The sequence below is a fragment of the Panthera leo genome, chromosome A1 (assembly GCF_018350215.1).
Source record: "Panthera leo isolate Ple1 chromosome A1, P.leo_Ple1_pat1.1, whole genome shotgun sequence".
Lineage (NCBI taxonomy): Eukaryota > Metazoa > Chordata > Mammalia > Carnivora > Felidae > Panthera > Panthera leo.
The window spans coordinates 196,285,272-196,415,369 of record NC_056679.1 but is presented as its reverse complement, the minus strand read 5'-3'; the positions used below and the strand labels follow the sequence as shown (position 1 = coordinate 196,415,369).

Here is a 130,098-nt window from a genome sequence, read left to right as displayed (position 1 = left end):
ACACCCCCACTAATCTACTTTCTCATCCCCTGGTGACCACTAATCTATTTGCTCTCTCTAATGATTGACCTCTTCTGGACATTTTATATAGATGGAACTATACAATATGTGGCCCAGACTATTTTCACTTAGCATGATGTTTTCAAGGTTCACCCACGTTGTAGCGTGTATCAAAACTCAATTCCTCTTTATGGGCATATGTTTTCAACTGTAGTGGGTATATACCCAGCAGTGTAATTGCTGGGGCCATAGGTGATTTTAAGGCTCCGAGTTTGGAGGTAAAAAGAGGGAATAAAGGAAAGAAATAGGACAAAGCAAGGCACCAACTGGGTCAAGGAGAAGCATTTGTGGAAAGGTGTTTGGTGAGGTGGTTTTTTGGAAGGAATAGGAATGGTCAGCATATTAGTGCCATAAATTCCAACATTGGGTGAAGGTTCTCCATAGGCTCCCCATCGTGCATCCTTCCTGTTAATAGCAATAGTAAAGGAACCAGGGACATTCGATTGGGAGGAAGCTCTGAAAGACTGTTGGGGGTGGAGATCATGCCAGTTTGTTCAAGGGGGACCCAGAGAGTAGCACAGAGGTAGAGGTTATTATAAGAAGGCAGTACCCAGAGCACTTAAGAGGTAGAGTTCAGGACTCAGACCTGGGCCTGTCATTTACTATCTGTGTAAATTATTTAATTTCCCCTGGCCCTCATTTTGCTTTTTTTTTAAATGAAATTTATGGTGAAATTAATTTCCATACAACACCCAGTGCTCATCCCAACAGGTGCCCTCCTCAATACCCATCACCCACCCTACCCTCCCTCCCACTCCCCATCAACCCTCAGTTTGTTCTCAGTATTTATGAGTCTCTTATGGTTTGCCAGGACTGTTGGGGAGATTAAGTGAGATAGTATATAGTAGAGTGCAAAGCTATGTACCCAGGGTATATTAAGTTGAACCCTACGAAATTACCCCTATTTGACTATTTTTGTCCTACACAAATGGCAATCTCATACAGCTCAATTTAATAGTAGTTATCCAATCATCATTAGCTAACTAAGTGGGCATAACTTTCAAAGATTAACTGGATTACCTTAAAGATAGTGTGCTCCCTGTCATTGAAGGTATGCAAGCTGAGGACATGGCAAAGAGGTTTCAAACACCAGCATTAGGAAGATGAATCTGGGGCTAGTAAGTCAGTAAGGAGGTGGTTGCAATCTTCCCAGAGCAAAGGAACGGGTCTAGGATGGGGGTGGGGAGAGTGGAGAGAAGGGAGTGGGCATAGAAGCAAGAAGAGTGTGGAAGACTTTCCTTTCTGGCTGACTGGGAAAGAGAGACATGGGAAAGAGTGGTGTAGGCCTGAGTAATTCACGTGTTATCGGGCCCCCCTAGGAAACTTGGCACTGAGTATTCCCCTTCCTCACATTTCACTGGTGTCAAATGTTGACTGAGCCTCCATTTCCTGGTTGAAGGCCTTTTCTCTCCTGGCTTGTCAAACTCCATGTCCTAGGTGAAGCCACAGAAGGGAAGGCAGTTCCCGGGCTCCATCCTTATAACTGCTGGAACAGCCTGGTTGGTCTCCACCCTCATTTATACTTACCTTGGCTCATTCCCATGTTTCACTTGTTCTTACCCTTGACCTACAGTTGTTATCAGTTCCAAATTGTTCGGCCATGTGTTGGCTTAGTAACTTGATTCAACTACTTGGCTTACCTGTTGGTCTGTCCCTGAAGCTTGGCTAGTCTGTGATGTTCTCCTTGTTTGAACTCTGAGGGTCTAAGATGGGTTAATGGATGAGCCTGGTAAAAGTTTGTCCTATGTGCATTTTAACTGTCTGTGCATTTTCCTAAAGCTCAGATTCTGAAAGGTATCTGTAACTCAAAAATGGTTAGGAACTCTGGGGACTCCTGAAAAGACCGATAACGTTAGGTCGTGAATACCTGCCTTGTGACCACAGCAGTAGACAGGGCAACAGGCAGGAGAGTGCACCTGGGCTTTGGATCCAACGTGGGTTGAGTTTGAATCCTCTTTCTATCATTCACAAACTTTGACATTTGGCAAAATACTTAACATTTGGTCCCAGTTTTCTCGTTTGAAAATTGTGGATAACAATAATACTTATTTTATAGAGCTGTTGTGAGGATTGGAGGTAGTGTATCTATTGAACTTCATTGACGGCCAGTTCTCAGTAAACGTAACCTTTAATAATGATAATATAAGCTAAGCATGAGGCAGTGGTATTTGTAGAAAGCAGAAGTAATGCAAATATGTCTATTTTCCTATTTTTTTAAACAAAAACTTTTATTATTTTTCTCTTTATAATGTTATACATCTTGGTGTTGTAGAAAATTGAGAAAATACAGGCAAATAAAAAGAACATAAGAGTTACCACCCAGAGAAAACATTTCGATGTACATCTTTCTTTTATACTTATATAAATATAATTTTTATGACAAAGCTGACTATGTAATATGTATTTTTTTTGTGTAATAAAATTTGTAAATAGCTTTCTGTGCCATTGAATACTCTTCTTTAATGGCTCATAGACTTCCATTGTGCGGCTGTACCATAATTTGTTTAACATATTTCCAACCGTTGGTTATTTAGGCTATTTCTAATTTTTTGGTACTCCCAGTGAATATTTGCATAGTGAAATCTTTGCATACTTTCTTGGTTATTTTCTTACCTTGTTAAGAAAAAACTTTCCCAGAAAGACAAAACAACCTCACTGTTAATCCTTGAAGATATTGTCTTGGCTATCCAAAAATTCAAGAATTTAAGTAAAGATATAATGGAAAAGTCAATATTTTAATGCAAAGATCATGTTCTATTTTGAATGATCCTCTCCCATAGCACCTAGCACATATCCCCAGAAGAACAAATCTGGGATTCTGGGGCTTGTGATCACTGTAAAAAGTCAAATAACAGATCATTTTCTGTACCTAAATATTTGTACTAAGAGTGACTTGTGCTCCTTCATCTTGGTTAAGAATCACATTTCTTTTCTTTCTCCAAATCAAATGTTATATGTTCCAAGTCCCCATCCCACAGTGCTGGCAAGATATTAAATCCTGGTAACTATTGTGACTGCTGTCCCACCCCAGGTTCATGTGAAGGTATGTTGTTTTAACTCGATACAGACAGAAAACAACCCTCTGGCCTTTTGTTCACACTACTACCATAAATGTACCCTTTGTTCAAGTTGGTATGGCCCCTGAAAGGCCAACCATTCTGCTCTTCACAAGGGTTCAGGAGTCCTTGCTATGACTTTAGCCTCCCAGGGCAACCCATATGGGAGGCTTTCCTACCTGCCCAGGGCAGAGAGAGGCCCAGATTCTTGCCACTCAAGCATCCTGCAAAGCCTAGCCCATGTCTCAGCTGTGGGGAGGCTTTCAAATCTCCCTTCCCCCGACCACTTGGTTCTCCATTCTTTCCTCATCTGGGACAGTTTAGCATAATTTTCCTCAGAGGCCCAAAGTGGGAAGGGATCTCTTCCTGAGCCTGAGAATGGTTACTTCGTGTTGTACCACACAGTGGCCCTGAGGGGCAAGTGATCAAAAGACCAAGCCCCTTCTAGGGAGTGGGGATAGAGGGCACAGGGAAAACATTATAATAGGTCAAAGCACCATTTGTACAATTAGAAGAATGGAAACAACAACAATGTCCCTCAATGCTTAAATTAACGACAGTGAATGAAACATTGAAATACTGTTCAACTGCTGTGACCAAACACAGCCACGATGATATTTCCCATCCCGCATGTCCTTCTTACAATGTGACTTTGACACTTCTCCCATGGAGACTTGGGGTCTATTGCCCACCCCCACCTTGAAATTGGCCAGGCTTTTATGACTTTCAACCAACCAAGTGCAATAGAAGTGAAGCTATGTGGCTTTCGAGGCTAGATTGTAAAAGGCTGTACAGCATTCTCTTTATTCGCTGTAACACTGGCTCTTGAAGCCTTTAGCTGTCATTTAAGCACAGACTGCCCTGAGACCGCTGTGGTGTGAAGAAACCCAGGCTAGCCCACACAGAGAGCCCACAAGGAGAGGTCCTGAGACTCCATGAAGACGTCCAGACGTCCTTCATTTGCTTCATCCCCGTGCACTTTCTCCAATCTGGCCGCCATCTGACTATAGGTCCATAAGAGACCATCCAGTTCAGCTCTTACCAAATTCCTGATCCACAGCAACTGTATGATTTAACAAAATGATTATTATTTTAAGCCACAATAAGTGACTTATTATTTTTTCAACATTTTTTATTTATTTTTGGGACAGAGAGAGACAGAGCATGAACGGGGGAGGGGCAGAGAGAGAGGGAGACACAGAATCGGAAACAGGCTCCAGGCTCCGAGCCATCAGCCCAGAGCCTGACGCGGGGCTCGAACTCACGGACCGCGAGATCGTGACCTGGCTGAAGTCGGACGCTTAACCGACTGCGCCACCCAGGCGCCCCGAGTGGCTTATTATTTTAAGCCACTAAGTTTTGACCGATTTGTTACTCAGCAATAGACAGCCAGAAAGCATCTCTTGACATAAGGGAAAGGAAGCAAAAATAATATAAAAACAGGGAGGGGAACAAAACATAAGAGACTCTTAAATATGGAGAACAAACAGAGGGTTACTATTGGAGGGACTTTGGGGGGGGTGGGCTAAATGGGTAAGGGGAATTAAGGAATCTACTCCTGAAATCATTGTTGCACTATATGCTAACTAACTTGGATGTAAATTAAAAAAATAGAAAAGAAAAAAAAAAAAGAAAGGATCTCTTGATGCACTGATACAGAATAGTCTTCAATGTATCGTATTAATTTCTAAAAGGTGCAAAATGTGTATATTGTAGGCCCCTTTTGTTTAAAGAGATTTGGTCTTGAAAACGCATAGATCACTGGTTTGCCAACCCTCTGTGTGCATTAGAATCTCCTGGGATCCAAACATTGTTATCTTTTATTATTTTTTTATTTTTATTTTTTTAATATAATTTATTGTCCAATTGGCTAACATACAGTGTATAAAGTGTGCTCTTGGTTTTTGGGATAGATTCCCATGGTTCATCCTTTACATAGAACACCCAGTGCTTATCCCAACAAGTGCCCTCCTCAATGCCCATCACCCATTTTCCCTTCTCCCCACCTCCATCCACCCTCAGTTTGTTCTCTGTATTTAAGAGTCTCTTATGGTTTGCCTCCCTCCCTCTCTGTAATTATTTTTCCCCTTCGCTTCCCCCATGGTCGTCTGTTAAGTTTCTTAAGATCCACAAATGAGTGAAAATATATGATATCTGTCTTTCTCTGATTGACTTATTTCACTTAGCATAATACCTTCCAGTTCCATCCACATTGCTGCAAATGGCATGATTTCATTCTTTCTCACTGCCAAGTAGTATGGAATACTACTTGTTATCTTTTAAAGGTTCTCCAGGAGATTCTGATGTGCAGGCAGATTTAGAAACTGCTGCTATAGAATAACCAGAAGGTAACACAGGAAACTGGTGCCGTGTCTGCCCCCAGAAGGAACAGCGGGGTAAAGAATGGCTAGTGTGGGAGAATTACTTTTCATTGAAAACTCTTTGATTTTTTGAATTTATTTATGTGTACATGTTACCTGTTTCCAAGGACAATCAAATTAAAAAAAAAAAAAAAGGTACAACACCCATCGCAGTGAAAATAAATAGCAAATCGGGAATAGCCTCTCCAATGATGGGAGTCAGTTTGGGGCCCACTAGAGCAAGGCCTCAGAGCAAGTGACCTGTCCCACCTGGGAAGTGTGGCTGGTCAGAAAGCACTGAGGAGGCAAATCCTGAAGTGGCTGCTCACCAGAAATGACTTATTTGCTGGCCCACAACAACCCCCACTTTAGTTACTCTTTGGAAAGCAGTTTGGGATAGAATAATGGCTATTATACGTGACCTTCCAGCTGCTAGCACCTCTGTGAACCCTGAGACCAACAGGAGGGGAAATGCCCAGACTCGCATGGGAGGGGTAAAGAGACCTGGGTTCTGGCTGCCTGGGCGGCTGAACTGCTGTTACTGAGGAAAAGCAGATTAGTAGGGATTTGGTGATCTGTTTCACTTCTTAGACTCCTGCTGCAGAGTAGTAGAGCACTGATGAACTATGGTAGGAGTAGCAGACCAAAGTCCAGTTCCATGGAGCCCCTGGGGATGTGTATGTGGGGAGGCAGAGAGGGCCACAACATTAAATAGCAGTCTGAGATGCTGAACTGGAAGGGAGAGAGGCACCAATGACTGTCCTAAAGCTTCCTCACTAGCATCTTCTCCTTGCACTGGGTCATAGCCATATGTTCTTGGGTTTTGGCATCAGGCAGCTCTCAGTTCGGAAATCCCCCACCGTTCCACCTCAAAATCCACTACTTGTCAGTTGCGTGACCTTGCTGAGTAACCTAATACCGTGATCCTCAGTTTCCTCACCTGTAATGTAAATTAAAATGGATGGAATGTGGGGTGCCTGGGTGGTTTAGTTGGTTGAGTGTCGACTCTTGATTTCAGCTCAGGTCACGATCTCACGTAACATGAGATTAAGCCCTGCACTGGGCTCTGTGCCAGCTCGGATCTTGCTTGGATTCTCTCTCTCTCTCCTTCTGTGCCCCTCCTCCCCCCCAAAACAAATAAATAAACTTAAAAAAGAAACGTATACTGTTTTAGGGGCACCTGGGTGGCTCAGTCGGTTGAGCATCTGACTTCAGCTCAGATCAGGATCTCACGGTTCATGAGTTTGAGCCCTGCATCCGGCTCTCAGCTGTCAGCCCAGAGTCCGATTCAGATCCTCTGTCCCCTCTCTCTCTGCCCCTCCCCGGCTTGCATGCTCTGTCTCTCTCAAAAATAAATAAACATTTAAAAAAAAGAAAAAGAAAAAAATGCATACTATTTAAAAACTAAAATGTATGGAATAAGAGAAAGAAAATGATAGTTGTTGTTATATTAAACCAGGTTTTACTGGTGTCTGTTACATGCAAGGATGCAAGGTGTACTCTTACGTTTGACAATACGGTGGATGTAGGGGTTAAGAGTGGGCTTTGCAGTCAGGTGTAACTGGGACAAAATCATATTACTGTCACTTATTAACTGGGACCTTGGGCTAGTCACCTAACATCTCTGAGTCTGGTTTCCTTACCTATAAAGGGAGAATCATAATATAGCATCTCCTTGAAAGCTGCTCTAAGGATTAAATAATGAATGTGAAGAGTTTTGTGCATCCAGAAATATACATCCAGAAATCAGCATCTGTTGCCATCGTATGTTCTGCAGCCTATAGGGAGTGACAAAGTACCTTACACCCACTGTCTTACTTGACCCTGGCCACGACTGGGAAGGAAGGACACATCAGGTGCGTCTGGCAGGAAGGGGGCAGGCATTAACTACCTTTGATGTCCATTGACTTATCTCCAGTCACAAGGGACAGCATCAGGAGTAAACCCAGGTGTTCTGATTCCCCATATGACTTGTGACTTCTGGAAGCTCTGAATCTGATGGTTGACAGAAACTTGAGGATCATCTCTAGGCAAGAAAGGGAGTTCCTTAAAATTAGTGTGAAGAGGTTCATTGGAAAGGGAAGGAAAGGAAGTTAACCGTTTTTGCTTCTTTCACAGGTGCTCTTGACCTTCCACTCCTGTCCAGCGAACCCCCGCAGGCTATAAACAAGAGAGAATGAATAAACATATATTTGACGTCAGATAGCGCCCAGTTACGGGGCAGGTAATTAAATCAGGATGACACGTTCAGATGTGACTGGAAGGGTAGGGGAGAGAGAGTGGGAATTTAAACTGAGACCTGAGACAAGAAAGAAACCAGGCAGCAGGAACCAGTGGTCGGTCCCGAAAGAGAACAAGCTTGGCTGGCAAAGGAGGCCAGGATGGGTGGAGAGCAGAGAGAGAGGGACGGATGCCAGGTAAGAAAGGCGCCGGTCCAGAACATTCAGGTCCTCGAAAGCGTAGGGAGGAATTTAATTTTATCTATAACGTCAAGAAAAGCCACTGAGGATTTTAAGCGAAGTTGGAATTACGTCTCATATTTATTTTTACATTTTTATTCACATCTTAAAAGGCGTCTCTGGCTAATTGGGACCTTCAGTGGAGAGTAGGTTACACTAATGGTAAAGCCCCTAACTTTCCAGCTGACCTTTCCCCATTTAGGATCTTCATTCCACGTCTACAAAGGGAGAGTGGGAGGGGACAGGGTCCCAAGGGATCAGTGATAAAGACCTTCCAGCTCGAAAAGGCAGAACACTTAACCACTCTAGACCGAAAGCTTCCGGGTCTCTCCGGACACCTTTTCCTTGCTACGCTTTCAGGGTTCAGGTGCAAAACCGCTGATAATTCCTCACAGCCCCCAGCGGAGAAGGAACCTCCCGAAGAACCAGGGACTCGCGGCCCTGCCGGGCAGCCAATCGTGAGGAGGAAAACAGCCAGGGGGCGGCACCCCCGCGGTCCGGGCCGCGTCATTGGCTGGCGGCCGCGTCGCTCGCCCGCGGGGCCACGTGACTGCCACCGTCCGGGCAGTCATACTGGCTGGGTCTTCCGCACCTCTCCACCGGTGCTTCCAGGCCGCTCTCCGCGGTCCCGCCCGGTGGGGCCCCGCCTTCCTCGGGGGCCGGGCGATGGGCGGGGAAGGGGACGGGCCGGTTAAAGGGAGGCCGGCCCGGGACCGGGCTACCTCTGCAGGCGCTGCTGTGTCCCCTCAGCCTCGCCACGGCGCAGGACGTGCCGCGGAGCCTCGTCGCACAGGGAGGCCAGGGACCTAGAGGTGAGAAGAGGGGAGGGGACGCGAGAAGGGGGAACCGGGCGGTGCCGGCCTCCACGCGGTCAGCGGGCCCCTCTTAGGGTCGTTCTGGCCTGTGCCGGAGACGTGGTGGCAGGAAGCCCGGACCAACGGTCGACGTGGGCGTCGTGGCCAGGCCGTTGTAGGTGGGTGTGCGTCAGGGTTGTACCCTCGGTCCGCAGACCCGGAGCAGGGTGAAAGCCCCCGACTCTCGTTGCGGCGATTCCGACCCCACTCCTCGGCCTCAGGGCTACCCACCTTCCACCCCACATCACGCGGATGCCCCGCACCTCGTAGATAGCCATGCTGCTCTTGTGTTGGAGCCCTCGTCTAGGCGTCTGAAACTCGGAAAACTGGGAGAAAGACCTAGGAGATAGGAGCCGCCGCCACCACCCAGCGTCCCACCCTTGGACAGATGGGGAACCAGGCTTGGACACGGGAGAGGACCTCATTATCTTGGTTTTTAAAACCACACATCTGGTTAAGTACAAATCAGGGACTGTACTTCGAGACTCATAGACTAAGTTGTAATCTTTCACTGGATAGTTGGGAACACTGAAAGGACACAGAGAGGGAGGGCCAGGTCCTCTCCTGAAATTATACAGCATGTCATTTGCAGAGCTGGGACTTGTACCCACCTCTCCCAAACTCATAGAATATAAGGCTGAGTCCTTTTTTTTTTTTTTTTTTTTTTTTTTTGCACGGATTGGGGACCACCTGAGTTGGGAGCATTCAGGACTTAAACTTTCTGGCACCCATTCTAGTACCTTTTTTTCCACCCCCCTCCTTTTCTCTAGGGCTCTTTATGTCAAATCTGGAACCAGTGTGATATCCAGTATTGGGTTAAGCAGAAGTTCTTGTTTTTGAAAATCAAGAGAGAAAAGGAAAGCCAAACCTACTGGAAGACAGAAGCCCATTTTTTTTCCCCCGTCAAGAATCTCGAAGGACAGACTAGTAACTGTCGTTTATTGAACAAATGCTATGTGCCAGGCACTGTGCTGGGTACTTGTACTACCTTTACAACAGCCCTGCAAGTTAGATAATGTTATCCCCATTTTACAGGTGAGAAAATGATGCTGAGTAAAAGGAAGTTTTTCACCCGTGCCATACAGTTGTTGAATAGTGTGGCTGGGATCTGAATAGAGATCTGTTCAACTCCAGGACATATCCAGTGATTCTCCTAGTAGGGCCCTTACCTCACTGGCTCTGAGTCTCCAGGGATTCAGTCTTGGATCTCATCCCTGGATTTGCCTGAGAAACCGCACTTGAATATCACTGAACTATAATATGCTGCCTCCCAGGGGTAGATCTAGAGATAACACATTCAGGGCTGGGGAGAGGTCCAGATTGGATTCACAAGGGGTGAGGATTTTGATCATTGACTTCTCTTTTAGTGAGCATAGACCCCCCCCCCCCCAAGCAGATGCTTGCCACACTGAAATTTCATGACATAAACTTCGTTATGGCGCATGGAGGCGGAGAGAGAGAGAGAGGTCACTCCTTTTTCTTTACTACATAGCTGTTCAAGTGTCATTTCTCCATTCACTCAACAAATATTTGTTAAGCACTTATTAGGTGCTAGCATGGTTCAAGACCCTGGAGATAACAGCTGTGAACCAAAGAGCAAATTACTGCACTGATGAGAAAGACAATTAACCAAAAGTTAACTAACTAACTAACTAACTAACTAACTAAATAAATAAATAAATAAAAGTATGAGATGGTAAGAAGGGCCATGGAGAAAAATAAAGCAAAGTAAGGGGGACAGGAGTACAGGGCAGGGATGAGGGAGGGAGGCGTGGTGGCGGCAGTGATGCTGTATTATGTGTTGTGTCTGGGAAGGAACTGCCTAGGGTAGTATTTGAGCGGAAACCTAAAAGAAGCAAGAGGGAAAGCTATGAACACAGCCCCGAGCACCATTCTAGTTAGAGGGCCAGCAAAAGGAGACGGAGGTAGGAACAACCTGCTTGGCCTGTTTGACTCTCCGCTGGGATCTGAATTATTATTCTGGCCAAAGTACAGTTACAGAGATAAATTTTACATTGTTGCTCCTGACAGAAAAAAAGAAAATGAAAACGTTACCAGTGCACGTGTGTAATGTGAAAGATAAAATTGATTTCATTCTTAATCCTCTGCCAAACCTGCTTCAATAATGTTGTGCCAACAGCTTCAAGAGTTTTGCCACCTTCACTGATTAAAATTAATAAGACTCAGAACTATGAGTTGAGCACTTGGCCGCAAAATGGCAATTTGAACTAGCCCCGAAGACTTCTTAGCAAGGAAACAAATCTGGGGGGTCAGGTGGTATTTTGGAAAGAGAGGGAACCTTGGAAATTGGAAAACGAGGGTTGAGACTTTGGTCCTACTAGTTGAGGCAGTGACTACAACTTTGGTTTTTCTCATATTGGAGGAGAGGACTCATAATCTGTTCTCGGATCTGTTGAGGAGGCAAGTGGGAGGTGTATATGAAATCTTTTTGAAAGCTGTGACTTACTCTTCAAGGAACTATTATTTGATCGTGGTTTTACATGACGTTATTTTCCTCTTTGGTATTTTAGTTTTTCGTCTTACATTGATTGGGCTTTATACCAGAAACAATACGTCATAGTGGCGTTTGAGGTGGGCCTTAAAGGATTAGGAAAAGGACCAAGATAAATGGAGATAGAAAGGAAAGGCATTCCAGATTGAGTGAACAACATGAGGAAAGGCTCAGAGGAACCAGGGATGCTTAATATTTTCCTAGATTGGTGACTAGAACACCAGAGCATGGAAGGAAGCAAAAGAAAGGCAGGTTCAGCTCGTTCAGAGAGAGAAGCCTGTGCTAAACTTTGTAGACCGTATGCAGGAGGAGGTGGGGTGTCATTGCAGATTTTCGAAGAGTGATCCACATGGTTCGATCTCTTGTTAATGAATGCTTCTTTTGAAAAAGAGGCAACACAGCATGGTGGTTAAAAAAAAAAAACGACGGGTTCAGTTAGGTGTTTAAGGCTGAAGTACGTCTGGGGACAAAACTCCAAAGCAACCAACCGGTGTGGATGTAGAGGTGCAAAAGTGCAGACGTAGCAAAACGTTGACAATTGGTGAATTGTGAAATTGTTTAATAGGTGAACTGTGCTGCACGTATCATTCTTTCAACTTTTCTGAAGGTTTGAGAAGTTTCAAAAGAAGCAGTCGAGAGACAGAGTGCGTGTGAATCACACAGGCTTTGCTTCCCGTCACAGTTCCACTACTTGCCAGCAGTGTGAGTACAGGAAAATGATTCCCAACCGCACAGTCCACACCTGTTACAGCCTAGTTGTAACTGAGATTTTTCTGTGTAAGTGAAGAGAGAGAGTCTTTTGGTAGGTGACTTGTTCACATTAATATGAGGTGAATGTTAAGACTTCAAGTTTCCCACAAACTTTAGATCTCGGTTATTTTATGGAGTCGCGATTTATTTTCCCTTCTCTGTTTTCTTTTGGATTGTTTCGTATTATTTTCTGTGATTCCATTTTATCTCCTCTGTTGGTTTATTAGCCATAGCTCTGTGATTAATGGAGTTGTATTAGGGTTTATAGTATGCATCCTTAATTTATCACACTCTACCTTCGCCATTATTATACCATTTTGTGTATAAGAGCCTTTTAATACTCTGCTTCCTCTCCTCCTGGTTTTATGTTCAAATATATATTAAACATGTAAAATAGACCACTTTAACCGTTTTCAGTTTGCAGTTCAGTGCATTAGGTACGATTCACTGTGTTGTGCAACTGTCACGACTTTTATTTTTAAAACTTAAGGGGCGCCTGGGTGGCTCAGTCAGTTGAGTGTCCAACTCTTGATTTCGGCTCAAGTCATTTATCTCCCGATTTGTGAGTTCGAGCCCCTTGCCAGGCTCTGCGCTGATGGTGCGGAGCCTGCTCAGGATTCTCTCTCTCTCCCTCTCTCTCTCTCTCTCTCTGCCTGTGCACTTTCTCTCTCTCTTAAAATAAACTTAAAAAAAAAAAAAAACAAAAAAACTCGGGACACCTGGGCGGCTCAGTAGGTGTTCTTCAGCTCAGGTCGTGATCTCAAGGTTCCTGAGTTCGAGCCCCGCATTCGACTGCACACCGACAGTGCGGAGCCTGCTTGGGATTCTCTCTCCCTCTCTCTCTGCCCCTCCCCCACGTGTGCTCTCTTTTTTAAAATAAATGAATAAACTTAAAAAAAAACAACAACAAAACTTGAAACAGAAACTGTAACCATTAAGCGATAACTCCTTCCCTGCAGTCCCTGGTAATTTCTAATCTATTTTCTGTCTTTCTAAATTTGCCTGTTATAGATACTTTATGTAAGTGGGATTATATACTATTTGTCCTTTTGTGACTGGCTTCATAGTGGTTTCAGAGTTCATCCATGATGTATGTGACGAGTATCAGAACTTCATTTATTTTAAAGGCTAGATAATATTCCATCTTATGGCTGATATCACACTTTGTTTATCCATTCGTCTGTTGGTGCACACTTAGGTTGTTTCCACTTTTTGGCTGTTGTGAGTCAATGCTGTTATGAACTGTAGCATACAAGTATTTGAGTCCCTGGTTTTAATTTTTGGGGTGTATATATCTAGGAATGGAATTGCTGGGTCACATAAGGATTCTCTAACAGAGGAAACTACCAGACTGTTTTTCTCAAAAGATACACCATTTTACATTTCCACCAGCAGGGTACCAATTACCTTTCAGAGAAACAAAAATTAGGTTTTAAAAGTAAATTTAGTTCTTTTTGAAATCTTTTTGTTAAAATAACTTTTTAAAATAAAAACCAACTGGGGAGCCTGGGTGGCTTGGTCAGTTAAGCATCCCACTTCAGCTCAGGTCATGATCTCACGGTTTGTAGGTTTGAGCCCCACATCGGGCTCTGTACTGACAGCTCAGAGCCTGGAGCCTGCTTCAGATTCTGTGTCTCCCTCTCTCTCTGCCCCTCCCCCCCCCCTTGTGCACATGCTCTTGCTCGCTCTCTCAAAAATAAATAAACATTAAAATAATAATAATAAAAACCAATCCACCCATTAACAAACAACTTATTAGGTGCCTTCTGTGTGCCAGATTTTATGCTAGGTATTGTGAGAATACACAAAAAGTAGAAAACATCTCTTTGAACAATTCTTAATCTAGTTGGGAAGATAAAGCATCTCCCCAACAAATGTTCATTGAACATCTAAACAATGGGAGTTCAGAGAAAAAATGAGGTACCATTTATGTGCTAGTATGTTCCTTTATGTGCAATATGTTCCTCCTCTCCCCATTTATTTTTCCAGTTTTGGCTTCTCTCTTGGGCCTGATACCCCCATTTCCAGTTGCTCACTGGACATCCTCATGTGGACATCTGATAGAAATTTCAAACCTGTGAAACCTAAAGTCAAACTTTTTGTTGTCTCCTATCTTTTCGTTTCCTCCTCCGTGTTCCTATACATCATTCTTCCTTGTGCGTGTCACACCTCACGATCTGTCTTGGATTTGTCCATCTCCTTTAGTGTCTCCGGTCTTGTTCTACCACTGAAATGTCAAGCCTCTCCCATCCCTGCCCTGCCTTGGAGTTTATGCCTTTGTCAGCCATAGCTTACAGGATGAAATCTAGGCTTCTTGGGATCAAATACGAAACCAGTCTTTCACTCTAGTCTTAACCTCCTGCAGCTTCACCCTAGGAATTGGCATTCTAGGTGACTTTTTCCTGGGTCTTGGATTAAACTGTGACCTTTTACTTGCCTGAGTTTCCTTTCCTTTCTTGCTTACAACTTGTTCACATTGGCCCACAGCTCATCCTCCACTCTCAGAATACGCCAAACCTCTGTTAATGGCATGTAGAGTGTTATAGCTTATCTGTTTATAATTGTCTTAGTCCTTTGATTGTTGGTAGAAACTGGGTTTCTTATTCATTTTAGCAAGAACTTACTGATCTATTATGTGCTAAGTATTGTTCTTGTACTGTGGATATGAGAAAGACTATAAATAATAGTATTTTTAATGTATAAATACATTATATAATTTCAAAAGTCCCTGTGAAAGTGCTATGAAGAAATAAAGCCAGGTAAGGATTTAGAGAATGATGGAGTGGAGTATTATTTTATTTGCAATGGCCAAGGAATGTCTCTCTAAGGGGATGATACACTGACTGAGCCCTGAAGGATGAGAAAAAGCCTGCAAAGATCTGGGAGTGATTATTACAGGCAAAGAGAACTTGAGCAAGTGCAAAGACCTTAGAAAGGGAATCAACTTGGCGTGTTCCAGAACAGCAAGAAGGCCAGTAGGAAATGAGGGTAGAGAGGTAGGCAGGGTTCAGGTATTGTAGGCCATTAGAGTAGCCCAGATAAGATGTGATGGTGGAGGGGAGTGAAAAGTGATTAGGTTCAGGTACTTTGGACAGTAGGGAGCAGGTGGATATCATATTTGAGGTAGCACAGACAGGACTTACTGACGGATGATATATACGATTAGTAGGTTAGAGGAAAGAAAGATTGACCCCTTGGTTTTGGGTCTAGATTCTGAGGCAGTGTGTCTAGCACAGTGGTTAGCTTATGATGCTTAGAAGGGGCGCCTGGGTGGCTCAGTCGGTGAGGTGTCCGACTTCGGCTCAGGTCATGATTTCACGGTTTGTGGGTTCGAGCCCTGTGTCGGGCTCTGTGCTGACAGCTTGGAGCCTGGAGCCTGCTTCGCATTCTGTGTCTCCTTCTCTCTCTGCTTCTCTCTCTCTCTCTCTCTCTCTCTCTCTCTCTCAAAAATAAGCATTAAAAACAGTAAAAATTAAAAAAGAAAAAGATTGTCCTCTGAAAAGGCACTTCAGTTTCACAAATTACAGAACTGTTATACATGCATTGTTAGTTAAAAGTATGTGCTGTAATTACCAACAGCAGACATTGGTTTGCTTCTATCCAAATCTTCAAAAAGAAGTTGGCTGACTGCTATCAGGCTCATACAGAAAGGATGTAACCTCTCTTCTAGTCCAGTGCTCTAGCCTCTCAGTAATTCACACGGGAATTGTGTCAATGCTGCCTGTCTGCCACCTGGATCACACCGCTTTCTAGGTGTCACAGCTGTATGTGTGCAGCTAAAGAATAAAGTGAAGAAATGTCGTTCCTTTTTGTGTTACTCAAACTACCATTGTACTTTAATGTATGCATAGGTAAATGCACTGTTCAGCGTTTTGTTTTTTTCTTCCCCTGTGATTCCTGCAAGGTAATGTGGAAGGTTCAAGTATTTTCCTCTTGAACCTTTCCTTTTCTCACTCTCGATTATCAATGTTAATAAAGGGAGAAACTGGCCCAGATGATACGGTACACTTGTGTTTTATTGAACTTCATGGAAAGTATAGTTTGTATTCCAGCCTCCTTAAAATGGAAGTCTGGCTGTAGGCTCCATTCCAAGGATAAACACTGTCATGTCTTAATTTCCATGAAGCAATTGATGAATACTATAATTGAAAGCAGTAACTGGCTTAAGGAAGGGAGGGGATTTTTGTGCGAAAAGGGGTATTTGAAAAATATGTTCCAAAGGAGATATTTCCACTTGAAAACAAATATTGCTTTGCATTCTACTTTTCCTGTACTTGAGTTATTTGCTTAGCAAATATTTTAGCTCCTATTTTGGAAAGCGTATACCTGGACATGTTGGGGGATACAAAGATGAATTAGACTGGAGCTTGCTCTCAAGGAGCTTACTGTGTGTGAAGGTCACACCTACCATTTAGTGTAAGATAATTTTTAATGTAGTTTTATGTTGCTTTGTGTTTTAAAATCTGTGTGAAAAAGGAAAAAAAATAGTGTTGAGAGTTTTAGGAGGTGAGTAGAATAGATAAAGGAGACTATGCGTGGCTTTTGGATTCAGACTGATGGCTGTGTCAGTTCTACTTCTAGGACTGTTTGTGAATGAATACCTAAGTTTTTGAGAGTTCGAGGTGGAAAAGGGCCACGGCCAAGAGTATAGTAAAAGGAGAGTTGGGTACACATTTGTAGGTATCAGTCCAGGTCATTTGGGGTAGCAGGTAGGTGAAACTGGAATGTGTCGAGCAGCTGAATTCTAAAGTGTTTGGAACTATCTGAGGTTAGAGAAAGCTAATTAGATAGGTGATAGGAATAGTGCCTTGCTCAAAAAGAGCTATACTTAGAGTCCTAAAATCTGGATTTTATTAGCTGACTCAGTCACTTACAAGCTAAATAAATCACTGCATTGGACAAGTCCTTTCACTTTTATAATCTATCTATATTTAAAGTGGGTTTCTTATAGATAGCATATAGTTGGGTCTTAATTTTTAATCTAATCTGACACTGGCTACCTTTTCATTGGCACGTTTAGAACATTCACATTTGACATGATTATTTTTATGTTTGTTTTAAACTCTACATCCTGCCAGCTATTTTCAGTGTGTTCCATCTACTTTTGGTCTCCTTTTCCCCCCCTCTTTTTTTGTTTTCTTTTGGGTTGAGAATTTTTTACGATCTCATTTTATCTCCACAATTATCTCACCGTTTATGCCTTTCAAAAAATTTAGTGGTTCCTCTTGGGTTTACAAATACATCGTTAATCAGAGCCTACCTTCAAATAATAATGAATCACTTCACATCTAGTTTAAGACTTTACAATTCCGAACAATTACCCATTTTTTTGTGCTATTTTTATACATTTTATTTTGCGTATGCTATAAACAAAATACATTCCTACCATAGCTTAGATGTTTACCTTTTAGAGCAGTTTAAGATATTTTAAATTAAAACATGGATTTGACTTGATTTTCATTTGTTCCATTCCTTGACTTTATTTCTTTGTTGTGTTTTGTGTAGCCCTAGTTTCTGTCTGGTATATGTATACATGGTAGTGCTGGTCTGCTGGATATTCTTAGTGTTTGAGAAAGTCTTTGTTTCTCCTTCATCTTCTAAAAGATATTTTCTCTAGGTATAGAATTCTGGGTTGACAGCTATTTTTCTGTGATAAAGGTATTACGCAGTCACCTTCTGATGTTTCTAATAAGTCCACTGTAATTTTTGTCTTTATTCCTCTGTATGTAATGTGTGTTTTTAATTTGGCCATTTTTAGGCTGTTATCTTTGTTTTCAGCAGCTTGAATATGATATGTGTAGGTGTGGGATTTTGTTTGGTTTTTCTTTCTATATTTGTCGTTTTTGGTATTCTCTGAGATTCTTGGATCTGTACTTTGGTGTCTGTCTTTAATTTGGGAAAATTCTTGGCCATTATGTCTTCAAATATTTTTTCTGTCCATTCTTTGTCCTCTCCTTTTGGGATTCCAAGTACACATGAGTTAGATTGTTTACTATCTTCCATAGCTCTTGGATGTTCTCTTACATTGTTGTTACTGATTTAAAAAAAAAAAAAATCTGTTTTTCTCTTTTTTTTTTAAATTTGGGTAATTTCTATTGACCTATCCTCAATTTCATGGATTCTTTCTTTGGCTCTGTCGAGTCTGTTGATGATCCTGTCAGAGGCATTCTTCATCTCTATTACTGTTTTTTTTCACTTTTAGTATTTCAATTCAATTATTTCTTATAGTTTCTATCACTCTTGTACTTTCTAGTATTAATTTTTATCTTTTTCCTTCCCGGATAGCAGCCATGTAGGGCAAGATTTGGATTTTCTTAGTTTTTTTCTTATGCCTCTTTTGCATATCTTAGGTTTGGAAAAGCCCTTTGACCCAGGAATCACCAAGAGCTGTTCCAAAATAAAAGGACCTAAGAAATGTACTCAAACTAGGTTGACCTGAGTAGGAAGTAAGAAGAGAGTTACAGACCAGTTGCATTGAGGAATGAAGACCTGCTGTGTATATCCACCAATCTGATTGACTTGCTCAGGGTAAGTTGTGATCTAAATCTGTTCTTTTCTTCTTTTTCTACTTAATGAGACCATCAAGTAACTATTATTTTACTCTTGTTCATTGGGAGGATCAGCTATAGCCCCTTCATCCAAACAAAATTAATGTGGATTACTTTGCAAGGGTGTATTTTTCTGTCAATTCCAAAACAGGAAACTTTCTGAGTCTTCTGTCTAGTATATTTTGTCTCTGTTTGGCCACAGTCATAAAGTGTGTATTCATTTGTTCTTTGATCCATTCAAACATTTTGTAAGCCTACTATCTTGGAATTACTATCCACCTGTTGGTGATTACAATGATGAGTGAGATATCCTTTCCTCCAAGAGCTGGAGAGACTCTTAGTTAACTAACACAAGAGTATTACTAGTACTATAATGAAAGTGAAGAATACTATGGGATATAGAAGTATAGTGATTCACTTGGGCTAGGGGATTGGTCGGTGCTTTGTAGAAAGGGTAGTGTTGTTTAACTGGGTGTAAAAATGATTAGAATCTTGATGGGCAGAGAGGTTGATGGCCATTCTAAGCTAAGCAAACAGCTAACACAAAGACACTGACTTGTGAAGTATCTGGTAAACAGTTTATGGTGTATTCAAAAAGAAAAAAAAAAAGACCATCTTCTTTGCTTCAGGGACTTGCAGGTAGCAGCAAAGTTTTGAGAATAGATCCTGTTTTGCAGTATACCTGGGAGTGAAAAACCTGGAAAGAAGATAGTGATAGTAGGAGACAGGCCACCCTGATACCTTTTCTGGAGGAAAAAAGTGCAGGGGGAGCCAGGCAGAGATGGGGAAGAATCCTTGATGGTTTTTACTTTGGGGAAGCCCTATACCCAATCAATTATTTGCTCTGACTTGGCTATTTTTGGTCTATATTTTGTGTTTGTTTTTGTTTTCCCTGATCAAGACATATGAGGCTCAACTAACTAAAGAAAGTGAATATAAGACACCTACCCCCGAACTGAACTCGTCTTCACTCTCATGGATGACAAGTAGGACTGTTAAAATGTGTGAGCACTGAGAATTACTTAACCAGTTAATCCTGGTTTTTTCTTTGGGGTAGGAGGCTGAAGCATCTATCTCCAGAAATGTCTTTGGAAAGTAAAGAGCAACATGATCTGTCACTCACTGACTTATCTGAAGGAAATGACCAACACGGCCCTCTGTGTAACATCCCTCCGGAGCCTGCAAATGAATCAAGTACCGACTTCAAGCAGTTTGAAGCCAATGATCAATGCACACCTTATCGTAGGATCCATATGGAGCCTCAAGAGAAATCAAATACTAACTTCAAGAAATTTGTCATTAAAAAATTGCGGAGGACTTGCCAGTGCAGTCCAACCAAAGCCAAAAATGTGATTTTTGGTTTCCTTCCTGTTTTGCGATGGCTCCCAAAGTATGATCTGAAGAAAAACATTTTAGGGGATGTGATGTCTGGCTTGATTGTGGGCATCTTATTAGTACCCCAATCCATCGCTTATTCCCTCTTGGCTGGCCAAGAACCTATCTATGGTCTGTACACCTCTTTTTTTGCCAGCATCATTTATTTCCTATTGGGTACCTCCCGTCACATCTCTGTGGGCATTTTTGGAATATTGTGCCTTATGATTGGTGAGGTAGTTGACCGAGAACTACACAAAGCCGGCTATGACACTGCCCATACTGCTCCTTCTTTAGGGATGGTTTCAAATGGGAGCACATTATTAAACCAGACATCAGACTGGATATGTGACAGAAGTTGCTATGCAATTGCAGTTGGCAGCACTGTGACCTTTATGGCTGGAGTTTATCAGGTAAGAAACAATGGAACGGGTGGTTGCTTCTACCAAAAGAATTCACCATACATGAAATCTCAGATCTGTAAGGGATCTCAGAGATCATAGTAGTTAAAGCTGTCATTTACTGAATGCTTAGGATATGTGAGGGATAGAGCCAAAATTCAGACCATAGTTTGACTCCACATGGAAGATAAGGCTGCTTCTCTTTCCTCAACCTTAGGCTGCCTCTGAACCAGTGAATTTCAGTCAGCCAGACTGTAATTATTTGGTTGCAAAATGTAGACCAGAAAGGGACCTCAGATCACCTAGTACAACTCCTTAATTTTACATGTTGAGAAACACTGGGTTTTCTTGAGATTGTGTGTGGTTCCTTATTGGCAGAGTCAGCACTAACAAGCAGGAGGAGGGTAACAGGATGAGGGTTGGCAGAGGGAGGAGTGCAGGAGGTTTCAAACTATAGATGCCCCCCCCCCCCCCCGCCACCAACCCCACTTTAGAATCGTTGCTCTAGTAAGTGACTCTCACTAAAGACAGCACTTTCCGTGGACTGCTAGGGAACAAGTTGAGAACCACTATTTCATATGATTAGCCAGAAGAAAGGATTACAAATTAAATTCTCCTTGGGTCTCCCATAGAATCCACAAACCTACCATTGTCATCACACCCCTGTCTTTTAGCATCTTGGAGTCGATGCCAGCATTAAACCTCTTCTCCATTATAGGCATCTGGTTCCAATATGGGAAAGGGAAGAGTAGCTCACTTAGTTTGGTGCCTGGGAAAGAGGAAGAGAAGGGGCTGCTGTGCAGAGTGGTGCTCTTCAGGGTCCAGTTTTGCTTTTTTGTTATTATGTCTCACCAAGAATGAGGAAGGGCTCAGGGAAATTCTGAGGAATTATTGGGAAGAGGAAAAAAATAAAGAAGTAAAAATGTATCTTTGACGATGCAGAATTAATATGGGAAGCAGTTTGGCATAAGCACACACACACTGAATGAGAATAGTTTCTCAGCGTGAGGTTAAAGACTGTTCTATAATTTAAATGTGATTCTATTTTGATGTGAATCAAAATTTTTTTATTAATTAAAACTTTACTTTTATGGTAACGATTTATAATTTAATGGAAATACATGCCCTTGTCATTAGAAGAATTTTTCCAATTCGAGTTTTTGTAATTTGTAATTTTTTGTGGAAATTGTTTTCTTGAGGTCTGAACTTTATTCACATTTCAGAAACATTGTACAAGAAGGTAGGAATCCTAAGTTCTTGTCTTATCCAGGCTGAGGAACAGTGGGACTTTGGACCAGTTGCTTAACCCTCTGAGTGTCAGTAAAATGAACCCTCTCTTTGTAAAATGAGAGGGTTGATGTATGATTGTGTTTTTTTCTACCTCTGACATTTTGTGATGCTCTGATGTATGTCTCCATGCAAGGCAGTGCCAGGATATTAGAGGATTTAGAAGCTCTTTTCCATTTATATTTAACACTTGTATATCCTTCCTTCCAGGTAGCGATGGGCTTCTTTCAAGTGGGCTTTGTTTCTGTCTACCTCTCAGATGCCTTGCTGAGTGGATTTGTCACTGGTGCCTCCTTCACTATTCTTACATCTCAGGCCAAGTACCTCCTTGGGCTCAGCCTTCCTCGGAGTAATGGTGTGGGCTCGCTCATCACTACTTGGATACATATCTTCAGAAACATCCATAGGACCAATATCTGTGATCTCATCACCAGCCTTTTGTGCCTTTTGGTTCTTTTGCCAACCAAAGAACTCAATGAGCACTTCAAGTCCAAGCTTAAGGCACCAATTCCTACCGAACTCATTGTCGTCGTGGCAGCCACATTAGCTTCTCATTTTGGGAAACTCCACGAGAAATACAATAGCAGTATTGCTGGACATATTCCCACAGGGTTTATGCCACCCAAAGCACCGGACTGGAACTTAATTCCCAGTTTGGCTGTAGACGCAATAGCTATTTCTATCATTGGTTTTGCTATCACTGTATCACTTTCTGAGATGTTTGCCAAGAAACATGGCTACACAGTCAGAGCTAATCAGGAAATGTATGCCATTGGCTTTTGCAATATCATCCCTTCCTTCTTCCACTGCTTTACTACTAGCGCGGCTCTTGCGAAGACTTTGGTTAAAGAATCAACAGGCTGCCAAACTCAGCTTTCTGCTGTGGTGACAGCTTTGGTTCTTTTGTTGGTCCTCCTGGTAATTGCTCCTTTATTCTATTCTCTTCAGAAAAGTGTCCTTGGTGTGATCACTATTGTAAATCTCCGGGGAGCCCTACGTAAATTTAAGGATCTACCCAAAATGTGGAAGGTTAGCAGAATGGATACAGTTATCTGGTTTGTCACTATGCTGTCCTCTGCACTGATAAGTACTGAAATAGGCCTGCTTATTGGGGTTTGTTTTTCTATGTTTTGTGTCATTCTCCGCACACAGAAGCCAAAGATTTCATTGCTTGGCTGGGTGGAAGAGTCCGAAATCTTTGAATCCATGTCTGCTTATAAGAATCTTCAGACAAAGCCAGGCGTCAAGATATTCCGTTTTGTAGCCCCTCTCTACTACATAAACAAAGAATGTTTTAAATCTGCTTTATACAAAAAAACTCTCAACCCAGTCTTAGTAAAGGCAGCTCAGAAGAAGGCTGCCAAGACAAAGATCACAAAGGAGACAGTGATTTTCAGTGGAATCCAGGATGAAGTTTCACTGCAACTTTCCCATGATCCTTTGGATCTCCATACCATAGTAATTGACTGCAGTGCAATACAGTTTTTAGATACAGCAGGGATCCACACCCTGAAAGAAGTTCGTAGAGATTATGAAGCCATTGGCATCCAGGTTCTGCTGGCTCAGTGCAATCCCTCTGTGAGGGATTCCCTGGCCTGCGGAGAGTATTGCAAAAAGGAAGAAGAAAACCTTCTCTTTTATAGTGTCTATGAAGCGATGGCTTTTGCAGAAGAATATCAGAATCACAAAGGAGTATGTATTCCCAATGGTCTAAGTCCTTCCAGTGATTGAGAAAGTAGATGGAAAGAATACTTATGTCTAGCCAGTAGGTTGGTTTGAAGTGTGTAACACTTTCTAGTTCCACAGCAGAAAATGTTGCACACTTGAAATTTTAACCTAATGATTAGGTATTATTCCTTTGAAGCTGATGGCCTTTGTAGATATCTACACATATGCAGCAGAGTAGAGCTTATAGTCAACCAGAATCAAAAAGAAGAAAATACCATGGTTTCAAGCTTTCTTGCAGATATGAGGTATTCTTGGAATTAAATGTCTATTGAATTGAACTGTAAAGTGACCCCCAAACTTAATTACCATCGTGTGTTTTAGAAGATTCGCATTTGGATTCTTCCTTCTCCAGGAAGTAAAGCTGTCGTTGACATTCTGAGAAGTGCTGGAGCCTGCTTGATATGGCTCTTTGGAGAGGGAGTAGAAAGGAGGCAGGGAAACAGTGTTGTGCCTGCTCTTATACCAGCAGGTCGGGAGACTTCTGGAGCACCAGGTTCGTTCTTACTTGTGTTTCTCCATTCCCAGTCTTTACTCCCTAGACAGCAGTAAGATCTCTGGCTTTTAATACGAGAGCGCCATTCCTTGCCTTAAGGCAAGGAACCACGGGCACTATCTTATTAGGAGCTGGATGGCTGGGCAGGCTTGTGAAATCCTACCAGCCAGCCTCATATTACTTACAGCATTCTCTGTAATACACTTGATGTTTTTATTCATGCCTTTTTGTTTAGGGTAAGTGGATAAGCAAAGGGCTCTTGCTCATAATCAGCCAAAATAATAGGAATCTGCCCTGTCTTTTCTGTGACCTCAATCAATCCCTGTTTCTGAGTATTTCTCTACCATTAAGCTCTGGTGTAGCTTTCATTCATCCATTGTTTCCCATGGAATCTGTCTTACACTGTTGTGGATTACCAGCAACTAGCTTGCCAGGTAGAAGGCAGAATGCCGACTCCACAAGTCTAGAAGGCATTTTTAATGAGCTTGAGGCAAACTGTTGGATGGATTGCAAAAAGGAATGATTGACAGTTTCCCTTAGGAATTTGTATACTTAGCAGTGAATTTTTTTCCCCTTCCCTTGGCATTTTAGTGAGTCCACTGCGGATTGACAGTCTTTCTCAAGTAGGAGGTACTGTTCATCTTTACTCTGCAAGAATATTTTATTGTAACCAATGGAAAAGAATGCATGGAAGTGATAGCGTGCTTCCAGAAGAACATCAATAATTAATTGGTGGATGTTTTAGTGAAAACAAAGCTAATGCTCACTGTCAGGCACCCTATTGATGTCCAGTAAATATGGATGACAGTGACAGCTTTTAACTCTTTGGGCCACCTAAAGCTGTTATGCAAGAGGATTTAGAAACATCCCAGATTCTGTGGGTGTATTATTTATGACAGCTGGCCACAGGTTGTGGCTCCAGGAATAGTTCCTTTTGAAAAGCAAGAATGTCTGGCATTGAAAGCTTATTGTCCTGTATGTGGACCTTGATAGACAAGAAAAAATACGGGTTTTCCAAAGTTAGGACGAGGAGACTAATTTAGAGGATGTTAAAACATTTAGCTACAGTATTTAAAGCAAGAAAAATAATTGCAAAAACACAAATCATTTTTTAACCTGCACTACATTCTAAACAATTTAAATGTGAGACCCAAACCCTATGGGTAGGGCATCTATTAGAGTGGGACACTTTAAAACATATTTAGCTTTCTTTTGGGCTCCATAAATTTCAAGTATTGCTTTTCTATTGGTGGAGCTCTGTCCATCTATTTGCATGGAAAATGCCTTTCAGTTGTTAAAACAAAGCAGTTTCTCAGTAAAAAGTTGGATTTCTGTCTTTGAGGTGATTGATTTCATGATTAAATATAATAGTACTAAATTTTGACATCCTTTTAGAACTTAAGTCTAGAATTTCAGAAATGTTAACTACCGTTTGTATTTGTGGGGTTTTTTGGTTTGCTTTCAGCCAATATTTGCCCTTTCTACCCAGTTTTAGGGATAGAAATAGTAAAATTCCAGTGTCTTGGTTGGTTATTTGTTTTTAATCCCTGTTCTCCCTCCCTCAAGGCAGGTTTGAATCCCGACCATTATAGATGTCTAATGTCATGTGAGAGAGTAAATAAGTACATGTTCAAGACGACCCTGTCTGTAATTTAGCAAACACTAGCACAGCAAAGAAAAGTGTCCACGGAATTTGGAGAATCCCTTAGGAATAACAGGGTCTGATTTTTACCTGGCATTTCTGTCCACATGTGGATATAAATAATTAATGGAGCTGTATGCAATTAGCAAATTCTCGAATTGTGTTCTGGTTTGTTCCTCTCCTACCCAAACAAACAAACAAACAAACAAAGAGATTCTGCTTTTGGTAGCTACTTACAAAAACACTTAAGATTTCACTAGAATTTATAGCTCCATCCTCTGCTTTGGTTGAGGCCCACCTATACTTACACATTGTTGATTGCTAGTGTTTAAAAAAAATCAAATCCGAAACCAAAATCTAGTTCACCAACAAAACTATTGTTTTCATTTTCTTTCTTGCTCAAGGGCTTAGACCTTGAGTTCAATAACTGATACTTTACATACTTTATTGATACAAAAATATCTTGCATACCTTAAACTTTAGAGTCTAAATGAAGTGTTTTCTCATTGCTTATTGACAAATGTATAAAATTCTAAATATCTTAAAATGGTCATGTAATTGAAATGTAATGTGTACATTCTTGATAGTAAAAACTGGAAGGGGGGAGTATGCTAAAAACAGAAAGAGTAAGGATAACTGTCAAGAGGAGTGAAGGGAATACACCATCGAAAAAAGACGATCTCTGACCAAATGGGGGAGAAAGGAGAGGGACTCAGTTGAATGGAGTCCAATCCCTGGTTGGTCCTGACCTTGGGAGATCAGGATTAGGAGCCACACCTTAGTTTTGACAGCAAGGTCGGAACTGGGTTCTGTTACGAGAAAGGGAGGGTAGATTCACCAAAGCAGAAAGAGCTGAGGAGCATGTGGTACCCTAGGGCTGGGGCAAAGGCCCAGTGGACCTGCTCCGGAGCACTAGACTGAGTGACTATAGCCTCTGATGGTGGTAGAAGTGACAGATGTCTAGTTGACAAGTTTTGTTTAATAGGACCAAAGGAAAACAAATTTTGATAGTCTGACTTAGCTTTTAAACAGTAGTAGTCATTGAAGCCAAAATTTGTTGGTAAATTTACAGTATGGTACATGGTAATCTTTAAACATGTATCAAGAAGTTAGATGAGTTCATTAGACTAGTCTAATGCTAATGAAAATGTTTTAACCAGAACAATAATTCTCTGTAAGGGGATTTTTCTTAGCAGTTGGTCACTGAAGAGTGCATTGTCTGGCTTTTAGCCCTGATCTTAATATGAAACTGAGAAAAACCATGAATTTCTTGGGAACTTAAATTAGTCCAGAAGTTACAGTGATAAATTTGAGCTTTGTGATGCTTGTTATTGTTCTTAAGGATTGTTTTCCTTTGTGTATTGCTACAGATGAGCTATAGGGTTTTGTTTTGTTTTTTTCAGCAATGTAGATAATATCTCAGTACTTACTGAGGATCCGTGCTGGAGTCTAGGGTCCTGCACCAAGTACTAGAACTATGGTACTAAATCTCGCAGATGGGCTATAATGGTCACCCTCCTAGGATAACACCCAGGACACTTGGAGGGGTTTATGGAGGGGCTAAGCTGAGCCTGGACTGAGGTCTGAGCAGAAGACCGGCAACTGAGGCAAACAAGGAGGCATGAACACTCCTGGTCTATTCAGGGAATGATTCCAGTGACATGGTAAAAATCCCATGAATAGGATTTAGACTTCGTTTAGTTTTTCTGTTCTTTGATGTTTTTCATTTTTTGCATCTGTTTTCTTTCTCTATTTTAGTGATGCCTTAATTTGAAGCTGGGTTTAAAACACTGCAAAGAAGAGGAAATCAGATCTAGAAAGCTTTTAGCCTTTGAACTAATTTGGCTTTTTTTTCCTTTTGTACTAAGATTTTATTAGATAATCATGATTGGAATCATCAGGTGCTAATAACAAGAATGAAAATTATAATGGAACAGGCCCAAATAATAAGCCTACTGGTTTGTTATCACAGCCTATGATTAAAGTAAAACACTGTTGAAATATTGTAAGTTAAAGGTACATTTTAGTTTTTAAAAAACAAACATTAGTAACTTTAGGGATGGAGAATTTAGATGTGGGAGTAGGAGAAGATTTATTTTTATAAGGTAATTTTTATCCTGACAAGGACTATTTTTTAAAAGTGTTTTGCACCTAAAATTTTTAAGTGAACATAGTCAATACAGTTGGGAAAGTTAAATAAGCAATATACTAAATAGTGAATTTTTTTGATATGAATTTTATTTTTCTCTTAATGACACAAGATAAGGAGATCCTGAATTATGAAAACTAGAATAATGAAGGACACCAAATGCGTTCATTGGAGGTACAATGTTTGCAAGTCTGCACTGGAGCATTGTACCTTTTTTGGACTTGAATTATAGCTCTTAAAAAGGCCAAATACTTACAATGTAATTAATATAATCTAATCCAATATAAACAAAATACCAATGGCAAAATTTCTAACTGAAGGTTTTTTAGTTGGCAAATAGACAAGCAGACTTAGCCAGAAAGGATTTTTAACTGCAGCTTTAATGGACTTATTTTACGGGGCACGTGGGTAGCTCAGTCAGTTAAGCTCTGACTTTTGATTTCGGCTCAGGTCATGATCTCATGGTTTGTGGGATCGAGCCCTGCATTGGGCTCTGCACTGACAGCACAGAGCCTGCTTGGGATTCTCTCTCTCTCTCCCTCTCTCTCTGCCCCTCCCCCCACTCACAATCTTTCTCTCTCTCAAATAAACTTAGAAAAAAATTTTTTACATTAACTTATTTTAGGGACGTTCACACCCCCTTTTCCCCATCTCCCATCCTCCCGTCCCTCACCCCTAAAATAATAAGATGCTAGGAATCAAAAAGCTCTTGCCTTTTCCATTCAAATCAGTTGGGGAATTAGTATTTGAATTCTGATGCTACCATGATTTCTCAAAAATTAGTGGGAACAAATCAATCTGTATACAACGCTACCTTTTTTTGTCTCCTTTGCAATGTTATATACAAATCAAGACAATATCAGGGTGACAGGTGAATGAACGTAAATTCTCAGTTTTGTCTATTCCCTAAAAAAGTATACTGCCCTTTTTTTCCCCAATTGTTCAAGGCTAATGACTTTTGGGAACATGTTTTATACCACATATATCTGTTTTTAATTAAAGCAAGTGCCTTGATGCCATTCTATATAAATCATGCTTAACCCTCTATGGGATGAGAATGAGTTGATGGATTGCAGTCTATTGCAGGGGGGGGGGGGGGGGTAGTTGGTTAATAGCAGATGTTTTTCTTCTGGAAGGATATGTTCATGTTGTTTATTATGTAAGATCCTGTACGTGTTGAGATCTAGAGGTGTCATTTCATTCTGCTAATAAATTGTTAATGCTAATAAAATATTACTCTGTGTCTAAATTATTTAACTGCTTCACTAAGAAATACATTTAGGTCACCAGTGATCTTTAAAATACCATCTCTTTACATTTGGAGAGGGATCCATCCGGTCATTAATTTTTCCCAACTATGACAAGAGGATCTGTCCTTACAGAAAGCCATAATGCATAAAGAAACCCAGTTCTTTTGTCTTTGCTTTGCGATCCTGAGTGAGTACATTAACCCTTTGGGGACTCAATTTTTTCATCAGTGAAGAGGGGAGGAGCACTAGATTGCTTGAGGAACCTTCTTCCAGTTCTCATGTTGCCTGACGACTACTACTCTGTACCATGTTGGAATCCAAAAATCCCAAACTGGCTAATGTCTCACTAGTCCTAACTCTGAATTTCAGTAAGTGAATTTTGCGCCACATTTTCCCCGTCAGTAAGTGGAGGCTGACACCTTATACACAGAATGAAGGAGTTGGACTGAATGGTCGTCTAAGGGCCCTTCCAGTCTTGCTGTCCTGTGTACTCACCCTGTCTGCACGCAGCACCTGGCATGCAGAGCCTTGGGAAGTGCCTCACACACTCTGTAGCATCTCTGCAGGTGCCTTGGAGGGCTCTGCTTCCCCATCTGTCCTTTCAGTGCTCATGTTCTTGGTCTCTTCTCTCATTTAGCATCATTGCTCGTTTTTAATTTTCAGATCTGATTGAGACCGATGAAAGTATGACTCTTGGAGAAATACCACATGTGCATGTAAAAATATCCACATTATTAAAAAGGTTGGTTCACAGACCCCACGTCATGACCATTTTGCATTATAAACTCCAGATGACTACATCCACGTCTATGGCTTCCGTTGCTTTATTATCTGCATGCTGGTGGCAGCCAAACACGATTTCCAGCCTTTCTAGATAGAACACCAGTCAGCCTGTCTATATATAAATCTCCAGAGCTGTTATTGGACAACTGTGCCTGGGTGCCCAGAGGCACGTCACATGCAACACCTCCTCAAACTCCTCTTTTCCCGTTGACCTAGCTTGATCATGGCATGACCCAGCAACTCAAGCCAGAAACCTGGGAAATCCTAGAATATTCCTCTTCAATTCAATCACCAAATCCATCTCTTTCAACATCTCTTTCTTGCCCTGAATGTTCATTTATCTTCAGGACTATGCCACAGCCTGACTAGCTAATCTATTTCTCCACCACTCAGCCTCCACACTAGTTATCAATTATTTTCTTAAAAAAAAAAAAAAGAAAGGACCTTTGCTATTTCTAAGTGGTTCTCTAGTGTTTTCAGAATAAGTTCAGAACTAATGCTGTAGCCAACAAGGCCTTAAAAACTTTGCCCTTGGGGCACCTGGGTGGTTCAGTCCATTAAGCATCTATCGCTCAGGTCATGATCTCATGGCTCATGGGTTCAAGCTCCACATCGCGCTCCATGCTGACAGCTCAGAGCCTAGAGCCTGCTTCAGATTCTGTGTCTCCCTCTCTCTCTGGCCCTTCCCCACTCATGCTCTGTCTCTCTCTCTCAAAAATAAACATTAAAAAAAAAAAACAAAAAACTTTGCCCTTGCTTACATCTTCAACCTCTTGTCCTGCCATACATCCCTTTGCTTGACATAACCTCTGACCTTAGGTGATCCCAAATGGGCCGTTTAAAAATACTGTTATATACGCTCTTGTTATGCTGTTCCTTCCACCAGGAGTTGCCTCCCAGCCCCATATGCCTAGCTTTTTACTAGTCTTTCCAAATACTTCTTACTAAATGTCCCTTGCTCTTGGCAAAATTTCCCATTGAATTCCTCTTCTCTCATGCAGGGTGTCCCTTTGGGCTTCATCTCTGTATATTCTCTAAAATGGCATTTACCATTCTGTTGTTTTTTCCTCTCTCCTCTCCTAACTGGACTCCTCGAAGATAGGGCCATGTATTTCATCCTTAGAGACTTCATGGCCAGCAGTGGGTATAAGGTCCAATGTATGACTATTACAAGCATGGATATGTTTGATGGATAGTCAATTCTCTAACATTGCCTCATTTGCAGAGCATGTCTATCTGTCCAGGGTCAATTACATGGCCTGTGGTTATCAATGGTTGGAAAAAGTCCCTGGTGAAGGGGTAGATGTGCAATGGATTGGATCACAAGGTGGTCCAAGTCACAGTTATTTCTTAGTTGCCCGAACAAGTCTCACATCCTGTGTCTTTTCTCTCCTTGTCGTCCTTTTCAATCTCTGCCATGTCAGGGAAATTACACATGGCCGCTTCTAAGGATACTTCGATTGGCCAAATGTTTCCATTATGTAGTCTTCCTCTGCCCTCTGGTGGCCAGAATATGCCACAACATTCCACTTCAAAGAACTATGGCCTCTGGTAGTAGGAACAATTGTTTAAGAGGTATGCAACTTTGGAATACATTATCTGAGCCTATTTGTCCTTTTGCATTGCAATTTTCTGGAAAGATTAAATGATAAGGAGTAAAACGGTTCTTGGCATATAATAGGCAATAATTCTTAGCTTCTTTCCTTTTTAATGAAAGAACCCATCTTAAGAACAGGACAAAGAAAACTTGAATTTTATCTAATGATTAGGCTGGGTGGTTCCGGAACACTAAACCCCAAGATCTGTTAGTGAAAAAAAGGTCTGGCAAGGGAGGTCCCTGCCTCTAGAAAGTACCTGTAAAGTTCCGAATAGGGATGGAAACTAATGACCATAGATAGCATTTATAAAATACATAGTCTGGGCCAGGTATACTTTATCCTCTTAACAGCTCGGCTGAGGTAGGTGCCTAGTTCCAGAATATTGGCCTACAGAGTGGATTGGTCAACTGGGGTAAAATAAATCCTCAAGTTGAGGACGAGGGACAGGAGGGTCAGGGAGAAATCATGGCCTGATGAAGACAGCAGACTCAAAAGGGATAATATTAGATTCTTTTAGTTTAAAAAGCAAAGCATCAAACAAAAACCCTAATGTCCAACAGGATCAAAGGTTTATCCAGTGTAAACCAGACCGCAAAAGTTCTGCTTTAGGTATGATTTCTATCTAATAGGATCTAATTCATGTGATACATAGAGTCAAGAATGTGAGATTTAAAAAAAATGTTTATTTTTGAGAGAGAGAGAGTGGGGGAGAGGCAGAGAGAGAGGGAGACAGAGGATTCAAAGCAGGCTCTACACTGACAGCAGAAAGCCCGATGTGGTGTTTGAACCCATAAACCATGAGATCATGACTGATCTGAAGTCAGACACTTAACCAGTTGAGCCACCCAGGTGCCCCCTCTCTCTCTTCTTATTTTTTAAAACAAGTTTAAGCACATATTTACTCAATACTACTATATGCAAGGCACTTAAATAAAGCCTTTCAGGGGCGCCTGGGTGGCTCAGTCGGTTAAGCGTCCGACTTCGCTCAGGTCATGATCTCACGGTCCGTGGGTTCGAGCCCCGCGTCGGGCTCTGTGCTGACAGCTCAGAGCCTGGAGCCTGCTTCAGATTCTGTGTCTCCCTCTCTGTCTGACCCTCCCCCGTTCATGCTCTCTTTCTGTCTCAAAAATAAATAAACATTAAAAAAAAAAATTAAAAAAAAAAAAAAGCCTTTCATACCAAAGTCTTGTGTGTGTAAATTCTGCAATACCTTTATATGGAAGGAAACAGTTGAAATTCTTCATTATCAAAGAACAGATGATAACCTGGAATAATATATTTGAGGCAAAGATACTCATGGAAAACCTTTGCAAATTCTTTTAAATACAGGACAGCCCTGCCCTATCTTCAAGTCATTTTCTGGTAGAATCAATGCTTCAAACAGCTTTTTTAAAAGGTGGCATTGACACATTACACGTGTATATCAATTTATACACAAATGTTTATTGAAGTGCCTATGAATGCCTAGCGCAGTGCTAGGCACCATTAAGGTTACAAGGGTCCCTGCTCCCATGGAGTTTACAGTCTAGTCAAAGAGCCACAGAACACTGATAAACATTTAAGTGTTTGAGTGCTAGAGACAAAAAGTGCCAAGGACTTGAGAGACAGAAGGGTGCTTAATTCCTCAAGAAAGGCTCGGAGAAAGAGGACTCCAGTTAGTTCTTGAAGGGCCTTATGTTCAGGGCCTACCTAGGTAGGGAGCAAGGCAAGGCATTCAGGTAAAGGCACACCAGCAGACATAGGGTTGGAGTGGAAGAAAACGGCCTATCCAGGAGCAGCACATACACTGAATTGTAGGGAACAAGCAAGCTAGAAACATAGGCTGTAGCTAACTCTAGAGGGTGCTAAAACTCAACTGAATGATCTATTTTTTTTTTTTTTTTAAGGCATTTAGGAGACACCAAAGACACGTGGGCAGGGGCCATCGCATGATGTCAATAGATCTGACATGTGCAAAGTGGACTTCAGGAGAAGAAAGGTGAGGGAAGAAACTCAAAATCATGTCAGTAACCCTGACACAAAATGGTGACCACAGGTAAGGTGCTGACGGTGAGATGGAACCCCAGGACTCAGCCAGAGGGCACTGTTTTCCTCTCCTAAGTATTAAGGATTTAAAAATATGTATAGTGCTTTTGGGGCGCCTGGATGGTTCAGTTGGTTAAGCGTCCAACTCCTGGTCTTGGCTCAGGTCATGATCTCATGGTTCATGTGACTGAGCCCCATGTCAGGCTCTGTTCTGACAGCATGGACCTGCATGGGATTCTCTCTCCCTCTGTCTCTAAAAATAAATAAATTTAAAAAAATTTTAAATAACAGGGCACCTGGGTGGTTCAGTTGGTTAAGCGTCCAACTTCGGCTCAGGTCATGATCTCGCAGTTTGTGAGTTCAAGCCCCGCAACAGGCTCTGTGCTGACAGCTCGGAGCCTAGAGCCTGCTCCAGATTCTGTCTCCCTTTCTTTCTGCCGCTTCCCCATTCACACTCTGTCTCTGTCTTTCTCAAAAATAAATAAACATTAAAAAAATTTTTAAATATGTATAGTACTTTTAATTATACTAGTTTGTTGAAAACTATCCAAAACAAGGTTTTAAAAATCCATTTAAGCATTTTTTTTGTGATTGTTGTTGTTTTGTTCAACATGGAAGCAATACTTTCTATAATTAATCTGCTTTATATGTGTTTCAATTAAAATGACTACAGAAATAAAAATTACTGAATTGCCATGGGTTTTTGAAATAACCACAAAATTAAGCTGTGTGTGTAGGCCGGGGGAGGGGGTGGGCACGGGGGGAATCTACCCGACAACACTGACAGGTATTGTACATACCTTCTAAAAATGAAACAGATGTCTCACATATTAGGAATAGATACCAGGGTTATAAAGGTTATCAAGGATATTAATAATATCCTTCTTTATGGGAAAGCAACTTTAATATTATAAATGTGGTCGTAAGTTTATACAGTCCTAAATAACTTAAAATCAACTCAGCTCTAGCAGATATCTCCGAAGAACAAACATAAAGGAATGAAAGTGAAGTAATTTCAGTAAAGGTAAACATAGTGTGCCTTCATCTTAATCATAAAGTCCAGGCTGGATTATCCACAGGTGTGGAGAACAGTGCAAATAATCCAAATAGAGAATGAGCCAAACCCTGTCACACATGTCCTCGCTCCCACAAACTTCCCTCTCACTTTGTCTGGAAAGTGAGAGGTACACTGGGCCGTATGTTTTCTCCCGTGATCCTGATTAGCAGGATTTTCTGATATTATACCATGCCTCCTGCTTTGTATTGTATCTCCTCTTTAATGCACCTCGTATTCCCCTGTGCCCCAGCTCCCTATAAGCAATAAGCCTCAAGTATTACAAGGTGTGTCAATATGCTAGGTGACTCCTGTTAATTCTTTGGGCACAGAATGGGAGCTAACATTTGGAAAACACTGAGCTAGACTTACTGGGAAAAAGTTGGCTCTAGCCCCACAGCGTGTTTGACTTTCCTGTGGCCAATCCAATAATCTTTTCTGCACATCGGAATTACCTGGGGAGCTCCACAAACTAATGCCTGTGACCCATCACCAGTGATGGTGATTTAATTGGTTTGGGATAAGGCCTGGGCTTTGCAAATTTTTTTGAAGATCTTCAAGAGACCCTAAGGTGCAGACAACTTGGGGAACCATCTGATGAATCAAAAGATAACACACATAGTAGTCAAATTTCATTTCCAAATACCGTTCAAGGAAGTTTCCTGATTATTTCAGAGGACTGGAACGTTGTCATCAAAATCTTAAAATTTAAGTTCCGTATCCTATCTTTAAAAAAAAAACAAAACTCACTTTATTCTTGTAAACTACATTTTCTAACTTAAAAGGGACAGTTAATTCCTACATTATTTTGTTTGGAGAAAATCTGTAATTTTGGAGTCAACAAGAGTTTGTGTCACTTTTCTCATTAAATATTCATCTATGCCATTTAGTTGTCCAAAAACGGCATCAGGAACACCTGCACAAGTGGAAAGGAACTGTCTGAGTTTCTGTACACTTGAGATGGCCTCTGTGATGGTGATTTTTGGCTGCTGTGGTGAAGATGCCTCTCCCTCATCCTCACTTCCAGCTTCATCTGTATTTTCACCAGCCTCCATGCCCTGGATGACCTCTGTGTCCATCAGATCTTGAGAGATGATAAGGTCATCGTCTGCAGTGACAAAGTCCTGGAAATTTATTTCATTTGGGACACAGGTGGCAATAGCCACGGAGTGCCACAACTCTTCAGTGGCTATCTCTGGTTCACTGGCTGCTGCTTCTGGGCTGGAATCTGTCAGTTCCATAGGGATGATGCCCGCCTTCTGCCAGCATCTCACCACCGTGGATTGCTTGACTGACCACCATGCTGCAGCGATCATGTCAATGGCCTGCCTCATGTCCACTTTTTCTTGATCCTCACTGCTGTGGCGCTTGAGGAGGATCTGTTTCAGGAGGTGGCTTCTATATAGCACTTTCATGGTGTGAATTATGCCAAGATTCAGGGGCTGCAGAACGGCAGTACAGTTGGAGGGCAGGTACCCCACCTGAATCCTTTCCAAGCGTGGCAGCATGTTGTGAGCCGAGCAGTTGTCAATCAGCAGGAGGATGCGGCGTTCCGCCCGCTTCATCCTGGCATCCACTTGCATCAGCCACTCGTTAAACAGGTCCTGCGTCATCCATGCCCACCGGTTGGCTCGGTAATCACAAGGGAGGGAATGGACATTCTTGAGACAGCGTGGGTTGGCTGACCTACCAACAATCAATGGTCTCATTTTTTCAGTCCCCGAAGCATTGCAACAAAAGAGTGCTGTCAACCGCTGCTTTGCTTTCTTGCCCCCTCTACAATGGTCCCCTTTAGCAGCAAGCGTGTGCTGGGGAAGCAACTGGAAAAACACTCCTGTCTCGTCAGCATTAAAGATATCATCTGGGCTGTAGTCAGCAATCAGTTTTATAATTTCCCCTGCATGCCACTCGTTAACCTTATCTATTCCTAGACCATTCATTAATCTGTCACTATCCTCTCTACAGACTGCTTTCAAAGCAATTCCGTGGCGATCCCTAAATCTGTTCAGCCAGCCCACACTTGCTTGAAAGTTGTCATAGCCAAGCATGTTGGCCAAGTTTAGTGCTTTTTTCCGAATGACAGAACCAGTCACAAGAATGTTTTTGGCATGGATTTCTCGAAACCAAGCAAAAACAGCCTTATCGATGTCGTCATAGAGAGCGTTTCTCATCCTTTTCCGCTGGGGTCCTACGGATGCCTCCCGGACCTTCTCTTCAAACTTGGCGCGGTCCTTTAAGAATGTAGACAAGGTGGAAGGAGTGATACCGAATTCTTTTGCCACATCGCCTTTCCTCTTTCCCGAGTCTACAGCTTCCACGACTTTCATTTTCTCCTCCAGGGAGAACTGCCGACGTTTCTTGTTCCCCTTGTTTGCCATGTCCGCAGAATGAGGGCCGGGCCACAATTACCAGGGCTGTGTGTGTCCCTCCTCCTGGCTTGTTTTGTCACAAGTGTAGAAAGCTGAGGAGACAAAATGGAGGACCTGTCGGGAACCACGGATCACAGAATCCCCCTAAACGATGGGTCAGATTTTTCAAAATCCTACTAGGAAATGATAACATAAGGCCCAAATCAAGAGAAAACGGGATTCATACTACTGCTTTTGGTAGGGATTACTTATTTAGACTCGTAGCGTGTTTGAAATAGAAGAGATCTTACAGAGGATCTAGTTCATTTACACTTTACGAGCCTCTGTAGAAATAATAATAATGTCTGCTCTGATAGGAGAGTAGATTGAAACAATAGACGGTGAAGAGGTTTGTAAATAGCAGTGTGCTGTATAAATTCAAGGGATTATTTTCTGACTCATTTTAAAAACAGAAACTAAGGCCAAGAGAAGGGCCTACCCAAGTTCATACAGCTCAGATTTCTTGATTCCGAATTCGTGGCATTTCTTCTACTCCACAGTCCTGCTTGAAATGCCAACAAAATGAGATCTTCAAAGCTCTACCCCTATTTGGCTTGGAAGGATTTTCACTGTGGGGATGTTTGTGGTAGCCACACATTCATTTAGTGAATATTTATCGGTGCCAAGTGGCAAGGATATCGTGATGAACAACACAGTCAAGGTCCCCGCCCTTATGGAATATACAGTATGGTGGAGGAAGATCAACAGTAACTGAACAGATAAGTAAGAGAATGATAGAGTGTGATATGGCTATGAAAAAAATAAACATGATCAGGCAGTAGCAGTTTTGCTAATTGCCTGTGCAGACAGTTTATCATGAGAGTCCTCACAAGACAGGGGGCTGTGACCTTCTACTGTGACTGCAACTTTCCAAGCGCTGACTTCTATCACCACCTCCACACTTATCTATTCATTCTTGGCATCCTCTACGTGCTAAGCACTGTGCTCGATGCCAGCCATACAGAGATGGATGGAACACAGTGCTCACCATTGAGGAGCACACCAGGGACTCAGAGAAGACAAGTACTACAGTGTATGGAAAACTATAAAAGAGGTTACAGAGTACTATGAGCTAGAACACAGAAGTGGAGATGATCAACTGGGTGGGGCATGGGCAGTGCACTTCAAAGAGGAAACCACTGATGTTGGGTCTTAAAGTATAAACAACTAGGAATTCATGAAATAGAAGGAAATGGGTGTAAAGGCAATAAAGTACTATATAAAACAAGAAGGCATGGTCAGGAAAAAAAGTCTCTGGAGAAGAAAGCAAGAGCCAAATCATAGAAATTCTAGCTTGATCCTGGGACAATAAGAGGCCAGAGAGGTCTGTTTATTTGAATGACATGATCATATTTGCATTTTTTAAATGTTTATTTATTTTGAGAGAGAGAGCCAGTGTGAGCGGGGGATGGCAGAGAGAGAGAGAGAGAGAGAGAGAGAGAGAGAGAGAATCCCAAGCAGGCTCCATGCTGTCAGCACAGAGCCCTACGCAGGGCTTGATCCCACAAACTGTGAGATCATGACCTGAGCCAAAATCAAGAGTCAGACGCTTAACCGGCTGAGCCACCCAGGTGCCCCAGATTTGCGCTTTAGAGAGTCCTTTGGTTGCAAAGTGGAGAACCTGATGGTTAAAATCATTTCCCCAAGAGGTGGCCCTAACTCTGAAGATGAAAGCAAGCTAGCCTAATAGGCCACAGACGGTTGGGATATGTTAATTTGAATGTAAAGGGAAGCTACTGGAGGATTTTAAGTGAGGAGAAAGATGACTGTTAGGTAAAGAATGGAACTGAAGGGGGTCAGAAAAAAAGCAGGGGAGACTAGTTAGGAGGCTGCTGTGTGAGTCCCAAAGTGAGAGAATGGTGACTGGGATTACAAGAATAGTGGATATGGTGAGAAATAGTCAGTTTGGGTCTATGTTTTTGTAGATCTTGCTGATGGACTGCATGTGAGGCGCAGGGGGAGTCAAAAGGTAACTCCCAGATTTCTGGCTGGAGCACTGAGCAATCCCATGGATGGTGGTACCATTTACTGAGATGAGAACTGATTACCGAGGAGATGGAAACCAATTACTGACGATCTACTTCATAAACGTAACTTGTTACTTTGCATGCTTTACACAGCTTACACAGACAGGACTGGGATTCAACTCCTGGGAGACTCAGCGCGAAGTCAGTGTTCTGAACACTTGTAGAGTGCTACATACCCTGTTCTGGGAACTACCAGTATTGAGAGGAGACACGCAAAGAGAATGAAGCAAGAGCCAAGCCAAAGTCTCGTAGGTCAAGCTAAGTTTGAATTTTATTCTAAGTGAATGAAAAGACACTAAGTGATCTTAAGCAGAAAGTGACCGAATCAGACTTAACAGTGCAAAAAGATCATTCCGCCTGTTGTGTGGAGAGCAGTTGGCAGAGCTACAGGAGAGGAGGTGGGAAGAGACTGCATCAGTCCAGGAGGAAACAATGGTGACCAGGATGTTGGTGACAGTGGTACATGGAGAAAAGTATGCAGATTGGAAATACATCTGCAAGACAGTGAGGGTCGTGCAGGGACTTGTACAAATGTGGAACATTCTGTGACACTGGCGGGAAAATAGTATACCATTCTTGTCTGATTCCAGACCGTCTCCACTTGGGTCATTCAGCTAGGTTTCACTTCAGGAATTCACTATCATAACTGTGTGTGGGGCGGAAGGACGGATTGGGGGAGATCACCCGGGTGAGAAGGCCAGCTTGATGCGGCACTAACAGGTAAGAATCCTATCCTGAAAAAGCAGGGACAGACTGGGCAAGGCTGGGGTCAGGCCTTGAACACCGTGCTGAAAGGGAGGTGCTGGGGCTCCGGAGGGCCCGACGTGGCTTTGAGAGGTGAGGCGTGGCCTCGACCTCTCACGCTCGGCACAGCCCCGCCCCAGTTACCTGAGCGCCCTACGGCAACGCCCGAGGGCTAAGCGGCCCCGGCGTCCCACCGCGGGCGGCCGCAGCTTCCTCCTCCTCCCGGAACTTCTAGCCGGAAGCAGTCCGTCCGCCTTACCAAGCCCCCTCTAAGCCTCTAAGGAGTTCCTATGGGCCCGCCTCTCGACTAGGGGTGGACTGTTGCGCTTGCGCAAAGGGCCGCACGCAGTCACGCGCAGGTGGCCGCTTCCGGCGCGCCGCGAGGGCCGCCGGGAAGGGTCTCCCTGGCGATCCGAGGTGTGCTGCTGCCGCTGCTGCCGCCGCCGCCGCCGCCGCGGAACCGGTGCTGCGGCGACGCCCGCGTCCCTGCTGTCTTCCTCGGGTTCCCCGGGGCTTGACCCCCGGGGCCCTCGGCAGGCGTCGGTGAAGAGCCTGCGGAGCGAACCTGTGCTCCCGTACCCGCCTTCCACGAACTCATATCGCGACTCCGAGGAGGGGGAGCGAGAGGACCTGTCGCGACTCCGCGCCGTGTGTCGCCGGGCGGGGCCGCGGGGCCGGGGCTCCTCCAGCCCCCGGGATGCGCGCGCGAGCCCTCGCCTCCACTTCCTTGTTGCCGCTGTCACGACTGGAGCCGCTTCTCGCCGACAGCGGGGAGCGCGAGTGCGCCGGCCAGCCCCCTCGTCGAGCCCTCGGGCCGGACGCCTCCGGGAATGTGAGCCGCGCGGCGTGCACGCTCCTCCGGGTAAGTCCCGCCCTCGAGCACCTCGCTGCACTGTGCCACCGACCCGCTGGGCCACCTCGAGTCGGGTCCTGCGGCTCTCTGAGCCCTGTTGCCACTTCCACAGAATAGCAGCAGTAAGCCTTAGTGTTCTTCCGCATTCGGAAGGGACGTCTGAGACCCCGAGAGGGGAAAGAACTAGCTCAAAGGCAAGCCATGGCCCCTAGTCGAACCGTCAAAGGCCATCTCGTGAGGTTATGAGGAGCATCTGAAAGAACAAAGTGTCTCAGATTTCACGTATTGCCCTTAATCCTGTTTTACAGATGAGAACAGCGAGGCTGAGAGAGTAAGTAGGTTTCTCAAGGTCATAGAGCTCTGTGTGGATGCCGTTAAAATGGGTAACTTAGAATCCTGATCTTTTGCCTTCTAGAGCCCTTGGTTTTAACCTTTATATTATCCTGTCTTTTTTTGCACTGGTGTATTGAGGCCTAGGGTCTGAAAATCATCTTGGACCCAGGTTAAAATGGGGTAGTCAAACAAGCAAAAACCCAGGGCAATCTATTCCTGCCCCCACCCCAAGGTGGTTGTAATGACTCTGTTTCCTAAATTGTTTTTGCTCTGGGTGCTAAAACCTTATATGGCATTCTTTACAGATGCTTTCCTGCAGTTACTGCTTTTCTTTGCAAGACTCTCAAGGGCTGAAAAGTCGATTGATTAAGGGCAAAAAAAGGACAGTACCTACATAGCCTTGATTTGAATTCTAGCTACCCTTATCCTGTGAAGGCACTGGCCTGTTAACTTACCCAACCAAGTTGTGGGTTATATTCTCTTCCTGGGTTGCACTGTGACAGAATGCAGGGTTTATTTGTTTTAATGGGAAGGGAAATCATTAAAGTGACACAGAATGAGAAAGAACCTTGGGAATAATGTGTTTTTGACTGGGGGTGTCTTTAAAGTTACAGGTGACACATTGTCTGCATTTTCTAGGGGAGGGTTTTTAGCTTTCATAGCATTCTCAAAGGTATTCTTGCCTTCCCCAAATTTAGCAGCTTACCTGTTTCAGCTTTTTCATCTCACATAAGGAACAACTGAAATTCGGGGTGGAGTATCGACTTGTCTGAGATCACATGGTTAGAGTTGAGCCTTGAAGCCAGGTCTTCGTGCGCTGCTCAACATGCAGTGCTCTTTTTCTCGTTATACCTTAACCAGGTAACCTCGTCATTTGTGGAGTGAGGTTTAAATGAGATGTGAGTGGGCTTTGTAATACACAGATGTCTCCTGTGTTTTCTGCTCCGACTCCCTCCTCCCAGAAACCTAAGTTCTCTTCTGACAGATTTTCAGGAGCAACAACAGTGTATCATTTCTGTCTCATAAAATTGAAGTGGTTTCTGGAAACCTTTCTCCCTCTAAGGATGGAGTCTTTTGGGTAAAACTCCTACTAAGAACGTGGCCACAGATATACTAGCTCTTGTGGCCACAAATATACTAGCTCTTCTTGAACTCGTCCTTCAGGTTTTTTTGTGCCTTTCTTTTAATAGCAAAATCTGTTCATAGATTTTCTGTTTCTTAGGCGGGACGGTAATGTTGGTCTGTCAGATTGCCGTTTAAACCTAAGCTGTCCAATACTCTAGCCATATATGTGGCTAATTTAAATTCATTACAGTTAAACAAAACCAAATTAATTTGGTTCCTTAATCATACTAGTCATATTTCAGGTGCTTAGTAGCCGTATTGGAGAGCACAGATACAGAACATTCCCATCATTTGCAGAAAGTGTATTGAACAGTGCTGGTTTAGAGGATTGCCAGTGGAGATGGGGAGCAGTGTAGTATAATGAAAGAAGGCTCAGAGAGTTGGCTTTTTCAATTAAAAAAAAAAAAAAAAATCTGTTAAGTCCCTATTTGGGTGTGGTGGCCTTAGGCATGTCATGAAACCACAGATTATTAATCTTTACTAATGAACCCTTTATTTTGTGTAGCACTTGACTATTCTCAAATAGACTTACTTCTATGGTATCCTTTGAGCCTTATCACTGTAAATCTGTAGCAAAGGTGGATGAGACATCTTTCTTTTTATATGTGAAAGACTCGAACCTGAACTAGCTGAAGGACCTACCTGCTCAAAGTCACACAAGCTGGCAGAGTGTAAAGAAATCTATTACATACAGCCACTTACTGCGTGTCTGAATGAATCATTGAAGCAGTTTGCTTAAGGTAATGAAACATGAGAGAGGGTCCAGAACTTCTGACTCCTGGCTAAGTATTCTTTTTACCTGTTACCATATGGAATTCTTATAATGTGGGGGCTATTCTTTGAGTTGAAGAATTATTACGTCCCATGAATGATTATAAGCAAATGGGCTGTCTAAGCTAGTGATCCTAAATTTGCCTAGTCAGAGGAATCACCTGGGACACTTGTTAAGCATGCAGATTTCCATACCCTCTGGAGATTTTGGATTCTGAAAAGCTGAGGTGGAACCCTGGAATCTGTATGCTTGTTAAGTGCTCCGCCCCCCCTCCTCCTCCCAGTGCTTCCTAGGATCTGCTGAGTTTGGGAAATGACTGAACCTTAAGGGCCTGGCAGAGATAGGGGATCATTGGATCAAGTGCCTGCTGTCCTTTTTAGGATAGATTCTTGAAACTTGTTTGTGTTTGCCTTTGCTCTAGCCATGGATGCATCATATGATGGTACTGAGGTAACTGTTGTGATGGAGGAAATTGAGGAAGCCTACTGTTACACCTCTCCTGGGCCACCCAAGAAGAAGAAAAAGTATAAAATACATGGAGAAAAGGCCAAGAAACCCAGGTTAGCCAACACCTTTAGGTAGCTGACATTTATAAACACAAGCTGCTTGGAAAACTGTGTTGAGGAAGACCTTGGGCTGTGTCCAGATTCTTTGAGAGTGCCATGTCTGTTATTGAACGGGTGTGGTGTTGTGGGGAGAAGGGGATGGGAAGTAGGAAGTGATACCAGCAATTGCCATTCCTGGCCAGATTATGATCATGTTTTCCTGTCACTGGAAATTGTACCATACAAATGGTGGAAGCTATGTACAAATGAACTGTGTTATTTATTATTGTCATTGTCGATACTGAAGCATTTAAAATCGGGCATTAATAAAAATACAGAATCATAAACAGTATCAGCGATGTCTATAAAGACTATCCATACTGTAGCTCTAATCTCCCTCTTAACTAAACACTCCAAACTTCTTGCTGAAGGTACCAGTTTCAGGTTACTTTGGTGGTTAATTTACTTCCCTTTCTCAACTCTGGGGAGGTGCTGTTCACCAGTGAGATGGCCAGAGGCTGTGTAGAGGAGTAAAGCATGTGAGTGATAACCAGATTGCGATCAGCCCCCTAAGTAACCTTTCCCTGAGAGAGGAGTGACAGGGCACTTGTATATCTTTGCTCATACTGGCCTTTAAAGCCAGTCATTCCTGTAGAAAATGCGGTCCATTGAAAAGTGAATCAGACAAGCTTCTGCTTCCAGCTTTCTGGCGGGAGAAACCTGTACACCATCTGGGGCTGTTACTTAAATGTTTGTTTGCTTCAGTCCCTGTTTGGTTAAATCCTTTGAAATAAAAAGCTGGGTTTTTGCCTCTTTACTGTCAAACCCTAACACTGCAGTATTTACTGGTTGAATGAGGGAAAATCTGAAGAAGTCACTGCTTCCTTTAGGTCGGCTTATCTTCTCTACTATTACGACATCTACTTGAAAGTGCAGCAGGAGCTCCCCCACCTCCCTCAATCCGAGATCAATAAGAAGATTAGTGAAAGTTGGAGGCTCCTGAGTGTGGCTGAGAGGAGTTATTATCTGGAGAAAGCCAAACTAGAGAAAGAAGGTTTGGATCCTGTAAGTAATTTTGTTTTCCAACTAATTTCTCCACTGGGTTAATGGTGAAGGCCTTGGGAAGACCAGCCTCCTATTCTCCTGTTTCCTTTTCTTGGGAAAACTTTGAGTCCGTTTTATCTTTTTTTAGTTTTTCTTTTTTAAGGTCTATTCATTTATTTTGAGAGAGAGAGCATGCACGTGCAAGGGAGGGGCTGGGGGGGTGGGGAATGAATCCCAAGCAGACTTTGTGCTATCAGCGCAGAGCTCAGCACAGGGCTCAGTCCCACGAACAGTGAGATCAAGACCTGAGCTGAAACCAAGAGTTGGATGCTTAACCGACTGAGCCACCCAGGTGCCCCAAGTTTTGTCTTCATGTAGTAGCTTATTTAGGCATTTCTCCTGCACAGTGTTCATGTTACTCATTGAACGTAATGAATATGTGTCGTGCTGGTTGCTATCAGTTATAACATAATCAGCAGTTGGGCTTGCAGAGTTTAGAAGTAGATATAGCTGCTTTGTATAATGTCACATTCTTCTGTTACCCGCTGGTGGTTGTGCACTGTGCCAGAAGCAGAAATGCAAGGTTAAAGCTGAAGATGATGGAGGAGACTGAGGCTTGAATTAAAGAATATTCTAGAGTGCCTTCCAGTTTGTGCCTATCAGCCATTGTGTATTTCTAGTTCACAGTAACAAAACACACTGGCAACTATTAATAGGGCTGGCTTATTTTTGTTTGTTTTTACTCTTTTTTAAGAGAAAGAGCTAGAGAGCACAAGTAGGTGAGAGGGGCAAAGGGAGAAAGAAAGAAAGGAAAGAGAAAATCTTAAGCAGGCTCAAAAGAAAAGAAAAGAGAAAATCTTAAGCAAGCTCCATGCTCAGTGTGGAGCCCAGTGTGGGGCTTGATCCCATGACCTATGCCAAAATTAAAGAGTCTGGATGTTCAACCATCTGAGCCACCCGGGTGCCCCAGGGCTGTTTTTTGTTCTGTTTTGTTTGTTTTTAACAAATTCCTGCAGGAAAAATATCCTTGTTACTGCAGGGTTAACCTTAACTCTTTTTTTCAGTTGAAACATTGTCTCTACTTTCTTTTTCGATAATATAGAGCAAAGGTTCTTCAGGAATGCAACAACTGTGTTACAGCAGAAGAGGTTGTGTTTTCCCTTAGTGGAGCCGTCTGCCAATGCCATTTAGATTATGTTGTCCTTATTGGCTTGGCATTCCTCTTCTGGAAGAGTTTTGTGCTATCTATGGTCTTGGAGATACCACTTTGTATCCCCTCCTTTAGATGATTTGTTTATAAATAATCTGGGAGACAATTCCTGTTGGAGATAGAAAGTGGAATTTAGGAATTAAGTGCATATACCCCTGTGGTTTCCCCATTATAAATTCAGCAACCTTTTGCCCTGATACGAGAAAATTTTCCCTATTCCCAGAGTGATAATAGCATTTAAAGGTAGACAGTAATATAGGTCCTTATGAAGACTTTAAAAAAAAAATTTGTTTTTAAATGCTTGTTTATTTATTTTGAGAGAGAGAGAGATGGAGAGTGAGCAGGGCAGAGCCACAGAGAGAAGGAAACAGAATCCGAAGCAGGTTCTGCACTGTCAGGGCAGAGCCTAACGTGGGGCTCAAACTCACGAACTGTGAGATCATGACCTGAGCTGAAATCAAGAGTTGGACTGAGCCATCCAGGCACCCCTTGTCCTTATTAAGACTTTAAATTTTTTTTTTTTAAGTAAATCATCTGCAGTATCCACATGGGATTTTATATATTTACCGTCATCTCTGCCACTACTGCCAAGAACATGAATAGATTATCTCTGATATTAACTAGCTGTGACCTTGGAAGAATCACTTAATCTTTGAGTGTTAGTTTCCTCATTTATAAAATGGGGAGTAATAGTAACTGCTTACAGTGTTTAAAATATATAACATAAAGCATCTAGCTGAGTCCTTGGCACACACTGCCTTGGTCAATAAATATCACTCTTTACTAGGTTAAGTGTCCAGTGGCCACATAATAAGAAAAGGTGGTATTTCATGAGCATCTGAACGTGCCAAGACTGGGGAAGGCTTTAGGTGCTGTGTTTGAACTCTCCCATGTTGCCTGGTGTGAAGGTGAGACCCTCCTGCCTGCATACTTTGAAAGCCTGTCAGAGACTTTGTGGCAGCTCGGCGTCTCGGCAGCCCTTCCAGTGTCTTGCCAAGTGGCAAGACCCGTGGTTCCAGCGTCATTCAGGCCGGCCTGGTTTCTCTGTGCTCGGATTTGTTGATTAAGTCCAGATCATTCTTTGCATTTGCTACCACTTAATCTTGTTCTCCTGACCTGTCTGCTTCAAAGGGTGACTTGAGAATGTCATTTCTCCATTATCTCTCCAGTAAAGGCTCCATAAAGGATTTGGCCTGTCTGCTTTTATGTTTCATCTGAGTGCTTCTTTTAACTTTCATCTCTGAGTGCTTCCTTTGTACCTTAAGTAGTCTCATCGACTTCTTGCTTTTGATTTATTTAAGGATCCTTTTGTAATGGACTTAGTGTTCCTTTTAAAAGATGCATCTGAAATTATTTCCATTTAATTTCAGTTCTCACTTAACTGTTGACTTTGAACTTTTCTGTTTTACTTATTGGGTAACTTTCAGTTTAATTTGAAAAAAGAAAACAAAAGCATCTTTTTCTTGGGTACCAATTAGCCATGAAGGGTTGTGCTTTTAATACCTGGTTTCCTTGCTCCTTAGAAGAGCTGGCTTAGAGTCCTAGCTTTGTTACTTTCTAATTTTGTATTTTAAGAAAATTTACCTCCCTAAGTTTTGGTAGGAATAATAATAGTACCCAACTTAATAGTGTTGTTTTTAAGGTCGGGAAAGTGTTTTCTAAACTTTAAGATCCTAGTCAGTGTTCATATTTCTATCTGGCCCACTCCCCCACCCCCACCAGTATAGTCAGGTCCTTGTCAGATATCCCCATCACTTTGTCTCATGATGTGATCGGTTCATCTTTGTAAGTCTGGGAGAAACCAGTGTTATCAGAATCCTTGCTTGCTGCCTTGAGTTCCAGTTTGACCTGTTGACTTGTATTTTAGGCTTTTTGGGATTTTACTGAATATCGTACATTCTCATGTTTCAATCTTCTGCCACTTTGGAATCCTAAAGTACCAGAGCTGGGAAGAACTCATAAATAGCTAAATTCAGCTTCTTCATTTTATAGATGGGGCAGCAAGACCTAAAAAGTGGAAAGTATTTGCTCAAAACTATGCAGATCTGGGATTCCAGCTCACAGTTTCAAATGCCAAGATCAGTGCCCTTTCAGAGTCTGATCTATTTTATCTATCTGTCTCCTGTGTGACTGAGCAAGTAAGCTACATTGGTGAAACTGTGATTCAGATGAGGGTGACACTGCTCTTGACGGAGGCTGACCCTAACTAAGTCTTGGGGTCAAGAGAGGAGTCTTTCTGGTACCCTTTTACGGGGGGGGGGGAAATCATCATACATGTATGTCCATGCGGTCTCATGCCATTTATCTCTGCTTGTCTTCCCCTTCCTGGCTTACTCATCCTCAGAACTCTAAGCTCTCTGCACTGACTGCTGTGGTTCCGGACATCCCAGGTTTCCGCAAGATCCTCCCCCGCTCAGATTACATCATCATCCCCAAGAGCAGCCTACAGGAGGATCGGAACTGCCCTCAGCTAGAGCTTTGTGTGGCCCAGAACCAGATATCCCCTAAAGGGCCATCTCTTGTGTCCAGTGCTGCCCCGGAGGCAGTGCCCAGCCATGCAGGCATGGCAGAGCAGTGCCTGGCTGTGGAGGCCCTAGCTGAGGAGGTGGGAGCCCTTGCCCAGCCAGGTGCTGTACAAGAGATCGCTACCTCAGAGATCCTCAGCCAGGATGTGCTCCTGGAGGAGGCTTCCCTGGAGGTAGGAGAGAGCCACCAACCATACCAGACAAGCCTGGTGATTGAAGAGACCTTAGTGAACGGCTCACCAGACCTCCCCACCGGAAGCCTGGCTGTGCCCCACCCCCAGGTTGGGGAGAGCATGTCAGTGGTAACTGTCATGAGGGTAAGTGACTTTGGTACTGATGTCTCTTTTGCTTTATCTGAAATTCCTACAAAGGCAGCAAGTGCCATGCAGTGGTAGTGAAGAGTACTGGTGTGGACTTCTAGTAGGACTACAGTCCTCTTGAACCTTTTTGCCCCTGGGCTTACTCTAAAGTTCTCTTCAGTTTCTTAGGCACTCTTACCAACTCCTCTTGCCCATGATAGCTAGGGTTTTCTTCACATGAGATAGTCCAGAGGTACATTAACAGCATTTAAATGATACGGGCTATCCATGAATCGAAGCCAGGATCTGTCAAGCTGTTAGGATTTTATGTTCCCTGAAGATTGTTTTGGCAAACACAATAGTACCTTGAACTGTTGAGGAGAGTTTTCAGATGGTCTTCCTGGGCATAGAGTGTGTAGGAAAAAGGAAGCTCTACTTAAGGCCAGATCAATGGGACTTACAGTTCAGAGGAGTCTCTCCAGTGGCATAAGTGTCATGCCCAGCTGAGGGGAAAGAGCAGCTTCAGTGATCCCACTGCGTGGCTCCCCCCTATTACCCTGGGTAGTGTGGCATCCTTAGAGAGTAGGAGTTCTGCTTAGGCTGAGAGGAATGTAGGATGGCCTACATGTATGAGAGGAGAGCAGGTACCCCCTTGCGGAGGAATCTATGGTAGGCCTAAGTCCATTTTGTTTGTTGCCTCAGTGCTATTTATGATAATGAAGCATGCCACCTGCCTGCTTAAGGCAGATTGATAGGGTGTTAAGAACATGTGACAGGGTCAGAAGAGTTGGATTCTTTCACTAAGTGCTTATGTGATTTTAGGAATCCTAAGTCTGTTAGAACCTCAGTTTTCTCATCTGTGAAATGAGGATAGCACATTCTCTGCAGTAACAGTTTTCTCTTTATTCTAAATTAAAGTTTTGAGATGATCATAGATTCGTTTTTTTGGGCAAGCACATTGTTGTTATTGGACTTGATCAGTCTTTCAGTGTTGTGGGTGGCCCTGGGTGTTTGTTCTTTATTCCATCTCAGTAAAACCGTCCTTCTCTCCGTGTGCCCACAGGATCCCAGTGAGAGTAGCTCCTCTGCGCCAGCCACGCAGTTCATCATGTTGCCTCTTCCTGCCTACTCAGTTGTGGAGAACCCCACCTCCATCAAACTGGTCAGTGTGTGGGGAGCTGATGGAGATTAGCGCTCCATAAGAATTCTCTTCCAGGTAGTTCTGTAAAAGTCCTAGTAACGTTAAGACAGTAGTACCACTGGCAAACTCAAATTATCTGGTCCAGGTATTTACTGGGCAGAGGGGTATGGGGAGGGTCTGTGAATGGGGTGCTGCAGGACCCTTAAACTCCTCAAGTTACATACGAACTTTTCTTCTTAAGAGCATTTACCTAGGATAGGTTCAGTACCTCTTTCCAAATTCTCAGAAGCATACATGATATAGAAAAATTGAGGGGCCACTGATCTGATTCAATCTTATTACTGTGCCGATTAGAAAAAAGGGCCAGAGAAGAGAAAGGACTTGTTCTCCTAAGTATTCAAAACCACTGGGCTGCAAAACAAGCCAGAACCAGGACCCTAGTCTTTTGATTCTCAGTTAATGTTATTTTCCATCACATACTGCAGCATATGGGCTGAGATTTATCCCTAAATATTTCATGTTTTTTTATGCTATTGTAATGTTATTCCAAAGCTTTTTTTCTTTCTTTTTTTTTTTAAAGTTTACCTATTTATTTTGAGAGAGACAGCGAGAGTGAGGGAGGAGCAGAGAGAAGGAGAGAGAGAATCCCAAGCAGGCTCTGTGCTGTCAGCACAGAGCCCAACGTGGGGTTCAAGCTCACAAAACTGCAAGATCATGACCTGAGCCGAAATCAAGAGTCAGACACTTAACTGACTGAGCCACCCAGGCACTCCAAAACTGTTTTCAGTATCTGATTGTTCACTACTAATATATGATAATATAATTGATTTTTTTGTATATTAAATTTGTATTTTGCAACTTTGTTAAACTCATGTTTCCTGGTAGCCTTTTTGTAGTCTCTGTTGCATTTTCTACATAGATGATCATGTTGTCTGTGAATAAGGACAGTTTTATTTCCTCCTTTCTGATCTGGATTCCTTATTTCTTATCACCCTGTCTAGGACCTCCAGTACAATTGAATAGAAATGGTGAGAGCAGATATCTTTGTCTTGTTCCTTGTCTTAGGAGGAAAGCATTCAGTCTTTCACCACTAGGTGTAATATTAGTTACAGGTTTTTCAAAGATACCCTAATCAAATTTAAGAAGTTCTCTTATATTCCTAATTTGCTGGGAGCTTTTATCAGGAATGGATGTTGGATTGTGTCAAATGTTTTTCCTATGTTTGTTGAGATGGTTGTAGGAATTTTCTTTTTTAGTTTGTTAACGTGGTTAATTTCATTGTTTTTCAAATGTTAAACCAACCCTACATTCCTGGAATAAACCCCACTTGGCATTGAGGTGTTATTCTTCCAGCATATAGTTGGATTTGTTTTGCTGAAGTTTTGCGCAGAAATTTTGTGTCTATATTCACGAAGGATGTTGGTCTCTAATTTTCTTGTATATTGCTTATCTGGCTTTAGTATCAGGGTAATGCTTACCTAATAGAGCTAGGAAGTACTTTTTCCTCTTCATTTTTCTAGAAGAGTTTGTATAGTATTGGCATTATTTCTTCTTTAAACATTTGGTAATTGCTGGTGAAGTCATTCTGGACCTGGAGACTTCTTTGTGGGAAGATTTTTAACTGCAAGTCCAATTTTTAAAATATGTATAGGACTATTTCGATTATTTTTTTAAATGTTTGTTTATTTTGATAGCGCGTCCATGAGTGGGGAAGAGGGACAGAGAGAGAGAGAGAGAGAATCCCAAACAGGCCCCATGCTCAGTGCAGAGTCTGATTTGGGCTCTGAGATCGTGACCTGAGCGGAAATCAAGAGTCAGATGCTCACCCGACTGAGCCACCCAGGCACCCCTAAATTATCTGTTTTTGAGTGAGCTTTGGTAGTTTGTCTTTCAGGGAATTTGTTCATCTCATATAAGTTGTGAAATTTATTGATGTAAAATTGTTCGAAACATTCCTTTATTTTTTTTTTAAACTGTGGTAAAGTAGGCATAACATAAAATTTATCATTTTATCCATTTTTAAGGGTATAATTCGGTGTCATTAAGTATATTGACATTGTTGTGGAGTCATTACCAGTATCTATTTCCAGAAGTTTCATCATCCCAAACAGAAACCTTGTACCTATTAAACTATAACTCTCCTTTCTTCCCTCCCACGGCCCCTGGTAACCTCCGTTTTACTTTCTGTCTCTGAATTTGCATGGTTTAGGTACCTCATATAATTGGAGTCATGCAAATATTGTCCTCATGGTCTCTCCTTTTTTCACTTAGCATAATGTTGTCAAGGTTCACCTATCTTATACCGTATATCAGAATTTCATTCTTTTTTATGGCTGAATGATATTCCATTGTGTGTATACGCTATATTTTCTTTATCCATTCTTAAACATTGATGGACATCTGGTGTGTTTTCACCTTTCGGCTGTTGTGAATATTGCTCCTATGAACTTTAGTGGATAAGTGTCTGCTTGAGTCCTTGATTTCAGTTGTTTTGGGTATATACCTAAGAGTGGAATTGCTGGATCATGTGGTAATTCTGTGTTCAAAATGCTGAAGAATGCTTATCCTTCTAATATCTATAGATTCTATTGCTTTTACTTCTCTCATCGCTGGTAGCATAAATTTGGGTCTCTCTCTCTCTCTCTCTCCGCCCCGCGCCCCCCCCCCCCCCCCAAGCCTGACTAGAGGTTATCAATTTTATTGACCTTCAAAGAACCAGCTTTTAGTTTCATTGATTTTCTCTATTGTTTTTTCTATGTTCTGTTTCACTGATTTTTGCCCAGGTCTTTATTATCTTTCTTCTTACTTTGGGCTTCATTTATTCTTTTTTAGTTTCTTAAGATAGAAGCTGAGGTCATTGATTTGAGACCTTTTTTTTCTAATATAGGTGCTTAGTGCTATAAGTTTCCCTCTAAGCACTACTTTAGTGGCATCCCACAAATTTTGATATACTTTCATTTTCATTTTGTTCAAAATACTTCTAACTTATTCTTTGACCCAGAAGTTACTTAAAAGTTTTTTTAATGTTTATTTATTTTTGAGACAGAGCATGAGCGGGGGAGGGGCAGAGAAAGGGCGACACAGAATCTGAAGCAGGCTCCAGGCTCCGAGCTGTCAACACAGAGCCCGACGCGGGGCTCGAACTCGCCAACTGCGAGATCATGACCTGAGCCGAAGTCAGACGCTCAACCGACTGAGCGACCCAGGTGCCCTGACCCAGAAGTTATTTAAAAGTATATTATTTGCTTTCCAAATATTTGGGAGTTTTCAGATATCTTGTCTTTTATTGATTTCTGATTTCATTCCATTATAGTCAGAACTTTGCAGTTTGTAAGACCTGAATCCTTTTAAATTTATTGAGATTTATTTTATGGCCCAGGTTATGGTTTTGTCTTGATAAATGTTCTGTGTGCACTTGAAAAGAATGCGTATTTTGCTTTTGAGTGGAATATTATACACATATCAGATTAGGTCACGTTGATTGATAGTATTCAACTCTTACATCCTTAATGATTTTCTGTTGCCTTGTTTTATCAGTTATTAAGAACAGACATCCACCTATCACTATAAATAGTATTTATTTCTTTTTCCATCTTTATTAATTTTTGTGTCATATGTTGACTCTTTTTTTTATTAAGTACTTAAACCTTTAGGATTGTTATGTCTTCTTGGTAAATTGACCCCTTCATCATTATGAAATGACCTTCTTTATCTCTGGCAATATTGTCTGCTCTGAAATTTACTTTTTTTTAATGTTTATTTATTTTGAGAGAGAGAGAGAGTGTGTGTGTGTGCACACATGAGCAGTGGTGGGTAGGGAGGAAGAGGGGGAGAGAGAGAATCCCAAGCAGGCCCCACACTGTCAGCGTGAAGCCTGACAGAGGGCTCGATCTCAGGAACCATGAGGTCATGACCTGAGCTGAAATCAAGAGTCAGATGCTTAACTGAGCCACTCAGATGCCTTGTCAGTCTGAAATTTGAATATTGAGCTTTCTTTGCATTGTTGTTATTAGCAAGTTTTATCTTTTTCCAGCATTTTACTTTTAACCTATTTATCTTGTATTTAAAGTACTTTTTTTTTTTTTGCAGCAGTATATAGTTTGGCTCTAAGAGCAAGACTTTATGACAACCTTCTATTTTTTCTTTTTTTTTTTTTTTTTTTTTTAAATTTTTTTTTTTATTTATTTTTGGGACAGAGAGAGACAGAGCATGAACGGGGGAGGGGCAGAGAGAGAGGGAGACACAGAATCGGAAACAGGCTCCAGGCTCCGAGCCATCAGCCCAGAGCCTGACGCGGGGCTCGAACTCACGGACCGCGAGATCGTGACCTGGCTGAAGTCGGACGCTTAACCGACTGCGCCACCCAGGCGCCCCAGAACCTTCTATTTTTTAATTGTGGTATTTGGGCCATATACATTTAATGTGATTAATTATATGTTTAAGTTTAAATTTGTCATTTTACTGTTTTTTTATTCTGTTGTATTTTGTTTTACTTTGAATTGGATGTTTTTGATGAATCCATTTTATCTCCTTTATTGGCTTACTAGCCGTTAACTTTGTATTAGTTATTATGGTGGCTTTTTAGGATTAATATTGTACATTTTAACTTATCACGGTCTATCTTCTAAAACCTTGGATAAACAATATATTTTTAGATGAGAAAGTTGTATCTTAAACAGGAACAACCCCTGCAACCCAATTCAAAGGCCTGAGCCTTTGCTCTCCTGGAAATTGTTATTCTCTCATAATTTAATAAGTGTCAGCCAGACTCTTCCAGAAAAGCTTTTATAGATAATACTTAAGAATGAAACACCAGCCTTGAAAACTAGCATTTTTTCCCTAAAGTTCTTTCTATAAGCTGCTGTTTAGGAGTCTTTCCAAGTTCATGGGAATTTATTTATAGAACTGACCTAACTTAAATTTTTACTCTGCTTTCTGGTGGTATTCAGAATGAATATTCTGTATGGAGCCACAGTCGGAGTGAAGATCAGAGAAGTTTTATATCCCAGTAATAATAATTTCTCACAAACCTATAGAATCTTCTACGGTTTACTGAGTGACATGTTTCCTTATTTCTTACCTCATTTGTTTTTCAAGAGATATCCATGAAATAGGAAGAATAGGAAGGGCGGGTGATTTTACAGAAGAGGGGATAAGGTGACTTACCCCCATGTCATCCCGTGTGTCAGTAGTGGAGTTGGAACTTGAAACCCGGTCTCTTTCCCTCTTACCACACTACTTCACCCTCAACCTTGACTTGCTACTATTAGAATCACCTTTTCCCTAGGCATTCTGGCACAGGTAGCCTAGTGGCAGCTTGGTGTTTCTCCAAGGGAGGTTTTTGCTTTTTGGCCAGGCTAGGAAAAATGGGACTAATATCTGAGTAAACATCTGTAAGACACAACAAATCTGACAGGAAAATGTCTCCTTTGCGGCATTAATCAAGAAATGGAGCTTGGCTAATTTCTATTTGTAGCCGAAAATAAAAACCCATTGTAATCATTCTGTTCAAAGGGAAATCATTGGAGATGGTGAGAGCCAGTAGCTGAATATATTCGTATGCCGATAATTAAATTCAGTTGCATATCAAAGGACTTGATTTCTGTTGAAATTCCCTTTTTTTTTTTTTAAGTGGCCATACTCTATTTTTATATCTCTGAACCCTAAGTCCTAGGTTCTCTGATTTTTAACTAACAGGAATGAAGAGGAAGCAAATTCTTCGAAGTATTTAGGGCTGTAGTGTGCAGCCAAGTGCGTGGAAGGAATCTAGGACCAAGAATCAAAGACCTCTGGGTTCTAAGTCTAGGTGTGCCCTAGATTCACTATACAACTTGAGGTAAAGCATTTAACTGCTCTGAACCTCAGTAGTTACAAATACCTACTTCATAGAATTGCGGAAAGCGTTAAATGAGATATTGGTAAAGCGTTCAGCGCTGTGTGGTGCTTCATTAATTAGTAGCAGTTATTGCTGTCTGTTCTTCTGATACCTGTGTAATCCTAGGCAGCTGTCTTTCCTCATTTGAACCCAGTTTCTTCATTTCTCAAAAGTGAACTAATTGTATCTTACAACCTTTCCAATTCTGACCTTTTAAGATACCACGAATTGGCTATTCTTCTACAAACTGGTATCCTCCTGGCAGTTTTGTGCTTATAATGGTCTTCAGGATCTGAGAGGGCTTGCACTGTGGTGTTGATTCTGACCCACTCTTTTCCTTACAGACCACTACATACACCCGCCGGGGCCATGGGACATGCACCAGCCCAGGTTGCTCCTTTACCTACGTCACCAGGCACAAACCACCTAAGTGCCCTATCTGTGGTAACTTCCTAGGAGGGAAGTGGATCCCAAAGGTAAGGTCCATTGGCCATTGCTGCTTTGGAAACCCCATAAAGTAGGCTCCCTGTTCCCCTTTAGAGCAAAGGACTTAAAAAATAAATATTTGTTTTTACTTTCTGACTATACAAGTAAGTCATTTTCATAAAATGTCATCCATAATCTTACCCCATCCAAAGAAAAGTCATTATTAACATTTTGTTGTATCTTCTTCTAGTCTTTTTTCTGTGAATACACAAGTTCTGTAGCTTGACCTTTTTTTTTTTTTTTACTTCACATATCATGCCATTAAATATTCAAGACCATTATCTTTAATTGCTTTATAACTTCCTATGAATGACTACACTATGTCAGTTTATTCATTTCCTGTTAAATTTTTAACAATCCACCCTCCACACTGACTGCTTAGTGATTCAGATGCGTAGCTCACATCTGCTCACTTTTTAGCTCAAAGTCCTTTCAGTATCCTATAGCTGCTATTAAAAGTAAAGGTCCTTAACCAGATATCTAGGTCTTTCATAGTTAACTCTCCAAATGTATACTTCTGTCTCTGTTTCTAAGTAACTGATGCTTGATAAATAAATGAGCATCAGAGCTATGCCCCTGTGAAGTTCAGTTCAACACATTGCTTTGTTACTTGTTTTATACTTCACATTGACTATATAAATCATACATAACTTGTCACATTTTTGTATGAGACTGTAAATTGTTTAGGGTCAAAAGAACTAGAATCGTCCGGGATGGGATATAGAGGAGATGGTCTTGAAGGATCAGTGGAATTTGGGTAGGTAGAAAAGGAAAGAGAGAGCATTGTTTTTGTGACAATAACTTAGGCTAGGTTTGTGTTTGTTAGGTGTCTAGCTCAGCAGGGTCCACATTTATCTGTAGAGAGAAAACTTCTATAGTGCCATACCTTTTAAGTTCCTTGGGGGCAGTTTCCATAGAACATCTCTGAAAAATACTGGGATGGTGACTTTTGCCCTCTGGCTGAATGTTGGGAGTTCAGGGCATCACTAATTCCAGGAGACAGAATAAGTTAATACTTAAAAATACACTTCTGGGGGTGCCTGGCTGGCTCATTTGGGAGAGCATGAAACTCTTGATCTCGGGGTCGTGAGTTTGAGCCCTACATTGGGGGTGGAGACCATATATGTATGTACATACGTACATAAATACATAAGTAAACGCATAAATACATAAACTTTTAAAGGGAAAGAAAGAAAGAGGCATGTGATCTCTGTACCGGATTTCTGGCACTGAGTTCCTAAAACCCTAGAAATTTCCAGTGTTAGGAGAGAGAAGAGTGTCTTTGGGAGGATAAGAAAAAAAAGTACACTTCTGGAGTCTGCTTTTCTCCGTTTGAACTTCTGTCTCTCAAGGATTTTGGCTATATAATCTTGGGCAAGTCATTTTATGTCTATTCTTGATTTGGTTTTTCTTTCATTTGTAAATGGAGATTAACAATAGTGCCTACCTCATTAGGGTTTTTGGATGGATCAAATGAGATTATCCCTGTAAAGTGGATGGTGCATTCCTAGTATAGATTAAATCCTCAGCAAGAGGTCACTGCTATCATTATTGGCAGTAATAGAATTACAGTCTCTATTACTGCTTTTTACACTATCAGTTCTCAGGGCAGGAAGGGCCCAGTGCTTGTGTGTTTCAGATTTTGTTGAGTTTCTTGTGCTCACCATCTGTCTTGTGCTGCTGTGCAGCCATTCAGTTTCCTCCCATCCTAATTATCCTCCCCAAAATGTACTTCCTCATCTGCAGTAGGGAGATTGAATAGGGTAGTTGGACTCCTCCTTGACCCTTCTTCACAGATGCACAGCAGGTTTGTCACATGACCTTATTTCTGATGCTTTTTTATGGAAGAGTCTAACTCATCCTGTAGCCTTGTCTCCTTCAGGTTCTGTTTTTAGTTTGGCTTTCTTTTTTTCTTTTTCATTTATGTCTTTCTCCCTCCTTTGATTGAAATAACTTGAGCCATGGTTCTCTTTCTGAGAGCAAATTCACATTGTGAAATCAAATTTTTTTTATTAGCTACTTGTCCCCCATCTTTTAAAAAAAATTTTTTTTTAATGGTTATTTTTGAGAGAGAGAGACAGAGACAGAGTGTGAGCAGGGGAGGAGCAGAGAGAAAGGGAGACTCAGAATCTGAAGCAGGTTTCAGGCTCTGAACCATCAGTACAGAGCCTGATGCAGGGCTCAAACCCACGAACTGTGAAATCACAACCTGAGTTGAAGTTGGACGCTTAACCGATTGAGCCACCCAGGCGCCCATAGGTACTTGTCCCCCATGTTGATTTGTTAAGTCAGATTCTTTTCTCCAGAGGTTTTTATAGAATTGCCATGTAAAGAGTAAATACTATGATTTCAGAATTTCATAGGATCAGAGTGAGTGAGTGTAAGAAGAAAAAGGGTAACATTTTAGCATCAGTGCACTTGGAATTTTAGGGAAAAAAGTGACTTTGGTCATCAGGCAGTTCAATTCCAAGTCTCTAGTTGAGGAAAGATAGATTCAAGAGAAGTGACTTGTTAAGTTCATGTAGCTAATTATGTCAGTGCTTTTCCACTAAATCACACTTCTCAGGCATTGCTATGCTGTTTAGCTGCAGAATTTTAAGATTTCTGGAGTTCTGATTTTTGAAGCTGCAAGTATAAATAGTTTCTAAAAGCTCCAAATGTGTTCATGCCTGTCAGGAAATGACTCACCTTTTCTTGTATTGTTCCAGAGTTTCATACTGGCTAAAATTAGCCCAAGAAACGTTTGGCACAGTTCCCAATGAGTTGGATGGAACAAAAGATAGTATATAAAGCTCTGTAGCCCAAGGCCTCACTCCTTTGGCTCTCTGATGGTGGTAATTGAGGTCTCTGAGCAGGCAACTGGTGGTATTTACCTTCTATCTGGAAAGAAGGTGAAATCTCAAAAGGGTAGGCTGAGTTAAGGAAATGTGAGCTCATTAGCTAGTTATTTTGCTCTGATTCCTTAAATTATTCAGTCTCCCTGAAGAGAATTTTTATCTGCAACAGCCTACTTAGTGGGCAGTGTTTTGCTCAGAGATTTCATTGCAGAGATTTAGCTTGTCTCCTGTTTTTCTACCAACTTTTCCCTCTCCAGCAGTCAGTAAGCTCAGTGCAGTTTACTAGGAATTTTTCTCTGTATTTAACTTGTCTTCACGGACTTATTAAAGTCTAATAAGTCTAATAAAGTCACACTTACTGTGTGTTAGAATCGGAGAATGCTTTACAGGAGATTTCTTAGGTCATCTATGTTGGTTCTTAACCAGAGGCAGTGTGCTGCCCAGGCCCCTTTGGAAGTGGAAGGGGTTTTGGTAGTCTGTGACTGGGAGAGAATACTAAACGGTAATAACATCAGCCACAGATGCTAGACTTCTGCAGCATGCAGGGGAATCCTGCACCATGAATTGAGCCCCCCGAAAGACTGTTGTACTGCTGTTGACGAATGGTGAGAGGCCGACCCTCTTGTTTCATGGTAGCAAAGTGAGAGAGTTCAGGTGAAGGTTGTCTGAGGTGACATAAGTCATTAGATGTGGAGCACAACCTAGATAGAACCCAGCTTCTATGTTTATATCTCTTCACTTATAGCACTTTTCACTATTCACATGGGGTTAAAAGAACCTTCCTGAGACAACCGCGGTTTTAAAAAAATTGCTTGTGTATGTAGGTAAACGTATGTGTATGTACGTATGTGTGTGTATAAATAATAGTATATTTCCACAGCATAAAAGCTAAGGCACCAAGGAATTTTTCAAGTAGGCTGACCTGAAATAGTGGCTGGGATTTATAGTGAGTTTGAATATTTTCTAGTAAGTAATTAATATACGTATGAGTTAATTTGACTGAGTGAGAAGTTTGTGGCGTGTGTGTAAGCCAGCCTTAAGACTCACCTGAAAGAATCTGGGACAAAAGATAGAGTTTTCCCTAACAGAATTGGAATTTTTGAGGCTCATCATGTGAGATGTGACTGCATTGGGATAAAGGGAACACCAAGATAAAGAGCTTGGGACTTCTGGGCCCAAATATGGCAACGTATCAGCTTCTTTCTAGACCTAGAGAAGCAGGCTTTGAACAAAGGTCAGGTTCAAAATGCCAACTTCATTTGCTGAAACCTAAAGAGGCTATCAATAAGAAATTTGTTAGAACAGCTGTATGCTAACCTGGGTGTTGAATATTGTAGTGAAGGGGACCTGAAGTCTGAAGACTTGGATTCTGGCCAGCTTTGTCTTGACACCTGACATTAGCCTGTTCCTGCCTCTGGGTCTCAGTTTCCTAGTCTGTTGCCCATACGTTGTTGTTGTGAGGAGCGAACGAGAAAAGATTTGTGATGTGTTGTCCACTGTAAAATGCCAAATGCCTACAGGCATTCTTATTTTTTTTAGGAAAAGCCAGCCAAAGTCAAAGTGGAATTGGCTCCTGGTGTCTCCTCCAAAGGTTCGGTGGTTAAAAGAAATCAGCAGCCTGTCACCACTGAGCAAAACTCCTCTAAGGAAAATGCCTCCAAACTGACTCTGGAGAACTCAGAAGCTGTAAGCCAGCTCCTAAGTGTAGCTCCTCCGAGAGAAGTGGGTGAGGAGAATGAGTGGGAGGAAGTGATCATCTCAGATGCCCATGTTTTGGTCAAGGAAGCTCCTGGGAATCGTGGTACGGCAGCCATGAAGACGCCGGTGGTCAAGAATGGTGTGCCGCCTGAGGTCTCTCTGGGGACAACTGAGAATGACAGTCCAGGAGCAGACATACCACCACCAGCTGAGAGGACCAGCACCTCCAGTCCTCTCCCTGCTCCCAAAAAGCCTGCAGGGTAAATGTGTTTATATGTTATAGGATTGTTTTTAGAATAGCAGGTTGGGAAATGTTCCTTGTTTTGTTTTATGTCATTATTAGCATTACTGAGAGAGGCAGCAGAGCCCAATTAATGTTTCCTATTTTAGAGCTATGGAAACTAAGGCCCAGAGCCACAGAATGATTTTTACACTTTCCTCTTACACTCTGCTGTCTGTGCGTTGCTGGCACGTTCCTGTGCATCCCTTCTTGTCATTTTCCCAGAAGCACTTGCTAAGATCCTGTTGGTACAGCCTGAGGCCAGTGTTAGAAGCTAGTATCCAATCCTGGATAGTAGATTTGGAAAGAGAAGCCTTATTAAGATACAGAAAGATTCTTGTCCTGGTGATCAGAGAATTCAGTTCTGGTTGTAATCTGTCTCTGACTTCTGTTTGACCTCCACCAGTTCTGGTGACCATAGTCACCTCATGCCCGTTCTTTCCTCTGAAAAATCTTGAGTTGGATATTAGAAAAATCTAATCCTTAATGGCTGACCTCATAGACTTTAGATTGTGTGTGAAGCATGCATAGCCCAGTGCATTGCAGATAGGAGATGGTCCATAAATATGGGCTATTTTTCCTCCCCATGCCCTCCCTAAAGGCTTGACTGCATTTTTCATGTGGCCCCTTCCCAGAGGCAGTTGTGGTCTTGTAACTAAAGGCCCTTATTTGTTTATATTAGTGGTTCTCAATGGGGAGCAGTTTGTCCCCAGGGGACATTGTGGCAATGTTTAGAGACATTTTTGGTTGTTAACAACTGTGGGGGAGAAGGGTGCTGCAGGCATCTAGTTGGTAGAGGCCAGAGATACTGCTAAACATTCACAGGACAGGCTCCTACAAAGAATTACCCAGCCCAAAATGTCAATAGTGCCAAGGCTTAGAAATTCTGGTTTCTATTATTTGATTTAAAATTGTTTATTGTTGACTAGGAGATATATGCACATGATTCAAACTCAAAGGGTATAAGGAATATACACTGAAAAAAATCTCTTCTAGTCTATCCTTAAGTCATCCATTTCCGTTTTCCAGACAACCAGTTTTCTCAAATTTCTGTTTTCAGAGATAATTTTAGACATATACTACAAATATGTGTATGTGTATATATATTTTTTCCTACCTTTTTTTATACAAATGGTAGCATAACTTATGTATCTCTACATCTTGCCTGTTTTTATTTATAGTATACTTTGGGATGGTTCTGTATCTTTAGAGCATGAAGCTGTGTAGTTTCGACTGTTCGTTTTAGGCAAGCGTGTCACTCGACAAGAGCCTTCTGTGATGTAGACTCTGTGCTCAGCATTGGAGCTACAAGAAAATGTGGATTTTGTTCTGCGGGTGTTTTAGCCTCCCTCATCTGGGAGAGTGATATACTTTAAATACTAATTAGAGACAGATCAGATATTATAACTACACTAGCTGTTTGTATTCCTCACAGTGGGCACTATTTTGTATTTATCTTCGTAATGACCCCTGAAATATCTACCCTGAGTTTACTACACTATCCTTCTGCTAAAATGCTATTTGGAGATTGTGCTTTGGTTTCTTCCACTTGGTCCAGAATTTTTAGGTTTCCCTTCTTTTTTTTTTTTTTTTTTTTTTTTTTTTTTTTCCAGAGTTGACCCGCTCACCCCTGGGCTCAGAGCCCCTGAGCTTAAGGGCAAAGCTCGGGGCAAGCCCTCATTACTGGCTGCGGCAAGACCCATGAGAGCAATTCTCCCAGCCCCATCTAATGTGGGCCGAGGCAACAGCATGGGACTGTCCAGGGCCAGGCAGGCCTTTCCCCTGAGTGGTAAGGGCTGGGACAAACCCGGGAGCGGGGAGCTGTCAGATAGGAAGGGGACAGCAGTGGGGTTGTTGAGAATGGAGATGAGAGAATGAGGGGGACTCTGAATGCATTTAAGTCACCAGTTTGACTTCTGATTGTCTCAGATAAAACCCCCTCTGTGAGGACTTGTGGCCTGAAGCCAAGCACGCTGAAGCAGCTGGGCCAGCCGATCCAACAGTCATCACACAGCAGCGAAGTGAAGGTAAGACCTGTTCTCCAGAGGTAGGGCATCCTGGGGGCAGGCCTGCTGCTCCGAGAACAGGGCTTCTATTTAGTGTCTCAGAGCCATAGGCAGAAGCCTATTACATTGGAAAGTGACCTCTGGAATGAAGTTGAGCATGAATGAGTTACTTATTTTTACTTACTTTTTTTCTTATTATAAAACGAATGCACGTTTAAACTTTTGACTTGGAAATAATTTTTTTAAGTTTATTTATTTTGTGAGAGAGTGTGCAGAAGGGATAGAAAGAGAAGGACAGAGAGAGAGGGGGAGAGAGAGAATCCCAAGCAGGCGCTCTGCACCCTCAGCAAGGAGTCCGATGTAAGGCTCTAACTCATGAACTGTGAGATCATGACCTGAGTTGAAGTTGGATACTTAACCCACTGAGCCACCCAGGCGTCCCTTAATTTAGAAACAATTTAAAATTTAGGAAAATAATTGCAAGAGTGAAGACAGTACAAAGAAAGTACCCATGTACTTTTCACTCATAGTTGCTTATTGGTAAGGTATCACCCATTTTGTTTCATCATTTGTGCTCATGTATGTTTCTAAAGTACATGTAATTTAAGGGAAAGTTACATGGCCTTTTGCTTCTTAATATTTCAGTGTGCATTTTCTAAGAATAAGGATATTCTGTTACTGAAACATTGATACAATACTTCAGTCTGTCATTTGTATTCCAGTTTCGACAATTTTACCCAGTTATGTTCTTTATAGCGTTTTTGCACTCTAGTACAGGGTTCATTGTAGGATTAGATACTGCATTTAGTTGTCTTGTTTCTTTAGCCTCTTGAAAAAATGAACGCACGGTTGTTGTAGAAAATACAGAGAATTCAGTAAGGCAGAAAGAAAGTCAGTCTCTTGTAATCCTGCCACCCAGAACTAACTGCTATTGGCATTCTGTGCCCATTCAGCCTCTGAGGCTTTTCCTAGGTTTGTGGGCATTTTTTTAATATAATTTTTTAAAACCAAAAATCATGGCTCTTCACGTTCTAGTTTGTAGCCAGTACAGTCCATTCATATTAATGATAGAGGTTTTTTTTGTTTTTTTATCCATATGTGACCAGAATAGTTACTATCAAAATTCCCTAAATGAGCATTTTTTTACTAGACCTCTTTTTTTGGGCCATGACCCTCAATAACACATTTTTACATCACAGCCCAGTAAACATCCATACCTGTATACATAAAAAGAATAAGGAAGCTATGCCCTTACTATATGTGGTTATTTTGGTATTTTCCATTTTGCAAATGGAAATGGTTTCAACTCATTAAATTAATTTCATGACCTGTCAGTGGATTTTGTGGCCTGTAGTTCAAAAACCCTGTTAGACCAAAATGGAATAGGAAACTCGGGCTGCCTTCTCCCTTGCAGGGTGCTCTGCCAGGCAACTCCCTTTGTTCCAAATTTGCCCCAAATAGAGTATCAACTGGCTTTTACTTTGAAGGCTGATCTGTCACCCAGATGTGGTGTCAGCACTGGATGCATGTGTGATTTAGATCTAGAAGGATCTAGTCTGCTTTTCTGCTTTGTAGATTTCCAGCCTTTAGAGTCCCTTTACTTGGGTAAACTCCCGGTCTTCTCTGTAAATAGTTTCCTTTTGACTGGTAACATTGGGTATTTGTTAAAAGTTGCAAGTCCTTTTGCTAGTCTTAGGCCAGTTAAGTTACATGAAATTATATGTTCTGAATATCAACTTAAATTCAGTATTACAGAATAATTACTAATGCTGTTTTCATCTTTTTTTTCTTTAATAGTATAGAACATTTGAAAAGTTCATAGATAGTGGTGAAAGGGGAAAAAGTCACGATCTTCCTCTCAACCTGTGACATTTTAGTGAACAATCTTTTCGAGTTCTTTCTATGCCAACATTACTCAACCACATATTTGTGTGGTATATGACTATTATAAGTTTTTCCCACTTGGTAGCAGTTGTAAATCTGATTCACAGTGTTTCTGGTATGCAGTGTTAGAAGCTGCACAGAAGAATGTGGCAACCCTGGGCTTGAAAATGACATTTAAACTTTTGGCGGGCTGGTGACTGCTGACTAGCATCCTAGAGCTCACATGGAGTGTGGCTCTACAAATTCCCTGGGAAACTATTTCCTCAAGCTCTTTCAGGACTCAGGCCCTCAGGAGTGTGAGGTTTTATAGAAAAGCACTAAATCACTGGTTCTGATCCACAGCTAACAAATGGCCCGGGCAGTCGGACGTCACAAGTAAAAGTTGTAGAAGTCAAGCCTGATCTGTTTCCTCCATACAAGTACAGCTGCACTGTAACGCTGGTAAGTGTGGCCAGGTGATGGGTTGACAAGGACATGGGTTTTGGTTTTAGGTGGAGGGCGAGTAGAAGTCTGAGGGAGGTGGGGAGTGGTAGTTAGGAGTGAGAGTAGGGTCAGGGATAGATCATTGGTTCTGAAGATCCCTTCACTGATCCAGATGGTAGCTGCTGGGTGAATTAGCTAGGTGTTTTGCAGGCGAGATCTATAGCGTGTAGGCCAGCTGAGACCTGGATGTTTCTTGGAGTAATTGGACATGAGAATCCAGTCCAGCTGTAGCATTCAACAGTCTTTGGACCTTTTAGCCTCAAAAGTCTGTTATCCACTGGTAAGTGTGAGAAAGGTCTATTTTTCCCCCTTAAAATAGAGTCACAGTCAGTACTGGCCTCTTAAAGGATTTGAGAAGTGCTGTGGTAAAGCATCTTTGTTTAGCCTCGCGTTTGCCACAAACCTTTTCCCTCCCCACCCACCTTTTATTTTTATCCTTATTTACTTATTTTATATATCTTTTTAAAAAAAAAAATTTTTTTTAACGTTTATTTATTTTTGAGACAGAGAGACAAAGCATAACGGGGGAGGGTCAGAGAGAGGGAGACACAGAATCCGAAACAGGCTCCAGGCTCTGAGCTGTCAGCACAGAGCCCAACGCAGGGCTCGAATTCACGGACCACGAGACCATGACCCAAGCCGAAGTCGGCCGCTTAACCGACTGAGCCACCCAGGCGCCCCTTATATATCTTTTAATGTTTGTTTGTTTTTGAGAGAGACAAAGCAGGAGTGGGGGAGGGGCAGAGAGAGGGAGGGATAGAGAATCCCAAGCAGGCTCCAGGCTCTGAGCTGTCAGCACAGCACTGCAGGGGCTCGAACTCACGGACTGCGAGATCATGACCTGAGCCGGAGTTGGACACCTAACTGTCTGAGCGACCCAGGCACCTCATCACCTTTTATTTTTAACACAGCATATATTAACATCCCAATAAACATCCCAGTAAACAAACAGAGTGGGACTCTGGGGTCATCCTTTTACAGGGGAAGCCACATGGAGCAGTGGAATAAGCACTCAAAGGACTTAGTCCCAAAGTGGTTCTGGCTCTGCTGCCAGCATGCACATGACTTGGGGCAAGCAGGCATCTTTGCTTCTCTGGTCCTCAGTTTTCACCGTCTGTAAAATGCTGCATCAGTTTAGATACCACGTTGGGGCTCTTTTTGCTTCTAGCATTCTCTAATTTTATTGATCCTTAGATACCGATTAGCCAGGTAACTTTTGGCAGGTTCTCTGCCTGAATTGAGTAAGATACACAGATTTTGAGAGAGCAGCTGGATTTTTAAAAACTCTTACCTGATAAAGGCAGGCAGGTACAGAACCATTCATTCCTTCATTCAGAAAATATTTACTGAGAGCCTGCTCTGGCCAGACCCTCTGCTAGGGATTCTGTAGTAACAAGACAGGACAGTATGGTGGACTAGTGCATAGACTGGCCTGATCCTTAAGGAGAATATCTCCTTTATCCTGAATATCTGCTCAGGTTTCTTTTCTCAGAGACTAATTACTACCTTCTCCATGCCATCTATACCGTCACCTCCCTATCCCTTTGACTACAGAAGGCCACTAGGGTTACTATCTGGGGGAGCTTCCCAGGACCTTCTCTTTTTTGATTAGATAGCAGCATGTCACAGGAGCCTAGATGCCAGAGATTTGAGCTTAGGTAGTCCAGAGGTCCTGATTGTCTTCAGGAAGGGTGTGGATGCTTGTTCACCACAGTCTTCAGCCTTCTCCTAGAATAGGCCTGCTTCTCTCTGCCAGTAGCCTGGACCCTGAGGGCATTTGAATTTCTAACATTTTTTACAAATATTTATTTTTTTGAGAGAGTGAGTGAACATATAGGAGCATGTGTGAAATTGTGTGTGTGTGGGGGGGGGGGGGGTGGGGGGAGAGAGAGAGAAAGAGAGAGAGAAAGAGAAAGAGAAAGAGAAAGGGAGGGAGAGAGAGAGAAATCAGCCCCAAGCAGGCTCGGCACTGACAGCACAGAGCTGGTTCTGGGGCTTGAACTCACAAACCATGAGATCATGACCTGAACTGAAACCGGGAGTCAGACGCTTAGCTGACTGAGCCACGCAGGTGTTCCATGGCATTTGAATTTCTGACACTAAAGAGTCAGCTCACTTGTTTCACAAATGGGGAGGGACTTGCCAAAATTATACAGGCTGTATTAAGATTGAAAGGAGGTAACCGCAGAGTAAGGATCTTGCATCAAGGCTCTTTGGAAGTTAGTCTGAATCTGGTTTTGCCATTGTCACTTTCTTCTCTGATTTACTGATAGCTGGTCATCCTGGTTTTTGACTCTGCCCAGGTGTAACTTTTGTGGAATTGAATACTGGTTTTACTTTTTTAGGATTTGGGCCTCGCTACTTCAAGAGGTCGGGGAAAGTGCAAGAATCCCTCTTGTAACTACGTCTACACCAACCGACATAAACCACGGATTTGTCCCAGCTGTGGTTTTAACCTTGCTAAAGACCGGACTGAGAAAACCACCAAGGCTCTTGTGAGTTCCTCCCCTAAACACATCCCCTAGCCTTGTGTTGGGCTTTGTTAGTGGACCTGTTTTAGTAGAAATAAAATGATTTCTTGGTACATGATCATAATTAGAACACCAGAACTGGAACCAGTTTTAAATTCTGGACGTTCTCTTTGGACTTCCTTGTCCTCATTATTAAGTTGAGAGAATTGGAAAACGTTCTAGCCCAGTGGATCAAGAGTTCATTCACCAAAGAGAATGGGAATACAGGCTTTACAGAGGATTCTTAAGGGGTGCCTCGTGGCTCAGTTGGTTAAGCATCCCCTCTTGATTTCAGGTCAGGTCATGATCTCACAGTTTATGAGTTCGACCCCTGCTGGTTGCACGGAGCCTGCTTGGGATTCTTCCGCGCCTCTCTTTCTGCCTCTCTCCCTCTCTCCCTCTCCTGTCTCTAAAAACTAAATAAACTTAAAAAAGTTTTTTCTTTAAATAGGATTTTGAAGAGAGGGACGGAAGGGTTACATTCTTTTAGTTCTGAGACCTGGTGGAGCACTGGTAAATAGTATTTTGGTAAACAGAGAATGCCAGTCCTAAGACTTTGTAGATTAGATCACTGCCTCTCAGGTTCCTTATAGAGCTTTTGGCTCAATACAAAGCTTCACTTCTAGCAATTTTGGCAAATCTCTGAAGTTGGACCAAACTGTTTGGAGTATAAAACACATTCCATTTGCCCCATTAGGGCTCATTTTTTATTTATTAGAACCAGGAAAAAAATGGGTATTTTTAGAGGTCCTCAGACTTTACACGTGAATTTTTTTTTTTTTTTTTTTTTTTTAATGTTTGAGAGTGTGTACATGCATGTTCTAGTCAGGGAAAGGGAGAGAGAATCCCAAGCAGGGTCCACACTGTCAGTGCAGAGCCCAGCATGACACTCGATCCCACAAACTGTGAGATTATGACCTGAGTTGAAATCAAGAGTCGGGCACTTAACCAACTGAGCCATCCAGGCGCCCCTCCACGTGTGAATTTCTTTAAGTGTACAGAACGTTACAGTACCTCAGGCAGCAGATGGAATGACTGGGTTGAAGGTAAGAAGATAGATCTCCCTGATCTGCCTTGGGAGGAAAGAGGATGGCGTACAGAACAGGTCAGGATCCAAGGTGGAGTCTGGCCACTCCAGATCTAAGCTGGACTTTGCAGGGTGGAAATGATTTGGATGGAAGAGGAAGGCATGCCATACTCCAGGATAAGCATGGGTACAAGCGAAGCGCTAGGGAGTCTGGTGCTCTAATCACCGAGAAAAGAAAGGTGTATATATATATATATATAGGGAGGAGTATGCAAAATAAGCTGCTTGAAAGGCATATTGTGGCCATATTGTGGAAGATGTTTAACATTAGACCAGACAATTTGTTTTTTAGGCGATGAGGTCACATTGAATGTCCTTCATTCATTGTGAGGGCTAGAAGGTTGTGTCAGGAAGGAGGCATATGTGGGTTTGGGAATGGACAGGACTACCCAGGTGGTGAGAACCATTTCAAGCTAAGTTTTCTATGGATATGGCGGGCAGGGCAGGGGAGCTCCTGGCAGATAAATCTCACCCCCTGGTCCCAGGTTTGTTTCCATACTTGAGGTGGTGTTCTGAGGTTATCCTTGTGAGAAAGGGAAATAGAACTAAAGTATGTGGGCACTGATGGCTTAGTGGAAAACACGTGGGGACTGGGAATAGAGAGACAGCTGGGAGGACCCTCAGCTGGATGCCATCCCTCTTCGGAGTTTTAGTTTCTCTAGTGACAAAAGCGGGCCAGGTAGATTGTATCTGGACATTTTATTTTCAGGGCCGTGAACCCCAGAGAAGACTCAGAATTGAGCTTCAAATAATCTGTAAATCCCTGAAATAGCATGTAAAATGGGTCCGTAGCTTCCATCACATTCTGTTCCATTGGCTGCTCTCTGCTGGCAATGAGCTTCCTGGATCTTCTATGCCTTTAATGGGAAGAAAGAGGAGGTCTTCACTTAGTGTTGACCATATTCTGCCTTGACTCTGTCTTAGCTCCCTGTGACACCGTAATCTCTTTTAGGACAGGTGTATCTGTTCCCCCATGCCTTCTGACCTTAGAGTGTGCATACTCAATGTATTGATCATGATCATGGAATGGAATTGAGTCCTGTATAAGTAGATGCTCTGAACATTCCCTTCTCCTATTTGATTGTAGCAATTGGTGTGGTTTGCAGTGTGGAAATGGATGTTGGTTCCCTGGATCGAGGATGATGAGGTGACCTAACTTTCAAGGTCAGACAGGAATTGTTCAGGGACTTCTAGCCAATTGATTTCAAATCCTACTCTTGGAATTTTATATTCTTTTGTCTTTGGTTGATAGCTGCTTACCTCCAGTATCCTTCTGACATTCTGTCACCTTTCAACTTCCTAAGTTTTAGAGAAATAAAATGTAATTACTGTTTTTCTGTAAACTAAAACACTAGTCTGAGACCCAAGGACCTTAGTGTGTAATGCTCTCTGGAGCCCCCTGGTGGCCATATGCTTCCTGCGCAGTTTGTCACTGGTGGCTGTAATTAAGACTGCAGGAACTCTGGGCTGGAATGGTCTTCATTCCTGTCTTTCACTGTGGCTCAGAGTAGAAGGATAGTATCCCTGCCAGCTACTCTTCCAGCCCATAGTTCAACATAGACAGGGCTGGGAACACACTGTCTCCCAGGGCAACTCATTCTAGTGTCAGTCAGCTCTCTGCAGTTGTTCTTTTTCTTCCAGCAAGCATGCATTGAATGCCTACTGTAGGTCAGGCCTTTGGAGATACAAAGATAAATAGAACATGGTCCCTTCCCTTGAGGAACACACAGTCTCGTGGGGGAGAAAGGTAAGTAGCCAAACTACAGATAAATGAGATGAGAGCTATAGGTGTGCAGAGTTCATAGAAAGTTTCTTCGTGTTATTAGGCAATTAACTTCTGCAAAGCAACATATTATATGTCCAGCAAATAGGAATTAGAATCTTTAGTGTGCTCTCATGCTGGTTTTGGGAATCAGCAAATAAACGGGAACCTTATACTCACCGAAAATAGGGGAACAGTCTCACCAGCTGTGAGACATGAATTCTGCAGTAAAAGGATGGACTCTGGAAACATGAGGGAGGGAGTGATTCCTGTTGCATTTATACAAGGGATCTCGGAGGAACCTCCATTTTTTAATGAGCATTTCAGGACCTTAGTCCTGAAAGCCTTTGATTGATATATGAAATAGTTCCCTTGTACCCAGAAGATAAAAGTGTTAAAGACAAATACCTTAAGTAGTACAGATATTTGGTGACATATCAAAACTACCATTTGTAGAGCTTTCATTGTCTACCAGGTACTATGCTAAGTGCTTTACTTGCAATATTTTGTTTACTCTGCATGATAACTCTAGGAGATTACTGGTACTTCATCCTTCATTTCATAGATAAGAAAATTGAGGCTCAGAAAGATTCAGTAGATTGATTTGGGTCACAAATGTATGGCTATTAAGTGGCATATCCAGGATTGAGACCCGGGTGTGTTATTCTCCAAACCTGGTGAATGGGAGCTTACCTCTGAAACCATTTCTGAGTGATGTGTATAATCCTCTCCTTTTACTGGTAGAGAACTTTGTGCCAGAGAGAGAACACCTGCCTCGAGTCACGCAGCAAGTTACTAACTGAGGTGGTTTGGAAACTAGGTTTCCTACCCTCAGCCACGGATGGGCCCATCCCTCTGCCGCTTGCAGCCTCTCAGCATTTTAGACCAAGGCTGGCGGTGCCCTGGCTGTTTGCTGATCATTCAATCTGCTCCTCTCCCAGGAGGTCAGCTCACCGCTCCCAGATGTGCTGAGTGCCACAGAGCCCCTGAGCCTGGCCCAGAGGGAGGTCCAGCGCCAGTCCACTCTGCAGCTGCTGCGCAAAGTCCTGCAGATTCCTGAGAACGAGTCTGAGCTGGCTGAGGTCTTCGCCTTGATTCACGAACTCAACAGCTCTCGACTCATTCTGTCCAACGTGAGTGAAGAGACGGTCACCATCGAGCAGACCTCTTGGTCGAATTATTATGAGTCTCCGTCCACGCAGTGCCTACTCTGTAGCAGCCCATTATTCAAAGGGGGACAAAAGTAAGCACCCCTTTCAGATTTACCCTGTCCCTAGCTGCCATATCTTACTTGGCCCATCTTGCCCCTTTTTCCAAACTTCTGTAAAGCTATATCTGCTTCTTTTAGGTTTCCTTTGCTTTTTCAATTGCCTAAAGTAAAAGCATAGTGATTAGTAATTATCCATTATTTCTATTGAAAATGCCTGAAAGTTGTCACCAAGTTAGGATTTCATTTACATCTGGACTGCCCGGCACAGTGCTTGGATTTGGGAGTTCAGGAGCATTGGTTAAAGTAGGTAATGAATCCAGAGTAGTATTAACTTAAGGGGTGATTCCACAGACCACATGCCACCAGAGCAGACACCCACCTAGAAAACCTTGGAACACGAGCTCCAGCATCTTCATTTGCCTACTTCATTAAAATCTTGAGACCTTTGCCGTTGATCACTGAGCCCTGGAACTGCATAAGTTGATTTCCTTTATGTTTTTCTGTCGGTGATGTTTTGGTACTAGCTCCCTGGCCGGGCCCCAGGAGTGCTGGCTGCTGACAGCCAGCCGGCTACAGGTGGTGACTGCCCAGGTGAAGATGTGTCTGAACCCTCATTGTCTGGCCCTGCACAGCTTCACGGACATCTATGCAGGTGGGTGTCATTGTCTGGCCCTGCACAGCTTCACGGACATCTATGCAGGTGGTATCAGCCTTTCTTCCTTCAGAGGGCCCCAAAACAGGCTTGGGAACAGCCTCTGTTGGTCAGACCTCTGGTTCTTTGAGCACTGCACCTTCCCTCAGATGTGGCTTCTGAGAAAGAGGGGATTTTTTCTCGTGGATGTCTTGGTGCCAGAAGATTACTTCTGGGCTCTTATATTAGGGCTCTTGTATCTTGGATCTTTAGACAAAGTTAATTTTTAAATAACAGATCTTCATTGTGGGAAAAAAATAGAAAATGCTGACAGGTACAAAGAAGAAAATAAAAGGGAATATGGGATTTATGGGTTTATGGTTTTTCTTTCAGCAAAAGTGGGGTCGTGCTGGATATCGTTTTGGGATATTCTTTTTATTTTTTTTATGTTTACTTATTTTGAGAGCGAGAAAGCGTGAGCCTGAGTGGGGGAGAGGAACAGAGGGGGTGAAAGAATCCCAAGCAAGCTTCACACGGGGCTTGATCTCATGACCATGAGATTGTGACGTGAACCAAAATCAAGAGTTAGATGCTTGGGGCACCTGCGTGGCTCAGTCGGTTGAGCGTCTGACTTCGGTTCAGGTCATGATCTCATGGCTCGTGACTTCGAGCCCCGCATCGGGCTCTGTGCTGACAGCTTAGAGCCTGGAGCCTGCTTCCGATTCTGTGTCTCCCTCTCTCTGCCCCTAACCCACTCACATTCTGTCTCTGTCTCTCTCAAAAATAAATAATTAAAAACATTAAAAAACAAATTTTTTAAAAAAGAGTTAGATGCTTAACCGACGGAGCCACCCACATGCCCCGGAATATTCTTTTTAAGTTTGGCAGTGTACCATGGGCATCTTCCTGTGCCAGCAAGTGGGGAAATACATGACCATTTTTAGAGAGTGTATGGGACTCCATTTTAGAATTCTCTTTATAATTAACTCTTTGTGTATAGCCTTAATTATTTCCTTTGGACAAGTGCTCAAAACGGAATTGCTGCGTGTTCACCCATTCTCCCTGTATGTTCATCAGCATCAGACATTTGTGGAAACATTCACCATGTACCACCGTTGTAAGAATTTGGAATTTGAATTTCATACATACACTTGAGTGCCAAAGATTAGAGTATTTGTGATTTATTCTCCTCCTCTTCAGAGCCTTACACTGCCTTGTTTTGTATTCACGCTCTCAATGTCTTGAATTGCCCAGCTGAGTTTGTATTATTTTATGCTTTTGCGAGTAGATAATGAGAGTGCTATTTCCCTGCAGTCTATCTGGGTCAGTAGTACCTAGGATTATATATATTTTTGATTTTAGCTTTAATTTTAAATTTACATCAACAATAACATTTACTTCATTGTCGTACAGTCACATGAGTTCTGACAGGTGCACCGAGTTGTGTACCTGCCACCACAATCCGTATATAGGACAGTTCCATGGCCTAAAACATTCCTCCTGTGTGTAATCACCCCTGACCTCTAGCAGCCATCTGATCTCTTCTTCATTCCTATAGCTCCATCTTTCTAGAATGTCATTTAATCCAATCATGGTATGTAGTATTTTTTAAAAATATGTTTCAAAGATTAAAATTCTTTTCAGTGTAGTTGATACACAATGTATGCAGTATCTTAAGTGAGTCTGGCTTCTTTCGTTAAACATCATGCCTTTGAAAGTCATCCACATTGTTGCATGTATCGGCAGTTTGTTCCTCCTTCTTGTTGAGTAGTTTTGCATTGTGTGAAGTACCACAGTTAGTTTATCTGTTCACTTTTTGAAGGACATTTGTGTGTTACCAGTTTTGGGCACTTTTGAATAGAGCTGCTATGAACACTCATGTACGGGCTTTTGTGTAAACAAATTTTCATCTTTTGGATGAATACCGAGGAGTCAGACTGCTGGGCCATATGCTAAGTGTATCTTTATTTTTGTAAAGGAATTGCCAAACTGTTTACTTAAATGTTTGTACCATTTTGCATTATGTCCAACAGGGAATGAGAGGGTTTTTTTGTTCGTGTTTTTCTAGCCGTTCTGATGGCTATGTGTAGTGGTATTTCTTCGTGGTTTTAATTTGTGTCTCCTCAATGACTAGTGATGTTGAGCATCTTTTCATGGGTTTATTTGCCATCCACATGTCGTCTTTGGTGAAGTATCTGTTCCATCTTTGGTCTGTTGGAGTAGATTGTTTGTTTTCTTACTGTTAAATTCTTTATAATTCTGGACCCATAAGTCCTTTGTCAGATAAGTGATTTACAAGTGTTTTCTCATGGTTTTTGGCTTGATTTTTCATTCTCTTAAAGAAATCATCCACAGAGCAGAAGTTCTTAATTATGACAAAGACTACTTCATCAGTTGTTTCTTTTAGGGATTACGCTTTTTGCAGTCTACGGTCTCTCTACGTCGGTGAAGACCATATATATTTTTCTGTGTTTTCTTCTAATTTTTATAAGTTTATGGATTACATTTAAGTTTGTAATTCATTTTGAGTTAATTTTTATATAAAGTGTGAGTATAACGTGTGAGGCCCAGATTGAGTTCTTCCTTTTTTTTTTTTTTTTTTTTGCCTGTGGACATCCAGTTGTACCACCATTTGTTGAAAGGTAGTCTTTTCTCCATTGAATTGCCTTTGCTTCTTTGTTGAAAAACAGTTGATCATATGTGTGGGTTTATTTCTGTTCTCTGTTCTCTTTCGTTGTTTTATGTTGTCTGTCCCTTTGCCATTACCACACTGGTCTTGATTACTACAGCTGGATAGTGGGTCTTAAAATCAGTTAGTGTGAGTCCTCCAACCTTGTTCTTTCTAGTTGTTTTGGCTATTTTAGTTCCTTTGCATTTCCTTTTTTTTCTTTTTTTTTTTTAATTATTTTTTTAATTTTTATTTTGAGAGAGAGCGCGTGCCAGTTGGGGAGGGGCAGAGGGAGGGAGAATTCAAAGCAGGCTCCGCACTGTCAGCACAGAGCTCTGGGCTCAAACCCACTTACCATGAGATCATGACCTGAGCCGAAATGAAGAGTTGGACACTCAACAGACTGAGCCACCCAGGTGCCCCTCCTTTGCATTTCCATGTAAATTTTAGAATCAGCTTCTCAGTATCTGCAGAGTCCTACTGGAATTTTAATTGGCATTACATTGAATCTATAGATCAATTTGAAAGTTTAACACGCTTAAAAATATTGAGTCTTCCAATCCATAAACATGTCAATCTGTCTTATTAGGGTTTCTTTTATTTCTTTCATCAGTGTTTCGTAGTTTTCAGCATGTAGATCCTGCACATATTTTGTTAAGTATTTCATTTTGTTCAATTCTGAATGACATGGTTTCAATTTCTGACTGTTCAGTGTTAGTGTAGAAATACCGTTGGGTTTTGTCTATTGAGTTTTTAGCCAGTGACCTTGCTAAATTTCCTTATCAGCTTTAGGAACTTTTTGCAGATTGGTATTATAATTTTTTAAAGTTTTGCCAATTTGATAGGTAAAAACTGGTGTATCATTTCCTAATTTGTTGCATTTCTTTGATTCTTAAGAGGATTGTATGTTGTTTTTTCTTAAATCTCTTTTGTGAATTTCTTTTGTTTCCATCCTTCATTTGAATGTTTTGTTGTTGACAGAGTTATTCCCCAGTTTATCAGTTGTCTTTTAATTGTGGTTAATTTGGGTTTTGTTTTGTTTTGTTTTGGGACACAAAGGTGTTTTTGGTTTTTTGGTTTTTTTTCTTTTTGTTTTAATTTTTATGTAACCAGATTTGGTATTCTCCTTTATGGTTTCAGCCTTTGGTATCATGCTCGGAAAAGCCTTCCCCACTCCTTTATACCCTTCTGTAATGAGAACACATATTCTAGAACTTGCTTTTGTGCAAATTCATGCTTTATGTTTTGTGCAAATATAAAATCACCCTCTTTTATTTGTCTTCAGTTGATTGCATTTAAATTTTTCTGAGTCTTTCATCTTCGGATTTTGTTAGGGATGATTTTATAGTTTTTGTTACATCCCTGGGCTAGAGGGTACTCCTGGCCTTCCCCCACAGTGTGGCTGTTGAGAAGTAGAGGAAGGGCAGCCCCGCTGGTAATGAAGACTGAGCTGGGCCACAGGGAGGGGTTTCTGTTTTTATGAAAACATTCTCTACACATTTAATTGCGTGCTTTTTTCATTTAACTGTGTATTATGGATGGCTCCCATGTCAGAGCATTTAGGTTTACCTTATTCCTTCTAATGCATAATTTTCTATTTGAGAAATGTACCATAATTAATTTAGCTCTTATGCTATTGCTGGACATTTAGTTTGTTTCTAATTTTTTGCCGTTGTAGATGTTTTAACATGAGTTTCTGTGTTGCTTCTTTTTAACTCTGCAGGTCTCTTTAATGTGGGGAACAAGCTACTAGTGAGCCTGGACTTGCTGTTTGCAATCCGAAACCAGATCAAGTTGGGGGAGGACCCCAGAGTGTCCGTCAGCACTGTTCTGAAGTCAGTGCAGGAGCAGACAGGTACAGGTTGTCGTTCTCCCTTTTCCATGCTAGTTCTGAGTTCCCTGGGAATTTTCAGCACTGGGCTTCGGTTGAAAGAATCATCTTGCAGAAGAATCTGATAGTTCGGAAAGGAGACATTCTTGACTTCCCTGGAACTCTCCTCCTTTTGAATTTTGCGAATGCCAAATTAACTTTGGGAAGAATGAGTCTTTCCATCCAGCCAGGGACCCCCAGCACGAGGTTAAGCTGACTCTTTAGAAGTTCATCCTCTGATCATATGGGTAGACAAGGCCTCACTGCATGTTGATCAGACTCACTCTGAGTACATAGCTTCTGGAGGTCTGCTACCATTCCCAGGGCTCATGTTGAGACCTGAGGGTGGTGACCACCCTCCTTATTATTAGCAATTATTTTCCCCCTTGCTTTCCTTCTCTCTGTTGTTGCTTTTCCCTTCCTATCCCTGCAGGTTTCTGTTCCCTTGCACCTTGCTTGCTAGGAGGTCAGATAGAGTACTGCAGAGGTTCTGGGGTCAAACAGGCTTGTGTTTGAGTCTTGGCACTGCTACTTAGTGGCAGTGTATTTTTGAGCAAGTTATTCTCTGTGCCTCAGTTTCTCCAGTTGTAAAATGAGGATGAGAATAGCTTTTATTTCATAAAGATGTGAGAGTTAAATGAGTAACGTATTTGAAGTTGTTTGCACTGTGTTTAGTGCCTAGTAGGTACTTAGTGCGAGGTGGTTACATCTCTGATTGGAATTGCCCTTTGGGGTTGCCACCCGAGCCCTTAGGGCCAGGGTGCTTGACCCCGGGGTGTTCTTAGGGGAGAAGCAGTCTTGCAGAGTTGCTGTTCTTGCTGGCCATTGGCTCATGCCCAGTGGCCTCACGGTCTTTTGCCGTGACTTCTCAGAACTCTTGCTCTCCTTGCAGAAAAGACCCTCACCTTGGAGGAGCTGAGCCAGCTGCAGGAGCTGCTGTGCAATGGCTATTGGGCTTTCGAGTGCCTCACTGTCCGAGACTACAATGACATGATCTGTGGCATCTGTGGTGTGGCTCCCAAAGTGGAAATGGCCCAGAGGAATGAAGAAAATGTGTTGGCACTGAAGAGTGTGGAAGTAAGTATCTCCTGCCGCCTTTAGAACTGTCCTCACGCTTCGGCAGCCACCTTCCTTCATGCTGTCCCAGGAACAGATGGCTCTAGTCCTGCCTGAGAGAGGGGAGTGGCTTTTTTATCTAAGGAAGGCTGGATGGAAATTATGGCATTTGTTACTTGCCAACAAACTTATTAAACATGAACCAGGTACACTTTTTAGACACTTGGGACATGGCAGTAAAAAAACCTATAAAGTTCCTGTGCTCATGGGGCTCGAATCCTGCTTTGGGAATGTGGGAAATCCCCAAATTTGAGAATTTAACAGGAAACAAACATTGTTAATAATTGTATGTTATATCAATGTCTATATTATATGTAGTAAGTAGTAATTAAAAGTAGCATAGTGACAGTAAAGCAGGTGAGGAGAAGAGAGCAGTTTGGTGGAGAGCAGGATTCCTGTTTTCTAGAGGGTAGTAGGGGGAGGCGTCTCTGATATGGTGGCATTTGAGGAGAGATCTGAAGCCCACGTAGCTCTCAGGGGAGGAATATTCCAGGCAGAGAGAGCAGCAAAACATGGTCTGAGGTGGGCTTCCTCTGCCTGGTTGAGGAATGGCAAGGAGGCTGGTGGAGAGCGGTGGAGAGAGTGGTGGGATGTGTGAGTTCAGGAGGCTGCGGGAGGCCAGACTCCACGGGGGCACATGGGCCCCTGTGAAGACTTACACCAAGTGAGATGGAGAGCCATGGAAAGAAAGTATGGAAAAGAATGACCTGATCGGGGACTTAGGTCCTTAAATAAAAAGCGTTCGCAGAGGTAATACCAAACTCAGATGGGTTTTATACCTTAATTCTAACATCTTCAAGAAATCTATGATTCTGATCAGAGAATGGTAAAAGCAGATGTATTTCTCCACCTCATTGTATAAGACCAAATAACCTTGAAAATAAAACCAGCCATTTACTATAAGAACAAATCGGAGCTGATTGTATTCATGAATATAGATGACACAGTGCTCTCTATGGGATAATAACAGTGAGTAGAGTAACACATCATGACTAAGCTTATCCCGGGAAACCAAGATTGTTTCAACGTTAGAAAATATACTAATGTAATTTGCTGCCGTACAGGTAAAAGGTAGAAACCCATATGATTATTTCATTAGATGTAAAAAAGGCTTTCATTATTATTTAACACCAGTTTCTTCTTTTTTTATATTTTTATATTTTTTAATGTTTATTTATTTTTGAGAGAGAGACAGAGCATGAGTGGGGGAGGGGCAGAGAGAGAGGGTGATACAGAATCTGAAGCAGGCTCCAGGCTCTGAGCTGTCAGCACAGAGCCCGATGCGGGGCTCGAACCCACACACCGCGAGATCATGACCTGAACCAAAGTCAGCCGCTTAACTGACTGAGCCGCCCAGGCGCCCCAACCCCAATTTCTGATAAAACTCTTAGTAAACTGAGAAGAATAGGAATTTTTCTTAACCTGGTTACGTGGTGTTTCAAAAAATCCCATAGGTTCCTGAACTCTCTCCCACGATCATGCTGAGAGGTCTGGTCTGCATGCCTGTGAGTAGGCTAGCAGTAGCGTAGTGGTGGGGTGTGAGCTCCCCATCCCTGAACTTGCAACGTGAAGTGTCTGTTGAGGCACTGGACCTTCAGCTCATCTGTTCTCTACCAGGGGTGGGTGCGGGCCCTCTCGAGAAAAGCTTGGGTGCATTTTGGCATGGCCAGCTGAGCCTATTAGGGATTTAATGCACATGCCTCTGTTTCTTCCCAATTAAAAAAAAAAAAAAAAAAAAAAAAGGATATATTTTGATTACGTATTCCTTTGAAGGATGGTGGTACATAACAAGACATATGAACGTAAGCATAGTGCTTCCTGGAGTCCTGTAAGTGTTGTTTGTAGATAAAGTAAACTATAAAAAAAATTTTGCTGTTGTGTGTTATGTCATCAAGAGGCTATTGCCAAACTTCCTCGGATCTGTTCATCTCATGGTATTATATATAGTGTAGTGTTAATAGTAATGCAGCTAGGGTTTATTGAGCATGTTACTGCGTTTGCCAAGTTCTTTGGCTCTGCTCAGTGCTTTATTATAGGACTTAGTTCTCCAAGCCTGTGAGATTTTTATAGATGAAGGGACCGAAGCCCAGGGGTTTTGTCCAAGCTCACCCTGCCAGGAGGGGTAGAACTGGACTTTGGTGTTGGCTGTCTGACTCCGGAGTCTGAGTTTGTAAGCACTGCTGTGCTCACTCCTGGGACGCTGAGCTCCAATTTTTGTTGTTGTTGTTGTTGTTGTTGTTCTTGTTCTTGTTTTTTGTTTTTAAACACATCTGGCTTCGGAGACCATTTGGTTTCCAGAAGTAAACAGATGCCCACCTCCCTGCAGAGCTTAAGTCTCGTAGACCTGCCTGGTACCTGCTTTGTCAGATCAAGGCTTTTTCTCAGAGAATGGCGTAGAATTCCCTTCACTCTCAGTATAGGCATCTCTTCTCTTCTGTGGTACTGGGTATTTCTTTCTAGAGACCAGGACTTCCTTTATTCTCCCTTTTGTGTGTGCAGGGTGGTGTGACGGATGTGTGGGGGAAGCAGGTGGAGGCTCTTCTGATGTCAGGGAAGTGGAACAAGAAGTTACTGAACAGAACTTAAATTTGCATTTGTCCCTGAGGAGACTGTCTGGTGGCCTCTCCCCTCAGGGACTGTATAGAGGAAGACCGTCTGGACTGATGACAGTCACCACATCAGTTTGCACACACAGCAGCACAGTCAGCTGGCATTTCTCATCCCCTTGTTTTGTGGAGAGGGTGGGCTCAGTAGCTGTAAAGTGTGGTGGGACATCTGTGCTCTTTGCTCGCAGCGTGCACTAGCGCCCTGGGTGGCAGGAACACAAGGCTTAGGCTTTGGAACTGGACCTTTGTTCGCATTCTTACTCTGCCCCTTACTGCACTAGTGTCACCTCAGACAGACTCCCAGACTTACAGAGCAGTAATCAGTGTCCAGCACATAGCGGGTAGTCAGTGGTAGTCCCCCTTTCCTTGCGAGTCAGGGAGAGGACTGGACTATAGATGGATGCAGAAGGGACATAGGATTGTTCGGGTGTTGGGGAGTGCTGTAGTATGGGAGAGAGGAATGCAGCCAAAAGGCAGTTGGGTACTAAGATGTCAGATCTGGGGGTCCCCTGGCCGTGCATGGCCGTCAGATGCGCCCCCCCCGCCCCCCACTTTTGTTGTCCGGAGTGTATCAAGAAGGGGGGCTGTTCTGTTGCTAATACTCTGTGGCTCCTACAGTTTGATCATTTTTATCCTTATCTTTTAGTTCACCTGGCCCGAGTTCTTGGGCCCTAGTGAGGTAAACGTGGAGGACTTTTGGGCCACAATGGAGACAGAGGTGATTGAGCAGGTGGCCTTCCCTGCCAGCATCCCTATCACCAAGTTTGATGCGTCTGTTATTGCCCCCTTCTTTCCACCGCTCATGAGAGGAGCTGTGGTCGTCAACACTGAGAAAGACAAAAACCTGGATGTGCAGCCAGTACCTGGTGAGATCACCTGACTCAGGTCAGGGGAGGGCCCAGTCCAGAGTCTGGAACATTTTCATGGCCAGACAGCATAAGTGGGGGGCGGGGGCGGTGCGATGGGCAGGCTCACCTAGAGGGCTCTTTGGAGAAAGATAGTGACAATCTGTGACAAAATTCCCTAGAGATTAAAGTCATGGTGCAGAATTTTGGAGAGCTGCCAGCCAACTTTCACAAAACAGTACTTTTCCTTACCAAGTGGAATACATTTCCTATTTTATTTCATTTTTTAAATTCTGGACGTGACCTCAGATGATCTTAAAAGTATTTTAATACGTTGTGATCGGCTGGTTCTCAAACAGTGCTTCCTAACATTAGTTGCTGAGGTCTCACCTCATGTTTACTGTTTCAAGACCCAGAAACTGGTTTTCTTTTCTAAGACCTCCACATAGTTCTCTGTTGGCCAGGCAGGTTCAGGAACACAATGTACAGAGAGTGTTCTTGAAATGAGCGCTACTGCTCATCTGCTGCTGCCCTTGTGGTAAGCATCTGAGATCTTGATTCTTAAATACCCATTTTGGGGTTCTTTGAGGGCACTCTACTGAATCTCTTCCCTACATGTTCAAGGGTAGAAAGCCGGTTCTGAGAGACTTCAAATATCTCCAGAAGTTATAAGACCTTCTTTGAGTCCACCTCCTCCAGCACCCGGGGCAGTGCTTGGGGCAGAGCCTGCTTCCACCGCCTGCTGTACTTAGGCCTCGTCTCCCCCGCCCCGCTTCTCATCCTCACACATGAGGGGCTACCCGTGACCTCTGTTGGCTGGCAGCAGCCCCCCCACCCCCCCTTTAACAGGGCTGTCTCTTGCAGGCCATGGCAGTGCCTTGGTGAGGCTACTCCACGAGGGCACCTGCAAGCTTGAGGAGATTGGCTCCTACAGTGAGGAGGAGCTACGGCACCTGCTGAGGCAGTGTGGCATCCCCTTTGGGACAGAAGACTCCAAGGTGAGTGTCGGGGGTGCCAGTGCAGATAGGGACTTTGCGAGCAGGCTGGCTGCCCTTTCTGGGCAAAGAGATGAGCACCCGTGACAAGTGCCTTCACCAGACAGAAGGTGCGGGCAGTCAGGGAGGCCTGGGATGTGGTCCACAGCCAGAGCATAACAGGAATGGGAGGCCTTTGCCTCCAGTCAGTTCCTCTGTGGGCCCAGACTCTGGGGTCAGGAATCCTGGCTCTCCCACTTACTGGGCGTGATCTTGGATAAGCTCCCCTACGTTTCTCAGCCTCATTTTCCTGGTTTACAAAGTGGAAATAACCAAACTACCAACCCATGAAATTGTTGTAAGGGAGGCACTTTGCAGTATGTGGTTATCACCTCTCCTGGCTCTTAGAAAATGAATGCTGTTACATGCATGAAGAGAGACAGTGTGTGTATGCATGTGTGCGTGCGTGCACACGTATATGTGAATGTGTGTGTTTTATGCATGTATTATTTCCTTTTTTTTATACTAATATGCTGTTGAAAATGTTACGCTTTCTTCAAGTTCAGACTCAAATATTAGCTTTTTTTGAAGCATTCCCTGCCCTGTAAAAAGTAGGAAGACTCCAGGCTTCAAGAGTCTGGCACTTTGGTCATTCTGGCTGGCTCTGTCTGTGACCTGGTCCTTTCACGGCCCTCAGAGGACTTTGGGCTAGGGAGGCTCCAAGGCCCACTCTGGCCTTGACAGTTTATTCTTTTGCTTTGGATATTGAAGTGAGCATTTGGTGCTGCACACCAGGCCTGGTCCCTTAGCATTTACTGCTCTGTTTTTAATCTTGTCTTGCTCCAGGAACAGCTCTGCTTCTCCTTGTTGGCCCTCTATGAATCTGTACAGAATGGAACCAGAGTTAGACAGCCCCCACCTCATCTCACAGGGGGTAAAATCTACAAGGTGTGCCCCCATCAGGTAAGAGGATAAGAAAGATACTGTGAATTTGTCCACACCAGATTGTCCACACAGGGAATCTGGTTGATCCAGCTCATCCTGTGGGAGCTGGCGCTTAGGTCACTGGGCAGCCTGCGGAGTAGCTCCTTAGGGGTCAGTGCCAGCATTTGCACTAGGAAGGGAGCCTGCATCGTCACCAGTGAGGATTAATCCCCTTTCCACATGCTGGCCCTGCATAGCTGTTGAGGATTCAGAGGTGAGCGCCGAAGATGTCATTCCTCCACTAGATGACCTCATTCTAGAGGGGAAATAAAGCCACCATGGCATATGGCGCTAGCTCTGAAGGAACTAGACGAGACCTGAGATAGAAGATAACAGAGAGGGACCTGCTGTCTGGAGCAGCCAGTGATAAGCTGTGGAAGTAATGTTCCAGCAGAGGGAGGGGTTGACCGCTAAGTCCTGAGTGGGGAAGCCTAGTGAGCCCAGAGGAGGAAGGTTGGAAGGGTCACCAGAGGCCAGATCATGTAGAGCTTTGTAGGCCACAGCAGCAGTCTGGGTTTCCTTCTGAGAGTGATGAAGGGCCCACTGGACAGTTCTGAGTGGGAACTGGGGAGGCCGTAGTTCAGATTTTGGTTTAAGAAGAGCACGCCTTATGTCTGTAGAGCCTGAACAGGGTAGACACTGGGATGACTCTGGGAAGGTTGCGCGCCATATGACAAAGCTGGCCAAGGAAGACGCTGGGGTTGAAAACCCCTTGAACAAGTACTTAAACAGGGCAGAGATTGCCAGCACAGCCTTCAGTTAATTCAGGTGTGTGAGCGGACGTGGCGACTGGCTAGCCACAGAGAATCCGATTATCAGCTTCTTTGACAAAAGCTGCGTCTGAAGGGCAGACTTGATGCCTCTCCCTGGCAGAACAGAGCCTGCTCAGAGGACTGTGCTCATGTGACTGGGGACTGTCTCGTGGGAAGCATTTGACCACACAGGGCTGTGAGAGCTGCAGAGCTCAGGGCTGTGATAGGCGAGCAGGGTTACTAGGAGGTGATAGCCAGGACTGGTAGGGGTGAAGGTAGGGAGGTGGAGGCAGATGCAGGATTCCCCACTGTACACAGAGCTCTTCAGCAATGAAATGGCATCTGGGGGCGGGGGGCCCTGTTGGTGGAGATGTTTCCTGGTTAACATTGGGCAGCATATCCGGGTCTGCTGGAGAGCTGCTCAAAATACAGATGCTCAGGCCCCACCCCCAGAGGTTAATTCCTTAGGTTTGGAGTGGGGCCCTGGAACCTCCATCTTGAACCAGCTGTTAGCTGCTGGTGCTGTGTGGCTGGGAATCGGAGCCACTGGACTTGACAGTGCTTGTTAGTGTGGAGGGTGGGGTTTAGAGCAGATGCCCTTGGGGCCTCTCAGCCTCAGTTGAAGACCAAATGGTCCCAGCTATTCTCTCAGGAAGTCGGGGACGAACTAACAACTTCAATTAGGGACAGAAGTAGGAAGCAGGATGTGACGGGCTCTGGCAGGACGGCCATGGCTTTAGTCACAAAACCTGATTATTCCTGGGAAGAAGGCAGTGAAGACTCAACTCAGTCTGTCTGCTGATTGGCTGTGCTGTGTCCTCCCATCTCCCTGCCCAGGTGATCTGTGGCTCCAAGTATCTCGTGCGGGGCGAAAGTGCCCGCGACCATGTGGATCTGCTGGTCTCTTCCCGCCATTGGCCACCTGTCTACGTGGTAGACATGGCCACACCAGTGGCCCTGTGTGCTGACCTCTGCTACCCAGAGCTGACCAACCAGATGTGGGGGAGGAACCAGGGCTGCTTCTCTAGTCCTGCGGAGCCACCTGTGGTGAGTTCCCTTCTGAGGAACTGGAATAAATCCCGCAGACTCACCATGTTTCACCTCCTGGTTCTTTGGGAAGGCCTTACGGGAACCGTCTCCGGCATCCTTTGTCTCCACTACTATTTTGTCTTGATGCTCTGAACCAGCATGTACTCCACAAATTTTTACTGACCAACCCCTGTACATGTGAGGCCACAGCATGTCACTGAGGAGTGCCCAGGATGTCCCAAACACAGATATTTTGGAGTCAAAGGAGTTGCCCTCCAGATAAGCCTAGAAAATTGCCGCTTTTTGGAGACATCATGCGTGTTGGTGTACTAAAGACCCAGACCAGCCAGGTGTTGGATTTGACCACGAATATACCGCATGGCATACCTGTTATGATCTAGAGGTACAGAGGCTTAGAAAACACCGGTCGTATCCAATCTACTCTTCTTACTAAAAGGGTAGAGTAAGGTCCAGAGAGGGGAGGTGGACTTATCCAGTGTCACAAAAGCAGATTAGAGGCAGAGCCCTTGTCTCTGCTTCTTGGTGCTTTGAACCAGGCAGTGATTCTTACCAGACACATGTGCCCTTTGCTGGAAGACATGTTAGGACCGGCAACAGGAAAAAGGGGGACATCATTGTCATCATTCATCTTTTCCTTATTCCCTGGGACTCACTGGCTCTGCGAGCTTGTGCTGGGCACTGCCGAAAGGCGACTGAGCCTCAGCAAGGGCCCCCTTCTCCCCACTCCCCGCAGCCCCAGCCTGAATTGACTAGGCACAGTAGTAAGTGATAACAGCTCAGGTAATCCAACATCTGTTCTGGGAGGTGGCCTCTGTTGCTGTCCCCGTCCTCATGAGGAGACAGAGGCACTGAGGAAGAAGAGAGGGGACTTGCCCCAGGAGATGTAGGCATATGTGGAGACGTGAGGGTTTACTGGGCTGACTGACCCCACAGCCTTCATTCTCCCCCACCACACAGCTTCTGCCTCAGTCATTCCCTCATGTCAGAGTGGTTTCTTCTCTCTCCTCTAGAGCGTATCCTGCCCAGAGCTCTTGGACCAGCATTATACTGTGGACGTGATGGAGGCTGAGCACTCTGTCCAGCACCCAGCCACCAAGACTGCCGCACGGCACATCGTCCATATAGACACACAGTCCAGTCTTGGTGACCCCAGTACCGGGCACCACTCTTCAGCCCTATGCCCTGAGTTAGCACCCTACGCAGCCATCCTGGCCTCCATTGCAGACAGCAAACCAAACAGTGTCCGCCAGCGGCCCATTGCCTTTGACAATGCCACCCACTATTACCTCTATAACCGCCTCATGGACTTCCTCACCAGCCGCGAAATCGTCAACCGGCAGATCCATGACATCGTGCAGAGCTGCCAGCCTGGCGAGGTGGTCATCCGCGACACCCTCTACCGCCTTGGGGTTGCTCAGATCAAGACAGAGGCTGAGGAAGAGGGTGAGGAAGAGGAGGTGGCTGCAGTGACAGTATAAGCCAGGCTCTTGCACCGGGACAGGGACTGCACCATCTCAAGCCATAGTGAGGCCCTTGCCCGAGGCAGATCCATCCAGGGAACCGGCGGGAATGTTCACCTTTGGGGAGGCCTCTGATGCTGGGACTGACCAAAGAGCTTCCCTTTCCTGAGCATGGTGGGGCACGGGAGCCATGGTTCTCAATCTCCTGGGGGTCAGGAGAAGCACCAGGACACTCCTTACTAGCCCCAGAGAGCACTTAGGGGACTAGGATGTTCAACAGAGGGGAACGGAGGCTGAGGGAATGCTGGTAGCGGATGGCTTCCCTGGGGCCTGCTGCGGGTCTGGGTCGAGGTCCTGGGGTGGGCTGAAGCGGAGTCCGGCCTTCCGTGGGGGGAGGCCACTGAGGTAGCTCTTCCCACCCCAGGGAACGCTCTTTCCAGCCCCTGTGGCCACACAACTTCCTTTTAGCCTGTTGCCTTTGACTTGGGGGCCTTTGGGGCCTCATTAGCTCTAGGGGTCCCTTTGGGCTCTTGATTTTCCCAGAGGAGGGATGCATTTCCTTCCTACTCTTCCTGCACCCAGATTTGGGGGAAGCTGAGGAAGGAGAAACAGCCACCGCTCTCTTCCAGGACTGTCTTCTCTGCCCTGAGCTTTAAGGAAGAGGACCCCCTTCCTCCTTTCCCTGGCCACTGCTGCTGCACCCCACATCCTTTCTGGGCCCTGGATCCTCACCACAGAAGGGATGTGGCCCACTGGCATGACATAACCTGGCGGCAGTAGGAAAAACTCCCTTCTGTGAAGGGGAAGCAGACTGGGCCATAAGGAAACAGCGGGACTGGCTCAAGTGCCTAAGGTTTGCTTAGGGCACGGGAATTGGCCGTGTGTTATTTAATTTATTGAGAGGAGTGGAGTAGGTGGCTTTTTTCCCCTCCTTCCCCTGCCAAGAATAAAATTTATTAAATTATCTGTTTTGGTGAAGCAAGAATCAATTCCACGCTCCTTGTGTGGGGCACAGTGTGGTTGAACGACCAAGGTGCTGAGCTGGTCACTGGACATGAAGAAGGATGGAAGGAGGTCCCAGGGAATCCGCAGGCCCTCGTGTGGCACAAAGAACCAGAGGCCAGCTGTGTTAATGCTGTTAGTTTAATGACAGAGATGTCCCGCAGCGTGACTGTTAGTTAAGAGGAGTCAGCTTGTCGGAGTGTGTGCTGCTTGCTTGGTGTGGCCAGCCACACGGGTCCCCTGCCTTCCAGCTCAGAACGACAGGGGGGGGGGGCAGAACCCCGAACTTTTAGCTGCCACCTGGCTCGTTCTAGGGACCAGATCCAGGGAGGGTGGGGCTGTAGAGAGAAGGCCAAAGGGCAGGGACTAGGAGGTACAGTTCATTCTTACAAAAGAGCCCCCCCCCCCCCCCCTGCTCTGAGGCACTGGGCCAGGCACAGTCTCTGAGCACCTGTCTGCTCTTGCCGTTTCACTTGGCTACAGGGGGGGTCCTCTGCCAAGGCCTAAGGAGCCTTGTCTTCTCAATGTTAGGGCACTTCATGGCCATAAAATCAGTCCATTTCCAGTGAGACAAGCGAGTTAGGGAAAGGGGTTCCTGGAAGTCAGAACAAGGTTAAGAGAGTGAGCTGGGGGTTCTCCCAGTCGGCATAGCAAACATGAGGCCATAGCATTGAGAACAGTGGGCGGGGTGGGGGGCTCAGCCCTAGCCCCTGATTGGCAGTGATGGCCCAGGCCCTGGAAGCGGGGTCCTCCCGAGACCCCCGTGGATCTCACATTCCTGAGTTTCAGAGCTGGGCTGGGCTGTTGAGTGAAATGACCAAGGGCAGAGTCTGTAGGTTCTCCCCGTGGTGCCCCATCCACGGAGGAGTTGAAGCTTGGAGGAAGGGGAAAGCGGCGCTTCCCTGTTGTCCCCTCAGCAGAACTGGTAGTTGTTGGGCTGCAGCAGGGGCTGGGCGATATCCCCCTGCTCACAGCAGGCCAGGTGCTCGCTAGAGCTCTCCTCCTCGGGCTCACTACTGCTGCCACCGCCACTGCCAGTGCGGCAGCTGCTGCTGCTGCTGCTGCTGCTGCTGCTGCTGCTGCTGCTGCTGCTTGGCAAGTTGGTGTAGTTCTGAGGGTGGGAGAGTCAGGGGTGGTCAGTCCTGACCTCTCAGGCCCAGCCCGGCCCTGCTGGAGCCAGCCACCCATCCTGAGGCCAGCCCCACTCACCGGCACTCTCCTGTCCTCTTGGGCCTGCTTCTGGAGGAGGGAGCAGATCTGCTGGAACGTGGGTCTGCGGGTGGGCTCCAGGGCCCAGCAGGCCTGCATGATGCTATATCTAAGGTAGGACAGAAGCTGCCCGTGGGTCTGGGGATCCAATATGCACACATGCACACGTGGGCACATGCACACACACCCTTACAGTCTTGCCCAGCAGAGGTCCTGAAACCTAGTGAAAAGTGTGCCTGACACAAGGCCTGTGCTAAGTCCTTGATATACATTATCTCATTTAATCTCCCCAGTAACCCTTGGAAGCTATTTTCATCACGCCCATTTGACAGCTGAGGGGAGAAAAAACTCAGAGATGCTATCTTGCCCAGGCTCCTAGAACTGAGAAGGGGCACTCCCGCTGCCTGCAGGTAGGTCTGAGAGGTGGGCTGAGATGACTGTAACAAAAGACGAACATGGCAGTGAGCCGGCCACAAGTGCCTGGCCAGACGCGGGAGCGGCTGTGTCGAGAGTGGCTGGGGAAAGGTGTGCTGGGCGAGTTCACGGCCTGCCGGCCCACGGAAAGGCCGTGGCGAGGGTAGGGAGGTGGCAATTCTTGGTGGGCCAGCTGTAGCGAGGTGGTTGGGAGGCTGCATTGCAGGCTGGCTGGTTACACAGTGAAGGAGTGGCTGACACCACAGAGAGCCAAGATAAGAAATGAGAAGAGTCTGCCTCGACATAATAATAGAGTCTGACTTCAAAGTCTATCATTTGAGTTAGCACCAGTCCCATTTAAGAGACCTCTGAGAACAGCTACTTGGAAACCAGCGGAAATCCCGCACTCCCTAAAATGGGCTTGTTTTGGCCCACTGGGGGGGAGATGAAGCCTGGCCCTGGAACACTGTGGACAGGGAGAGACTAGGACCACACACCTTTCCATCCCCTTCAGCCAAAGCCTGGGGAGTCCTCTCTTCTCCCTGGGGCCCCTCACTTACATGTTCTTTGGGGCAAATGCAGGCTGGGCCATTTGGTATCCATCCTTCACCAGTTTGTAGAACTTGCTGTTCACCAGGATGCCAGGGTAGGGGTTCAGCCCTGCAAAGGCCAAGAGCACGTAGGAGCCCATGCTCGGGGCTCACGTTCACCTGCCCCCACACCCACACCTACATAAGAGTTACAGTAGGCATAGGCTTCAGTGAAATTTGGGAATTTCAGTGAAATTCACCCCGGCCTCATCACACCACACAAAGAATTCCAGCACAGGCTTGGAATAAAAGGTTACAGGAGCTCGCTGAAGGGCTTAGCCCAAGTCTCTGTGCCTAGCACTCCAGAAGTGAGATGTGCACACTTAAGACAAGGAGGGAAAACTTCATCTGAGGAAGCAGCAACTGCACCGGCAGGCAGATGAAGGAACAGCCCAGAAGGAATGCCTGGCAGCATGGAGCATCTGCCCGGCCCACACGGGAGCTGCACTGCTTGGTTTTCAGACGCTTTGCCCGTCACTTCACTCCCACCAGCCTTTCCTCTGCCCTGGGCAGCAAACACTCTTGGCTGGCATCCTTCATGAGGTATAGGACACCATGGTAACCAAACACGGGTCAGCCCCAGGCTGAGCCTGCACTGGCCCAGTGGCTTACCGAGTGAGAAGATTTCCCAGAGCAAGATGCCATAGGACCAGACGTCGCTCTGAACCGTGTAGACACAGTCAAAGATGCTCTCCGGAGCCATCCACTTCACAGGCAGGCGGGCCTGGCACAGAAGACCCCGGTCACCTCGGACCCCGGCTCACTGCCCCCTCCCCAGCCCGGCCCACCCTCCCCAGCACTCACATTGCCCTTGACGATGTAGTTGGAGTCATTCATGATGTCCCTAGCCAGCCCGAAGTCCCCAATCTTGGCCACACGCCCACTGGTCAGCAGGACGTTTCGGGCCGCCACGTCCCGGTGGATGCACTGACAGAAAGTACTTGCAGAGTTAGTCTCGGCCCATCCCCCACTTGAGCCTGAGGTGCAGGGGGAACAGCCAGGGTCCCCCCAGAATGCCTTGGGCTCCTCGTCGAGGGAGTGAGCATCAGTTTTGGTCCTGTACCCTGGCTCCCATCCCTACCTGCTACCAAGATCCAGGTCTGAGGAAGTTTCATATGGCTGGAAAGTTGGGTGTTTAGAAACCACCATCACTGTGGCCCACTGGGCCTGAGCAGTGGGAGCTGACTCAGAGCCAGGCGACCCGCTTATGCTCAGCAGGTATGAGCCCTGGTGCTGGAAACAGCCTCTGACCCCACCGGCTGCTGATAATAGCAGCTGCCCCTTCAGGGCCCGACCGTGCCAGGCTCTTCCCTAAGCATCTGCACACACCGTAACCCTGTTTTGCCCTCCCAAATCTGCTGTGAGGGGGGCGGTCACAGCCCCCACCTGCTGGGAACCTCCTGAGTTGGGCATATTGTACACATATCTCCTACCCTCACGACAACTCAGGGAGCTTCCTTTATCGGCCCCATGAGACCGTGTGCTTCACAAGAGGACATAGTCGTCTTGTTCACGCTGTTGACCAAAACTGAAGGAATAAGGCCTGTTCTTGGAAACGGGGTCCTCCGTGGCCTGCTGCACCCCAGGGAAACAGGTCTGCTCAGGCTGGGGCCCTCACCGTCCTGAGTTTGAGGAACTCTTCAGGCATGGGTTTCTCCCACTCACCCCTAGAGGCTGTGTGGCAGCTGCCCACTTGCTCTCTGGCACCCTGGCTCCTCCTTGTCTTCACCACGTGCTCCCCTTTCCTCCCCTTCATCCTTAATCACCCAGCCTCACGGGAGATGTGGGGGTTCAGCCACCTCCCACCTCCCTGGATGACCACATTTGGACCCAGTTTCCAACTCACGTTCTTAGAGGCAAGGAAGGCCATCCCCTGGGCCACCTGGCTCGAGAAGTGGAGCAGGTCCCGTAGCTCCAGTGGCCTCCCGTCCTCCTTGCCCAGGTCTGGTGTGGGGAGAGGTGTCAGGGCAGCCCCACCACACCCCAGCCCCCAGCGGCCCCTGTCCTCCGCCCTCCGCACCTGCCACCCAGCGCCTCCTCACCTTCTTCAGAGAAGGAGTCGTTTGAAGAAGAAGTGGAGACAGGCCTCATCTCCACATAGGTGTCTACACCCTGACTGGAGAAACCGCTGTCTCTATATAGGAAAAAGGATGTGGGGGTGGGTAGGTCCCCATTGCTATACTAACCAGCACGGGCCTTGGCCTCCAGCTCCCCGTGTCCTCTCCAATCAGCAGGGAAGGGCAGGGACCTCAAGGTCAACTCGAACATCCCTTTCTGACAAGGAACCCCCCCAACCCCAACTGCCACCACATTCTGTGTAAGGGATCATTGATCCCTGCTTGGCCATCCCAGGGAGGAAGCTTACAATTTGTTCTGTCTTTGGGCAGCTCTCTGCCTATTACAAAGTTCTGCACTTTTCCTAATGCCAGTCTGCCCCTGGGATTTTCCTCCTGCTGGTCCTTGCTCTGCCCTCAAGGGCCACACAGAAGTAGGCTCCCTTTTCCCATAACAGCCCTGCAGGGATTTGAGGATATTCTAGGGCCCCTTCTTTGAGCCTTCCCCGCCTGGACAGTGGCTCTCACCACTGGCCAGCTTCACATTCAACCACCTGGGGAGTTGTCAACTCTCCCCATGCCCAGAACACCTCAGAAATTAGGGGTGAAACCCAGTCATTCACACTTTGAAACCTCTCCAGGCAGTTCCTGTGTGCAGCCTGAGCGGAGGCCTCTGGTCTAGAGGAGGGCTTCCTAAACTGTAATTCATGAGTGTAGGAGTCACCTGGGCAGTCTCATCTAAATGCTGATTCTGATTCAGCAGGTCTGGCGGGCCCGAGCTGTGTCTCTAACAGCTCTTAGGTGATGGCTGTGAGCATAGGCTTTCAGTCGTAGGTAGGTTGGAGAAGCACTTCTCTAGATTGAATAGCCACTACTGTTTCTAGTATTCTAACAGGTGTGATTTCTGGCCGTCTCCCTTTCCTGTCCCCTCTGCGATGGAGATGCGCACCTTGACCATGCCCATACTCTAGTGTTCCCAGAAAGAGAAGGGAGTGTCTTATCTATGCTCTGACCGTGGCAAAACCATCCCCTCCCCTGGTCTAGAAACTATACTTCTAGCCTGGGAACCCGTTGGCAGGATTGGTTCCCATGCCATTTGCCCTTGAAGTGACCCCACTGTATGAATCCTTTCCCCATCTGCACATTTGAAGATAAGAAGTTAATACTTCACTTTAGTTCTCATTTTTATTTGACCTGGCCTGAGGTTCTAGCCTGCAGAGGCCCAGTGTGAGCCGCCCTTTCAGAGGGGTGTCAGAGAATCAGAAGAGGAAGCAGATCCTGCCAGCCCTCCTATTCGAGGATACTGGATGGAGTTAAATGGCCTCCTTCCCCTTTTGCCTCCCCAGGCTTGGCAGCTGAAAGTGGCTAAAATAGGGGTTCATTGTACACCCTTCTTGTTCTGATCCTGTCTCAGCAGCCTGGCCCTGAGGCCCCACAACCCCCAAGACTGAGACTTCCAGGACACCACTGTGGCTCAGGTGAGCACTGGACCAGGAGTCAAGGGAGCAGAATCCGAGCCCAGGCTCCGCCTCTGCCCCTGACTCATGTGTGACATGAAACTGGCCACTTCCTCTCTCTGGTTCCCCATGTGGCTTTGTCCATTTGTCTCTGAGTGGCTTCCAGGAATCACAGCAGTACAGAATAACGGAGACGGAAAGTCTCTGAGAGGCTCAATCCCCCAATGGCTTGCCTGGAGAAACCGAGGCCCAAGTACATCAGGGACCTGGCCACAGACTGTTTTGCCCCTTCTCAGCCAACAACGAACAGACTCTGTCCAGGTGCTCTGCAGCCCCTGACGGCATGGGAAAAACAGGGCCATTACCCCCAAGATCTGCCCATCTCTTGCTAGAGCCCTGAACGGATCTTGGCTGACCTTTTACGTACATTCAAGTGATGATACCATTAACGCCTGTCTCCACCAGACTATGAGTCACCCATCTTTGCCCAACATGCTCCTAGAACATAGTAGGTCCTCAATTATTTGTTGGATGACAGAAATAAGTAGTAGAAAAACTGAGTTAGCCCACAGAAGCTGGGGTGACTACTCCCCGTGGAACGTGAGGGCCACACAGCCACCGAAGCCTGAGTTCACTTTAGGGACAGACCCTGGGGCTTCCTCCCAGTCCCAGCCTCTTTCCTGTCCTTTGCCAGGGTACTACCTGCGAACATATTTCTTCTCCAGGTGGATGTTCTTGTAGCCAGCGCCTGCCTCGGGGTCCTGGCCCACACTCAGGCTGGGGCCCAGCATGGCCTCAGCCTGCCTTCGCAGGAAGTTGAGCAGGTCGCCGTAGCAACAGTACTCAGTGATGACCAGAACAGGGCCTAGAGCAGCCAAGAGAGTGGGGTAAGTGCACTCCTTATCCTCCCCACCCCCGTGTGAACAGACATGGGGTAGGGCAACAGGATACCCTGGAATGGGGATTCAAGAGCCCTGAGTTCTAATCCTGACTGACTGTGAGCAGCTTTTTCTGCTTCCTTTGCCTCAGTAACCCCATCTGTCTAAAGCAGAGGAATCTCAAAAAACCGTAGTAGAATTCCTTCTTCAAAGGATATCTGTGACAGTTCCGTAGAGGTCAAGGCCCTGGGGCACCTCTGTGGACCCTGTGGTGAATGTCCAAGTGTCTTTGGGTGGGATCTTCCCTCCGGACCCCCGGAATCAGACTCCCTGCAGCAGGGCCTGGGGACCTGCACTCTTATTCCCCTCTCTGGCTGACTCTGATACCCACCAAAGTCTGAGAGCCACTGATCAGAGCTCCCAGAACTATCTATCATTCATAAACAGCTTCTGACCCATCCAGGCACCTGGTGTGGGGATTTGAGGAATGCTGAGATAGATAGGGATCCTTCCAGAACTTGGGGGAGATGGGAAGATGGGGTGGGGTGGCCATGGGCCCCGATGCCTGCCAGGACCCCTCACCTCCGTGGGTACAGGCTCCCAGAAGGTTGACTATGTTCTCGTGTTGGCCCAGGTGACTCATGATCTTCAGTTCTGACATGAGGGCCTCCTTCTCATCTGCATGAGCAGTGGCTGGGAGATGGAGCCACAGGTCCCATAGATGGGGAAGGGCAGGACATACAGAGCCACACAGACAGATGGGAGACACCCAGGAGAGCAAGCAGGGCGTACCCAGGGCCCCAGAGTGACCAGTGACCAAAAGAGGGAAGAGGAGAAATGCGGGCACACAGATAGGAGTTAGGGAGGGAGAGAGGAGAGATGGCCTGTCACTGAGCTGCTCTCGAGTGGCAGGCAGCCAAGCTGTGGCCAGGCCGTGGCCCAGGGTGGCCTCTGTGCACCCTAGCCTCTTTGGGGCTCCAAAGAGCCCCTCCACACCCAGGAGCTAAGGGGAGGCTGGGGCTCACTCAAGAAGCCAAGAGTCCTTGCCCCCAATCCCAGGCCCTGTCCCCCAGGCTGTCATAGGCCAAAAATGTGTCTCTCATGGCAGGGCAGCCCCTCCCCAAGGTACATGGGCTCCTACCCGCTCCCCCAGATTCCCGAAGCCCCTGCCCCTTACTCACACTTCAGCATCTTCACAGCCACCTTCAGGACGGCATCTTCCTTGCCCAGACCAAAGGCTGTGGCCTCTACCACCTTCCCGAAGGCACCGGCTCCAAGAGTCTTACCTGCCACACACACACACATGTACACACACACACACACAGAGTCTCCTTAGGTCCCCACCGACAAAGGGCTCATACATAGGCTCCTGCAATGTATGCGTGATGGGTGCCAAGACCTCATCTCACCAAACTGCAGGTTGTTTCGGGGGAACTCCCACTTCTCATTGTAGGGCAGCTGGGTGGGGTCGATGAAGGTGTAGCTGTTGCCCTCGTAGCTCTCAATGATCTTCCAGCGCACCTGGTACTTGGGCTTCTGCAGAGGAAGAGGGGGGAAAGTCAACCAGGACTGCAGGCAGATGTGGGATCTCATCCCCAACCCCCAAGAGCAGGGGGTGTGGACAGTCCCAAGGCATGGTGGGAGGAGGCAGGGGTGGCCTGAGATGTGGTGAGAGGGCCCGGGTCATCCCATGTCCAAGGCACTGAGAGCCCCGTCCTTGACTGGTTTGGCCTCACCATGTGACCTGCCTTTCTCTAAGCCTTGGTTTTCCCCACCTGTGCACTGAAAGATGTGAGCAGGGTCACCTCTGAGAGCCTTGACAGCTTTGATAACTTGGTAATTCTCGAGCCAGGAGGGTGGGAGGACCTTGAAGTATGTCCGTCCGTCCATGCATCCATCCCCCCATCCTCCCATCCAAATAGTGTCTGGGTTTATTTTTAATTGTGGCAAGATGCATACAACAGAAAATTTATCATCTCAAATTTCTCATTCTCATTATTTGAGTGTACATTTCAGTAATGTTCATTCCCATTGTTATGCAACCAGTCTCCAGAATTCTTTTCACCTTGCACAACTAAAACTCCTTACTCATTAAGCAGCTCCCCTTTCCTACCTCCCCTGAGCCCCGGGCCACGTATCCCTTGAATCTGCCTACTCTAAGTACCTCATTTAGTTGGAATCACACAGTATGTGTCCTTTTGTGACTGGCTTATTTCACTTAGTATAATGTCTTCAAGGCTCCCCCGTGTGTCAGAATTTCCTGCCTTTCTAAGGCTGAATAACATTTCCAGACAAATATTTCACCAAACTCCTATTTGTGCCAGACGCCACGGATTCAGAATTAAAGAAGAGAAAGCCCTGCCCCTGTGGCGTTTGCATTCAGGGGGCTAAGACAGGCATTCAACTCAAATTAAATAGATAAATAGATAAATAGACAAATAAATAAATAAATAAATAAATAAATAAATAAATAAAGGACATTTTCAACTAGTGCCGTGAAGAAAATAAAGCAAAATGATGGAACAGAGAGAGCCAGGTGCAACTGAAGGTGTAGGGGAGGGAAGGCCTGAGGAGGAACCAGCCAGGTGACTGGCAGACGAAGCACTTTGCAGGTAAAGTCAATAGCAGATGCATTGGCCTGCAGGTGGGCAAAGTCCTGGCAAGTCCGAGGGACTGGCCGGTGCCCGTGTGGCTGGAGGGAAGTGAGGGCTGTTCCAGAGACAGGAAGGTCTTGAGCTCTGGGATGAGTGGATTCCCTCCTAGCTGCAATGAGAAGCCCTCGAGGGCTTGACGCCGGTCTTTACACAGACTTTGCACTGTGTTTGTTTTAAGCTAGAGGGAGAGGGAGAGGGCAGAGCCAGATCTAGGAGGAGGAGTGACTGCCTCTCTCTTTCCTGCCCAGGGTGGCAGCTGCTTGGGGGCATCATGCCAGGGGGTGGTGCCCAGGAGAAGTGCTGATGGAAGATGGGCTTTAGGTGGAAAGTGGAAGCTGGGCTTGGGCGGTGGAGGACACTGAGGCCTTGGGTCAGCAGTCCACCTCTTTCCGGTCAGCCCTAGGGGACAAGGACCAGCTGGGCTGTGCTTAGCCGCTGGACTCCTTCTCGGGTCACCCAGCCCAGGGGAGCTAAAGGGTATGTGAGTGGGTGTTGGGGAGGAAGGCAACCTGTGGCTGCAAGTTGCATCAGGTTAAGAGAAAAGACTCCAGATAGCTGTAAGGGAGAGCTTCCAGATGGTAGTTTGGGAGACGAGACTGCAGTTAGACATAAGGAAGAACTTCCAGGTTCTGATTCAGGAGAGAGACTATAGCTAAACTTAACATCCATGCTGTGACTTGGGAGGAGAGTCTGAAACGGGACAAAAGGAGGAACCTCCTGAGGCACAGAGGATTCAGGCCCTGCATGTGGGTGCCTCCCCAAACCAAAACATGGAGAGAAAGCCGGGAAGGGATTCTTTGACCTCCCCTGGCCACTTCCGTCCCCAGGGGGCTTCTGTGGCCAAAGCTGTTTTTCCTCCTCACCACTTCTCCTTCTTCTGGCCTATGCAGCTGGGCCTGAGTCAGCCCCCTCCCCAGAGCTGCTTTCCCTTCCCCACCCCCAGCCAGGCAGGGGATATTGGGGAAAGGGAGGGGGATCACAGGAGGAAGAGGTTGTCTGGCTGGATCTCACAGATCTCTGAATCCCAGACTCTACCAGGAGGAAGACACAGCTCTCTCCCCGCCACACCTCAGGCATCCCTATCCCTTCCTCTGCTTCTGTGCCACCTTGGCTCCCCAGGGCTTCTATGTAGAGGGTCTCCTCGGAGGGAGAGCTAACGGGAGTAGTTCCAAAGAGAGTAGGGAGTGCTCCTTGAGCACCCCTGTGAGCTGCGTTCAGCCAAGCTGAACACTCAGTGTGCTCCATGTTTCTTATTCCTCGCGGCGGGCCCAGGCCCAGGCTCACCCCCACTGCCCCTTGGCGACTGAGATGGGCAGGGAGACATCAAAGTCCTGTGGCCCTCCCTGTCTAGGCCTGCTGTTTCTGGGCTGTTGGATGGTCTCTGTCTTAGGAAGGTAGTGACCTCAACATGTCCCACTGGAAACCTTGGAGACCCTCCTGTCCAGCCCCAATAGGCCTCCAGTCCCCAGAGGTCGGTTCTGACTCCAGAATCCCAGCTTGCACTCCTCCCTACCTCATCCTTTCCTCTTTGAGTGCCTCCTACCAGCCTGCTGACTCCTGACCTTTCCTCCTCCCCCTTTGGCCCCTCTGTGGTCTGGCTGGGGCCAGAAAGGCGATGACTCAGCCCTGAGGCAGAAACAGCCCTTCCCCCCACCCCCAGCTAGAGCCACCCCTTAGTCCAGGCTGAATTCTCAGTGCAGAGGCAAATCTCAGAACCCCATGGGGCAAAGCAGAGGGGAATTGGGTGGAAGGCCCTGAGGCAAGGCCAAGGCCATCTTGACCCCTCAAGGTCTTGTCTCATGGGATGCCCTCCTTTTCTTGGCCTTGGATGGGCTCAGGGGGCAGCTGAGTTTCCTGGATGGGAAATGAGGTGTTTCCACATTCCAAAAATGGTTCCATGGAGAGAAGATAAGGTGCCCTCAAACCAACACTGGCCAAGGGCGCTGGACAGCTCAAGGTAGAAAGGGCTGGAGAGGGAACTGGACCCTTCTCTGGAATCTCAGCAGGGGTGTCATGGGCTGAGGAGGCAGCTCTGTGGGGCACTGGGAGCAGTTTTCAGCTCCGTATAAGGAAGAAGTTGACAATAATCAGAGCTGCTCAGAGAAGGAACAGGCGGCCACAAGAGTGAGTTAAGTCCTGTCCATAGAGGTGGGCGAGCAGGGCCCGCTGTGTGTGTGTAGTCAAGGAGATGCCCAACCTCAGACACCCCTCCAGTCCCAAGATGCGTGAGCTAACTCAGGTTCCCCAGTCAGCTTCCTCCTGGGACGAGGGCGGGCAGCCTCCGTCCTGAGCTCTGTCTGTGCCCAGCACCCTGCTAAGTCCCCTACCTACATTCCGTTGTTGAATCCTCACCACAGCCTGGTAGGGTGGCCACCATTATTAACCCCATTTCACATTGGAGAAACAGAGACAGAGACACTCCCAACTTCCCCAGAGTTGTAATAGCTGGAGACTGGCAGAGACAGAACCCACATCTATCCAACTCCCAACCCCAGACTCTCAGGAGGCTCTTGGAATGTCAAAGGAAGAAGACATTACCATGGTACAGGTGGGGAAACTGAGGACCAGAGTGGGCAGTGAGTCAGCCAAGGTCTCATGGCAAAACAGTTTTGGAGCTGGACGCAGATCCCTGAAGTCTTAACCTGAGGCCTTCATTTGCTGGGTGCTGGCATGAGCATGAGAGCTGACCCCATGGCCCCCAGGGTGCCCCAATATCCTGTCCACACTGCCTACTCCAAGCCCTCTTCTCATACTAAAACCCCCGAGGTGGGGAAGAGAAGGCAGCAGAGGAGGCCCACCAGGTGGTTATTCACCCCTAAATCACATTGCTCCCTTGTTCAAACCCACGGATGGCTCTGAGCCTACAGGATGGGGTCCAACTTCTTGGACCCCTCAACCTGCCCCACCTGCCTCCTCCCTCTTCCAGGGGCCAGCATTTTCAGAACTCGCCTTTGTCTTTCCCCCCTCCCTCCCCTTTGCACACATTACCCTTCCCTGGAGATACCCTTTCCCTGAGCCTTGTCTCCCCCTGCTGCACACCCCCCACCCCCATTCTCCAAGGTCTGTCCCACCCATGCCAACCACCTCCTCCAAGCAGGCTCCCTTCCTCACCAACAGAAGAGATCCTTCTACCTCTGACCTCCCACAGGCCTCAGTATCTATTGCAGTGGCCACCATCTTTTGTGTAGGAAGGCAGCTAGGCAAGGTGGCAGAGGCCTCGGGCTGGCATGTGGGAGGCACCTGGGACCCTCGGGCAGATTCTTCAACCTTGCCAACCCCCAGTTTCCTTACTGTAAAATGCTGGCTGCTACACTCCCTGCTTCCAGGTTGTTGTGAGGGAAAGATAAGATGATTCAGTGTTTCACATGATGGTTAAAAAACATGTTTTTTTTTAAAACCCAGCCTCTGCCACTGACTGGCTGTAGACTAGAGCACTGTCTAAACCTCTCAGAACCTCAGCTTCCAACTCTGTAAGATTGGGTTAGTGATGCTATCTACATGCTGCCATTGTTGAGGGCATTAAGCTCTGTAATCCATACCCTGTCTTTTCCGGTTATTTGACTTGCAGCCATCTCCTGCTCTAGACGGTCAACCCTATGAGGCAAGAGCCTCAGAGGCTCTGAGTTTGGGCTCACTTGGCACCAAGCCACGCACGTTCGCATACAGTTGGCGCCCGCTGAAGAGCGGCTGGCTGAATGGGTGACAGAACGACTGGGTGTGCGGGGGCTAAAGGCTAGATCCTTGCAACCCGGTGACACTCCCCCAGGCCACCAGGCGCCTGGCTCCCCACCCCGCCACCCTGCCCAGGCTCACCTGCTTATACTTGTACAAAAGCAGCAAGAGCAGCAGCAGCAACAAGGCCATGATGGACATGCAAGTGAGCAGCACGGGCGTGAAGAGCAGCTCGTCGGGGAGCTGCGTGTGGGCTCCTGGAAGGGGAGAGCAGAGGAGGGAGCCGGCAGAGGGGACCTTCAGGACCCTCCGCCACCACTGAGAGCAGGCCACTGCACTGCCTGGAGCACAGTAGGTGCTCAGTAAATGCCTGTTGACTGAACAGTCTTCTCCCCCAGAAGCCCCAGACCCTCGCAAAGCCTTCCTGTAGACCCTCCCCCAGCCAGGGGCGGGGAGGACGGCCTCTCCAGTTCTGCTCATGCCTTGCCCCAAACCCTGCCCGAAGTCACAGCGTCTGTGGCTGGGGAACCCCTCAGGTCATGCAGTACCCACTCCTGCCAGTGCAAGGAGCCTCTGCAGCAGGCTGGCTTAGTACTGGCTGTGGCTTCCACACGCGCACGCGCGTGCACACACACACACACACACACACACACACACACTAGTGATGGGTGTTCAGCTCCTACGCCTTTGGGCAGCTCAGACAGACAGACCTGGAGGTTAGACTGAACTCTGCCTTCCCAGCATTTCCCTGCTGCTTCCTCGAGGGCCCTTTGGAACCACACAGCCCTTCTAAGGGTCTGAAAGCCTGGCTCGTGGCCACTGGCTCTCTTCTTCCCAGACCAATAACCTTAGTTCTTTCAATGCGTTTGAAGAACGTAACTTCCATTTTCCACATCAACACCAGCGTGGTTCTGAGGCCAGATCTCACCTCTGCCACTTAGGAGGTGTGTGACATTGAACGTGTGTGACTTCTCCCTAAGCCTCAGGTTCATCATCTCCTAAGTGGGAAGGAAAATAGTGCCAACCTCCTGGGGTCATGTGAGCTCGCTGAGATAATGACTGTAAGGTGCTTAGCACAATGCCTGGCACAGGGTAAGCATTCAGTGAAATGTCAGTATGGTCTTTTTAATATATGACCACCAGCAGTGAGACAGAGCAGCCACGGGCAGCTGCACGTGGAATCTGGCCCTGGTCGCAGCTGCCCCAAGGCACCTGAGGGGCCACCTCTGAGCCAGTCCGAGGCTCCCACTCTGTCCGTCTGCCCAGAGGGTCTCGCCGGGGCTTGCCACACAGTGGTGCTGAAACCTGGCTGTAGGAAGTCGGAAGGTGCTGTGGGTCTCTACGGCTCTGGGCCTCTCAGACCCAGACACCTGGAGCCTTTGTGCGACACAGAGAAAGGCACCCCTTCCTCTAAATGGACACAGCCTGCATCTGTGCCCAGTGCTGGCCATCAGCCCCACCCTCCGACAGTGGCCCTGAATGGACGGGGCTGTGTCTCTGGAGGGAGAAGAGTCCAAGAGGGATGGAGAAGGCTGTCAAGGCTGGCCCTGGTGTGGGGATGGACTGTGTTCACTTGTTGCCTGTCTCTGTCACCAGGCTCTAAGCCCCATGGAGGCACTGCTCACCCGAGTGAGTGCTGGGCACATAGCAGATGCCAAATATCCATACTTGTGAATTAGTGAGTGAGTTGGAAGATGAGCGGAGGGGCCAGACGAGGCCACGCTCCAGGCTGCTTTCTTTCTGGGCCTCACAGCTTGCTGCCCTTTGCCCTTCTCCTCCCTGTGTCTAGTCCCATGCGGTCCAGACTCCTCCACCTGGCCTCTTCAGGAGACCTTTGGTCAGGAGGCGCCTGGAATCAGACCCCAAGAGGTGGAACACGATGGGTCTGGGATCTGCTCCACTCTGGCACTCTGGCCCTGGCCTCCAGGGGGCTGGGGCAGTTTCCCGAGCCCGCCTCCCACCATGGGCTGGCAGGGGCAAAGGCTCACCTATAGAGATGGGCCAGAAGGTCTGGGAGCTGTTCCCCACGCTGTTGAAGGCTCTACACTCATATGTCCTGTTGTGTTCCAAGGTCCCGATGGCCAGCAGGCTATGGACGATCACCTCGTGGAAGGGTACTTGGCTCAGGACCTCAGAGTGTGAGTCCTCTAGGATCAGCCCTGCAGACTCATCACACCTGGCAAGAGCAGAGTGTGGCTTAGAGCTTTGGGATGCCCAGCCCCCCTTGGCTCTGCAGCCCGGGGTGAAGAAGGTAAGCAGAGCCACTTACCTATCGGTGTGGCTCCTGCACTGCAGCCACGTCACACTGGGCTGGGGGTACCCGGAGGCTTCACAGAGCAGTGTGTCTGAGCCATTGATGAGGGTCATCGTGACCCTTACCTCCGGGGGGTCTGAGGAGAAAGAGAGGAGCGGTAGAGGGAGGGATCAGCCCCAGAGGCCCCAACTCCCCTGTGTGACCACCCTGCACTGAGCTGCTATCCCTCCATCACCCCCACCTGCAAGCCCCAGGGACCTTAGTGCCCAGCCCCCGCTCCATCACTCACATCGCAGGGTGAGCTCAAAGGTCAGGGCATTCTGGCCTCCAGCGTTTCGGGCCAAGAAGGAGTAGCGACCGGCCTCCGAGCGCTTCAGGCGAGGCAGGGAGAGGGTCGAGGTGTACCTGCATGAAAGGGGCAGGCTGTCTGGCGTGAACCCCAGTCCTGGTATGGCCCCTGCAGGACAGTGGGCTCAGACAACCTCCCTAAAGGGCTTTGTTTTATTTTTCGTAAAGCGTCCAGGGCACAAAGGCCTTGGGTGAGCCAGGTCCCCAGGCTGAGTGCCGTTGAGACATGGGAAAACCAACCCAATTCCCTTAATTTCTTCTCTCATTTATGAAGTGGTTTTGTTCTGAGGTTTAGTAGAAATGATGTCTGTGAGGTGCCGACCCTGGAAGGCACATTAGCTGCTATCTCTAAAGCACCAGCCCTGCCAGGAGGGACCGTGAGAGGGACGAGAGGCAGGATGTAGCCATGGGGCTACAGCAACCAGGGCTCAAGTCCTGGGGCTGTTATTTCTTAGCTGTGTGATCTTAGAGAAGTACTCGCCCTCTCTGACCCTCCGTTTCCTTTTCTGTGAGGGCAACACTGATGGTAATTAATGCACAGATTTGGCCTGAGGATTAAAGGGACATGTATTCAGGGTGCTTGACACAGAGCCCGAGTCATTGTAGGTACGCAGTTTAATGGTGCCCTTTGCTGCAGAAAAAGACCTGGAAGCAAATGAGAAGAATGTCAGTTATCCTCAGCTGATTCCAGGTAATTTTTTGTTTTATTCTTTTCTTAAGCCCTATTTTGGCATTTGTCCATAATGGACGTGCATAATTTAGGTAATAAATAAGTTGTTTAAAAATACATTATAGCATCTAATTATAAATCATACTAGACTAAAACCCATGGTATGCAAAGGGCAATCTCTTCCAGCCAGAACTTTGGTGTCCAGAACCCCTGTACTCATCTGCTTGGTAAGCTGAAAGAATTTAACTTCTTTTTGCCGGACTCAAAGTCACCGTTATGAACATATCCATCACATGAGCTAAGTTTGGTGGCTGTTTGGTGCCCCGGGTTATCTGCCCTGTGCTGGATGGCCCCATGCTACTGCGTTTTGGGGGAGCTCCATGGTTTCTTTCCACAATGTCCCTGTTGCTTATGGACCAATGTTTCACTTGTCCCTGGACTGTCCCCCTCCCAGGGGTCTATAGGCTCCAGATTCAGAACTTCTGCTTTAGACAAGGGGAGGCTCGAAATCCTGACCAGAATGGATGAGAAGGAAACTGAGAAGAGAAAAATGAGGACAAGGAAACATTTTTGTTCTGTTGAACATTTCGTTCTGTGCTGATTCTGACAACTGGAAAGCAGGAGTCCAGGATTTAATGAGGTCTGGGCTTCAGCAGCTAGAAAGAGAACCCCAGAGAGTTCTGGAGTTGGAAGACGGCTGAAGGATTATCTACCCCAGGGGATGGTAAAAACATTTCCTTGCCTGAGTCAGTTATAATAAAAATACTGTTTGGGACTGTGTCAAGAAAGACTCCGAGGCTGCATTTGGACCCTGAGGGAAAGAGTTCAAAAATGGATTAGAATTAGAGATATCTATCAAGAGTGTGGGAGGGGAAGCGGTTGCATGCACAGCGCACGCTTGCTGTCCTTGAACGCTGGACTCTCGTTCAAATAGAAGCGGGTGAAGCAGCTATCGTCTTAACACGTGCCATGGTGTTTCTCCCGTGGAGGAGACTCTCTTGTGTAGAAGTCTACGCTGGCGAGGCCACTTTGGATGGGAAAGTAACACCCTGAGGACGTAAGGAGACAGGAAAAAGGGACTTCTAACATGTGTTTGCGGGAGAAGCAAGAGTCTGGAAATGGAGAGATGGGAGAAAAGAGGAGATACAGTGAGATGGCACTTTGTGAGAAGAGTTTTGAGCCTGTGGACAAGAATAGCTAGTGAGAAATTCTCAGAAGCGGGCCACCACAGGCCTTTCAAGAACTTTTGATGTATACGTGATCATGTGATGTGAATTCTCTCTACCCCCCAAACCCATGTATGTGGCAGAGTCCCTGTGCAGTCCTTATTACGAGTGTGTTTAGTAGAAATCATGGAGCAGTGGTCTTCTGTATTTGGATCGGCCGCAAAAGAAGAGAATGAGATTAAGAGTTCTTGAGTGAGCAGGAGAGTGCACACCCCCAAGAAATGGTAGAGCTCTTGAGGAGGGCATTGGATCTCCCAAGGATGTGGGACAGAGGGGCAAGCCAATTTGATTTCAATCTCAAACACAGATGATCGATATTGAGGTTCTAAGATCAGGGAAAGTGAGACAGAGAAAGGGGAAGGGGTTTACTCAAGGTCACCAGCAAGGTTGAGACGTGACCCAGTCAGTGTCCTGCCTCCTGGCGGAAGCATTCCCCTTCTGGATGTGGGGCTCTCCAGATGGGAGCTGATAGGTGGTACCTGTATGTGTCCTTGATGGTGACAAAATCGAGCTTGTCCTGGTAGTCAGAGAAGGGTCCCAGATAGGTCCAGTTAAAACTTTCTAGGCCTGGGTAGGCCTCCACCTTGACTTGGAGATCAACCTTCTCACCCACAGTCACCTCCTGGAGGAGACTCTGCTCAGAGGTCAAGTTCAAGTAGGCACTCTCTGGAAAGCGTAACACATAAAGATCTGGCATTAGTGGGAAGATGTCTCAGTTGGTTTGTTCACTGGTGATCTACCCATTCATTCAGCCATTCAGCTGGACCCTTCCTGAGTGCCTACTATGTGCCAGGCACATAGCCCCCACCTCTAACCAAAACTTTCCCTCTGACATCTTCCTTCTTACCACTGCCCCATAGAAGCCCAAACTCTTCTCTTCACTGAGTCCCTGGGAGAACCTGGGCAAATGTCTATTCTCCTTGCTACCTCTGCCTCCTTATTTGTATAACAAAGAGATTGAGTATATTTGTGTTGTTGTAACTTTTTGAAACTTTTTCAGTAGCAAAAACATAAAAATCTGCTGTTTTTTTCAGATGCCCTCACCTATTTCCCCTTCTCCTGGTAATAGTTCAGGCAGCGAGGCTTCCACATCCAGCTCTAAGCGGGCATGTGACTCAGGCCAGCCAGTCAAGGTGATGCCCCCTTTACACCAGTGAGTGGTTTGGGGTAGGCACTTGTGCCCATGGGTCCATGACACTTATTTCCATGAGTTTTGTTGGAGCTCTGAGAAAGGAGAAGCCCTAATTCCACTCGGGTTGTCAAGCCTGATGCTGCTAGGGGTCCCACAAGAAAAATCTACAGCTGAGAGTTGAGAGACAACTAGAAGCAACTAGATCCAATTTACCCGAAGCTCATATCCATGGGCTTTTTAGCGATAAGGCTGATGAAAATCCCCGTGATTAGGCCAGCTTAAGTTGGTTTCTGTTACCTGTGCCTGAAAGAGTCCTGACTAGTTTCTTCTAATTAAATCTTGCGTGAATTAAAATCAAGTTGCCGTGGTTGAATCTCAGGCAGAGGAGCTATGGCAAGAATCCCCATGTACTCAGCTTCTCCATGCCTCTAATGGAAGCCCCTGAAATGCTTTCTTAAATCCCCCAAGACTTTGCAAAATGCTCTGGGCTAGATGATATACAGGGGCTCCTCTCCTTACTCAGCTCCGTGAAATCTAATATTCACTCTTCTACCCTGTGATGTACCTGCTCCAAAGCCCCTATGGGTCCCCATCACCTCCACTATACAGATATGCGTTTAAGGCTCTCTTCAATCAATTCTCCTCCTCAGGCCCATCTAGCTGTCTCCCCTCTTCCTACACACACACACACACACACACACACACACACAATGCTCCACCCCACCCATCTGGGTCTCCTAACATCCCATGAACACACCACACCGCAGTCATTCCAGCCAAGCTTGGAGGTTTTGTTCAAGCCACTTTCTCTGCCAGGAACACTGTCCTCTTCCTTTTTTTTTACTTAGATCCTTCTCATCCTTCAAGGCTCCTCCCCATCAGGGGGTCTCCACCCACCACTCCAGGCCACAGGGAGCTCTCCCTCCTCTGGACTCCTGCCACCCTTCTAGACGACACATTCATGACGTACCACATCAACACTACTTTGCGCATCTGCTTCTCCCTTCGGCTGGTCATCTTTTCTATCCAACTAATCTGTGAGCTTCCTGGGTGAGGCTTTCGTCTTCTCTCTCCTACAGAGAACGTCTATCTATCCATCCTGCATCCATCCTCTCACCTCCTTCAGCACCACCCTTATCAAGCCACCGTAACCCCTAGCTTCGGTGACTGCAGTAGCCTCCTAACTGCCCACCCCCCCTCCATTTCCACCCTCAACAAAGTGGGTGAGAGTAAGTGTCACATTCCTTTACTCAAACCCACCAATGGGCACCCCATCTTTCTCAAGGGGAAAAGCCCAAGTCCTTACATTGGCTTACCGAGCCGAGCCCTGTGGAATCTGCCACCTTGCCCCCTCCCTCTTTGACTTCACCTTGTGCCACTCTTCCTCACGAACTCTGCGCCAGCCACACCGGCTGACCTGTGCCTTGCGCGTGGTGAGCACAGTCCTGCCTTAAGGACAGTGCTTGCCGTCTGCCTGGAGCTCTGTTCTGCAGGATATCTGCATGGCTTACCCCTTCCCCAACTTCAAGTCATTGCTCAAGTGTCAGTTTCTCAGTGAGACCTTCCTTGATGACTACCCAATTTAAAATTCTTTTTTAACGTTTATTCATTTTTGAGAGACAGAAATAGAGCATGAGTCAGGGAGAGGAAGAGACAGAGGGAGACACAGAATCCGAAGCAGCCTCCAGGCTCCGAGCTGTCAGCACAGAGCCCGACATGGGGCTCAAACCCACAAACTGTGAGATCATGACCTGAGCCAAAGCCAGACACTTAACCGACTGAGCCGCCCGGGTGCCCCTTTTTTTATTATTATTTTTTACGTTTATTCATTTTTGAGAGAGCACAAGTGGGGGAGGGGCAGAGAGAGAGGGGGTGACCACCCGATTTTAAATAGCAACCCTATAGAATTGATTTGGTTTTCAGGATTTATTTTGCTCATTGCTGTCTTTTCCCAACTAAAGCACAAACTTCATGTGGGCAAGGGTCTCTGTGTCTTTGCAACTGTATCCTCAGCATCCAGAACACTGTCTGACCAGAAGTGTTCATGGACACAACGTTTATTGAGTGACTACTATAGACGTGCACTAGAAAACACATAGGATTAGAACTCTTAACTGGGGAACAATTCTTTGTGCTCCTCTCCTCCTTTACCCCCCACAGCTCCCAGCACAGAGTGGGGCCCACAGCAGAGGTCACGTCTACTGTGCATCTAGCCTAGTGCAGGTGCCATCATGGTGGTGACTGTCATGCTTCTCTCCCCTCCATCCCTCGTTTAATACACGAGTCATGGCCAGACCCAAATGACTCAGCCTGTCTTGACCTTTGCTTCTCCAGCCTCTGATCTCCCATCCAGTGCACAAGGCGTCAGACTGGCCTTGTCAGATAACATCTCCTGTGCACACTTAGGCAGCATTTACTCTGTACCAGGGTATATATACAGATTCACTTAATTCTCACAACAAACCTCTGAGGCAGTTCCTGCTCATACCGTTAGTATCCCATTTTGCAGTGGAGCAAGCTGCTGGTTGTTAGCAGGGTCAGCTTGGAGTGCTGCCTGGGATTGTGGACTCCCGGCCGCCACGAAGCACCCCACCACGCAGCCTGATCCCTCCATTCTCCTCTAAAGCTCTCAATGACTTCCAACCGGATATGATGCAAACTACGCACCCATTTTACTGGCTGGATACTGCCTCCATCTCTGCGCCTCCTTGGCCACTTGTCACACGCCTCCACATCCCTGCCATTGTCAACTTCTTTTGATGCCTGAAATGCCCTCCGCTCCCTTTACCTTTGGGCCTGACATAGGCGGTGTGGTTCCTCTTCCTTTCCCACCCTTCTACCTAGCTAACCTACCTCCATTCTTTTGGGCCTAGCTTAGGCCACACTGTCCAAGCCAGGATTGGGGGACCCCCTTGGTGTTCCCAGGACACCCCGTACTTCCTGCCTGATCACACTGGGTGAGCATTGTCTGCTCCTGTGTCCATCTGACGTGAGTGTTGCAGGCATGAAGGAATGAATGAGGGAGTGAGCCGCAAAGTATGTCCCTCCTGGACACCGATCACAAAACAAAATGCAGTAATGCACTGTAGGAGCTCCAGGGAGGAAGCAAGGGATTCTGGGGGAGGATCTGGGAAGGACTCCAGAGGTGTGGCTTCCTAGCCAGGCCCAAGATAAGGGAAATCTAGCGCAGGTGTTCTTAACAGCGTCTCCTCATTCTCCACCATCAGCCCCCTCCTTCCCAATCCCCTTATACACCCCCTCACCTCAGGATCCCTGTCAACCCTCCCCCATCACCCTAATGCTCACCTACCACCCGGAAGACCATGGAGGCGGAGTGGTTGCCCCAGGCATTGGTGGCCGTGCAGGAGTAGTTGCCAGCATCTTGGAAGCTCACGTGATCGAGGTTGAGAGTCAGGACTTTTTGGTAACGGTTATCATGGAAGTCAGATTGTTGAGAGATTGTGAGCTGTAGCCAGAAGGAATAGAAATGCTATACCAGGGTTGTTGAGGGATTAGAAAACTCTAGGTTCAAATCCTCAGCCTTTAAAGATTACTATCTGCCTTTTCTTGGGCAAGGGACTGAACTCTGAGCCTCAGTTTCTTCATCTGTAAAATGGCACTAACACTGGCCCCTGCTCCTAGGGTTGTAGTGAAGAACAATGAACTATTACACGTAAATGGGGGTAGAGTTGTGCTTGGCACAATATAGGCACAGTGGGACAGGAAGGGGCTCTTAGATGCAGCCCCAAACCATTCCCTTTTACTCCCTCTGCTTCCCTCTCACCTTTATATTCCTGGGCTTCAAGGTGGCCTAGGAACCCCTTGCTAAGTCAGAAATGAACTGACCTCTGGCTCTTGTCAACAGGCTGGGGCAAAGGTCATGGGTCAAGGGGGTAGAGTACCACCTCCCTTCCCCTACAAGATTCAATGACATGAGCCTGAATCCTGGTCCTGAATCAGCTGTTGATGAGCAACGGGTGCACTCCCCTCTCTGGGCCTGGCCCATGCCCTCAGTCTAGAGAGCCAGCTCCCAACGAGGCTGGGCTCGGTCCTGCCAGGCCTGGTGTGCTGGCAGGGTGGGCACATTTCACCCTGCTGTCTCCCCAGGGACTGACCTTGGTGTCTCCATGACGGAGGGAGACGTCAAAGTTAACATCAATGTTGCTGGCTGAGCACACGATCTGGGCAGCCTCTCCTTGAATCCGCACCAGCTCTGCAGGCTCCAATGTCAAGGTCGCAGGTCCGGAGATGTCTGAGGCCAAGGGAAGCAACCCATGAACACCCAGGCCTGAGCCGTTGCTCTGCTCAGGGCCAGGCTACTGGCTGGGGCCCCCACCATGCTCCCATCCCAAATCCTGGGGGTGGAGGATCAGCCTTGAGGCCCCAGACAGCAAATCCTGTCTTTTGTACAGACTCTCTGAAGTCCACTTCCCTTCATGACCTCACCTCTCCCCAGTGTCACCCCGTTTTCTGCTTTGGATTCCTGCAACAGCCACTTGGAAGGCCCCCACTCCCCCTCTGACCCCTGTACAACCCAGATGCCTCACAGCAGCCCAAGTGAGCTCTTAAGAATGTAGATTGCGTCACGTCTGTGTCCTGGGCCAGTATCGGGCGGCTTCCCACTACTCTCGGGATACAAGCCCGGGCCCATTACTGACCGCTGAGCGCCTGCCGCCTGGTGCTCACCACCCTGCAGCCGCACCGGCCTTCCCACCTCACACACTGTACACTCGCCCGCCCTCCCGGAGCTTTCCCTTCAACGCTGCGAGTGGGTGGCCGCTCTCTTCCTTCAGATCTTTCGCTCAGAGAAGCCGTCTGTGACCAGTCAGCTGAATTCACCTCACCCCACCCCACACACATCCAGCTTTCTCCGGCTTGGTTTCTTGTTCATCCCAGTTGAAACGTTATTTGCTCTCTAGTCTGTTTCTCCTGGAAAGATGTCAAATCCCCAAAGGCGACATCCCCAGCGGCCAGGACAGTGCCTGATATAGAGCAGGTGTTGAATTAAAGTTCATGGCTATTGCTGTCATTGGAAGAAGATCGAATCCAGTTTCGCAAGGTCCAGAGACACTAAGGGACTCATCCAAGGTCACCAGGCTCCAGGGCCCTGCCAGATGGAGTGCAGGGAAAGAGACCTAAGGACTTCCTCTGTCCACATAGTGGGGTCCTGTGACTTCCTGAACAGGTTTCATGGCCTTAAAACCCCAGGGCTTTGGGCCAACCATGCCACTATTACTCTGGCCCTCATTGCAGGGACCTGATTCCTGTCTCAAGCCCAGGTGTCGAGCCTGTTACTCACACCAGTCGTTCCAGAAACCAGAATCCAGTCCATCAGCCTAGCCAGGGCAAGGGGGAAAGGAGTGAAATTTCACCACACCAGTGTCACCCCCACAGTGAGAGCCTTCCTGTGTGCCCACGCCCACCTCCCCAGCACTCAGCTCCCCACCCTTCCTGCGTGTGCCCAGCACCTGGCACCAGGCCGGCACCGAGTGGGAAATCCATGTCTGAGGGTGTGGGGCCGCTTTGGGCCCTCCTGTTCCCGGAACATTCAGGGCCTGTTCCCACCTCATGGCTTTGTACCTGCTGTTTCCTCTGCCGAGGCACAGCTTCGCACAGCCACCTGCTCCCCATCATTCATAGTTCAGCTCGAATAAAATGGCACCCTCTCAGAGAGCCTCCCGTCCCACACACACCCTCTCCTCCATCACCTTGTGAGACCATCTGCATAGCGTGTCTCATGAGCTGAGGTCACTTCCCAGCAGGTGCCCCATGGGCGACCATGGTACAATTGGAAGGAAGAAGCCCAAGAAGGGGGCACCCCGTTACTCTCCATCAGGCCCGGGCCCTGTCGCAGCTCGTACGTCTGCCGGCTCTCTGGCCCTCCCGGCCCCACGCACCTTTCTGCACTTTAAGCCAGATGCCCATCGATGTTACCGTCCTGCCGTCTACTTGCGCGCTGCATTGGTAGACGTGATTCTCAATGAACTTGGCCTTGTGGATGGTGAAGCCATGCCAGGGCGAGAAGGAATAGTTGGTTTGGCGCAAGACGGGCCGGCCACGCACCCGCACCAGTGAGACGCCTGCCTCCAACGCTGGGTCAGTAAGCAGGCAGGGCAGCAACGCATCCTGACCTTCCAACACTGTCACTTCCTGGGCCAGCACCTTCCAAGGCCGAGCAGGGTCTGGGGCAGAGGGGATACAGGGTTACAACTGTCCTCCCTCCACCAGGCCGAGTGGTCCCTGAACCCTGGGGACAGGGAGGCTCAGAGAAGCTGATCGTTTGCCTGAGGTCACACAATACCAGAGAAGCTCAGCCGGTACTTTAGAGTGGGGACACTGGAGCCAGGTTCAGCCCATTACTTGATGCTGTGTGACTGTGGGCAAATGACTCAACCCCACCAGCCTCTGGAAAATGGCTGTAATCATGGAGCCTACCTCACAGGGTTATTATGAGGACTACATCAAACTGGAAGGACTGCACAGGTTTTTGTTAATGGCAGGCACTCAGTACACGTGGAACTGGCTTCTTATGGCTGTGAATATTAGGGCCCAGCCCTCCCACCCATTCCCAGTGGGACCTGTTGGGCCAGGCCTCTTGGGGGTGGGTTCAGAGTCCTCACCTTTGACATAGAGGTGGATGGTGGCATTGCCCCCCTGGGGGTTTCCAGGCTCAGTGCAGTGATAGGTCCCCGTGTTTTGGAAGGTGGCATTATTCGTGGTCAGGATGCTGCTGGGGGGATCGAGGTCCAGGTTCCAGTGCGGGGAGATGGGGCCGTCCCATTCCACGCTGCCGTTGCCCACACATCGCAGGGTCACTGTTGTGCCTGGCTCCACGACCAGCTCAGGGCCGCTGGGCTGTATCACTGGGACCCCTTGAGCTGGGGTTGGGGGGTGGCAAATAGACAGAAGTGAGGCCTGAGGAGACGCTTCCTGGTCTGATGATCCTGGCCTCTGAGATGGGGAGTGCCCTGGCAGGGGTGGTGCGAGTGCTAGCATTCAGCTGTGATTTGGAATCACCTTACACAAGTCCCTGTCCCCTCTGTCATGTGCTCAGCCCCCCCCCCCCCACCCCCACCCCCACCTCAAACCTGCTTGGGGATGGCTTGATGTCCAGCAGCCCCCTCCTCTGAGAAACGGAGACTGGGAGCTTTCTCAGCTTCTAGTCACCTGCTGTCCCACGGGGTCTCCCCCAGACTCCTGCCTCAGTCTTCCCAGCCTCCCCAGGGGTTGACCCCTTCGGCCCCATGGACAAAGCGGGCCGTATCCCTTGTGCCAAGCCCAGGACCTGGCTCCAAGCAGGGGACTCAAACAAGCAAAGGAAAAGACAAACGGATGGAATGTTCATGGCAAAGTCCTCCGACTTAATCTATATGGGAAAGAAGAAAAGGGTCATAGGATCTCAGCCCAGCAGTGTTAGAAGGGTTCTGAGAGTCTTCTGTTATGCCCGCTCCCACCATTGGACATCTGGTCTGCAGCACAGGGGGATGGTTCAGAGGCTCTGTGCCTCAGTTGCCCCGCCTATAAAATGGAGGCAATACTTTGTACCCATTTATTGGGATGCCGGGAAGTTTAAATGCATGGAAAGCCTTTTGGACCTCACCTGTCACCAAATAAATAGTAAGGATTGGTCAGCAGTCCAGCCCAGCACCCCAGCACTGCTCTGTTTACTAGGAAGCCAATCTCTTTTAAGGAAAATTTGCTTGAAGGAGAAAAGAGAACTTGCAGCCCATATCAGGCCCTCCGGGAAGAAGGCCCGCTGCCTCTGCAGTGTCAGCATTTTTCCAGGGCTGAAAATAGGGACAAAGGAGGGAAGTGAGAGCTGATTCAAGGCCTTGGGGGGGCTGCCAGGCGCCCCTGAGCCTGTGTGGGCGGAAGCACATTGCTGGCGTCCAGCCCGGCCCCCGGTTTCCGCTCAGCCTGCAGCCCTTCCCCCCACGGACGCTCTCACTTCTGTTTCCTGGCCCTCCTGGCTACTGTCCCCTCTCCAGGGGCGAGACCCCCAGGAGAGGGAGTGCCGCCTGCCGCACACTGGAACATTCTGGGTTGCAGGGCCTGGCTCTCCCACTGACCAACTGGGTGCTCCCCATGAATCTGACCCCTCTACTCTAGTGACAGGGACAGGGACAGGGACACTCCTCCCCCCAGGGAATTGGCTGAATTCAGGGTGTCTCACTGTCCTGCACGAAAGTCCCTCACATGGTTATTTCCACCCCATCCCCACCACAGACTTCAGAATTGGAAAGATCTTCTCTGTCAAATTATTTCAGGATGACTCAAGTTCTGTTTTGATTTTATACCCATCAGAGGCGCGGGTTGCCTCTCTGCCTGAGCCTCTGATCAGCATGAAGAATTGAGCGAACTGGTGAATTCTGCCAAGCCCGACACCCGGGGGTATTTTATCCCTCCTGGGCCATGTGACCACCAGGGAGAGGGGCAGGTGCCATTTCTGGCAGGGTATCCCCAAATCCCAACAGAGCTGGTGCTGCCCCATTACAGCCACAGCAGTGCGGCGACCCCCACCCCGGGGTTTTACTGCAGGTGAGAGCTTGGACTATGGGGTCACACCCCCTGGGTCTGAAACTTGGTTCTCCCTGATGCTGGGTAGGTCACTTATCCTCTCTGACCCTCAGCTACTGTTCCATCCAATGGGATTAGTCCGTTTCCACCTCTGAGGTCTTGGGAGGATTCGATGAGGTAATACCAGTCCTTGTCTCAGTCAACTGCTGGTGGCCTGGACTACTGCTTCAGTGGAGACATTTCTAACCCCCCTTCTGGTCCTGACACTCTATATCTAACGTTTTGAACCTTTAAAGGTCAGTCTGTGACCGTACCATCGGCGATCTCGGATTCTGTGATTCTTGCTGTGGTCCCCTTCTGCACCCGCCTGGTCTCATAGGCACCTTCTCCCTTCCCCTCCCCTGCCCTGTCTCTCTAGTGGCTGTCTCGGCTTCCTGGAAATGTGGTCAGAGAAATGTGTCCTGTTTTGTCTTGTCCTGTTGTCCTGGATATTCATGCAGAGCAAGGCTGACACCCTCAACTTCTGCCCCTAACTTCCCCCTGCTGGCTTGGCCAGTGGGGAGAGCCTGCTCAGGCCAGTCCTCCTTGGGCTGGGGGCTGGGGCTTGGCAGACACTGACCAAGGTCCCCTTCTGTGCCTGTCTCTCATCTCAGCTCCCAGGGTGTCCCCCAACTTCCATTCCTCTCCCTCAACCCACACACACATGGCACTCCAAGGCCTGGCACGTAGCCCCCTCATCAGACCGGGATCTTAAGGAGCCTCTAACCATCTCTAGGGTGTTCAGAGCCTGGCCCTTGACTCCCTCACAGCAGCCCTCACCCGCCACTCACTCATGACTGGTCTGTTGGGCTAAAAGCTGAGGCTTCCAGCTTGCTGCCTCCCATCTTTTCCTTCTTCTGGGTCTGGAGGCTGGACAACCTCCCCACCCCCAACAGGGTTCCACGGACAAATTCTGGGCATGAAGACAGGACAAGGCAGTGAAATAAAACCCATGGAAATTTCTAGAGAGAGGGGAATAGTTTTATCTTAATTGGGATGGTGGGTACACAAACGTATATGTTTGTCAAACCTCATCAGGCTGTATATTTAAGAATCTGTACATTCTACTGCAAGTAATTTACATCTCAATTAAAAAAAACAAAAACAACCAGACACACTCAAGCCCAGAGACGTTGGGCCAGAAAAAGACCTTCAGTGGGGTGAGCCATCTCCTCATCGGGGACTAGACGTACCTCCTCCCCAGGATCCTGCAGCCCCAGAACTGTGAGGAGGCCAGAGCTGATGCTGCCTTCCCACCCTACTCCAGCCCTATCCTCGCCCAAGATACCTCCAAATAAGCATGTGATCAAATAGAACTGTAGCTACAAGCCAGGCCGCCAGTCCCTCGCCTCCAGTTAGGCACCCTCCTGGGAAGGAGATTCTTACCAGTGTGGCTCTACCAGTGAGTTGGAGGCAAGGTAGCAGCCTATGTCTGGGAGGGTTCTGGCCAGGGAGTCCCTCACTGCCCTCCCCCACCCAGGCCCTCCCTCATCTCCTCCCAAATTCACCTCACCTGAGCCCTGGGCCAGAGAGGGTAACCTCTTATCTCTCCTTCCAGCCCCTTCCCCAAGCCTCTGGAGGAATGACCCTCCCCCCTCTGGCCTTTCCAAGTTGGGTCCTGCCTACTCTCATGGCTCATGGGCTGGCAGAATTGGCAGAGCCATCAGGAGCTCTCTAGGGCCTCCCTACTAGGCATAGGTCTGGACCAGCAGCTTTGGCCTCTCCTAGGAGCTTGTTAGAAGTGCAGAATCTCACGTTGTACCTGGGACCCACTGAGTCAGGATGTGCATTGTGACAAGATCCCCAGGTAATCTGTATGCATAGCAAAGTTTGAAAAGCATCGTTTTAGTCTAGTTCACCACTGCCCCCAACACCTGCCTTTCGATAGATGAGGACACAGCAGCCCTGAGAGCATCAGGGGCTTGTTCAGGACACATGGTGAGCCAACATCTTAGCTGGAATGGATCCACAGCCCTGGCTGGGCTGGTTCCACCCCACCCATACCCTCTTTTCCTCCACTGCCTTTCCAAAGCAGATACCTGCAAACCTGTAGTCCAGGCTGGGAGAGATGCAGGCACAGAGTGGGGACACCCGTGAGGAGCAGGGGTTTACAGAGTCCTTGCACAGGGGCCGCCTGTGTCCCTCATTTCTGTACCCCCCCCCCAACCCCCAGAGTCCCTGGTCTTACCATGCCAAGCTGTGGCCACCAGCAGGACCAGCAGAGCCCTTGGGCCCATGGCCTCAGTGGGGAGGCAGCAGGATGATGCAAGGCAGAGGGGTGGGCAAGGCCCTGGAGTCTCAGCGCTAGCTCCGTAGTGACCAGGACCACTGGGCATACGTTCCTCTCTGCTGTACTGGCTGTTTCTCTTGTTTTCCTCTTCCTCCTCCTCCTCCTTGGGCTGATCCCCTTCTTCCCCTTTTAGCTAGGCAAGGCAACCACAGAGTTTGGAAATCTTGGGTCTTTAGAAGAAAACAAAGCCATGACCCCCAGGGGGAGGGGTTGGAGTCTAGGACAGGGCCAGTCTGAGCCTGGGGGAGCTGGTTAAGTTTAGGGCCCTTCTGAAACCACCTTCCAAGTATCCTGGCAGAAGAGACATGCCCGAGGTCAAGCAGACAGTCAGTAGCACAAAGGGAGGGGTCTCCAGAGTGGCCAGGCAGCTCTGGGTTAGCCAGAAGGAAAGTGAGGTTGGTCTGGGAGAGCTTCATGATAGAAGCAGGAAACTTCTATTTACAGGACACTCCCCAGCTGAGCCCTTTACATTCACTGATTCCTCTGGTTCCTGTAGAACCTTTATGTGATGGGTACTATTGCCATTCCCATTTTGCAAATGGAAAGACTGAGGCTCGGAGAGATCAAGCATCTTAAACTTCTCCATAGTTACATGGCTACCGAATGGCAGAGGTGGGATTTTGATCTAGGCAGCCTGGTTGTAGAACTCCCTTTACGTTGCTTAATTATTTGTTTGTTTATTTGTTTATTTTTACAAAGAGTCGAATTGTGTTGCTATATTTCTTCAGAAAAATAGCATTCCTCTGCCCCTTTCTTTCCTGGGGTCAATTGCTTTTACTCCTTTTAATTGATTCCTGTAGTATTTTCCTTCTTATTTCTAAGTAACATGGTTCTAGAGTTAATTCTTGAAAGTAAAAAAATTCTAATACAACATTGATCCAGGAAAGTGATCATTCTTTCCATGTACTCGGGTATATGTAATATATTTCATATATACTTTTTTTTTTTCCAGGAAAGTGTTCTGAACCTCAAGTAGTCATGAATACTAAACAAAACTGACTCAAGAAGAAATAGAAAATCTGAATATACTTATAACTAGCAAAGAGACTAAATCTGTAAACAAAAACCCCCCAACAAAGAAAAACCCTCGATTAGATGGATTCACTGGTGAATTCTACAAAATATTTAAAGAATTAACCCCAATTCTTCTCAAATTCATTCACAAAATAGAAGAGGAAGGAACACTTCTCAACTCATTCATTGAGGACCTTTATACTAAAGCCAGACAAAGACATCACAAGAAAAAAAAACTACAGACCCATATCTCTGATGAATACAGATGCAAACATCTTCAGCAAAATACTAGGAAACCAAATATAATAGCACGTTAAAGTGGGATCCCAGAAATACAAAGATAGTTCAACACGTGAAAATCGATCTAATACACCACCTTGATAGAGTAAACAAAACCCACATTATCATCCCAATTGATGCGGAAGAAAACCTTTGACAAAATTTATGTTAAAAAAAAACACACACAAAAAAACTAGGAACATAAGGCAACATCTTTAACATGATTAATTAAAACCATGGGTGAAAAACTCGCAGCTAACTCAATGGTGAAAGATTGAAAACTTCTCCCTTTAAATCAGGAACAAGACAAGGATACCACTTTCACTGCTTCCATTTAACACTGTACTGGACGTTCTAGGCAGAGCAATCACAAGGAGAAATAAATATCCAAATTCAAAAGGAAGAAGTATTTGACATAATCCTATGTATTGAAAAAGCCTAATGAGTCTATAAGAAAAACCCTATGTATAGAAAATACATAATCCTATGTATAGAAAAATCCTAAAGGATCTACGAGAAAAAAAAAAAACCCTCTTAGCGCTAATACATTCAGCAAAGTTGCAGGGTACAAGATCAACACCCAAAACTCAGTCGTATTTCTATACACTAACCGTGAACAATCTAAAAAAGAAGTTTAAAAAACAATTGTATTTGGAATAACACCAAAATGAATAAAAATACTTGAGAATAACGTTAACCAAAAAGATGCAAGACATATACCCTGAAAACCACAAAACACTGCTGAAAGAAATAAACAAGACTAAACAAATGGAAAGACATCCTGTGTTCATGAATTGGAATATTTAATATTCCAGTGGCAGCACTCCCCTGAGTGATCTGTAAATTCAATGCAGTCCCTATTGAAAGCCCAGTGGCTATTTTTTCAGAAACGGAAAAGCTGATTCTCAAATTCATGTGGAATTTCAAGGGACTCCAAGTAGATAAAACAATATTAAAAAAGAACAAAGCTGGAGGAGTCACACTTCCCAGTTTCAAAACTTACTACAAAGCTACAGATATCAAAACAGTGTAGTATCGACATAAGGAGAGGCATATAGGTCAACAGAATAACGTTGAAAGTCCAGAAATAAACCTTTACATCTATGGTTAATTGATTTTCAACAAGGGTGCCCAGGCCATTAATGTGGAAAAGACAATCTTTTCAACAGATTGTGTCAAGAGAACTGGATATCCACATACAAAGGAATGGAGTTAGACCCTTCGCACCATATAGAAAAATTATAAAGGATCAAAGATTTAAATACAAAAGCTAAAGCTATGAAATTCTTAGAAGAAAACCTAGGGGTAAATATGCATGACCTGAACATGGAAATGGTTTCTTAGATATGTCAGATGTGCAAGCAACCAAAGAAAAATTCAGTAAGTTGGGCTTCAGCGAAATGAAACATTTTGGTCATCAAAGGACATTATCAAGAGAACAAATGAGGCACCTGGGCGGCTCAGTCCATTGAGCGTCCGACTTCGGCTCAGGTCATGATCTCACGGCTCGTGAGTTCAGGCTCCACATTGGGCTCTGGGCTGACAGCTCAGAGCCTGGAGCCTGGTTTGGATTCTGTGTCTCCCTCTCTCTCTGCCCCTCCCTCACTCACACTCTGTCTGTCTCTGCCTCTCAAAAAATAAAGAAAACTAATAAAAAAAATTTAAGAGAATAAAAAGACAACACACGGATTGGGAGAAAATATTTACAAATTATATATATGATAAGAATTAGGTTTCCAGAATATATATGTATGTCTTCTAACTCATCAACAAAAAGGCAAACAACTCAATTAAAAGTGAGCAAAAAAGTTGAGTAGATATTTCTTCAAAAAAGACCTACAAAGGACCAACAAGCACATGAAAAGATGCTCAACATCATTAGTCATGAGGGAAATGCAAATCAAAACTGCAGTGAGATAGTACCACACACCAACCAGGTTGTCCATAATTTAAAAATCAGAAAATAACAAATGGACGATGGGGAAAAACGTGAGCCCTTGCACGTTGCCGGTGAGAATGCAAAATGGTGCAGCTGCTTGTGGCAATGGTTTGATAATTCCTCAAGAAGTTCCACGGAATTACCTACCATATGAGCCAGCAACCCCAGTCCTAGATGGATCCAGAAGAATGAAAAACAGGTACTGGAAATAATACTTGCACACGAATGTTTAATGCAGCACTATTCGTAATAACTAAAAGGTGGAAACAGTTGATTCATAGGTAGACAAAAATGAGGCACAGCCATACAACGGAGGGTTATTCAGCCATAAAAAGAGAATGAAGCACTGATACGTGTCACAACACGAATGCATCTCCAAACGCTATGCTCAGCGAAGAAAGCCAGACACAAAATCGCATATTGCATGACTATATTTAGATGGAACATCCAGAATACCTAAGTCCACAGAGGCAGAACGCTGACTGGTGGTTGCCAGGAACTGGAGGCAGGGGGAACAGGGAGTGACTGCTCGATGGGCACAGCATTTCCTTTCAGGGTGATGAGAATGTCTTAGAACTAGATAAAGGAGATGGCTGCCCAACATTGTGAGGGTATGAGACGTCACTGGATTGTACCCTGAAATAGTCGATGTTTAAGTTATGTGAATTTTACCTCAATTTAAAACAAAAGAGGAAGAAGAAGAAACAATGCAGACTTTCTTAGAAAAGCAAAAACGGAATTCATTGCCCGGAGACCGTGCTGCAAAAGAAGAAAATGTTGAGGGAAGCTCTTCAGGCCACAAGAATACGATACCAAACAGAGCTCAGCTATGCACATGAAAATAAAGAGTGCTGGAGATGAAAAAATAAAGGTAAACATAAAGAATACTTTAATCTTACTTTTAATTGCTTGAAAGATAACAGACTGTCTAAAGCAGACATGGGCAAAATTTTTTGTAAAGAACCAGATGGCCTATGTTTTAGGTTCTGTGGGCCATAAAGGTTGTGTGATAACTGCATAAGGCTGCCATTGTCACGCAGAAGCAGCCACAGCCAACACCTACTACGCTGTTGAGTGTAGCTGTGTTCCAATGATACCTTATTTACAAAAACAAGTGGCAGGCTAGGTTTGGGCTGTAGTTTGCCAACCCCTGACTTAAAGCAAAAATAGCAGCCGTGTATTATATGTTCATAGCATATGTAAAAGTGCAATGTATGACAACAATATTACAAAAAGATGGGTGGGAAGGATATGCTGTGTGCTCTTGTAAGATGTTTATACTATATTTGGAGCAGTATAATATTATTTTAGAGTAGATTGTGATTAATTAAAGATATATATATTTTTCAGTTTATTTATTTTATTTTTGAGAGGGAAAGAGACAGCATGAGCAGGGGAGGGGCAGAGAGAGGGAGAGAGAATCCCAAGCAGGCTCTGCGCTGTCAGCACAGAACCTGATGCGGGGCTCAAACTCACAAACCGTGAGATCATGATCTGAGCCGACATCAAGAGTCAGCGGCTAGACCGACTAAGCCACCCACGCGCCCCTAAAATTATATATTTTAAAACCTAGGATAACCACTAAAATTTTTTAAAAGGTGTGAGTTATAAGCCAATATGGAGATAAAATAGGGTCATAATAGAGTCATAAAATATACTCAGTTAATCCAAAGAAAGAAAAAGAGTACAAAGGAGAGACCAGGTGAAACAAATAGAAACATCTAACAAGATAGTAGATTTGTCTTATTATCTTACGTGCAAGCTATTATCATATATGTAAGCAGCGTAAATATACAAACTAAAGACTTAGGTTGTCTGATTGGATAAAAATGCAAACTCCAGCTATTTGCTTTCTATAAGAAACCCACTTTAAATATAAAGACACAGGTAGGATAAAAGTAAATGGAAAAAGATATGCATACAAACAATAATCAAAAGTGCTGGGGTGCTGTATTGATATCAGACGAAGTAGACTTCCGAACAAGGAATACTTCTAAGGATAATGAAGGACATTACATAATGACAAAGGAGTCAATTATCCAAAATGACATAACAATTCTAAATGTATATGCACCTTAGAACAGAGCTTCAAAATAGAGGAAACAAAACCAATAGAACTGAGAGAACAGATAGACAAATCTCTGGTAAACACTTCTCTCTCAATAATAAATAATACAAGTAGAGAAAAAATAGTAAGAATATAGACCCGAACAAAACTATAAACCAATTTGACCTAATTGATATTTATAGCACAATCCACTGAACAGGTGCAGAATCCACATTCTTATTCAAGGCACATGAAACATTCACCAAGATTACTATATTCTGGGCCATAAAAAGAAAATAATAAAAAAGCACAAATACCTAAACTTTACAAATTATTTCTTGCATTATAACAGAATTAAACTTGAATTCTTTGGGACGCATGGGTGGCTCAGCCAGTTGAGCGTCCAACTCTTGATTTCATTTCAGGTCGTGATCCCAGGGTCCTGGGATCAAGCCCCACATCTTGAATTCTCTCTCTCTCTCCAACTCGCACATGTGCTCTCTTTTGCTCTCTCTAAAATAAAATAATTAACTTGAATTTATTAACAGAAAGATATCAGGGAAATCCCAAATATTGGAAATTGAGTAACACACTTATTAACAACCCTTGAATCAAAGAGGAAATCACCAGGATAACTAGAAAATATTTTGAATTGAATGAAAAAATAATCAGTGATCTGAACTTCTACCTTAAGAAACTAGAGAGAGAAGAACAAATTAAACCCAAAGCAACTGTGAGGAAGAAACTAAAGATACCATCAGAAATCAGTGATATCCAGAACAAAAGTGTTGGAGAAAAAGCAGTAAAACCATTGAAAAAAAATCAATGAAATATACAAGGGAAAAAAAAAAACAAAACAAGAAAGACACAAATTACTAACATCAAGAATGAAAACGGGACGTTACTACCAACCCTATGGACAGGGTTACAAGAAAATTGCATAAACAACCCTAGGCCCATAGATTCATCAGGTTAGATAAAAAAGATAAATATGTAAAATAGACTAATCCCTTGAAAGACACAAAGTGCCAAATCTCACATGAATGGCCCCGTATTGATTTAAATCTTTCCAATGAAAAAAACAAACCCCTAGAAAACAAAAACCAAATTCTAGGACCAGATGTTTTTGCTGGCAAATTCTACAAAACAAGGAAGAGATAATACCAATTCTATACAAACTTTTCCACAATGTAGCAAAGGAGAGAACACTTTCCAACACATTGTATTATGCCAGCACTACCCTAATATCATAACTATACAAAGACATTACAAGAAAATAAAACTACAGACCAATGTCTTTAATGAACACAGATGCAAAAAATCCTCAACAAAATATTAGCAAACCAAATCCGACAATGCATTAAAAAAATTATTCACCACGATCAAGTGGAATTTATTCCCAGGATACAAGTGGTTCAGTATTTGCAAATCAATAAACGTGCTATGTCTGTCACATTAACAAGAGAAAAGACAAAAACCATATGATCCTCTCAATAGATACAGAAAAAGCATTTGACAATGCACAATGTCCGTTCATGAGAAAAAAAACACAGTAGGTTTAGTGGGAACATACCTCAACATAATAAAGGCCATATATGAAAAACCCATAGCTAGCATCATATTCAATGGTGAGAGCTTTTCCTCTAAGATCAGGAACAAGACAAGGATGTCACTCTCATTACTTTTATTCAACATAGTAGTGCAAGTCCTAGCCCCAGTAGTCAGAGTAGAAAGAGAAATAAGACACATCCAGATTGGTAAGGAAGAAGTAAACTTTCACTATTTGCAGATGACATGATATTATATATAGAACACCCTAAAGACTCTACCAAAAAATTATTAGAACTGATAAATGAAGTCCATGAAGTCACAGGATACAAAATTAATGGACAGAAATCTGTAGCATTTCTGTACACTAACAATGAAGTAGCAGAAGGGGAAGTCAAGAAAGCACTCCCACTTATAATTGCACCAAAAATAATAAAATACCTAGGAATAAACCTAAGCAAGGAGGTGAAAGACATGAACCCTGAAAACTATAAAGCACTGATGAAAGAAATAGAAAATGACACAAATGGAAAGACATTCCATGCTCATAGACTCGAAGAACCAATATTGTTAAAATGTCCACACTACCCAAAGCATTCTACAGATTTAATGCAACCCTTATCAGAATACCAACAACATTTTTTTAAACAGAACTAAAGCAAACAATATTGAAACTTGTATGGAACCCACAAAGACCCTGAATAGGCAAAGCAATTGTGAGAAAGAAGAATGAAGCTGGAGGTATCACAATCCCAGAATTCAAGACAGACTAGAAAGCTGTAGTTATCAAAACAGTATGGCACTGGCACTAAACAGACACACAGAACAATGGAACAGAATAGAGAGCCACAAAAAGAAACCCATGCTTATATCGTCAATTAATCTATGACAAAGGAGGCAAGAATATCCAATGGGGAAATGACAGTCCCTTCAACAAATGGTGTTGGGAAAACTGGACAGCAACAGGCAAAAGAATGAAACCGGACCACTTTCTTACATCATACACGAAAATAAACTCGAAATGGATTAAAGACCTCAAATGTGAGATCTGAAACCATAGAAGTCCTAGAAGAAAACACAAGCAGTAACTTCTTTGACATCAGCCATAGATTTTTCTAGAAACATCTCCTCGGGCAAAGGAAGCAAAAGTAAACTATTGGGACTACACCAAAATAAAAAGCTTTTGCCAGAGAAGGAAACCATCAACAAAACGAAAAGACAACCTACTGAATGGGAGAAGATATTGGCACATGACATATCTGATAAGGGGTGATGGAACTATATCTTTTTTTTTAAGTTTATTTATTTTGGGAGAGACAGAGACAGAGACAGCATAAGTGGGGGTGGGGGGAGAGGTGGGCACGCAGAGAGAAAGGGAGAGAGAGAGAGAATCCCAAGTAGGCTCCACAACTGCCAGCTAAGGAACCCAACTCGGGGCTCGAATTCACCACCCTGGGATCATGACCTAAGCGGAAACCAAGAGTCAATCACTTAACCATCTGAGCCACCCAGACACCCCTGATGGAACTATATCTTAATTGTGGTAGTGGTAACATGACTATATACATTGTCAAATGGAGCACTACAGGGCTGCCTCGCTGGCCCAGTTCAAAGAGCAATGCAACTCTTGATCTCCAGGAATCGAGTTTGAGCCCTAGAATGGGTGTAGAGATAACACAAACAAAACAAAATAAAATGGACTACTATAAGGAACTGTAGATTTGAAAGGATGGATTCTACTCTGTGTTACTTAAACCTTAACAAAACAAATGGGGAATAAAAGTATAGGACTGAGAATAGCCAAGACAATCTCGAAGAAGATGAAAAAGAAAAATGGAAAGTCTTGTTCTACTATGTATCAACACATGCTATGAAGACACTATGTTGAGGTTGATATTGACTCACAGATGGACAAATGGTACAAAGTAAAGATCCTAGAAATAGATCTCTATCTACAGGCACTTGATAAATGATAGAGGTGACCCTGCAAGATTGGGGGGGGGGAGGGGAAACACACAGTCTTTCCAAGACACGGATGAGGTAATTGGCTACGTTCACGTTTTTTGAAGTGTATTTCTTCTACAGAGATCCTTTGTCCATGTTTCTATTTGCTCTTGTCTTTTATTGACTTGTTGGGACTGTTTTTATTCTGTATGATGTCTACTAACCCTGTTCTCGTGCATGTTGAAAGTATTTCCCACTAGTCTACCACATCTGTTTTAACTTTCTTTTTTGGTGTCTCTGTACACAGAAGTGTTTACTTGATATGTAGTAAAATCTGTTGGTCTTTTCATTTCTGGCTTCTGGGTTTCATGTCTTGCTTGGGCAGGGTGGGCCATTTATTGTTTACAGGGCACTTTCATTTCCATTTTCTCATACAGGCTTGGGCCACGGGGATGCAGCAAAGTACATACGTTCTCCACTGTAGAGATGAGAAGCGGGAAGGTCAGAGACGGTAAGTGACTTATCTCTGATCACACAGTTACTTTTGGGAAGACTCAGAGACAGATTTGGGATTCTCAGGGTCTGAAGCCAAGGTCACCGCTTTCTGCTACTGGGGCCACTGGCTCAATAGCATTCCCCTCACTACCACTGGTAGGTCACCTGCACGCCTCCTGTTGTTGGAAAGTATAGCCCGTGCTTCCCTATCAGGGAACAGACTGCCTCCTGGGGGCATCTCCTGTCACTTTTGCTGCTGCTTTTTGGACCCCCAGACAACTTTGTTCCTTGTCTCTCGATCGGCCTCCCATGATGTGGAGGCAGCCCCATGCTCCCTGGAGGCACCACTCCTCCAGGCTGAGCACTCCGGTCCTTTCACACTCCTCCTTGGACCTCGTCTCCAAACACATCCAGTCGTCCTCACTCTCGTCAGATCTTCAACATATGTGGGGTCATCAATATGACATTAACTTTCTCAAGTCCAACACGTTTGGAGGGAGTCCCTTCATGTAGTGACAGGGGTACAAAGGGCTACATATATCGTGGGGGGAATGGGCCTTGGAGGAGTCCTCCAGACAGAAAGAGAATCCACGAGAAGGACTGGTGTGGGGGCAGAGAGGACGAAAACTCAGGGTGAGCCAGAGGGATGGAACAGAGGTGGAAGTAGGAAAGGGTGAGGTCCAGGTGAAAAGAGCCCCTGACAACCCAGCCCAGACTTCATCCTGTAGGCCATGGGCTCTTCATGGGAGCCTCTAGATGGGCACCACCAAGTATGTATAGTCTGGGGACTCCAGCCTCAGAATCGTAGAGGTGCCTGTTGAAATGCAGAATCTGAGGCCATCCCAGGCCTGCTGAATTAGGGACGAGAGGTACAAACCTGCCCAGGAAATATGCTCCCTGGGGGATTCCAATGCTCGCTCATGGCGGAGGCCACTGCCCTCAGAAGTCCACGGATGGCTTCAAGAAAACCTGAGAACCCCTAACATGTCGGTAAAGTTTGTGTCTAATCTCAGGGTAGGGTGCCCAGCTTCCATACCATTCTCCCAAAGTCCTTGACCAAGTCTGCCAGAGACCCCTCTCTGGTGAAGGGTGTTGAGGTAGAGAAGGGATGTGGCCCCGCAAGGGATCTGCCCCAGGGGAGGAAACTAAGGCTCAGAGAGGTTAGGTCACTTGTCCAAGGTCCCAGAGCCAGCAGACGGCACAGCTGGGGTTGGGACCAGGCAGCTGGGCCACAGAGCCTGTGCTAATGACCACCACACTGCACAGAGTGATCCCGGGCCTCCCCAGCTGCAAACGTGCTGTCAGTGGACATGGGGTGAAACTGGCCTGGGATTCAGTGAGGCAATGCCCAGGAAGCCGCAGTGATGCGGCCGGGAGGATGAAGGGCAGGAATCTTGGATTGACATCACTCCTTCCTGTAGCAGAGGAACTTTGAAAAGGGTTTGCATGTCAGCCCAAGGATTAGAAGGGTGGCTCCAAGGGGTGACCTAGTCCACTTCAGCAGAACCTACCTCTTTCCCAGATCCCAAGAAACTGCTTGCTCTGCTGTTTCTGTCCATGCAGCAAACTCCCATGGCTCCTCCTACTCCCTAGCTCCAGGAGGCCTCCCTATCCCTGACAGACAGGCAAGTGTCCTTCCTGTGCCTCCCAGGCCTTTCTAGTACTTTCCTCATTTGGCAGAGCAGGTTTAGCAAAGGTGCTTACTATGTGTCAGCAGCATGTCAAGCGCTCTTTGAAGTTTTCTCATTGAATCCTCAACCCTAGAGGTAGGTGTTGTTAGTATCCCGAAGTTCAGAGAAGTTAAGTTACTTTCCCAAGATCACACAGCCGGGGGGGGGGGGGGGTGCAGTATTACTGCTTCTTGAGCCTATCGTGTACATGACCATTATGATCCATTGACTTTAGGTGTTTGAAGAATGAATGAATCAGTGAATACACGCTGTGTTCCAAAACTTTGCAAGCAGGAAAGTACTCTCCCCTCCTGGGAATATGGCATTTAGACCCCTAACATTTTCTGAGTGTTGTTTATGTGCCAGGCACCATGTCAGGCTCTTTGCATATTTATCTCATTTAATCCTCTCAACCATGAGGCTGGTTCTATTAATTATTCCCATTTTGCAGGGGAGGAAACTAAGGCACAGAGAGGTTAGGTCACTTGCCCAAGGTCCCAGAGCCAGCAGACGGCACAGCTGGGGTTGGGACCAGGCAGCTGGGCCACAGAGCCTGTGCTAATGACCACCACACTGCACAGAGTGATCCCGGGCCTCCCCAGCTGCAAACGTGCTGTCAGTGGACATGGGGTGAAACTGGCCTGGGATTCAGTGAGGCAATGCCCAGGAAGCCGCAGTGATGCGGCCGGGAGGATGAAGGGCAGGAATCTTGGATTGACATCACTCCTTCCTGTAGCAGAGGAACTTTGAAAAGGGTTTGCATGTCAGCCCAAGGATTAGGAAATCCCAAAGTCACTGTGTGGGCTGTGTCACACTTTTGCACATACTAAGGGCCAAAAGCTCATCTCCCCACCTGGCTCCTGGCTCCTGGCACCTCCAGACCTCATGGCAGGTACAACTTGTCCCCCACCTTCCTGACCACTCAACCCCAACCCATGCCCCGGGATTTAGGAAGTTCCCCTATCTCACGGTGGAGAAGCCCACGCCAGGAGCCAGGGACCCAGGACAGTTGGCTACTGGTCGTGCTACAACCCCAGGCCAGAGAGGTTCGACCACCCCAACCCCTACACCAGAGGATTCAACGGTCTCCGGCATCTGGGGTACGACACTGTGGGGCACTATTCCAGCACGGCAGTGCAGGTCAGGTCCCTATTCTAGCAGGGCTCATGGGACCCCTGGGATCTATCTGCTGCCGTTCTCCCTGCCTCTCTCCACCCACCCTCCCCCTGCACTGCATGCTGGGCTTGCAGCTGCTGAACTCACCTGGCCCCTTCTTACTGCTACACGTGGCTCTGCCTCTGTCTCCGTCTGGACTGAGCTCACCACTCTGCTGTCGGCCTGTCTCACCCTCTCTCTGGCCCCTGAGTTCGCAGCCCCTCTCCCGGCCAGCACAAGTGCTGTTCTAAGCAGGTTACTGACTGACTTTGTCCCAAGACCTCCAGCCCCAACGCAAGCTCCCTGGCAGGGCCTGGGCTTCTCCAGGTCTCGTTTATGTCCTGCGTTTGGCTGACGCCCAGCAGATGGGGAGCCCAGTCAGTGCTGGATGCGTGAATGAAAGAGGAAGCGGGTGAACAAGTGAAGAGTGGAGGGGGTTCTCCACTCTCAGAAACCACTTCACTGGGTGAGTGCGTCATGCATCTGGCCCTGCTGTAGGCCCAGGAAAGAGAAGGCGCAGAGCTCCGCCCTCCCTGCAGGGCCCTCACCTTCTTGGGGGATGTCGTCTCTAAGCAGCGGTACTGTCCTGCAGGCGACAGTGCTAACATTGATCTGTATTGACACGATCCATCATCCAACTGGGGAACTTTGAGCCCAAAAATTATTTGCTATAAATAATTGCACTAACACAGGGGCATGAAGAGGGCTCATTCTCCATCACCCTGTCCATTGGGCACTCCCTTTGTGCCAGTCTCTGCACAGATGATCTCGTCTTATCCCCATAACCACATTTGGGGATAGCTATAATTATCCCATGTCGCAGATGAGAAAAGACAGGCTCAGAGATGGTAAGTGACCTGCCCAGGGTCACACAGCCGATAAATGGCAGAACTGCATTTGAATCCAGAAACTTGTAACCACCTGCCTTCAGCAATGGCTGGGGCTCTCAAAAGGGTCAAGGCTAGAAGGGGATAACCTGGGCTTTAAAGCCAGAGAGATGGCGAATCACATTCTCCACTCTTAGCTGCATGACCACAGCCAGGTCCTGGGCCTCAATTTCTTCACAGGTAAAGTGGGGGAGAGGTTATTAACTCAGATCCAGTGAGACCATAATGCAG

At 45.7% G+C, this 130,098-nt stretch overlaps 4 protein-coding genes across 8 annotated transcripts; 2 read left to right on the top strand and 2 right to left on the bottom strand.

The window, feature by feature from the left end:
• The first annotated feature begins 8,499 nt into the window (after positions 1-8,499).
• On the top strand, positions 8,500-28,134 carry SLC26A2 (solute carrier family 26 member 2). 2 transcript variants are annotated; one of them, XM_042949410.1, is made up of 5 exons: positions 8,500-8,747; positions 11,909-12,003; positions 18,402-18,579; positions 19,657-20,386; positions 21,872-28,134. In XM_042949410.1, the coding sequence occupies exons 4-5, from the start codon at positions 19,682-19,684 to the stop codon at positions 23,390-23,392; spliced, it is 2,226 nt and encodes a 741-aa protein (XP_042805344.1). In that variant the 5' UTR covers positions 8,500-8,747; positions 11,909-12,003; positions 18,402-18,579; positions 19,657-19,681; the 3' UTR covers positions 23,393-28,134. The 2 variants fall into 2 exon arrangements, with proteins under 2 accessions (XP_042805344.1, XP_042805337.1); XM_042949403.1 differs by lacking the exon at positions 11,909-12,003.
• Positions 28,135-34,019: 5,885 nt separating this feature from the next.
• On the bottom strand, positions 34,020-39,909 carry TIGD6 (tigger transposable element derived 6). The gene is made up of 2 exons (XM_042949425.1): positions 39,707-39,909; positions 34,020-36,844 (listed from the first exon to the last, which is right to left on the bottom strand). Exon 2 carries the CDS (start codon positions 36,759-36,761, stop codon positions 35,187-35,189), a length of 1,575 nt encoding a protein of 524 aa, XP_042805359.1. The 5' UTR covers positions 36,762-36,844; positions 39,707-39,909; the 3' UTR covers positions 34,020-35,186.
• Positions 39,910-39,916: 7 nt separating this feature from the next.
• HMGXB3 (HMG-box containing 3) lies at positions 39,917-87,525 on the top strand. Of its 4 annotated transcripts, none has more exons than XM_042949377.1 (21): positions 39,917-40,424; positions 43,067-43,205; positions 44,081-44,255; positions 47,789-48,286; positions 49,332-49,430; positions 55,629-55,760; positions 60,147-60,293; positions 60,390-60,565; positions 62,199-62,374; positions 62,515-62,612; positions 64,818-64,916; positions 67,304-67,453; positions 71,259-71,560; positions 72,052-72,179; positions 76,550-76,681; positions 77,589-77,773; positions 81,065-81,284; positions 82,128-82,261; positions 83,084-83,200; positions 84,811-85,020; positions 86,034-87,525. In XM_042949377.1, exons 2-21 carry the CDS (start codon positions 43,069-43,071, stop codon positions 86,499-86,501), a joined length of 3,783 nt encoding a protein of 1,260 aa, XP_042805311.1. In that variant the 5' UTR covers positions 39,917-40,424; positions 43,067-43,068; the 3' UTR covers positions 86,502-87,525. The 4 variants fall into 4 exon arrangements, with proteins under 4 accessions (XP_042805311.1, XP_042805294.1, XP_042805284.1 ...); XM_042949360.1 differs by adding an exon at positions 42,486-42,613 and having other exon boundaries at positions 60,147-60,565; XM_042949369.1 differs by lacking the exon at positions 39,917-40,424 and adding exons at positions 40,447-40,746; positions 42,486-42,613 and having other exon boundaries at positions 60,147-60,565.
• Positions 87,526-87,608: 83 nt separating this feature from the next.
• Positions 87,609-116,977, bottom strand: CSF1R (colony stimulating factor 1 receptor). Its single transcript, XM_042949390.1, has 21 exons — positions 116,788-116,977; positions 112,664-112,921; positions 111,941-112,225; positions 110,159-110,295; positions 109,350-109,509; positions 105,391-105,577; positions 102,957-103,072; positions 102,683-102,803; positions 102,402-102,589; positions 100,555-100,670; positions 95,497-95,623; positions 95,269-95,373; positions 94,670-94,780; positions 93,912-94,074; positions 91,741-91,832; positions 91,545-91,642; positions 90,503-90,625; positions 90,311-90,422; positions 89,669-89,768; positions 88,695-88,803; positions 87,609-88,596 (listed from the first exon to the last, which is right to left on the bottom strand). Exons 1-21 carry the CDS (start codon positions 116,933-116,935, stop codon positions 88,399-88,401), a joined length of 3,054 nt encoding a protein of 1,017 aa, XP_042805324.1. The 5' UTR covers positions 116,936-116,977; the 3' UTR covers positions 87,609-88,398.
• Positions 116,978-130,098: the final 13,121 nt, after the last annotated feature.

Bases quoted from the DNA above. Each gene is read 5' to 3' on its own strand.
- TIGD6 (XM_042949425.1), bottom strand. From the start codon at position 36,761: ATGGCAAACAAGGGGAACAAGAAACGTCGGCAGTTCTCCCTGGAGGAG.
- CSF1R (XM_042949390.1), bottom strand. From the start codon at position 116,935: ATGCCCAGTGGTCCTGGTCACTACGGAGCTAGCGCTGAGACTCCAGGG. The intron at 110,296-111,940 runs GTGCGTGGGGCC...CCTTGGCCTCAG, and splicing joins CTGGCTTAAAGTGCAGAAAG to ACATCTCCGGACCTGCGACC. The intron at 102,804-102,956 runs GTGAGTGATGGA...CTTTCTCCTCAG, and splicing joins CTTTGAGCTCACCCTGCGAT to ACCCCCCGGAGGTAAGGGTC.
- HMGXB3 (XM_042949350.1), top strand. From the start codon at position 43,069: ATGGATGCATCATATGATGGTACTGAGGTAACTGTTGTGATGGAGGAA. The intron at 49,431-55,628 runs GTCAGTGTGTGG...TTTTCCTTACAG, and splicing joins ACCCCACCTCCATCAAACTG to ACCACTACATACACCCGCCG. The intron at 77,774-81,064 runs GTAAGTATCTCC...CTTATCTTTTAG, and splicing joins TGGCACTGAAGAGTGTGGAA to TTCACCTGGCCCGAGTTCTT.
- SLC26A2 (XM_042949403.1), top strand. From the start codon at position 19,682: ATGTCTTTGGAAAGTAAAGAGCAACATGATCTGTCACTCACTGACTTA. The intron at 20,387-21,871 runs GTAAGAAACAAT...CCTTCCTTCCAG, and splicing joins TTATGGCTGGAGTTTATCAG to GTAGCGATGGGCTTCTTTCA.